The sequence below is a fragment of the Lynx rufus genome, unplaced genomic scaffold (assembly GCF_022079265.1).
Source record: "Lynx rufus isolate CCGP_SWC_20201006 ecotype Redwood Valley unplaced genomic scaffold, mLynRuf1.p SCAF_5, whole genome shotgun sequence".
In the NCBI taxonomy this organism is placed as follows: Eukaryota; Metazoa; Chordata; class Mammalia; order Carnivora; family Felidae; genus Lynx; species Lynx rufus.
The window spans coordinates 3,144,481-3,288,659 of NW_025814867.1; positions in this window are offsets into that span (position 1 = coordinate 3,144,481).

Genomic DNA, 144,179 nt, shown 5'->3' on the forward strand with positions numbered 1-144,179 from the left:
GGCAGAGAGAGAGGGAGAGAGAGAGAATCCCCATCAGGCTCTGCGCTGTCAGCATAATGCTTGATGTGGGGCTCGAACCCACGAACTGTGAGCTCATGACCTTAGCCGAAATCGAGAGTTGGACGCTTGACCGACAGAGCCACCCAGGTGCCCCTCTCGTATTTTTTAAATGGGAAACATAAGAACTCTTGGGTTTCTAACTCATGAGTTGACTACATGGGGAATGCCCTTAATGATTCCCTCGCTAAGTTTGGTAGGGGGGAGCTTCAGCCTGGCCCCTCAGCAGCATCTCCTGGCATCACCCTGTACCTCACCCAAGCCAAGTTCCTTATTTCCTGTACCTTGGAATGGCTGTGCTTTATTCACATGCCTAGTCTTCTGTTGTGTTGGTCTCTTCCCTGAATACCCTTCCCACTCGTCCTCCTGGTGAATTTCACTCATCATGAAGAAACTTCCTGTGCTTCGTCCTCACTGAAGAACCACTGAGGCCCCACATGGTTGCTTCCTTCCTCAGTTTCCCTTGTCCCAGAGCTTGGTAACATACTGTCTTGGAATTACCAGATTACGATCTTTTTTCTAACACTGGCTTATGAGCTCTGGAGGTGGGCACCATCTTTTGTTTCCCTTTGTATTTCCATCTACCGTTGTAGCCTCAGATGGTATTGTCATCCATGAGGAACTATGTTTCTCTCGAGAGAGGGCAAGGTGAAGTGATCCAGTAGCAAAGAGCAGGCGAGAGCTCTAAATCTATTTTGAATGACCTTCCAGAGAAGAACGCTGTGGCCATATGCCGCTACTGACTCAACCACTGCGTGACGCATGTGTTGGCTGACTTAACTAGAAACCCCCATACGCCGAGCATCAGACCAAGCCAGTTCCACCATTGACTTCATTCAGCAGGTTTGAGTCTGCCCTTGGGGCTCTGTTGGTAACTTCAGTTGTGCATAGTTGCTGGGGAACACAGAAGCGCAGAGAGAAAATGAGATCTGGACGTACGATGTTTCAGGAGACATTTTATTTTTTTACTGTTTCCTTTTTCTTTCTTTCTTTCTTTTTTTTATTAGCGATGCTCTGAAAATTCCTAGGAGTCTAGCTGAGCGCAAATGGCAGGTCTCACTTATGGTCATGCTTCTGTGTGCACAAGGTCCGTAAATACCCACCCGAAGTCCCCTCGACTCATTCTGCCAGCTCTTTCCTGCCCTGGGTTCAGGACTAATTCCGCCAGCGAGGACAGAAAACTGCGGCTAATAGCTGTAGCCCTGGGCCAGTGACCTTTACCGGGAATCATCTGTCACTGTGACGTGAGCCAGCGTGTGCTGTGCGGAAAAGGCTGCAGATAAACGTGCTGGGGAGGAAGGGGAGAGCAGGGCGAAGACAACGCGCCCAACTGGGGCGAGGTTGAAGCAGGATGTTTGCCCCGTGGATCTGGTGGGTTTCAGGTCCTGATTTCCTGGACCAGGTGGACGAGGGAAAAAGAATCAAAAGGGCAACGTACCCTCCTCCCCACCGCCTGCCACACTACTGGCCCATCCCAGTGTTCCCAGCACACTCCTTGGCTTTTTTTTTTCTATAAACAATCTCTGAATCATCTGCTACTCAAGGAAGGAGGAGGAAAAGCAAAATCAAATTAAACACAAATCCAAAGGCTGAACTGTTGATAAAAAGCCTCGGCCCTGTGAGCTCAGAGGTGGCTTTAGGCTTTAGGTATGTGTGTGCACATGTGTGTTAGGCTTCTTAGACATTTAAAATGCAAAATTAAGTATAAAAATGAACATTTACTTAAAATTTTTTTTAACATTTATTTTAAATGTTAAAGAGAGAGAGAGAGAGACAGAACACGAGCAGAGGGGAGGCAGAGAGAGAGGCAGACACAGAATCGGAAGCAGGCTCCAGGCTCTGAGCTGTCAGCAGAGAGCCCCACATGGGGCTCGAACCCACGAACCGTGAGATCGTGACCTGAGTCGAAGTCAGACACTTAACTGATGGAGCAACCCCGGTGCCCTGAATATTCACTTTTAATGCAAAAATAACTCATACAAATTATAACTTTAAAGTGCTGGAAAACGCCACAGACAGATAAAGCCCAGAATGTATACATTTTGTCAATTACCTACCGATTGTTATTATTAACTTTCACACCCATTATATATTTATGTATGTACATCTAGACAGATACATACTGAAATACTCATGTGGATCATTCTATGCAAGTATACACAATTATTCTCAAATTAAGACATGACTAATTACAAGTAGATACATTAAAACTGTTGCTAGGGGCGCCTGGGTGGCTCAGTCGGTTAAGCATCCGGCTTCGGCTCAGGTCATGATCTCACGGTTCGTGGGTTCGAGCCCCGCGTCAGGCTCTGTGCTGACAGCTCAGAGCCCGGAGCCTGTTTCAGATTCTGTGTCTCCCTCTCTCTATGCCCCTCCCCACTCACACTCTGTCTCCCTCTGTCTCAAAAATAAATAAACATTAAAAAAAATTAAAAAAAAAAACTGTTGCCACATCGTATTGAGGTCCCTAATTATGTAATCAAGTCTCATACGACATCCACTGACATACAGATGAAAAAGTGTAGGCAGTTTGTTGTTGGAACATTTTTTTCTTCAGGTGGCTTTGCTGCCTCAGAGGCCATCTTGTGGGTCTTTTTGTCTGGGATCCCCAGAGTTTGTCCCAAGTCTCGGAAATGCTCAGATCAAGTTTGATGCACTGGGACGCAGAGAGTCTGAAACTTGACATTGTGCTGTGTCTGTCATCGGTTGTACAGGACTGTACTTTACAAACCCAGAGATGTGGTTTGATACATTCTACTTTGCATGATTGCCACCAATTAAAAAATGCCGTTATAAGTGTGTAAGATACTTTATCAAGTCTTTCCTGACAGGAGAATTTTTTTTTTCATTTTGCCTTGGGATTAATTAAAATGAAGTCCTTTGCTTACAAATTTACATGTCTGTTGACTGGAAGAAGTTTCCACAGACTAGCCCCTGCTTCCACACATTTTAAACTTTGTTTTTCTCCATTGCCTACGTGCTTCTGACACCAAGAGTTTTGGGTCATGTTTGTACTAAGCTTTCACCTCAAGTTCTGCCATGACGCCGGGTGAGTCAGCACAATTGTAGGAGTATTCCTGGAAGTTATTCCCACCTTCCTACAGCAAAGACTTAACTGCTCACGAGAAGGACTGTGAGCCACATAAGTATGTTCCACTCGACCCAAACAAAATGTATGCCCTTCCTTAGCCGAACTAGAAATACAGATGGCCGCTCTAATGTCAGTCCACATGACAGAGCAGAGGCAGAAGTTTCAAGCAGTTGTGTTTTAAACTTCTAAACTTTCACAAATTTTGCAAAACCTTAAGGTCTTGTGAGCACATTGCTATAGCTCCTGCTAGCGTCTTGGAGGTATCCCGTGCCAGTGATGGTCTCTCAAGTTTAAGTTTCATTATTGTCATTACAGACCCGCCCTGGTGTGAGCTAGAAGTCCATGGGTCATCTGACTTGCTGGTTATAGCTTTGAGAGAGTTTCCATCCATCCATCCATCCATCCATCCATCCAGGCATTATGTCTTTCCACTTATTTTTCATTCATCTGATTATCTAGCATTATGTTTATATACTGTAATAGTATATACTGGTGTCCAGTATGTGATGGGACAGGCAGACAAAGAGACAAAAGCCCACACCTAAGTCCAGAGATTCCTCTTCACCAGTTCCTATTATTGTGGTTACTTTGAAAGAAGCAAAGAAAATTATTTGTTGCCTCCTCTCTGGTTTGACAGGTGTTTTCAAAGTGGCCACAAGGTGCAGGATGCCTTCCTGCTCTCCTTCCTGATTTTTTCTGTGAGGTTAAGCAGGCTTGCACTTAACCTTGTCCTCCCTGCTGGTGACTCCTATTTGACCAGCCATCTCACTCCTCAGAAACTGATACACTGGACAGACCCAGATGCTTTGACAGAAAGAGAAGAAGAAACTTGTTGTCTTTTAAGGATCTCCAAGTAAGACCTCTTGACCACAAGTGGTGCCTCTATCTCACCACTCCATGTCATGGGTGCCTGGGACTTCCCATGAGGGACTCATTCTATTCTCAGAGGTCTATCACCTCACATATGAAAGATTTTCCTTTTCTCCTTTGACCTTGGGCCAGTCACTTACCTCAATGAACTTCAGGCTCTGCATCTATAAAATCTGGGTACAAAGAGGGAAAAATGATAGACTATCGGTAGTGTGCTTGGCAAATAAGCTGTGAATACAAGTAATTTCCTTTCTGTTAGGACCTAAGTGTTCAGGACAGGAGCATTCTGAAAGAAGGTGCAGAAAAGGTTTCCTCTTCACAGTGAGGACATAGAGGCTGTATGTGGAAACCCCCATCTGGCTGGCTATTTAGTTTGTGACAAATCTTTTAATGAATCTGCTTATTTAAAATATATTGCTGGATGGGGTACCTGGGTAGCTCAGTCAGTTAAGTGTCCGACTTCAGCTCAAGTCATGATTTGATGGTTCATCAGTTCAAGCCCCGCTTCAGGCCCTGTGCTGACAGCTCACAGCCTGGAGCCCGCTTCCGATTCTGTGTCTCCCTCTCTCTCTGCCCCTCCCCTCACTAACGCTCTGTCTCTCTCTCTCAAAAATAAATGTTTATATATATATATATATATATATATATATATATATATGTATGGCTGGAAATTAAAGTTTATCTGAAGAAAAGGAAAATGGACAAGTTGGTAAAGTTCTTTCATCCATGTCCTTGCTTCTGGCACCAATCCAGGCACATGGAATTGTCCATATATCAGAAATACAGAAAGAAAATACACTTATTCCCCATTTTGCATTTTTTGTTGTATACCAAGTCACCTATAATGTTGCTGTTAGGGCAGATTGTATGATATTTGTGGTCCATATTGCACCAAAGGGAGGGATATTAATTTTCATTTGGGCTGGATCTGAAAACTGCTATGCACACACTGAGTGACATCTCATTTTTCCTGATAATGATGTTGATATGTCCCTGAAATACCCATATGCTCAGCATTTGCTGTTTTGAACTTGTTCTTCATTAATTATGGCTATGCAGAAGCTGCCAGAAATTAAGTTCTATGGAGGGTTTAAATTTGAGCTCAGAAACGGGTGAAGTTTATACATAGATGAAGAAACAGACTCGAAGAGGTAAAGTTTGTACAACGAGAAAGTAGCAGAGCTGGCAAATTAACCCTGTTGGTCTGAGCCTAAAGTTTGGTTGGTGTCCCCATGACACCACATGGCTTCCTGTCCCTGAGGAACTGATGAGTAGAGACAGTTCCCTGGTCTTTGCATGGAGAGAAACACGGATGGGAATTTTGCAAGTTGCTGCTTCACAAGCAAAAATGTCATTTCCTCTATTCCAAAGTTTCATCTGAGAGTACAGAAGGGATGGGATTTTTAAAAAATTGTGCATAACCCTTCATCTAAATTTCTGGTATCCAAGATTATTAGCTTCTACTTTAGTTTGCCTAACATTTGGGGAAGTGGAGAAAGGGAAGGATTTCAATGAAAGCTGTGGAACAAAGGTCACACTACCTTTCTTTTGGAGGATCCTGCACTTTCTTGTGTCATTTTTGTATACATGACTTCAGTTTGTTGGCTAACATTTTTCATAAAGGGCCACGTAGTAAGTCCTTGGAGCAGTGTCATTGGAGCGCTCTGATGTAGATGAAAGTAGATGTAGATGTAGATGTAGATGAAAATCTGTTGAATATATTAATATATACATTTGAATATATGTATTTTGAAAATATATTTGAAAATCTGTTAAAAAATATATATTTGAATATATATTTTGAAATATATTAAATACATTAATATAAACATGCTAAGCACTTAAAAAATGTCTTCCCCCATCTCTTCCTCTTCTTTTTTCTTTTTAAGTTTATTTATTTATTTTGAGAGAGACAGTGCGAGTGGGAGAGGGGCAGAGAGAGAGGGAGACAGAGAATCCCAAGCAGGTTCTGCACTGTCACCATGGAGCCCGATGTGGGGCTCAAACTCATGAAACTGTGAGATCGTGACCTGAGCTGAAACCAAGAGTTGGATGTTCAACCAACTGAGCCACCCAGGCACCCATCTTCCTCTTCTTTCTTCTTCTTTTCCTTTTCTTGTAGGGGTTAAGAGCATTGGCTTTAGAATTAAAAGCCTAATTTCAGCTGATTGACATTGGGTCAATTACCTAATCTCTCTAAGTCTCGGTGTTTGATCTGAAAAATGGAAATTGTGATTACAATCATTCACAGGGTTGTTAGGGAAGTGAAATAAGTTAATGCATGAAAACCATTCACACTCATGCTTGGTGCTCAGTAGGTGCTCAGGCTCAACAAACACCACCCCCCTTCAACTTCTCTTCATTTTCTTCATCACATAAATAGTTCTTCAGGTACTGTTTCTGGTTTTATATTTTCCCTAAGCCTGAGGCAGCCTTTGCATCCTTCGGTGTTAGTGTGTGTCTCAGTCATTCTTTCCCAAGATGTGAATTTTCTCGACAGTCTCTAACATAATTGTTTGTGGCCCGTATGTGCATAACGTCCCATGGCTAAGTGCTTGTTCAAAGGTAGAAGCCCTTAAGGGTATGTCTCTTAGGGCCTTGACACATATTCTGGACAGAGCCTCTCCTGGATGTTATAGCTTAAAAATCCTTTGATTCATGAACCAGACATTCTGATGATCCTTTGTTGAATCTGAATCGGTTTATTAGTTCAAAAAAATCTATAGCACATCTACTATCATTCTGATTCAGTAAGGTTACACAAACACACACATGACTACTCTGTCCCTACAAGAACGAGAAAAAAATTCCTTAAGAGTTTGTTTTTCTTTGAAACCACATTGATGGTCCTGGTATGAGTGGTACAGTGAACATGCATGAAATGACAGGTCCCGAAAAAATTTGATTGAGGGACCCTAATTCCTGATAGGATTGTTTATAAAAGCTTCATACAAGCTTCCCAGGGGGAAGACCTCAAGTTACTGGGCAACCATGCTCCTCTCAGGACCAGCCATGTCTCATTTCCATCAGTGACACATGAAAACAGAAGGGCAAGCAGACGGGAATGTTCACACACAAATAAGGGCACTGGGGAGGTTGGCAAGCTCATCCTTCCCCTCCTGCAGCTCCTGCTTCTGTCTTTAACATATCAATTGGATCAAGCTCCAGTCTTTCTTTGATCCTCAGGACATCCTGCTTACTATTGTTTATTTAGCTTATGATTCTTCTGCCCCCAAGGTAAATCTTCATACTGTATAGATCAATAGGCTATGGGGGCCTTAATTAAAGCTACAGGATAAAATTGATCCTGGAAACGAAATTCCTCCGGTATCTGGGAGAAAAGGAAATGCTATTTCTCACGGAGGTTTTGTCACTGTCTCACACTGTCACTTTTGGAATTGGTTGAAGCATTGGGTCTCCTGTGGTAGATTTCTGAGACATAGATTAGAAACATGGGTAGACATGTGAAGAAAAACGATGTCCAAGGCTTTTGGATAGTTAAGTGTCTCTCCAGGGAATCAATATCTGGTGTGTTTGGTGGGTGTTAATAAAAAGCCTGAATGCTTATTTGAACTGAAAAAAAAATTCTTGATTTTAGGTCCTATCTCACATACAGAGAGACAAAATTGCAGAGGCATTTGTGAACATAGTATATAAGGGTTTTGATTTCACTAATTTAACTACCTCTAGTAGATTTTAAAGAAGTCCCTTGAATGAGCTCTTTATCCTCTGCCCCCGTGATGGGAACTGTCCCCAATCATGGTACTGAAATAGCTACAAGGAGTAGCATTGAGCCACCAAGCTCCTCAGGCTCCTTGCTGATGATCAAAGATGTGAGGTCAACGAGGGGAGCCATGAGTTACTGACAGAAATTGCAGTTAGCTGTTGTCGTTATAGAGTCCAGTGGACTTAAGTTTTTGTTCTACCATTCACTAGCTTTGTACCTAACAACTTAGTTTTTGTGAACCATTACGTGCCCATGATTAAATTGGTTAACATGGGTATCAAATGAGATTTGTATGTGAGAATTCCTAGCACGGTATCTGCAGTATTTTTCATGTTTATCGGATGCTATTCCATCCACTGACCTTCGGCTATTTGAGCCCAATATTCCCAGCAGCCGTTGCTCTTCTTGATGCTGATGGGGAATCAACCTGATTGGTATGCCTTCTTGATCAAAAAAGAATATTCAGCTGTTTCTGCTATTTTCACACACCTGTGGCATTCAGCATGATTTAGGGAGAAAGTACTATTGATGCACACCCTTTCAATGTGATCCACAGAGTAGGAAGAGAATAACAGTCTTATTCCCCTGAACTTGATGGAATTAGCATTCTAGAATCCACAAATGGGGAGATGGGGGTATCATAAGGGAAATAATAAAAACAATGGCCACACAAACAAAAGAGTAGACATTTGTGTAATTGAAAGTTCAGGTTTTATGCACCTTGAAGTCTTTTATTTTTTCCTTAGGTTTAGTTAAATATTTAAGTTTTCCAATCAGATGATTGGAGAAAAGTTAATGTGAACACATATCGTAGGGTACATTTTAAACCCCTATGTTCTCCTGAGTCCTTGGGGTTACATAGAATCACACTGAAACTCTTTAAACTGTATTCTCTGCTGCATAGGATAGTAGACATGTCATTCCAGAAAGGCCAAAATTAAAATATTCTTGGAAGAATACACTTCTTGGTGCAAGTTTCAAATTTGGAAAGAGAGAAGTGAAGTTAGTTAGGGTATAAACATTGCTTACAGAATTTAAAAGGACGTAAGCACACATACAAATGTAAACCCCATTTCCTGCACCTTACACAACTCTGCTGTATTGTTTAGCCCTACGAAGTAATGAGAAATCCTTCATAAAGTAAGTCCACATCTGTGGCTGAAATAATATTGCAGTTTGAGCTGACACCCACCTTTTTATTTGCACTTAATCTTTGGCAAAAATAGTACTTATTTCTGGTGACATTCAGATAATGAATGTTCAAGGGATTTACAATAATTTGATGTATATGTTGTAGTTATGGAAATATGCTGAATGTTTCTTTGGTGTGTGTGTGTGTGTGTGTGTGTATGAGAGACAGAGAGAGAGAGAGAGAGGGAGTGCACATGTGCGTGTGTATGAGGGTGCTTGAGTATGAGAATATAGATCATGAAATGAACACCTAACTAAAAAGCAGAATCCTGCTTTTAGTCCTAGCTTTTACCTATTAGCTATATGACTTTGGGCAAGGCCCTTAAGTTTCTTTCAGATTCTTTATGTATATATTTGTGATATTATGACTCTGTTTATCCTTCAGGGTTAATGGAAAGACACAAAGTGGCTATGTAAGAAAGTTCCTTATAGATTATAAAGTACCACCCCAAATTAAAATATTTTAGGTAATGGATACATTTGTGCACATCAAGAATGGAAAACCACATTAATATTTGAATACAATACCCGACATGTTCCATAAACTCCGTTGCTCAGGTATAGCACTTCACTGACAACTTCCAATCTCGTAGTCTGGCCCGATAACAAGATCAAGGGATACCTCTAGTTATCGCAACTGAGCATAAATTTGAGAAGAACCAAGTAGTGTCATTCAGAACACACACTGATAGCTAAGGTGCTTTCATCCTTGTGCATCTACAGAAGTTTCCCCACACCTACTTGGAATCATTCCATTTTGTACGTGGGGCATCTAGGGATGTGTAGAGCCCCAGGTACATTCAGAGTCAAGGCCACCAACCAGCTTGAAGAAGAGCAGTTGGGTGGTCACACAGACAATGCACTGTATCCTGTGCCCTCTGAATTTGTTCATTGGTTTGGTCCATCTGGTCTTGGCTCACAAGGGTTCCTGGTTAATGAAGCTTTAAATAAACATAACCCAGGGGGAAATACATGAATCACACACCAGAAGAAAGCATTGAGGTATAATCTTACTTGCTGACTTTCAAATTAAAATGAGAAAATAGTGCTTCTTTCTGGTGAGGAAAAATATGATTACCAGTTAATTAGAAGAGAATATAATACATTCAGACAGAAGAACTTGTCTCCACCTCTGACTGTTTGGGGCCATAAAAAGTCATTTATGCATTCTGGAACGTCAGTTTCCTCACCTATAAATAGGGATAAAAATTGCTGCCACAGAGTAGAAGCTTAACACTTTTTTGATGCTTAGATGGTAGACTTCATGGCTGGGTGACTAATCAGAGATATCTTTCTTTTCTCTCTGTTTCACATCTCTAAAAAGGGGGTACTGAGTATGGTAATGCCTAAGTTTCATCAGGCTTTAGCTTTAGTATAGGATTGTGCCAGGTCTTGAGGTTACCTCATTTGACAAATGAGAGACGCCCTGTAATTCCATAAAATGCATCCTCTGACTACTTACCAAATCTTTGTCTCTTTAATATGGTTCCTACAAAAGGGAGGGTTGTGCGGTCAATGAAAAGTAGACTTTACTGCAATCCAGGAATATGGCCTAGCTTTTTGGGGAAACAGCTAAGGGTAGCTCCTGTTGGCCCATGTGAATTGTTTGAATACTCAGTGTGTTCATTCTCTGCCATGCTGCAGGAGGTGGCTTCCGGGGCTGGGGGCCCCCTGACTGAGAGGGCACATAGCTGGATTGGGAATTGATTTGAAAGTAATGAAACTTCCGTCTCATCAGGCACTTTCAAAAGAGTTTGCAGAGTCAATAGGTGACAGGGCTTTAATTAAAAATGAAAGGAGAAATTGAAGCCTGGCTACAGCATCTGAAAGGAAAGATGACCTTTGGGATCAGGAGAAATATTGTCAGCATCCCAAGACAGAAAGAGGCTGTTGAATTCTATTGAACTCAAGTAATTTAAACATATAAACGACAACAACAACTGGGAGAGAAACTCATGGGCTGACATACCACCATCCAATTATTCTCTTCCCTCCATCTGGAAGAGATCACATTTTCACCGTACAGCCGAGTGTGGAGAGACAACACGTGGGGACGAAGGTGAGGTCCACAGGCTCTAATCACTGGTGGCATGATCATGGTATGGCATGTGCATGGCACAGCAGGCCTTGAGACCACTGCCACTAGAGGTGGCTTAACGTAAGTCTGGGGTGAGCTCTCCTTATGAACCACGGTAACTTGGCATGAGGTCCTTGGATTGGATCAGAAGAATAGAGAACACAGACCTCTCCTCTGTTTACATTCTGTCATTCACTGGTTCATTTTACAAACACTTGGTGCCAGTACTGGGAAATTTGGTACTCTGGAAATGCTGGAGAGCCATCAAGATGAATAAACCAGGTCTCTTTCCTCTAGGAGGCTACATTATAGTAGGGGAGAATGACAATAAATGTCCAATTATGATGCAAAGTGGAAGGAAATAAGCAGAGGCACACACATCATACCTAGAAGAAGAGAGAAGAGTTATAGAGAAATAAATGATATCCTTGGAGCTTTTACTCTGTGTCTTGAACCATGTCAGACATTTTTTTTATGTCTTTTACAGTCATGAACAATTCTGAAAGGGAGATAAAATGTTCCTTATTTTACTGTTGAGTTAATCAAGGCTCGGGAGTTTAAGGAAGTTGCTCAAGGTCATACAGTAAACCTTAAAGCCAGGTAGAAAGCTTTAAAGCTTGTATATCCATGAGTTCCCCATAGCAGCCATTCTCCAGTGACCAGATGGGAGGAATAATTGCTTTGTTGGTCAATTTCAGTGAGGAGCGTTAAGCAAAGGGCTTATTGATTTCAGTTACAGTAGGCTAGTAGCCTTGAGTGCCTTGATTTGAACCCCAAACTCTTTGAGACCCTGCCTATATGCATCTCCCGTGCCTTTGCTATCCTCAAGATGGTCCTGGAGGTTCTATGCCATAGAAAGGAGGTGTGACTGGTGACAGATGATTGATTTTCTGGCTTCATATCCCTTGTCCTCCCAAAGTAGCCTGTCATTTCCACCTGTCAGGCAGACTGACTGGAAAATGTGGGATGACAGGTACTGGGAACCAGGTACCACTTATTTTCTAGGGTGATCTGGTTTCAGTGTTTGCTTTACATAGCGGCCCTCTTCTCAATTAGTCTTCAGGATCTACAATGACAGTCTTCCCTTATTCTCTGCTTGGTGCAAACATTGAATATGCATCAGGGAGAATCTTTACCTTCAGTTTCCATAGCACTTTAGAAATATATCTCTCTGGCTACTTCTTTATTCCTATCATGTCCTCCTCAATACCTCTGTGTGGTTAAACACATAGATTTCTTTTCCAATTTTTCCATAGATTTTCAGTTTCCATTTTTTTTGGTTCTTTGGACAATAAGAATTGTCATAAATACCATTTTCAAACTTTGGATGATCAGTTTACAATATTCAGGAAACAATGTTTATTTTCCAGAATGTGTTTTCGAACTCATGACAAGGGGTGGAGAGGGAGGGCTAGAAAAGGGGGTGGTAGTGACAACTTTACTCATTTTGCTGTAGTGGGATCTGAGTTTTCATCCTGCCTAAGACTGCTTGACATGAACATTCAAGTCTTATGTTTTCCCTATACTCAGAAAAGGTATTTATTAACAATCTGTTATTGAGTGCTTACCAAGTGGGTTATGTAGTCGTAACCTTTCCACATCTTGAACTGTAGACTTGTATATCTATATGTTGGCTCAGCATCTCCACTGGGTGTCTGTGGACACCCTGAAGTTAACATACAGAACAGAGCTTTGGATTCCCCTCTTCACGGTTCCCTTCCCCCCACCTACAGTATGATTCTCCCCGGTACTCCTCACTTCATCAAAAGACATCTCCAGTTTCCTACTTGCTCAGGTAGAAAATCTAGAGGTCATCCACTGCATCTTTTTTATCTCACTCCCCACATCCAATCTATCAGAAAACGATGTCGACATTACCTTCAAAATATATCCCTGGTCCTACCCTTCTCACCTTGTCCAGCACATTCCATCTTAATTCAAAACACCATCATCTCTTACCAGCATTATTGCTACAGCCTGCTAAAATTGCACTGCTTTCTTCCTTGTCACACTAAAATTCATTGCTAAAGAGATCTCTTATACTCCCTATCGTTATTGAGGAAAGATTAAGTATCTTTCACAAAGCCCTACTGATTTGGCTCCTGGCTTCTTCTGACCTTCATGCCCTTCTGCCTTTTCTTTTCTGTGCTTTTAGCCACCCTGTCTTTCTTTTTGAACTTCTAACACACTGAACTTATTCTTGACCCGGGGTTTTTGCATACCCTGTACCTTTTGCATGGAAAGCTCTGCCACCGTTCACAATGGTTACCACTTAGTCTCTATTCTAAAGCGCTTTGTCTGAAAGGTCTTCCTCAACCATCCAAATTGGAGTGTCATCTTCCTGCCCTCATCATGCTCCTGTTTCCCTACAGCCTGAAATTATCTTGTTTATCTGGCCTGTTCATTTCTTATTTCCTCTGTTAGAATGTAATGTAAATGTCTCGAGGGAAGAGACAATCTTATGTTTGGTTGATGCTGAATCCGCACACCTAGGGGCAGATAGTATAGAGTTGGCAGTCAACAAGTATTCATGAGCTTTCATGACCTGGTGTAATCAAGCAGTTTACTACATGTGTGATTTTAAGTAGAGGGGAGAGTTGGATGGGGCAGAAAAAGATTTGATAACATATTGGCCAAAATTTGTCGAAATTTGATGAACCCTGAAAAGCAAACCATAGTCCAGGATGCTCAGGAAACCCCAACAGAGGTAGTATCACACACGATCACACTTAGGCACATGCTATTCAAAATGCTGAAAATCAAAAATAAAGGGGAAAACCACAAAAAGAAATCATAAAGAATTTTAAAAGAAAAATCAGAAGGGAAGCCATGAGTTACAGATGATACACTCATTTTCTTTTACTTCGTGACATCTCACCCCAAACCTAGAGTCTTAGAACAACACTCATTTACTAGCTCCCAATTCTGTATTGCAGACTACAAGACTCGACTTGGAAGAATTCTTTCCTCAGGATGAAATGGAGGTGCTGGCTGGTTGCACTCTCATCTGGAGTTTGGCGGTCCTCTCCCAAGCTCGTTCTTGATATCGGCAGAATTTAACTTTTTGTGGTTGTAGGAACCTCATTTGCTGCCTCTCGGCTGGGGGATGCTCTGGGCTCCTAGAAGCGGCTTGCACTCCTCATCATTAAGCTCCCTCCATTTTTAAGTAAGCGATGGTGTGCTGAATCTTTCTGAGGCTTCAAATGTCTCTGACTCCCCCTTCTGCTACTGCCTTCAAAAACCTCTGTGCTTTCAAGAGGCTCACCTGGTTGGGTTGAGACCACCTGATAATTTTAAGATAAACTGATTTTTTACTTTAATTACATATTCAAAATCCCTTCATAGCCACACCTAGATGAATATTTGGTAGAATAATCAAGGAATGGAAATCTTAGGTGGGAGCAGATCTTTAGATGTCTGCTGACCATAGAGTACTTCTCATCAGAAATAATGTCATTCAGAAGACAATGAAACAACATAAGGAAGCTTGGTTTCTAAGAGCCCAAAATCAGAAACAACTCATCCAGAGAGAGGACAAACAAATATGGTAGTTCTATTCACTATGGCTTGATTCAACAATAAAAATAATCTAATATTGAAAAAAATCGAGGGTAGGACCAGAGGAGAAAGTTCAGATGTAGGATGAATAAGTTCATTGGGTGACAGGAGGTCAAGGAACTGAATTTATCTCTAAGAAACTGATGGTTCAGCAAGAATTGTGACACGAGCAAGCGGTGAAGCTAATGCCTAAAATTATCAAGGAACAGAGTATTTGTCAAGGGAGTTTGTAGGTGATATAACAAAGGAGAGTAGTTGGTTATAGTATGAGGATGTGAGAATCTCCTTCCATTGCTGAATGTAGATGTAAACCCTAGGTCTCATAGGGTCTCATAGACAACCTCTATTTGGAATGCCTTATGGGATGTGAACCTACAACTGAAGTTTTTTGTCAACCCAATATATCTTCCTGGAGAGAAAAAAAAAAGTAATTGCAACAAAATCTCCCATTTTGAAGGTGGAGAACAGGATCAGTGAGAAGCGATGTGTAGCACACAGGTCACCCTGGCTGGAATGTTAAGGACTCATTGCCTTGGTTATGGAATGAGATTCTTGGTGTTCCCTTTCTTGCTCCTACTTCTGTTCTCTGGGAATGTCTTCCTTATCCTTCGCTTTCTATCACCACACCTGGGAGGGGAATTAAAAAAAAAAGAGAGAGAGAGAGAGTTGTTTCCCAGCATCCGATCTGGTCTGGTGCCATCTTTCTCTGTGTGCTAGGTATCCATACGTTAGGTCCAATTTCATTGCCGTGAAATTTCATTTCATGGGATGGTTTCCTCTTTTCCTCTGTAACCATGAAAGTTTCCGTGTTTTTGTGTTTTCTTATGTTGCTTCATCTCATGTCCCCATTCTCTTCCTGCCCAAATTTCACTTATCCGGAAGCTTAAAAAAGATTTTTTATTCTTCAGGGTCTAGTAGAAGCCTTTCTCCGCTAGGGTTATTCTCCTTTAACCTCAAATTACTTCCTCTTATCACATCTGATTTTGACAGTAAAGAATATCATTTCAAGAGGAATTGGATTTAAAGTCTATATTTTAAAAAGCCTACATGACCCCAAGACTTACCATTCTATTTGTGCCTCTCTCTCCTTGCCGGATGAAAAGGAGCTTAATCTTTATTCTGTTCCTATAAATAATATTCAGAACCAGTGAAATCTGATCCCCATTTTTTTCTGCATATCATCAAATATGCCTTAATCTCATACCCAGATATCTATGTGTCTTCTTTCTCTAGGTATCTCCCAGTTAAAAAAAAATTCCAATCGAACACTTTGTTGAAAAAATGAAGTTGCAGAATAAGTTTGGCCTGGGAACTTTGGCTGCATCATTACTTAACATATCTCATAAGGCCCAGCTTACTCACAGATAGAAACAGAGCCCTTTCTTTGCTTCAAACACAGGGAATACACACTGACAGTCCTTCAATTACTTCTCCCTTATTTCTGTTTTATACATCTCAGCAGAATTCCCAAAGTCACACTTGAGAAGAAATCCCCAGAGTGGCATTTTCTTTTAGCAAACCCTCAGGAAGAACTCACTGGTTCCAAATCAATACAGTAGGAAAATACCAGCAGGAAGTGTATTAGCGGTATATTTAGAAGCCTTATTGGAAGCTGGATAATGAGATCCTGAACTCGCACCTGCCCCCTTGGTTTCAGGAGGAAAGGAACACCTCAGCCTTGCTTGTAATTAGGCGTAATTGTTTCCTTGCAACAAAATAATCAGAGTAATTTAACCAGTGATCTGTTTTTGTTTTTGATAATTCAGTCTGCTTGCCACTGTGATGGGGTGAGGTCTGGCAAAGGGAGGACCAATAAGTTGAGGCGTCTCATGTTCTGAAACTCCTAACTCTGAATTTTTAGGGAGCTGGTGCTTTTTGGTTTTTGTTTGTTTATTTTGTTTTGTTTTGTGCCTGTTTTTGCTCTTTTAGCTCCCCAGCCTCGCTGCAGTTATTGGCAATGTAGACACCAAGAGGTTGCGAGAGGTTCTTCTTCTTCAGGAAAAAAAAAATCTGTCTGGCTTCTGGCTTAGTGGTTCAGCAGAGATGAGCGAGCCTAGCCGCGTCCAACCAATCGTCCCTTGGCTGGGTGAACTCAACCCAGCACGCTAGTAAAAGATGAGAGTAATGAAGAAGTGGCAGAGCATTCTAGGGATCTACTGCTTGCAGAACAAAGCCAAGTAACACCTTTGAAATTGTCATATATTTATGTAGGAACCAATGCCTGAAAGCTGCGGGTTACGGGAGCAGGTTCCAGAACCGGGAGCCAGGAGAGCTTGATTCCTGAGCCCTGACCCTTCCTAGGCGTGTGATCCTAAGTAAATTTCTTAATCTCTCTGAGCCTCAGATTTCTCACTTTTAATAAAGGGATGTATAATTGCTAATGGAATTAAATAGTTTGGTGACCGTGCAGTGAGACCGGCAAATGCATGTTAGCATTATTCATCAGCGAACTCCTCAACCCAGGGCCCTACCTTAGCAGATATCCACCAGGGCAGGTAGAATAAAAAGGCTTTGTCTCGTGGTGACCCAGTTCATGCTATGTGGACTTAGGAATATTTGTCAAATCCTGCCCCTGGAAACACAGCTCCAAAGGGACATTCTAAAGCCTTATAAACTAGGTCCCATAACAGTGCTGTCATTAATCAAATGAGACATGCTGAGGGGAATGCAAATTAAAAAGGGAAAAATAAGCTCATATTTGTTGATAAGAATTCTAGGCACTGAAATAGGTGTTTTACATATATTATCTCATAGAATCCTCTAACTGCCCAGAGAGTTTTGTTCAAAATTCCTTTTAATCTGTTGGTGGATCAGAGAGATAAATCACTTTGCCCAAAGCCACACAGCTAAAACGTGACACAGGTATAAATTTACCCAGTTCTGTCTGACTTAAAAAACTTGGTTTCTTTTCACTAACCTACATTGTCGTTATTTTCAAGAAATTTAGCATCTTGAAAACAGTCAAATAGAAATCATAAATACATAGTTAGTGATACTGGGCAAGAATCATTCTATCTTAAATGATAAATTGTGTCTAGTATATGCTATGGGTATCAGAGATAAGGGGAAAAGGGACAAAATCAAACCTTGAATCAACAAAATGAAGGGAAATTGGATTCAAGAAAATGGGTAGTAAATGGTATTGCAGCTTTGATTTTTCTGGAAGCCTGTAGGTATAGGAAGCAGGTTTTGAGCATGAAATTGCCAGACAGAGCCAAGAAAGCAAAGCTATTTGGTCCACATTTTGAATGCTTTCAATATGAAATTTTGATCTCACATAACAGATGACTCAGCCATTACACAGACCAAATTGTGTGCTTTGAAGCAAAATCTTTTTTTTTTTTAATTTTTTTTAACGTTTATTTATTTTTGAGACAGAGAGAGACAGAGTATGAACGGGGGAGGGTCAGAGAGAGAGGGAGACACAGAATCTGAAACAGGCTCCAGGCTCTGAGCCATCAGCACAGATGCCCGACGCGGGGCTTGAATTCATGAACTGCAAGATCATGACCTGAGCCAAAGTCGGACGCTCAACCGACTGAGCCACCCAGGCGCCCCGCAAAATCTTAATTTAAGAACAAATTATATATTGCTTCTTCCCAAACAAGCATGGTAGCCCTCTACCCAAGACCAGAAATGTTTGTATACTGCCAATGTATCCTAGCATTTGTTTTGATTAAAATATACAATAAAAGAAATGATTGGGCTGTGAGCTGACATATAATGCAAAATGACCTGTTGCTCACATTTCTATCACCGTAGGACAAAGTCACAAGAAATGGAAACATATTCCCAACATCATACAGCTCTGGATGAGAAATTAGGGCGAGAGTGAGTATACACAGTCCTCCTTGCTATCTGCGGTTTCATTTTCCATGGTTTCCCTTACCTGTGGTCAATCTGTGGTCAACGTCATTCTGAAGCAGATGACCTCCTCCAAAGATCAATAACAGCCTCATACTACATCACAGTGCCTACGTCATTCACCTCTCTTCCTCTCATCCCATAGGCATCTTGTCATCTCACATCCCAAGAAAAGGGTAAGTACAGTATAAAAAGTTATTTCGAGAGAGACCACATTCACATAACATTTATTACAGTATATGTTATCATTGTTATTTCTTCTTATTGGCTAAAAATTAAACTTTATCATATTTATGTATGCATAGGAAAAAACACAGTCTGTACAGGGTTCAGTATGATCCACAGTTTCAGGCATCCACTGGGGGTCTTGAAATATATCCGCCTCGGGTAAGGAGAGACCGCTGTTTAAATGATTTTCTCCCTCTTTTATGGCAAAAATCGTTCAAATTGGTCAAGCACAGAGTTAAGTCTAACAATAACGGTTTCAAGCAGAGTATTAAATCTGTATGCCAATGTCAAAAATAATAATGCACGGAAGAGATCATGTTTAATGTAAATATAATTGTAAAATAATAATCTATATTCCTGAATTAAACAATAAAACTCAGGAACCTAGGAAAAACAGTTAGGAAAGAAATTGTGTGTTAAATCCTCCTTTTTGCATGGGTGAATTCAATAGATACTAGTTGATTATACAGTTATTAGAGGATTGTAGGTTCAATTACGTTTTATAAACCTTAAAGGTAGCAAGGCGTTGATGCTTTTGCTTGCGCTGGCTTTTGAGGGGCCAATTGTGTGTATCTGCTCACACTCTAGATTCAGTGCCATTATGTTGGTAGCTTGAAATTGGCCACAGTGTTAATATTTGTTCCATCAAGTTGGCAAATTCTACAAATCAGAGAGGCCGTTTTAATTTCAGGGAGCCCGTCGTTAACACACTGCTGTTGAAGGCTACCATTAGTGGAAGTGTACCTTCTTAATCACTAGCAAAAAATACGGAAGACAACACAAGCCTTTGGCAAAAGGCACAAACAAACAAAAAAAAGAAGTAAGGGCACGTGAAAACAGAGACACGGATGATCGTAGCAAAACAAGTCATATTAATATAATGTGATTAGAAAAGAAGGGGGCAGGCAAGTGTTAGAGGCAGAGGAGATGGCATCCAGAAATATCTGGAGGCAGAGACTGAGGCGTATTTGAGATACTGGAAGCATCCTGGTATGGGAAGGGACAGAATTTAGGGAAACTGATTGGACAAGTGGCCAGATTAAGATGGTCTTTTATGTCAGATTGAGGAGTTCGGATCTCTTTTTAAGGGTGCATAGAAGTCCCTGAATGCTTTAGGCAGAAGAGAAAAAAATGATATTTAAGTCAAAGAAAGCTTTTCTTGCCTAGAGGATGGCAAGGAGAGTGAGGGCAGAGATGTGAACAGGAGGAGGTGAGGAGATCCCCAGGTAGGAGGTTGACATGTACTCCTCAAAGAGTCAGGTGAATAGGAGAATACATTTTGCACCCAATTTGGTGATTGTGTGTGGGGAATCATAGCCCAGGGGTATTTGGGAATGATGCCAACGTTTATGTTTTGGCAACTGAGTGATGGTGGTAGTGTTAAAAAAAGAAAAAAAAAAAGGAAGATGTCCTTGGATATGTTGAATGTGACCTGTCTGTGATAGCCCAGTGGATGGATGTGTCCAGAAAGAGTAGAATATATGAATGTCAAATTCAGTTGGGAAAATTTGGATGGTTTATAGAAGTTTGAGTGTCATTAGCAGAGAAACAGTATATAGGTTTGGACTGGAGATAAATATTTGGAAGTCATCAGTATAGAGAGATCAGATGGACAGTTTTGGAAGTGAATGAGATTTCCTAAAAACCCAAGAGTTAGAATAGATACAGGTGTAGGACAGAATCCTGAAGAACAATAACATTTAAAGGTTGGGCAGAGGAAGGGACTTTAGCAAAAAGGTCTGAATATGTTCAACGCCTAGCACAGTGCTTTGCTCAAAGTAGACACTCAATTGAATATCTGGGAAATGAGGGAAGAAGGAAGGAAGAGCGGGGGAAAGAAATTCAAGGTCAAAAATGATTGGGTCAAGATATCCGTCATACAGTGAAGCCGATAAATGTAAAGACTTAGGGTCCTTCACTTCACAGGCTACTAACCAGGTTCTATAACTCCACTTGCATTCATCATTGAGTTCTTAATCACTTTTCCTAAAAAGGGTTCAACAAATAGCAAAACCCTCTGGTCCATCTAAACCTGGTTCCAACTCTGTGAAAATTCAAGGAAAAAACATGTCACATGAGATAAAAGTAGGCATTTCGGGATATAACCTCAGGAATTTTCATGCACTGAATTATCAACCTTCAAAACCCTGAAGTGTAAAAACTATAGGAAATTGAGAAATTTCTAGAAACACCATGGTAGTGGGAGAGTTCTCCTCTTAGATCAGGACTGATAAAATACATGGCAACAAAAATAGGAAAGCTACTGGGTTGGGGGCAGGGCGGGGGAAAGGGGCAGCTGCGTGGCTCGATCAGTTAAGCATCTGACTCTTAATTTTGGCTCAGGTCATGATCTCATGGTTTTGTGAGTTCAAGTCTCGTGTAGTGTGCTGAGCCTGCTTGGGATTCTCCCTCTCTCCCTGTCTTTGTGCCCCTCCCCTGTTCACACACACACTCTCTCTCTCACAATAAATAAATAAATAAACCTTAAAAAATGGGAACGCTACAGAGGATGTGAAGAATATAATTATTAAGTTTGATCCAATAGAGACATAGTTAACCCGTACCCAATAAATGCCATAAGTGGAAGTAATCACAAAATTTCCCTTTGACCACAAGGCAATACAATGAAAAAAATGTCTAAATCCCTCAAAGAATTTTCACTTCAAAGGTAATAAAAATAGATATTTTAGTATACTTAACCATAATAATAAAAAACAACATAATTGTAATAGTCAATACTATGTATTAAAAGCCATGTGAGGCAGCGAAGCGTTTACATAAGGAAACAGGAATAAATGAAAATAAATACACAAGCATCTATATCAAGAAGTTCACAAAATAAGATCAAGTAACTTTGAGAAAACCAGGAGTAAGGAAATAATTAAATTAACACAGAAATGGGTTTCTTTGCAAACCGGGAAACAATGGAATTAGTAAGTAAACCCAAGAGCTTATTTGGAAAACTAAGTGGAACAAAGTAGGTACGCCCAAGCTTGCCTGATCACGTAAGCACACAAGAGGGAGTGAATGAAGAGACAAGCGCACGTACACGGGCTGGGAACTAGAAATCACCATTAGTACAGTAGGGATCACAAGAACTCGATGAGAATATTTTACAGAACTCTCTTCGAATAAATCTGAATAGTTGGATGAAATGGATAATTTTCTAGGAAAATACAAATTCCTAAAATTAAACCCGGAAGATACAGAAGACTTCTGTGTGGGTGAAAATGCAAGATATTGAGAAAGTTTTAAAGACCTCGTCCTCAAAACGGTGCCAGGCACAGATGGTTTCCTGGGTGAGTTCTTTCAACCTTCAAGGAACAGAAACTTCAATACTATTTAAATTGTTCTCAAGCAGAGAGAAAAAAGGAAAGCTTCCAAATTATTTTTCAAAAGCCAGCATAGCATTGATTCCAAAACCTTAGATGAGGGCAGAGAAAACACAACTTGTGACAAATTTCCGTTTGGAATGCCGGAGTTGAAGTTTCCAAGATGGGAAGGTGGCAGGGGAGGGTGCCCTGAGCCATTTGAGTTTAATTTCTTAAAATGGCCAAAGGAATTGGGCACATACAGTCACCCTTCACATTAAAGGTTACAATTATAGTTTTCTTATATTCAAGTATAGATATAAATGTTTATTTTAATTATTTATTTTATGACTAAATAGAATTTACTAAATTTTTTTTTTAAAAACTCCATTACAACAGAGGCAACAGTGATAACATAATAAAGTTCATTTAATGTTTGTTTGTTGCTTGGCCCTATGTGAAGCTCTTTTTCGAGAATCATCTCATTTCATCACTACTGAAACTCGAGGCGCGAGCTATTATCCTCATTCCCCCCTGAAAAATAAGGAATCTGAGCCTCAGCAGGTGTATTTCACGGCTGGAAAGGGGTAGAGCTGGATTTCAGACCAAGGCAGGGCCCTCTGGAAACTCTTCTCGTCTCTTAAATGAAGTTTAGTCTGTAAAAGGGCCATCATCTGGCACCCTGAACGAAGTCATGTGCTGGGCGGATCCTAAGGGCTGGGAAAAACACCTTCCAGAAGAGGTAGGGGTGACATTTATGCTTCCATGTGATAAGTGTAATTTGTCGTACTTGGGTAGAGGAATATCCAGGCTCCTTAAGAGCAGAGCTATCAGCCAAAGCCAAGATGGTAGAGAACTGAACAGGACGAGTTGAGATCAGTAGGCATTGAGGGAATGGGGCAATGACATTCATGCCCATAGTAGAAAGATGATCGTGTGTCAGTCTTAGGTCAGAGGATGCTTTTTTGGGCCAATGATTCATGGAACGACTGAAGTAGCAGACAGACTTTTAGATGCATGTTCATCTAGATGTGTCTGCAGATAACATCTATGACTTTCAGAAGATTCTCAAAAAGGGTTATATATTCACAAAAGTTGATACATGCCTGTTGCAGATGGGAGTAAGATGCTAGAAGAGTACAGTGGGTCCAGGTAGCAAAGAAAGTGACCTGGACAGCTGTCTGTTCTCAGGCTGTACCAGCCAGTGTGATGGGTACATCAAGCTCTATTCTCTTTTCCTCTGTCCTCCCCAGCAAGGCCCCTCATTTGGGTCTGTGCCTTCCTGTTTCCCCTGCCCATTCAATGGAGATGGTGGGGAAGGGGGGCGGAGAGTACTCTTTCAGGTGAGTATCTCAGTCTTTGTGCCTGTGCTGGTGTGTGTGTGTGTGTGTGTGTGTGTGTGTGTGTGTTTGCCAAGGACCTTCTGGTAGCTTTCATCCTGCTCCCGAGAGCCAAAGCAAATCACAGGCTAATAACAAGTCATAGAATAAACTTGTCAAATCACTGTGTTGTACACTTGAAAGGAACATAACAGTGTGCAGGGACTACACTCAAATGAAAAACAACAACAACAAAACAGATGCGGGGATGGAGTGGGGGTAAAGGGTCCGTGTGTAACTCTTCTCTCCACAGAGCTTCTCATGAACTGGCCTGCGTCTTGCTGGGACTTGTGCTTCCGAGCTCCGACTTGGTGCTTTTATACGGATCCCCCATTATTTGGGATTAGAAGAAAGAAACCGGAACACTCATCTTTCCAATCCTGGGTCATTAAAAAAAAAAAAACCCAATAACGACAACAAAAACGAAGAGTGCGGCCGGATGCTCACAAGAGTCACCATGTAGGGTATGTTATCAGGTAGAAAATTGCGTCCTACTGAGATTTTCTTTTCAAACATCCTCAGTTTGAGCCTTAATAGGCACAGCCGGAAACGGAGTGCCACATCGCTAATATAGCTGAAATTAACCATCGGAAGTGGGGCGTGCAGTGCCTTCATTTTAAGCGACACCATATTCTGCTTGGAATAACGGGGCCGAGAGCCGGAGAGAAGGTGGTGCAAAAAGCAACAGGGGGAACGAATCCAAGAAAAAACCGAAATTGCCTACTGCAAGAGAATAAATAAAAAACCGCAGGAATTACTTATCGGTGGAGTCTCCGAGGCCTCATAAAAAGTAACTCTTTGATTTACCTTCCCTGTTTCCTGTAGTGGCTGCCAGACAAAATTAAAAATGGGCCCATGAAACTAGTGCGAGCGAGACAGACATAAAGTATGCTTCAGAGGCTCCAACTTTTAAGTGCCTTTCCACTTAATTGTCTTTGGTTGCCAGCTAGGGAGGGACGGAGAGAGGGAGGATGCGGCCTGGCCCGGAGCGTCTGCAGAATATCAAGGCTCAGCGTTCTGCTCCGTGCCTGCTGATGGTTACCCTCCTACCCCAACACCGCGTCCCCCCTTCTAACTGGGTGGATGCCAAGACTCAGGTGTTACAGATTGCCAGAGCACAGAACATTTTGGTGAAGCCTACCCGTGTAATTGCCTTCAGAAATACCACTCGATGTTTCCCAGCTTTTTTGACGAGGCCTTGGTTGGACCTGGTCCCGGGAGTGGGAAGGGGGAATACGATTTCTCCTGTCCGCTGCAGTCCAGCATTTCCATGATGGTGTAGCAGTCTGCCCCTTTGCTGACATAACATACTGATTTATATGCAGTAAACGTTTACGGCATGCCTATTATAGCAGTTATCTCTCGATACAGTGATGCTATTAAACAGCCACAAATCACAGTAGCATACAAGAATAAGTGATTATTGTGCCTGGAATCAACGAGAGGACAGTTTAAGTGGTGGCTGATTTTGCCCGGGCTCACTCATGAGTCTGCAGATTAGTTGGCTGGCTGTCGGCTAATCTAGGATGGCCTCGGTCGGGACATCTGGGATGACCTGACTCTCTGCCATGTGTCTTTCATCCTCTACCGGGCTCGTCTGGGCATGTTTGTTCATGGTGGTGGCAGAGGTTCAAGAGAGCAGGCAGAGACACACAAAGCTTCTTGAGATGTAGGTCTAGCATGGGGACACTGACATTCCTGCCATATTTGCTTGGCTGACGCGAGACACAGACTAGTCCAAATTCAAAGAATAGGAGAGGAAAGTAGATGTCCGGTCTTTAGCGAGAAAAGCCGCAAAGTCACGCAGAATATGACCAGGACGTCGGAAAGGAGTAGAAATTAGGATGCAACCTACCACACACACTATGTGCTGTATGTACCTGGGCTATAAGCATGATGACACCGACACTCACAGAGTGGATGTTGTCAGTGCTTGACTGGGATCCCTAGCTACTGTGAGTGTTGGCTCCTGATGGCTCATAGCTGTGTCCTCTTCTCTAGAAAATGGCCTTCAGCCAAGCAAAGGCTGCCTTGCTTCAGGAACTATGCCCCTGTCCTCACCTCTCACCCCAGCAGCCTGGAGTCAAGGACACAAAACGGGAATATAAAAGACTGCCCCCAAATATAAAAGACTGGGTGGCTCAGTCAGTTAAGTGTCCGACTTCCCTTCAGGTCATGGTCTCATGGTTCATGAGTGTGAGCCCCACATCGGGCTGTGCCTACTTCAGCTTCTCTGTCTCCCTCTCTCTCTGCCCCCGCCCCACTCATGGTGTCTGTCTCTCTGTCTGCCTCTCTCTCTCTCTCTCAAAAATAAATAAAATTTTTTTAAAAGACTGCCCCCTTGCCTGAAGGGAAGGCCACCTCTGTGTGAGCTCTAGAATCCCCCCATGGGATCAGCCTACAGTCAGACCTTAGCTGAAACTATATCCTTAGTTTGCATCTTCTGCTGCAAGCTTCTGCTGCTTTCCATCCTGCTTACCTTACTGTTACCCTGAGTACCATCAATAAATCATGTGCAACTAAATCCCCACGTCAGGCTCTGCTTCTAGGAACCCAAACTAAGACAGCCATGAACATAAATACAATCAAGGAGGAGAAGGCATTCTCCTCTCTTCATCAAAGACCAACTTGCAATTCTGGTGCTGGGGTGTCTCCAACGTAACAGGTGTGGTTTCTAGCCAAAGAGCAGCAGTGCCCAGCTGCTATCGAGCAGGGGTGACGCCTAAAACGTTTAGAACCACCGAGCCTCCCTGGGAGGCCCCCTGGAGGCCCTCAGACGCAACTAGCTGAGGCTTGGAGACAGAAGAGGGGAAGGAAATCCTGCGTAAGTAAGAGAGAACGGAAATCAGCAACATCGGTAATATTAATGTTAATATGAGCCCACCTATATTAACAACCCAATCCAGTGAGACCCACGAAAGCTTGGGTGCTCACATTTGCATCCTAAGTAAGCTTAGGGTTTTTGTTGTACAACTGCTGGACCGAAGTATGTTTCTCTGTATGAAATCTATGAATGGAGGCACGTTGCACTACCTAATATTCCAAAAGAGCTGCTACCTGTCTCCATGTCTCCAGCAGCTTGGGGGGGGTGCTCAACAACCCTGGTGAAATTAAGAGTATTAGGTCTGCTTTTGTTAAGTTTATTTATTTATTTTTTGAGAGGGAGCCTGTGCGCAAGTGGGGGAGGGGCACAGAGAGAGGGAGAGAGAGAACGCCAAGCAGGCTTCGCACTATTCATGCAAAGCCTGATGTGGAGCTCCAACTCATGAACCGGGTAGATCATGACCTGAGCCAGAATCAAGAGTCGGATGCTTAATGGACGGAGCCACCCGGGCCCCCCTAGGTCTGCTTTTAAGGAGCACTTAAGTCTTCATATCTGCCATCAGCCTTCTAAGTAGCATCCTGCCCAAGTCTTTCCTTTGAAATGCGTTCTCTCTCCCCTGTGATTATAAGTTAAAATTCAGACTTTCTTGCATGGTATTAAAGGCATCTTATTACATGGTCCCCAATGCCTTTCCAGCCCTGCTCCTTCTTCACTTTTTGCTGGGTCCAGACAGAGCCACAGACTATTTGCTGAGTGAGCCAGGCGTCTTGCTCTGGGGGGACTGTATACATGACTTCCCTTGAGTTGGTGCGTCCTACTTTATGTTCTATGATTAGTAAACTCCCAGTCGTCTTTCACGATACACCTTAGTCCTCACTGCTTTAAGGAGTGTGTCCTGACCATACTTTAATTTTTTAAGAATATTTATTTATTTTGGGGAGACAGAGAGATGGAGTGCAAGCAGGGGAGGGGCAGTGAGAGAGAGAGAGAGAGAGAGAGAGAGAGAGATACAGAATTTGAAGCAGGCTCCAGGCTCTGAGCCGTCAGCACAGAGCCCGATGCGGGCTCGAACCCACAAAGCGCAGGATCGTGACCTGGGCTGAAGTTGGATGCTTAACCGACTGAGCCACCCAGGCACCCCAGAGGGTGTCCTGATCATGTTAATGTCTTTTCTTCCTCAGGATACATTATAAGCTCATTATATTCATTCAGGGCACCCAGGGCACTCTGAACCTACATCTATCATAGGAATTCTTAGATTGATGAATGAGTTAGAATATATTACCTTTGTAGAAAACCTGCCTAAACCCTGAAAACAAATATGGCAAACAAAAAATACATAAAACAGTTCAAGTGTAGTGAGCAAAACAGACTTTCTATAAACTTTAAGCCACACGCACTCTTTTATTTCAAGCCCACCTAGGATGATTCCTTGATGTTACTTAAAATATAAAGTCTGAATTGAAGAATTTGGGCACATTTTCTTGTCTTTTGATGGTATGAACACCATATGGGTAGACAATGTGTCATATCAAATCCAGCTCAAAGGAATAAACCAGGCCCCTTTTCTTTGTTAATATATATATTTTGTTCTCTTCCAAATTTAGGTCAAACATGTCTCTATAATAACTACATTAACTAAAAAGAAAAGTTAAAAAATTTTAGCAGGAGATAAGACGTGGGAAGCTTTGGTGGTTTTTCCTTCAGGTTCTAGAATGCCTTGTGGTGGGGGAGAGTAAGCTCTTATGAGATAGAGCCCATGTCCACCAATGCCATATTATGGTCCTCAAATCGATCTGGAAATTGAATTTCTTTTTTTAAATTTTTTTTTTTTTTTCAACGTTTATTTATTTTTGGGACAGAGAGAGACAGAGCATGAACGGGGGAGGGGCAGAGAGAGAGGGAGACACAGAATCGGAAACAGGCTCCAGGCTCCGAGCCATCAGCCCAGAGCCTGACGCGGGGCTCGAACTCACAGACTGCGAGATCGTGACCTGGCTGAAGTCGGACGCTTAACCGACTGCGCCACCCAGGTGCCCCAGGAAATTGAATTTCTTAAGGCAAAGGATACTGCCCGTGTATGTCCACCTCGATACCCAGCATCAAATCGCCAAAGTTGGATGACCACCAAAGAAACACCGACCTCATTAATAATTAAGGAAGGTGAATGACCACACTTGTATCTATTTCTGTGACTCTACTGTTTTAGAGAATCATGTAAGAATCACCTGGGAAGGGGCACCTGGGTGGCTCAGTCGGTTAAGCGTCCAACTTCAGCTCAGGTCATGATCTCACGGCTTGTGGTTCGAGCCCTGCATCGGGCTCTGTGCTGACAGCTCAGAGCCTGGAGCCTGCTTCGGATTCTGTGTCTCCCTCTCTCTCTCTCTGCCCCTCCCCTACTCATGCTCTGTCTCTCCATTTCTCAAAAATAAATAAACATTAAAAAAAGAATCACCTGGAGAGCTTAATACAACTGTTTTGCCTAAGCTTAACCACTCAAAAAATTCTGATCAAGTGAGACTGAATGTGGTCAAGGAGTCTGCTTTTCACATACGTGCCCCAGATGATTCTCATACAGGAGGGCCTTGAACCGTGCTCTATTTCCTAATCACAAAAGCCACAACAACTTTGAGGAAAAAAGGGACACAAAATATTATTCTCTCATGTGAGTGGGCCAATTCCATGGTCAGTGGTTTCATTTTTTTCTCTTGCATGGCTCTTCATCTGACTTGCTCCTGTCTGACTTGGTTAGCCTCCACTCACTTGGTGAAACCACAACGTTGTTCAGATTCAACTGTCTACTCCACAACTGCATTCATGCCACAGCACACGACAGGGAAAAACTCCAACTCACAGCCGTGCTGACTGACCTCCCATCGGGCTCTGACTGTGGTTTCATCAAGGTAAGACTCCCATTGAAAACAATTCTGAAAGATAGACAAAACGAACAAATGAAAGGTATATTTATATTTATATTTATATATGGCTTTGAAGGTATTTGATCCTAACCAACACAGGCAGGAGTTGAGAGGCTACAATCACTGAGAGGAAGACAGCAAAGGCGACGAGGTCTTTACTCACTTCAGCTTTCTTTACTGGACATTTTCCAACTTGTCCTGTGGAGAAACAGAGTCCAGGAAGAAAGAGCCAGCCGTGCTGGGATGGTGAAGTGTATGCTGGAGCTCAGAGCTTTCGAGACGGTGAGAGCCTGACGGGTGAAATTCTAGACAGGGTTTTGTTACTTTTTCTTCTCCCAAATCCCCTTGACTCTACTTACCTCAGGTGGCAGCCATGAAGGAATGCATTCTGGGTCTTCAAGAAAGGACTCACCAAGGGGTGCATTTAGCTGATAACCTTCGGGTGTAGCACCTTCCGGTTCTTCCTCGGCTTTTGGGCCCAAGTTGTGCTCTTCCCATGGAGACCCCGGGTAGCGACTGAGCCGCTGAGGCCTCGCCGCTTGTGCACAACATGGGACTCTTGAATAGAGTCACTTCACCAGAGCTCCCTGCCAGGCTGGGTGTGGCCTTCCAAGAGCTGCACCACAGCCACAGGCTCTCATACCGGATACTCCTCCTTCCCCCTCTCCTTCCATAGGCCTCAGACCTGCACCGTGGCCCGAGAGGCGGAGAGCTCTTTCAACCTCATTTCTGCCTCCGTGTTCCACAGGGGTCACCCCCCACAAGCCCCTTTTGTCTACCAGCCACCACGTCAATTATTTGCTCCCTTTTAGCAAAACTTCTTGAAATGGTTGTTCAACTCGCCATCTGCAATTCCTTTCTTCCCGTTGGCTTCTGGCTCAGCGCGGTCACACCTTAACAACCCCACCACCACTTAGAACGCATGCACGGGTGCACAGAGTCCTTGGGAACTGTTCTCATTAATGTCGCTGAGGACCATGTTTCACATCACTCCCAGCTGACTTGCCAAAGTGAATTACTCCCTCGACCCTGATGGTACGGTTTTTCACTTGATTTCCAGGACCCTGCCCTCTCTGTCTCTGACTCTCTCTCTCTCTCTCTCTGTCTCTTCCACTCTTTTCATTCACATAGCTCAGTGGCGACTCTAAGTCTTTACTGTGATTCTTCCTCTTCAGTGTAGAGTGCCCCAGAGCTCAGCCCTTGGACATCTTTTCTTCTGTATCTACTGGCATTCCCTAGGGGATCTCACCTAGTCCAATAAATTTAAATAACATTTAAATGCTGACAGCCCCCAAGCAACATGTGAACCAACCGACCATCTCTCTCCTCGCACTCCACACTGCACCTGTCCCCCTCTCCCTGCTTAGAGGTTGGGAGGAAATTTCCATGCGACAAGTTGGACCTTCCTCCTACCCCTCAGCTTTTCTTCTCTCGGGTTATGACAGTCCTATCCTTCCATCTGCCCAGTCCCCCAGTCTTTGAAGTTGCTTTTTCTCACACTCTGTATCCAGTTCTGCTGTCCCCAGCTTCAACCTATCCGGACCATTCTTTACCTTCTCCGCTAACACTGTCCTCATCTGGGATACTGTCATTTCTCCCCAGGATAATAATCACAGAAATAGAGTTCCTGAGCCAGAGCTCCCCTCTGGCCCCTCCCTGACTGTAATGTATTCAACACGGTAGCCGTGGAGAACCCTTTAAGTGTAAATCAAATCATGTCACGTCTCTACTCAAAACTCTCCAATGGCTGCTAGTTTCACACAGACTTGAAACCAGTTCCCCTTGCCCTCTTCCACCTTCTGATACCTTCCTTTCCTGTTATTCTCTCAGCCACACAGGCTTCCTTGCCACCCGCCCCACTGCACCAGGCATGCTCCTGCCATGGGGCTTCTCTGAACAGTTCCCTCTGACATGCTTGCCTTTCCAGGAGAACAACCCTGCACACAGGTGTCCCTCCTCATCCATTGGTTTGCTTTCTGTGGTTTCAGTTACCCACAATCAAGCCTATTCTGGAAGCAGACATTCCTCCTCCTGAAGGACCATCAGAAGGTCAATAGTAGCCTAACGCTACCTCACGGTGTCTCTGTGCCTCATCCTACTTCGTCTCGTGTAGGCATTTTGTCATCTCACACCGTCACGAGAAGAGTGGTAGACCAGTACAGTAAGATATTTTCAGAAAGAAAGAGACCATAGTCGCGTAACTTTTGTTACGATATATCGCTATAATTGTTCCATTTTATTATCAGTGAATGTATAAATTAAACTTTATCTTAGGTGAGAACGTGTAGGAAGAAAACATGGTATATATAGGATTCAGTACTACCCGTGGTTTCAGGCGGCCACTGGGGGTCTCCGAATACACGCCCCACAGATAAGGGGGGTTACGACTGTACCCTAATGTAACAATGCCACCGGGCACCACGCCCTAATTCCCCTCCTTCCTATCCTACTTTGCAACTTCCTTTCGTTGTAACACCTATCGCTATTTATCTACTACAAAATTATTTACCCCTTATGCTTACTATTTATTATCTATTTATTGTTTATTGGTCGATTAAGGAATCAGATCTGAATGATTGTTTTTCTAGATATTCTGCCTAACCTCTGAAAGCAAGCACAGGTATCCTCCTCTTGTCAGAAGTTCACATTATGCCACTCTGCTTTTATGGAAGACCAAATTAGTGCCTGTTGTCTCTAACTGAAAGAAATTGGAGAGAATTTTCACTTTCAAGGCTAACGCGGAAAGAGCGTTTGTTGTGCAGAGAGCCATTACAGAGGCAGCTTGCACCTGAGCCGCAGAGAGGCCCCGCCCAGCTCCTTCCCTGGCCCCGCCCAGCTCCTTCTCTGGAATCCACACTCAGCATCTCGGCATCCAGCAGCCAGAGCTTTGAGCTGTGTCTGTGAGCATCTGTGCTTTATCTTGATTTATTTTGTGCATCCGTTAGCGAGGTGGGTCCTGAAGTATCAGAAAAGCCTAACAGAGGTTAGTTGTTGGCTCTGGGAATGCTCAAAAAAATTTTTTTTTCTTTTTTCATATAACTTAATGAAAATTGCTTTTTTGCTTCACACCATTTCAGGTTATGAAAGGTTTCATAGGAATGCTGTACTTTCAGATATGGGGAGAAACCCGTATCTCAGATGAAATCAGCACAAAGTACTTCAGGTGCAGAGAGGAGTAAGCTGCATACGGGCAGGGGCATTTGTCCCTTTTGTTCCCTTGTGGATTCCGTGTCGGGTATACAGCAGGTGCTCCATGAATATCAAGGTGGCCAAGGAGCAAATGAATGTTGTCAGAGAAGTCTGACCAAAGACTCTGCTGGTATGTGAAGATCCTGATCTTGTTCCGTGTAACCTCCCTGCACCCTGTTAAACCTCCTCACCAGGTGGCCTCTATTTTTCCTATAGCTTCTAAAAATATGGTCTCTGGGAATATTATCCATCGGGCACTAAACGTACCTGAAGCTTCTAAGTGAAGTAATATGGATTTTAGCTATAAGTATTCAAGAAATGATAACATTTCCCCATTACGACCAGGTACCTGAAGTTTTCCAGGGTAGAGATATCATAAATGACAGTCCAGTGGATGTCTTTGTTCCATGTAGATGTGACATACTTTTCAAAATTCAGGGGACTTTGTTAGAGTTCTGAAATGATGATGATAATGATGAGGATGATGATGATGATGGAGCTACTTTACTTTTTTTTTTTTAAAGCTGAAGCGAGGATTGGTTGAGTTAACATGTGAAAACCTTGGCCCATTTCTCGCAGCGTGGCAGGACTTTCGTACATGCTAATGTCACCTTTTTTCCCACTGGTATAAAGAATTGCTTTTACTACTTCCCATGCCTCCTCCCTCCCTCATCGTATGCTCTTCTTTTCAGTAAAACTACCTTGGGATGATAATTGATTTCCTTGGACATGTCTTTCCCTTTGACAGAATTTGTGAATACAAGTGAATGCATCCTCACTCATCACTGGTAATTTGGTTTCATCCATATTTTATTCTTGAAGTGCACTGCAGCCTTCCATGGTTGTTTTTGCTGGCCTTTCTTTCTTTCTTTCTTTCTGAACTTGGTGTTACGGTGGTACTCCATTCACTTGCTTGCTCATTCATTCATTCAGCCAGTCCTATTACTACCTACTGGTTTCTGTGGTTATTGTTGTTGTTGTTCTTCTTCTGTTAGCCTCCTCTGAGTATGGCTAGATTTGGGGGACAAAAGATGTAAAGGCATAGTCCATGTCTCAAAAGACTTTCTAGTCTAGGAGAGGGAGGAAAAAACAACTGCAGACAGACATACGAAGCATTAAAAACATCATGGAAAAATTTAATATGCGATGAGATCTCAGAGGGTTTAAAAACAAAACTAAGGACGTTAATAAAAACCCCAATTGCCCAAATCTGTTCAGGACAATCATAGAGTACTCTTACAGAAAGCTTGATATGAGTCACAGAAAGAAGGGTAAGTGGTTAAAGATGGGAGTGTGGGCGTGGAGAGAGAAAAATGAGAGCGAAGGTATGTTGGTATTAACAACCTGGTAAATTAGAAAATCTACTAGAAATCAATGTGCCTATAATTTAGAGAATATGCAGCATGGCCAGGACAGGTCATGAAGGCCGTGGAATACCACTGGGAATTTTGTGTTTACCTTTTGGGCATTAATTTTTGATTATATCTATGTGAAGGTCTATATATTTTTTAAAACATGCTATAAATCCGTAAGCAGCCCCTGTGCTAGATAGTAAGGACAATGACAGAAGGCTCATAAAGACAGGGAGAGAAAGGTAAAGTAATAATAAGCTTATAGAAGGCCACAGTGGGCACAAGCCTTCACTTTAGATTTCCTGGTGGCACCGAGAAAGAAGACGAGTCACATTTTGATGGGTGACTTCTTTCTAACAAAGAACAATGGTCTCTACTTTCTGGCGATATGCATGCTTTCCTAGGTTTATACCTGGGCAGATCACTCTCTGGTGGGCGTTTGCATAAAGAGTCATTGAATAATGGTGAGAGGCATTGTCTTTGAACATGTTTTACACATAATGCAGAGGTTTGTACTTAGAGCTGCTCATTTTATGCTCAGCCTCTCAGTGAAAGACGGAGCATATGAGGCTGACATTTTATAATGGCAAAACCCAGGAGGCCAGAGCTGTGAGATGCGTTCAGAAGACCCTGGTGTCTTCTCTTTGTATTGTATTTCTCACAGTGGCCCAGGAAAGAGGCCTCCTCTAGTTGTGCAGCTACGGTGATATATTGTTAAGGCAGGCTACTCACATGATTTTACCGTGACAAAACCATGACTTTGAATTTGGTTTGAATCTTAGGTTTCCAGAGTTATTTTCATAGTAAAAAGTTTCATTCGTTCTTCCTTTAGAGAATGCTCTGAATGGAGAATTAGAAACTGAAGGCGAAAATGATCACAACCGAGTAGCTGTCCAAGGTCTCACTGAGACTTCTTAGATGGATTCGGTAAGCTGGTGAGCTGTCTCTCGTTGGCAGATGCGGATTCCAAAGCCAAACATATAATAGAGTGAGACGCTTTCCCTTCACGTGGGGGACAGCCACAAGGTCAGAGTAGGACCATGGCCAGAAAGTTTCTTATCCTTAAATCATGACAATAGCTATTTTTGAATGATTGAAAGAACCAATTCTTTGATTTCTGTGGATTTATATTACGGCGATAAAGCATAATGGGAGAAAATGGAAGCCCCCATCTTTGGAGGCCAAAGCTAGCATTGGCAAAATATAGTTCACAAAGGGTAAATAGCCTCCTTTAACATTTCGGGCTCTTCTAAGTGCATAGGGATTATTATTTTTCCTTCACCAATGAGGAAACTGAGGTACGGAAGGGTGAAGTGAGTTTCCTTTAACACGCCTCTCTGGGCATGAAGATATGGGTACCTTAAATACAGAGATCTTGGCTTTCTGAAACTTGATTAGGTGTGTGCCATAAGCCAGGAGATAGACTGTGTGATTTCTTAATGGGTTTTCCTTTCCTTAAGTCTCCTGGATCTTCAGTATAAGTTAGCAGTGTCCCTGGCATTGGGTTAACTTTGGTGATGGTATGGGAGCTGGTGGGTGGGTTGATGGGTGGTGCTTACAACTTTGCTGCTGGTGATGGCCGCCTTTGGTGGCTGCCTGGCTGCCTGCCTTATTTGTGTGTTTCCCAGGAGCAGGTGGATGCTTTGTATTAGAAAAACTGGACTCTCACCCAAAGTGACCCTGAAGTCTGAGCTGCATGTTAATCTCCATCAATGAGAGAAAAGCACTTTGTTCTTAAAAATCCACTTGCTCCTTCTTCTTGCCCTTGAAGACTTCCTATTTGAAGCAGCAGGGAACAGAGGAAAAGCTAACACATTTTGTTCTTTGGATTTCTACCAGTTCAATTTTCTAACTGTTAGTTCCTTAAAATAAGTGTTGCCATAAAGGACCACAAAGGGCCTCTGATTTTGTCCCTCCATCAAAAGCCTTGATACGCAGGAGGAATGCCCTGTCTGTAAGGGCTGAACCGGTAAGGTGTACTGGCCAGAAGTCCGTCAGTTTGCTGTCGTTTGAATGTCACAGAGAGCAGCAACCACAAATCCTTAATAAATGGCCCTGCCAACAAAAATTTTTATTCACAGTTTAGGGGTGTGAATCCCCTTTTTCCCTTTCTAGCTTCCCTCTTACGGTCTGCTTCTTTCTTTGTGTTTGATCTTTCCCTTCCTGTTACATACAGCATGCATCTTTTTCCCATCTTTGTGTCTTAATCTTGCATAAACATATTTGCTTAAATGAAAGGACAAACAGATGTTGACTTCATATTGTGATGCGCGTGCGCGCGCGCGCACACACACACACGCACACGCACAGAACAAATAATTCATTTTTGTATGTGTGGCAGATCTGCTTTGCTCCAACACTGACGGCCTTTGAAAATATATATTCCATTTGAGACCCAAGCCATATTTTGTTTTCATCTAGATGCTCAACAGAATTTAACTTCACGTTAGTTTCCAACTCCTGCACACACACCTCTTCCCCCCACACACGGTGAGAGTCTTCAATTGTTCCCAGAAATAAAACCAGTGAATATTTCCATTTTAAATATTTGAAAGGCCTTCTTTTTCCGAATGTGTTCATATTTTTGCTCACAGTTTAAAAATCAGTTTAACCCTTGTCTATCATCGTCTGCTTCATCAGAGGCAAAGTGAAGTTACAAATGGTTTCTGGTTATAGTTGTAGAGAATTATTTGTAACCTGAGGGTAGATATATACAGGAGGTCAACATGTTTTAGGGTGTTCCTTCTGGATTAAGTTCCTGCCTAATGAAAAACAGATTTCATGGCTTGTTTGCCCTAGGAAATGTCTGAGGATGGACACACACACACACACACACACACATGCTTCACACTTGTCTGTCTCTCCTTTACCACTTTCCAGCTCGGCATGACCATGTCTTGAGTTTATCCTGGCCCTGACACAGGAATCATAGCAGTCTTCTAGTAGTTAAGCCTGAACTAGTTGTGCAGGTATGGATTTGGTGCCTGGTAGGTGGAAGGTTCATATTCCAGCCCAGCAACAACATGGCTCCACCTTTTCGGTCAGTAAAGAAAGGCTTGGTTTCAGCCTTATCTTATCCATGGCACTCTGATTTCCCCACTAGGTCTGGAGCCCTGCTCAGAGCAGTAATTCATTTGTTTTTTGCTGATATTCGACTAGCCCATTCTAGAATATTCTTTTTTGGAACCAGAATCTGTCCTATGTTCTTGATCATGGTTCAGACCTTCCAGTCAAAGATCTGCCTCACCCTGGCTTCCCACAGCTGATGTTGATCAGATCAGTCCTCACCTCCTTATCCCTCCCCCCATTTCTTATGTTCACCCCATACCCATTTTCATCTCCATCTTCAACGCTATCTACGTTACCATTCTCAACTCCATGTACCGATACCCCGTGTAGATTTCTGTACCCTACTGCCCTCAGTCATGGGACCACTTGTTGTGCTAACCTATTCCGAAATTCCAAACCGACTTGCTTCGTGTTCACCGTTGTACATCATCGGTGGAATCAGCCAACTGACTAGTTGGGCTAGTTAAGCTAGTTGAGCCATAGATAATCAGAAAGCTGATTAGCTGCTGCTCCAGCTTCCTTGGTGGCACTTCTTTCTTTGTTCCTTGGGCTCTTTTCAATTGCCTCTAGTTCCTCTCACGTGTGACAGTTTCTTAACTCTCTCTTTGCTTATCTATTTTAAACACAATTCTATATTTTTCCTTCACCTAAGACCCAAACCTCTTTCCCTGACTTGTGTTTCCATTATTCTTTGCCCAAGCATGGGGTTGCATTAAGAAACATACCTCTTATCAATGTCCTCGGTGTCCTCGGTGCTAGGAATTTGGGTCTTTGGGCCTAGAAAGGAAAGTTTGGAGGTAATACTGAAATCTCTAACACCACGGATTTGGGGAGACTTGGAGAGTCAAAACACTTTACAGATATTCGTTCACAAGTGGGTACTTTACACATCTCTGCTACTTGTGTTGTAGTGAGCCAGTTAGGGTTTACTATTAACAATAAAGTATCTGAGACCTGTGTAGAAGATCTAAAAAAAGGTAATAATAAATTTTTGTATAATAGAATCTGCTCAAGATAGAGCATTGAGATGAGCTGGCAGACACAGAGAGATAAAGAGATCTGCTAAGAAAGTCATTTAGTAGATAATAAATCTAACCTAAATGAGGCCTCTGGGTCTCACTCCAATGCATCAGATACCCTAATTTCAGAAATGCAAATGTTATAGGATTAAAGCAAAATGAAATATTGGGAGAAGATTAAACATAACCTGATGCACTATTAATCTCAGCCTTCCTCGGAGACTCATGTTTCAGGAAGAGGTGGAAAAGAACTCCCCAAAGGAAGCATTTATGTCTGGGAGCCTATGCAACAGGAACAAACTAAGCCTTGCTTAATGTGTAGATGTTATGGAGGGGAGACTTCTATCCTCACTCTCTCTGGCTTTCTAAAAGTAGCAGTGACCTGTGCCATAGTCAGAATATAGTGATGTTGTTTGTAATCACAGCTCCTACCTCACTACTGACACTGCAGGACCTGCAAATTGAACTTAGGAACACAAGACAAATTATGCAATTTGTGAGGTGCCCAGAAAACATCTATTGTGGAAGTTAACATTAATAACGGCCTCATTACAAATTTAGCTTATTCTAAGCTACACAGAACCTTGACTTTCTTGCCAATTTATTATATCTTCTATTCTGAGGATTATTCAGAATATTTAAAATTATTAGAAAAATGGGCTTTCTGAAAAGCAGAAAACATCAAATAAAAGGCGAAAAGAATGGTACTTTATAGAATCCCATGATTTGTACGAATGCTTCATGTCAATAAAGAATCATCAATACTTGTCAAATCTGCACTGAAATTTCCAACAACTGAAAATACAAATTCCAGCTGTCCAATTTCAAGTCAACACAGTTTGTCTAAATTCAACCCTTTGACATAGAAACAACTTGAAATTTATTGAATGCCTTTAAGCTGGCAGTTTAGACTTGTCAGATACCCATAGAGCACAATTGGGCTAAGAAAATCCAACTTCTGTCATATAAAAGGATTAAATCAACCGGATTTTCTTTTTTAGTCTTTCCAATCAGGTTCCTATTCAATGCACTGGTTGGCTCCTGACATTTTCTTGCCACAGTGGGATCATTTGTTTGTTTGTTTGTTTTGTTTCTGTTTTCAGCACAACCTGGAATAGATTTATTTGTAGAACTTGATAAGACCCCCTTGGAGTTAGGACATCTGATTGTCTCAATTATTGTTTGCTCCTTGAGTATGAAAATATTTTAGACAGGTTAACATTTTTCAGACAATGAGTTGTTTTTAAAAAAATATGAATTTTCATTTATGGATCTAAAGTCCAAGACTTGCTGGGTGTGACAGTTTCATCCTCACTAACTGTTCTGATATTGCTGGGTCCTGGATTCCTTTAGACCCCTACGTCACCCTTTGGAATAGGATTCTTTGGAAATAGTGACTTTATGTTTTGTTCAGTTTGACAAACGTATTTTTAGCAACTACTCTGGATCGGACCTTGAGTCAGGCTTTGACCTTACAGAAATAGAGCAATCCTAGCTATCATGAACCTCAAAGTTTGGCAAAATAGCTGAAATAATAGGGTCTAGGGACATGAAGTTCCTAGGGGAGAAAAGGAAAGCTGCTAGAGAGGGGATCTATCACCTCCTCCGTGATTTTGCCCCAACCCCTTGAATTATGTGGAGCATGAAAACACCAGTCTTCCCTGGTGAAAGGAGGGTGGGCTCCAGCTTCTACAGATGATTAAATATCCCCAAACCTCATCCTGTTTTGTCAAGGCGTCTTTTCTTTCCCTCTGCCTGGGTCAAGCCCCTGACATATACAAATATGGCACACACTGCCTGCTAGACATCTTTGGTGGTCTCCAAAGGCCATACATATTCACTGGATCTGAACCATGTGCTACAGTCTGTGTACCATGTACCAAGTACAGACATAGTGTTTGCTCTTCTAATACCACCTATATAGTGATGAAAATGAACAATTGGAAGAACAAAATTAATAATTCTGGGTTTTTTGATTGGTGCCATGGAAGAAAGGAACAAGGTATAGCAACAGAAAATAAATGTATGGGTGCTGTTACTTAGGGTTGGTAACGCATAGCCCCTCTGAGATGGTGATAGTTAATATGAGACTTGACAGATGAGGCACAAGCCACATGAAGCTATGGAGGGGAGCGTGTTTCTGACAGTGGGAAAGAAACCAGAGTGGGTAGAGGAGAGCAAATTTGGAAGAGAGTGAGTGGTAAGAAATGGGGTTCGGTTGTTCAGGTAGGGTACTGACAAGGCTTTGTAGAACAAGGCAAGCAGTTAGTATCTTGAATTCAAGTTGAATATGAAGACGTTAAATGTTTAAAACTTTTATTTACTACTATATGATTTACATTTTTGAAATTATTTTTCCAATTTTATGAAGAAATAATTGACATACACCACTGTGCAAGGTTAAGGGGTACAGCATAATGGTTGGATTTACATATATTGTGAAATGATTACAATTGGTTTAGTTAATATCCATCATGTCATATAGTTTCAATACTCCCCCCCCCCCCACCAAAAAGAAAAAAATAATTTCCTTGTGATGAGAACTCTTAGAATCTACTCTTTTTAGCAACTTTCCATATAGGAATCATACAGCCGAGTTGACTACAGTCATGATGTTGTGCCTTATACCCCCAGTCCTTACTTAACTTTTGACTGCCTTTCTCTAATTTCCCCTGTTCTGGCGTCAGCTCTGGTAACTCAAATCTGATCTCTTTTGCTAGAATTTTGGTGCCGTTTAATTACTAGATTCCCGGGGTGCCTGGGTGGCTCAGCTGGTTAAGCGTCAGACTCTTGATTTCAGCTCAGGTCATGATCTCACGGTTTTGTGAGTTTGAGCCCCACACGGGCTCTGTGCTGATAGTGCAGAGCCTGCTTGAGATTCTCCCTCTTTCTGTGCCCCTCCCCCACTTGCACTCTCTCTTTCTCAAAAAAAAAAAAAAAACAATTATTAGATTCCACATATAGGTGAGTTCAGACAGTATTTGTCTTTCTCTGTCTTATATCACTTAGCATAATGCCTTCATGGTCCATCCATATTGTCGTAAACGGTAGGATTTCCTATTTTTTTAAAAACGGTCAAATAATACTCCATTGTGTGTGTGTGTCTGTGTGTGTACACACAATTCTGTTTTCTGTCCATTGATTGATGGACACTTTAGGTTGTTTTCATGTCTTGGCTATTGTAAAGCCAGGACATGAAAAGCAATTCGGCTATAAAAATGGGGATGCAGATACCTTTTCAGGTTACTGTTTTCATTTCCTTTGGATATCTTCCCAGAAATAGAGTTGCTAGATCATATGGCAATTCTATTTTTAATTTTTTTGGGGAATCTCCAAATTGGTTTCTATGGTGTGCAATCCCACCGACAGTGCACAAGAGTGCCTTTTTCTCTAAATCTTTCCACCACTTGTTATCTTTCGTCCTTTTGGTGATGGCCATTCCTGTAGGTGTGAGGTGATATCTCGTTGTGGTTTTCATTTGCATTTGCCTAGTGATTAGTGATGTTGAGCATCTTTTCATGTGTCTGTTGGCCATTTGTAGATCTTCTTTGGAAGAATGTTTATTCAGAGCCTTGACCCACTTTTTAATTAGATTATTTCTTTGCTATTGAGTTGTAGGAGTTCTTTGCGTATTTTGATATTGACCCCTTATCAGATGTGTGATTTGCAAATATCTTTTCCCCCATTCTGTAGTTTGTCTTTTCACTTTGTTAGTGGTTTCTTTTCCTGTGCAGGTTTTCAGTTTCATGTAGTTTCATTTTGTTGCTTGTGATTTAGGTGGGATTTCCAAAAATCGTTACCAAGACCCGTGTCAAGGAGCTTTCTCCTTATGTTTTTTTTTCTAAGAGTTTAATGGTTTCATGTCCTATATTTAAATCTTCAACCAATTTCATGTTAATTTTTGCGAGTGGTGTTAAGTAGGGGTGAAGTTTTATTTTTTTACATGTGAATATCCAGTTTTTCCAGGACCAGTTATTGAAGAGACTCTCTTTTCTGCAGTGAGTATTCTAGGCTCCTTTGTCAGATATTAATTGACTGTATGTGCTTGGGTTTATTTCTGTGCTCTTAATTCTCTTCCATTGGTCCATTTGTCTGTTTGTATGGCAGTACATACTATTTTATTTACTGTGGCTTTACAGTATAGCTTGAAGGCAAGAAGTGTGATGACTTCTGCTTTGTTCTTTTTCCTCAGGATTTTTTTTTTTGTTTCATTTCATTTTTGGCTATCTGGGGTCTATATACATTTTTTGGTGTGGTTTTGTCTATTTATATAAAAATGCCATTGGAATCTTGATAGGATTGCATCGAATCCATAGATGGCTTTTAGTATATGGGCATCTTAACAATAGTAATTCCTCCAATTCAAGAACATAGGATACCTTTCCATGTATTGGTGTCTTCCAATTTCTTTCATCGATGTCTTGCCATTTTCAGAGTAGAGATGTTTCATCTCCTTGGTTGAATTTATTCCTCGGTACTTTATTCTTTTGATGTTATTGTAAATAGGATCAATTTCTTTCTTTTTCAGAAAATTCACTCATTGCTAGTGTATAGAAATGTTAGTAACTTTTGTCTATCAGTTTTGTGTCCTGCAACTTTACTAAATTTGTTGCTTAGTTCTGACAGGTTTTGGTTTGAGTCTTCAGAATTTTCTCTCTCTAAAATTATGTCATCTGCGAATAGAGACAGTTTTTCTTCTTCCTTTCTAACTTTGATGACTTTTATTTGTTTTTCTTTCCTGATGCTCTAGATAGGACTTCCAGTACTTTGTTAGGTGTGGTGACAGTGGTCCTCCTTGTCTTGCCCCTGACCTTAGAGGAAAAACTCTCAAACTTTCACCATTGAATATGATGCTAGCTGTGGGCTGGTCATATATGACCTTTATTATGTTAAGATATGTTCCTTCTGTTCCTAATTTAAGTCTTTTCATCACGAACAGATATGGAATTTTGTCAAATACTTGCTCTGCATCTATTGAGATGATCATATGATTACTTTCTTTCCAAGCCTTGTATCACACTAATTGGTTTGCATATGTCGAACCAGCCTTGCATCCCAGGGATAAATCACACTTGATCACGGTGAGTGATCCCTTCCTTGTGCTGCTGAATTTGGCTTGCTGGTATTTTTTGTTGTTGTTGAGAACTTTGCATGTATATTTATCGGAGATACTGGGCTGTGGTTTTCTTTTCTAGTGTCCTTATCTGGCTTTGGTATCAGGGTAATGCTAATAAATACCATAAAATGAGCTGGGTAATATCCTCTCCTCTTCAATTTTTTGTCAGAGTTTAAGAAGGCTTGGTATTAATTTTTCTGTAAATGTTTCGTTAAATTCGCCACTGAAGCCATCTAGTCCTGGGCTTTCTTCACTGGCAGATTGTGACCATTGATTCGAACTCCTTACTGGTAATTGGTCTATTCGTATTTTCTATCTCTGTCTGATTCAGTCTTGGGAGGATGCATGTTTCTATGAAGTTTTCCATTTCTTCTAGGTTGTCCAGTTTGTGGGTGTATAGCTGTTCATGGTAGAACAAAATCCTTTGTATTTCTGTGGTTTCAGTTGTAATGTCTCCTTTTTCATGTCTAATTCCGCTGATTTGGTTCCTCCCTCTTGGTTAGTCACGCTATGATTTTGTCAATTTTGTTTACCTTTTCAAAGAACCAACTCTGGTTAATCTTTTCCTCTGTTCTCTGTCTCATTTTATTTATGTCCTAATCTTTATTATTTCCTTCCTTCTGCTAACTTTGGGCTTGGTTTGTTCTTCTTTTTCTAGCTCCTTAAGGCATAAAATTAGGTTGCTTTTTTAGGATTTCTTGCTTCTTAGTGTAGGTGTCTATTGCTATGAATTTCCCTGTTAGAACTACTTTTGCTGCATCCATAAGTCTGTTTGGTTTATTGCTGGGGACTAAAAGCAGGCAAGAGTGTGCACTGAATGCCCTGGTCAGGGAAAGCAAGATGTGGAAAGCCATAGTCTCTTCTCTCTGTTCAAGTGCTACTATGAGCAAGGCTGTTGAATGGGCTACGTAGCTTCCCATATGCTCCAGTTAGGTTCCGTGGTTGAGCAGGCTGAAGGCTGTATTTAGCACTGAGAAGGGCAGTGAATCCGTTTCCTTGCCTAGGTGCAGTGGGAGAAGCAGCTCTAAAGCCACTAAAGCTCTTTGTTACCTTACCTCAAGCTGACCCGTGTCCCAATTCTCTGGCAGAAATAGGCCATGGCTTCACTCTGTGAACTATCAACTCTGCCTGATGGTCTCTTGGCTCAAGTGTTGCTGGCTTACACAGCTTCCGGGTGTTCTCATTAGCCTTTTTGGTCAGATGGGGTCAGGAGACACTCTCCACGGTGGGTTAGACTATGTTTCCTTGCCTGGGTGGGATGTGAAGGGGCCCACTTCAGGTCTCTCTCAATTTTTCTCAAACAGGCTTTTCAGCTGGGAGGGGCCCAGAGCTACACTCAGCTTCAGCTGTGAGTTAAACCCCCTGCCTGTGTACAGCAGGGGGACCCCGAATGCCCGGCAATGGCTTTGGTATGGGAGCAATCAGCTCCACCCGCCTTCTCTCAGCTCAAGCATTGCTACACAGCTATACAGTTGCATAGCACCTTGGGTCAGGAGACACTCGCTCCGATGGGTGGGGCTATGACTCAGCTCCTTACCTGGGTCTGGGCAAACCAGGCTATAGGGCGAGCAAATGAATTCCTTGGCCAGAGTGTACCACTGACTTGGTTCTGCAGATGAGCAGAGCTGCTGGTTGAGATGACTACTTGGGCACCGCAGGTATGCACTTCTTCGCAAGATCCATCAGCTTGTTGTTGTGTACCCCTCTCTCCTTCTCCGTCACAGTCAGATTCCCAGTGGTTGAGCCCTGCAGATTCTCCTACAACACCCGTAGGGTAAGGTCAGAGAGATTCTCATGAAGAAACCCATAATTCTGGGGAGTAGCTGGCTGTCCCTGCCACTCTGGGCTCTCTTTTCCCACTGGAGGAACCAGAGACTCAGGGGAGACCTCTCCACTTGGTGCTGTGCTGGCCAGGGGGGATGAGCAATGCAGTCAACATGTAGCCACTTCTCTTAACCTTCTAATGCAGCTTGTCTTGGTCTCCCTAGGGCAAGGGATGCTCCAGGCTCATCCCGTGTTCTAGAATTCTCTCAGTGGTGTCTCGCTTATAAATAATTGCTAGTTGTTCTTGTGGGGAGGGGGCAAAGTCAGGAACAACCTATGTCACCATTGTGGTGATGTCATTTCTGTAAAGACGCTCGTGGCTACTTGCAGAGGATGGATGTGTATCAGTAGAGGCAGTTGTACTGTTCTAGGCTGTTGCAGGAATCCAGATAAAAGATGTTGGTGGCTTGGTCTAGGACAGGGATCATAGAAATGTCAACCCTGGGCATCTGGGATTTGGCAACTTGCTCTGGATGGTCTGTTTGTTTTCCACATGTCATAATGTCTCCTGACTTTTCCAACAAAACTTGCATGAACCCATTTATTCATTCAGCTAAATGGGAATGTGCTTGACGCTTTTCTAGCTAGGGTGGTGTAGAAACCAAAATGTCCCTGTCCTATTTAAACTCACACTCCAGTGGGGGAAGCTACCAGCCTGCAAGTTAGGGTGCACTAACATTTGCAGCAATGGAAGCTCATGCAAAATCAAGCAGTTGTATGAAGAATGGTGTGGTTTGCCACCAAGAAATTATATTCTACACAGTGTGTATCATCTTAGTGTTTATCACATGCTTAGGACAAGCCTATGCCTACTGGAAGCTGTTTACTAGTGGAAATCCAAGGATCACTTAAAGGTGGGCATTTCCATTGATGAGAGCACCTCAGAAACTTGAAAATGTGTATATTCTAAGAATGTTGGGAGAAGTTGGTACATGAATGGTCTCAGCCATCATCTCTTTTACTCTCTGTGCCTGGAATACAAGTTGGCAGAACTGCTGAGTAGCTTATAAGATTGAGACTGACTACAGTTACAGAAAATGAGCGATACATAAAATATCTCATGGTGGAGGTTCCATGAGAATGTTGAGAAGTTAGGAGATTCTTAGCCGAATTATCACATGAAACGGTTTACCTCCTGAACAAATGAAAAGACAGAATTCAGTAATATATATCAGGAGATAGCTAGGTTTTCAGAGAAAGAGAAAAAAGGTATCAAGAGAACAACGAGCTGTAAGTAAAATGGAAATTGTGGCTGGCATAGAGGCAATGATGTGACTGATTTCTAGGATGATGAGGAAGATGATTCTGTCAGCCCATTTAGACCTTCCAGATACCATAGACAGTCTTAATCCACGCGGCGCCCTGGTGCTTGATAAAGGATACTAGACCTCCAACATGATTTGACTAGAATCTAAAACTTTGCTGAAGCCCACGTAGCCAGAATCAATTCTCTCCCCAACTCCTGACCTCTCTCTCATTATCTCTGTCTCTATCTCTTATAGAATTAAGACTTCTTCTCTTTCAGTATTGAATTTAACAGAGAAGAATTACTGTTGCTGCTAAAATAACAAGAGGCTATTAGCCTCGGATTTGGAAATGGACAGATTGTGGTTTGCATCCTCGTTCTGCTCCTTCATAGCTGTGTAAGTTTGACCAAGGTTCTACGAGCCTCAGTTTTTACATCAGCGATGTAGGGGTAATGATTCAGGTTTGGGGGACATTGTGAAGATTGCATTGAATTATGTATATGCAGTGCCTAGGTTGGTGCTTGATGTGTGGTACCCGCCAAATGAGTATTCAGTCTGATGATGCCATTGGATTTGGCTTTTTTGTGGGCATGGGTTATGGCATTTAATACTCTCTGCCTTCCGTCTCTCTAGATTTTTGGTCTTTTTTGAACGAAATGGAGGTAAGGACTTTGTCTTTGTCAGAACTTAGTTTTTCTAAAATTCACTCATATTCTTCCACTGCCCAAACTTTTACATTGAATATTTTCAAATACGGAGAAAAGTTGCAAAACGAAACAATGGCTATCTCTGTACCATGTAGATTCAACAATTAACTAACATTTTGCCGTATTTGTTGTACTTTTCTATATTTTTCCTTTTTTCCCTAAACATTTAAAAGTTGCAGACGCTATGAGACCTCTCCCTAAATATTTCATTCAGCATGCATTTTCTAATATAGATGTTTTCCTTCATCACTCTAATGACATTATCACTTCTGAGAATATTAACATTAATGCCATACATCATTTGATATCCAGTTCACAATCAACATTTCTCAATTTTTCCAAAATCCCTTTTATAGCTGTGTTTCTTTAATCTTTGAAGCAGCATCTGATCAAGGTATAAATATTACATTCAGTTATGTCTCTTTTGTTCCTTTATCTGAAACAGTTGTCCCAATTTTCCCATGACGTTGATTTTTTAATAAAGAGTCCAGACCTGTTTTCTTGTGGAACGTTCCAACTTTGGGATTCGTCTGATGAAAACCCATTCCTATGACCCAGTTACATGTCTTTTACTCACCGGCCCAAGGGTTAAAGTGGCCGCTTTGCCGATAGATTACATGCCAAGACCTGAATCCTTCTTCTAGTCTGCAGGATTATTATTAATGAATCTTTAAATGTTGGCATTTTGATGTCAGTTTGATTGGGGGAAGAATGTCCAGAGAAGGAAAGTCAGCTTTTGAACTGATGCTGAGGAGAGCTCTGTGCTCTTTCCACCCAGAGTTGTGGGTGGAAAGAAGGACCCACAAGAGGAATGAAGCCCAGGAGAGAGTTCCACCTGCCAAGCATAATGGAAATGTATCCAGGAAAATGGCAAATGGGCAGAGCGATCTCAGAAGAGCCCTTGCTGGTTAGAGTCCACTGAAAGTTATTCCCTTTGCAAACGACTCTTGAATCATTTGTCTGACAGTCCAGAGTCCTCCTTTGTGGTGTCTTTACTAAGGGATGCAGATTTTGCCACAAGTCAAGAGAAGGAGGTTGCCAGAAGTTCTAACTGAATCCCTTGTGAGCTTCTCATAGTTTCCAGACCACATAAGAACCCAGATCGTTGCAGAAGAAGCCAGGAAACGTTGTCTGGCTAGATACTGTCAGTAGATTTTCTCTTGTCTCTTCCCTACCATCAGCAGTGTCCAGTGGAACTTTCTGCAATGATGGAAATGTTCATTTTCTTTTGCCGTGCTGTCTATCGTAACAGCCGTGAACACCATGTGGCTATTGAATATTGGAAACGGGCTAGTATGATTGAGGAACTGAGTTTTTAAACTTAATGTAGCATTACTTTAAATTTAAATATGAGTAGCCATGTGTGTCTCGTGGCTTCTAAACCGAACAGCACAATAGGAAACAGCGATAACGAGGGATAACGCTGGGTCGCATTTCCAGATTTCGAGATCGGGGGACACTTTCACAAATTTTCATTCTCTTCCTCCATCCTTGCTCTTCGGTACTGTGGAGGAACACACACAGTATTTTCAACGGTCTAGGTCCTAATTTTGCCTTTCCTTGAGCGGCCCAGATGTCTGGCCGCCAGCAGAGGGGTCAGCCCCCCCGCAGCTGATGCTGAATGAGGAAGCCTGCTTCCACCAGTCATGCCGGCCTCTGCCCTGGCTCTTCTACCTGAGCCTTTTATCTTGCCATCCTACCGCTTGGCCTGAATCTTCACTCCTTTGGAAGGTGAGCCGAGTCCTGGAAGGCACAGCCCGTGGGCGCTCTGCCTCAGAGTCGACAGACGTTTGATTTTCAGGACGGGTCCAGTGTCTTTGAGAGGACTTGACCAGCATCCTGGCTTTCTTAGCAAGCTGTGCTTTGTGAGGTGGTTGCCGGTTAGGACAAGAAGAGAATGACGGTAAGAATTACGGTAGTCCCTCCCCCCCCCCCATCCAGAATTTTGCTTTCCACGGTTGCAGTTACCTGTGGTCAACTGTGGCCTGGAAGCAGATGATCCTCCTTCTGACGTGCCATCAGAAGGTCAGTAGTAGCTCTCGTGCTGCATCACCATGCCGAGGCTGTGTCACCATGCTTATGTCACGTCACCATGCCTGCACGATTCTCACGTCGTCTCATCACGTGGGCATTTTATCATCTCACGTCACCACAGGAAGAAAAGCGAGTACAGCGCGATAAGTTACTTTGAGAGACCACATTCACGTTCAGTTGTTACAATTGTTCTATTTTATTATTGTCATCAATCTCTTATTGTGCCTAAATTATAAATTAAACCTTATCACAGGTATGTATGCATAGGGAAAAAACATAGTATATGCAGGGTTTAGTACAATCCATGGTTTCAGACATCCACTGGGGGTCTTGGGTGTATCTCATGTGGGTAAATTGGGGACCGCTGTACCACAAAATGGCAATGACTGCAGAAATCACATTTCACTGTGTGGGAAGCGCCTTGCACTTGTATTATTTTACAGATATTTAATCTTTTTCATAACCCATATAATATGTATTATGAGGTTTTACTTTAAAGATGAGGAAACATAATGGTCAGGTATATGGTTTACCCAAGAACATGTAATAAGGCAGTGAGAGGGGAAGGAATAAAAATAAAATCTGCCTAATTCCACTTCTCTTTTTTGGGCTCTGATTATGGTAATAATTTTCTGCCTTGGATCTATCCCGTTTGTCTTTAACTCTCTCTCTCTCTCCCTGTCTCTGTACACACACACACACACACACACACTCCTGTGAATTTTATAGGCATATCAAGTATACACCTTCAATTTCCAAACTCTTAACTGGAAAATAATTTAACCTGAGAAAATAGCTGAATACATATATTATGCTTGTCCTGCCCTAGTAGACAATTAACCCTTTCTTGATATACATAAATTACAGAACTATAGTGGGGTATCTGTAAGTTCTAGAGAGACTAGTGGAATAGTTTGCCTTACATGAACCAGCTTCAAGTCAGCAAGCTTTGTTGTTATTGTGATAAACTATACATAACATAAAATTTACCATTTTAACCATTTGTAAGTTTAGTGGCATTAAGGACAGTCACATTGTGTGTGTGTGTGTGTGTGTGTGTGTGTGTGTATACTTAGGATAAGTATGTCTTTTTTTAGCTTTATTGAGATATGATTAACAAATAAAAGAGTAAGATATTTAAAATACATGCACACTGTTCTACAACCATCATCACTAATCATCTTCAGTACTTTTTCATCACTCCAAACTGAAATTCTGTACCCATGAAATGATGAATAAAATATCACCCCAGTCCCCAATCCCCCCTCCTACCCCCCCCCCGACCTCTAAAAGGTACATTTATTCCTAAATTCTGGGAGCATGAAGGAGTAGCAGCATAGAGGATTCAGGAGTCAACTGATTTTTATAAATGGAGGAAATTGAGATTTGATTATCACATTCATCAAATTCCCTTCTATTTTAGAACCAGTGGGGGACTGGGTTTTGGAGACATCTGGGCACACTCAAGTACCAACCAGTAGAACAGACTGGGTTCTGCTTCAGCTCAGAGACTCATCAATTCATTTCAACGATCTCTGAATTCTGCATCCTCCCTTCCTCCCCATGGGGTGTAGAAGGTTAGAAATGAGGTCTTCTCCCTGAAGTAAGAAGCTGAATTCATATTTTTTTATTTGATACATTATTGAATATTTCAGGATTTGATGTGCTTTCAGTGAAAACAAGGCTTTCTTAAAGTAATTTAGAGATATATGAAATTCTCATTATCACAAGAGAAATGTTGATCCCTTTGAGTTATGCAGGGAAGAATAAATATCTAATTATTTCAGCCTAATCACTGTCATTGCTTTTCATCTCCCAATACGCAGTCATTTCTTATTGTTTTTTTCTTCCCAGCCCCATCAGCTCTTTTAAAAAGTGATCCTTTTGAGTTCAGAAGAGATAAAAGAGGCTTAAAGATAAGAAATAACAGAAGTCCCTGCACTTCATGGGGATTACAAGTGGAATTAACATGGCTATATAAAATGAAGCCACAGCTTGGGGTTTGGAAATGACAAGGTTATTTATTCTCCAAGATCCTGGGCACTTGGTTAGGTTGTTATTAATCCTGGCGACTACATGGCCGAGTCTGAGAAACTTGGTCTGCAGATGGAAAACTATTGGGTTTTTGAGTCTCTATGAAAGCATTGTTTTTAAAAGCAATGTCTGAACACGGAAAAAAATCTAGTTTTCTAAAACTGTCTAAAATGAAGTATAAACGTAGCATTCCCTCTCCCTTCTTCCCCCACTCCCTGCGCTACACTCTAGAGGGAAGTATCTTTTAACCAGTTTCTTTTTTCATTCATTCAACAGTTCCCATTACATTTTCAGATTTTTTACTTCTGCTTCCATTATTTAAGTTATCAACTTTAGACAGCACTGATCTACTCTGGCAATGAAAGATCAGGAGTTTAGGAGCATTTCTTACTATACTGTACCATATCTACTTGCTTCCCTACTTCGAGTTTGTCAATTTCATTTTTTATTTTAGTTCTTCTAGTAATGACCTTCATAACTGTAAAGATCAATCCTGACATTCACATTTCTTGATTTGTCAACTTTAGAGAATACTTTGGAAGGGAGAATAAATTGGCATATATATATATTTTTTAATATGAAATTTATTGTCAAATTGGTTTCCATACAGCACCCAGTGCTCATCCCAACAGGTGCCCTCCTCAATAAATTGGGGTATATATAATTGCTTCTCTTTCTTCTTGTCCCTTACCTACTTTTTTAAAAAAACTTTTATGTTTTCAAGTTTTATAGCTCTTATATTGTTCTCTGATACCTGTAATATTACTTGCTGCATTTTGTATACACGTTGACTTTCAGAATGAAAAATCCCCTAAACAGTATTTACAGAGTCATGGTTATATGATTATTACTCATTTTGATGCAAGTAAAGTCACATAAAGGAGAATTTTTAGTTCTATATCATTAAGTCTTTCTGCCTCTACCCTCAAAATATCCAAGTGTCAAGACCCAATAGATTTTGATTTTTTATTTATTTTATTTTATTTTATTCAGTTTTCTTAATGTTTTCTAGCTACTACTCAGAGCTGCTATTTCTTAAATCCACATTACATATTTCCTTTGACATTCTTCCCCCTGGAGTACCCCTGGGGTTTCTTTTTTAATTTGGATTATCTGAATCTTATGTTTTAGGAGATCTGGCATGTCTAAAAATCATTTTGTCCAATATTTGTTTAAGGGCTTGGTTGAATATATATATTTCAGGGTTTAAAAGTCAGAAATTTGAAAAAAAAGTCATTGCATTGTCTTTCAGCATCCATCCCTGCTGATGAGAGATTTAATGTTACTTTGATTCTTTGGCCAACTATGGAAGCTTTTATAATTTTTTCTTTGTTCTAGGACTTCTGAAAATCCCTGAGTTGTCTCAAGGTGCAGCCTCACCCCACTTGCCACCACTGATTTTGGTAGTCATTTGAAACAATTTGAAACAATTATTTTTTTTCAGTTCAAGGGTACTTTCTCTTGGATTGGTCTTGGGATTTAGCTCTATCTATTCTATCATCCAGTCCAGTTACTTTTTTCTTCTATAACATGTTTACCTTTCTGAAGTTTTCTTTTTTCTGTTTGTTTCCATTCTCCAGAGCCATTTGTTTGTTTGTTTGTTTGTTTGTTTGGAAGAAGCAGCGTTGGTTCTGTCTGAAGATACTAGAAACATTTCAAAGTTTGGTCAATTCTAACTTCTCTGTGGTCAAATATTATTTTTCCCATTTTGGGGTTTCTTATTTTGTGATAAATTTTCCTTAAATATCTTGGGATCCTTAGCTATTGGTTCAGTTTTATGAATAAATCTAACAGATACATTTTGTGTGCCATACCATGTCCCTTTGTCCCCTTTGGATTTCAGTCCCTGCTCTGCTGGACAGTCCCTCACACTGTCCTACCCTGTCAGTGACCTACCCTGATTTCCTTCTTCTCTCTACAGTTCTGCCTTGGTGGTTTCAAAAACTTCTGGGGCTCACTTAGTCCCTGCCAAGACCACATGGAAGCATGGGTTGGATAATGCTTCTGGGGCAACCACCACCTTCTGTAGGTGTGGGCGGTCAATGGACAAATGCTTCAGTCTTCTGTTCTTCAAAGGCACCATTCTATGTCACATTCCACATGGTTCCTAAGGTGTTCCCAGCAGTATGGGAACCCTCAGGGTATACATTTTTTATTGAGTTTCTTCATGCCTGATTCATTCTTGCTATCTTCACACCTGTTTCCTGGAATCACCTCCCAAGTAAACTACCCGTGCTCTTGGTTCTTGTCGTAAGTTGGACTTGGTGGGCATCCAAACAAAGATTAGGTGATTAGTATACCTGGGAGACTGAGCTTTTCTTTGGAGCTGTGTAAATAACCCTCTTCCTTAGATGAGAGGACTGACTGAGTTGTGTGTATTCCACTGGGGTGTTTTAACAAGTAGCTTCCGAATAGAGTGCCTAGATAGAAAATGCATTCTGGCTGGTCTACCACGAGCCCAAGTAAAGAACGTTTACCCTAAAGGTGGGGTACATTGGTGCTTTTGAATCTGGAAGGGGGGCGCCTGGGTGGCGCAGTCGGTTAAACGTCCGACTTCAGCCAGGTCACGATCTCGCGGTCCGTGAGTTCGAGCCCCGCATCAGGCTCTGGGCTGATGGCTCAGAGCCTGGAGCCTGTTTCCGATTCTGTGTCTCCCTCTCTCTCTGCCCCTCCCCCGTTCATGCTCTGTCTCCCTCTGTCCCAAAAATAAATAAAAAAAAAAAAAAACGTTGAAAAAAAAGAAAAAAAAATTTGAATCTGGAAGGAGCTACCTTCTCTTTTTCTTTCTCCTGATTGTATTGTCTGAAGTGTAAGTCCAGAGTTGTCTCTGTCTTGGTCTGCTCCTCTCACAGGTTCTAGGAACCATGCAGATTACCTTCCTTCTTTAGAGACACGTTTGCCTTGGCATTATAAACTACTCTTTAAATGTAGACTCTTTAAACATGGATCGGGAGGGGTCAGGGAGACTGTATATAGTTTTCCTGGCAAGCAGCTAATTTATTACCCTGATGATTAGCCCAGGGTAATTGGCCCACTTTGGCGTAATTGATTGTGTCTGAAACTTCTCTGAGGCTCCATTTTGAAAATTATCTCTTATTTGTCATGCTTCAAGTTGCGACTCTTGCTCTCTCCATTTGTCCTGTTTTCCATCCTCTTGAACTTCCTCCAATTTTTCTGTTCCATTGATGGCACCCTTTCCTGTTTTCCAACATTATTATATGTACATTTTTCCACTCAAATAGACCATGTCATGGGTACACATGCATGTGCTAGGTCCGTCATCTTGAACAATTCATTGTATTTTAGATGACGAAATTGAAACTGACTTGCATGACTCTCCTGTTCAAACAGACATAAAGCATCAGAATCTAGACTTAAACTCACCTTTTTTAAGGTTATTTATTTATTTATTCATTCATTTATTTTTGAGAGAGAGAGAAAACATGAGCTGGGGAGGGGCAGAAAGGGAAGGAGAGAGGGAATCTCAAGCAGGCTCCACGCTGACAGCACAGAGCCAGACGCGCACCTTGATCTCACAACCGTGAGATCATGACCTGTGCCCAAATCGAGAGTTGGATGCTTAACTGACGGAGCCACCCCGGCGCCCCTAAACTCACTTATTCTTATTCTAAGTCTTGTGTTCTGTTGTATCATTGTTACACTCAGAACTGTGAGAGCAGTTGAGGAAAACGTCACATGGAAAGGTAGCTGTATTTTGAGAGACACCATACGGAACTCATAGAAGAGAAATCATAGGTATAACAAAACAAGATATTTAATATCAGTATTCTCAAAGTAAGATTTAGATTGCTCCCTATTCTTCATTTATAGGATACAGGCTGCCTGTATCTGACCTTGTTGGCGGTTGAAATTCAGGAAGCTTGGGTTGTGTTAGTTGACCAAGATAATGTTGTGGTAGTGGCAGAGAGTTATGAAGTCAGGAATACTTCACCTTCTTCTGACTAAAATTGACTATGAAGATTTGGGAAAATCCTTCTGTCTCCAAGTCAGCTTTAATTTCCTTTTCTATAACATGAGCATGGAATCAAGGAATTTTAACTTTTGCTAGTTCAAAATCTAAGCAGAGGGAGGCAAATGGAAACTTAATTAATTGACAAGATCATTGATAAAGAGCTTTAAGGGTACGGTCCTTAAAAGTTTTGATATTGGGATATGCATCTTTGCCCAGTGGAACAGCTGCCGTAATTGTTATGGGTTATGCTGAGTCCCAGGATGGATTCCAATTAAGGTTTGGTTTTCATCAGTGATAATAGGGGGATCAGTGGGATGGGCAGATGCACACACAGACAGTCCTCAGATGGGCAGTTTGCATCATTCCTAAGCAGGTACTTCCAGTTTAAGGGCATCTGGCATTTTTATTGATTAGAGAGCTGTCTATTTTATCAGTAGCTGATTCACTTCTTTTATGTCCACTATCTACACTTCTCCATGGTCATGCCTTCCAAAGGGAAGCTGTTGCTATAATATCTCTAACTAGAACAACTTGATCCCCAGGGGTATGGCCATTATTACTTGCTGAAGACCCCAATCTGAGAGTCTCAGGATAGAGCCTGGTGTTCTCGGGGAAGAGTTATTAAATCCCATCCTGTTGGTTGGCCTAGAGATTTAGCTTCTGTCTCAATTTTCCTACATAGAACTTCTGCCTTCATTCAACTGGTGACATCTCAAAAATTGTATTCTGAAGGACCTAGTGCTGTCTGTATGTTTAAAAGGGAGAGTTGTGGATCTTGTTTTGAATGTGCATAGGCATACCAAGTATCCTGTTTCATTTTGTTGAAGCAATTCAACTACTTTGTCTTGCCTTTCTTGGCTTCATCCTCAGGATGCTGGACAGGAACCACCTCTGTTTTGGGTTCTTCTGAGATGGAGGGGTTTCCAGGACCATTATGGAATAGCATCATGTACGCACTGACCTGCAGCCTCACACATCTTTTTGAAACACCTTCAACTCCACTTGTGTCTGTGGCTATCTTAGTCACGAGCCACATAGCTGGCATGCCCAGTTTTTATTTCCCTTATTTCTGGCTTCTGCCCAGTCCCATTGGCTCCCACACAGGGCCTCATACCTGCCCATGCCCACCAGAGGAGCCCTCACTTTCGCAGACTATTTTGAAAGGAAGGGTATGCCTCCATGCACCCAGTTAATAGGCGTCTCCTGTGTGCCAGAAATTGGCGGGACCGTGGCTCTCTCAAAGTGATACTCAAAAGAGCCCTATCTGCATCTCTGTTCAGTCTCATTGGGTTCTCAGGCAGGGACTTCCATAAGAGAAAGAAGTTGTCACTGTCTTTCATGAATCATTAAGAAAGGAAAGCGGAAGAGTGGAAAGGTTGGCAGTCACAATGACGGTAGGCTCTTACAAGCAGGTCAAGAGGCTTCTTTTTTTTTTTTTTTTTTTAAGTTTCATACCCCCAGCTGCTGTTCAAATAATCAAAAAGGGATCCTCCCTGGAACTGATTTAATTCTCAGGAGGAATGAAAAGACATTTAAAGGGCAAGCCAATTTCATAAAATGACATCAAAAGGTTTTAAAATAGTGTTTTGCTCCTAAAGGGTGTTTGTAAATGTCAGAGGTAACATATTGATTACCGTCCTGGCAGTTCTTGCTTAGGGATGCCCAGCTGCCTTTGGCTTAACTCATGCTACTGAATCATGCTCATGGTATGAATTAGCTCACCCACCTCACTTGTTTGCCTAAACTTTCCCGATCCACTGGGCTTTATCCACAAATGAACAAAAGGTATGGTCAGATCTGTGCTGTTTGTAATCCTTGTGCTGTTTAACTTCTCATGCAAATTGCACAGAGGCAAAATCTTGAGAATTGCTGTAGAAGTTCATTGCCTACAAACCCCTGAGATATTTTAGGCTCCCTTAAAATGTTGCAAGTTGGTTGTTTCATCCGAGGCTACGATTGTGAATGCCTAAACCAAGAGGAAAGCCACCTTGAAAGGCATGATCACATTTAAATCAAGATGGAGACAGACCTCTCCCGTATTTCCTGGGCTCAAGCCTCCCTGATGAAAATGTATCTGATACTTTTATTTGCTGATACTTACCAGCTGCTAGTGGTAGCCAAGAACATTGTGGACAAAGTTGGTATCCTCATCACCAACACAACCTTGGACAAGTCCCTAAATCTTTCTGAAGTCACGTCCCCAGTTTGAAAACAATAGACGTAGATTCCATTAGTTGTTCTGACTGCAAGATCATAACGAAGGCTCCAGGAAATGAGAATAGTGCACGTGAGTTCTCTGATTTACAGTTTACAAAGGCCTTTCAATACTTGATGAGGCCAAAACGGATCAATTCCCTTCTGATTTTTAGGACCATCCAAAATCTAGACACGTGTTCATGGTATTTAGCCCAGCTAGGCTGAAGGGATGGGCTCTAAATCATGTGTGTCCACTTGGACCAGCAGATGACAACTATAGCTGTAGCTGTGGCCTTGACCCCACACCAAGACTGCCTTTGGCTAAATGTCAAAGACTGCCTAATTCATCAACAGAGCAAAACTATTAGGTAATATTTATGGTTTTGGTTTTTTTGTGTTAAGAGTTCCATAGTGTACTAAGATCTTGCTTTTTTGGGCGGGTGAGGATAGACACTTATTTTTTATTATAAAAGTGATAACATGCTCGTGGTACACAAATTATAATAGTAATGAGGTGACTAATGTGAAAACTAAAATCCTTTCCATGACCCCCATTTCCTTCTCTGTGGGAAATCACCATTAATGCATTCTGCGTCCCTCCAGAAATTGTCTATTGCAATGAGAATGAGCAAAATTCACACTCTGCTCCACCTTTTCATTTTTCCCCTTAAAATACATACAGGTGATCCCTGACTTATAATGGTTCAACTCAATGATTCTTTGACTTTAGGATGGTGTTAAAGTGATTATGCATTTAGTAGAAACAATACTGTGAATTTTGAATTTTTATCTTTTCCTGGGATAGCTACATGTACTATGATTCCCTCTGCTGATACAGGACAGTGGAAGTCATGTGATCACATTATCACAAGGGTAAACAACCCATACATGGAAAACCACTGTGTAGTTAAACAACCATTCTGTTTCTTACTTTTATATAGTATTCAATATATTGCGTGAGACATTCAACACTTTTTTATGAAATAGATTTTGTGTTAGGTAATTTTACCCAACTGTAGGCCAATGTAAGTGTTCTATGCACATTTAAGGTAGGCTAGGCTAAGCTATGATGTTTGGGATATTAGGTGTAGTAAATGCATTTTCGACTTAACAATATTTTTAAGTTATAATGGGTTCATCAGAAAGTAACCCCGTTGAAAGTCAAGGAAGATCTGTATACTGTGTGTATGTGTGTGTGTGTGTGTGTGTGTGTCTATGATTTCATGTATATCTACATATAGATCCGCTTTATATTTTAATGGCTACATATCACATGGATATGACATAATTTAACTACTTCCCTATTCAGGTACATGAGGGTTTTTTTTTAAGTATTATTTTTGTTTGTTACTAAAAATACCCTTTACAAGATTTTGTACGTTTGGTAAAATCCTACTTTCTTCTGCTGCTAATTTTTTATTTAGAAATGTTTGAATGTACAGTAAGGTTTAAATTTTTTTAAGTTTATTTATTTATTTTGAGAGAGAAAGAGCAGAGAGTGCGAGCTGGGGAGGGGCAGAGAGAAGGAGAGCTAGAGAATCCCAAGCAGGCTCCACATTGCCAGCGCAAAGCCTGATGCAGGGCTCGAACTCGCAAATCATGAGAAAATGACCTGACCTGAAACCCAGGAGTCCAATGCTTAGCCCACTGAGCCACCGAGGCACCCCAGATATATAGTGAATTTTAAAGAAAAGTGTAATGAATCCCCGGATTTCCTTTATCTAGAGTCACTAATGGAAAATACCTCACCATTTCTGCTTTCTCTTTCTCAATATATATTGATATTTATACATATTGCAAACCATATGAATGTAAGTTGAACACATCATGGCAAATCACTCCTAAATATTTCACCATGTATCTTTAAAGAACTAGGCCATTCCCCTATATAGTCATATTATTGATACACCCAAGAGATTTAAAATAAAGTTACCAATATTATAATATTGCCTAGTATATGGCCCATATTCAAATTTTCCCAATTTTTTCAAAGATGACTTTCCTAGATATTATTATGACTGTCCATATCAGATCCAGGCAAATGTCACCCATTGCGTTTGATTGGTATGTTTCTTCAGCCAGCCTCTTTTAAGATTTCATGTTGCTGCTATGGTGACATTAACTTGTTTGAAATGTTTGGATCAGTTATCTTATAGAATCTTCTAATCTGGACTTGTCTCTTCGTTCCCTCAGGTTAAATGTTTGTTGTCAGACTATTGCATAGATGATATTGTATTCTTCTCATCGCATCCCATTGGGAGGCAATGGAATTTCAATTTGTTGGATTACTGGTGATACTCAGATGATCACTTGTTTAAGAATGTTTTCCACAGCTCCACGCACAGGTGACCCTTGAAGACGTACGTTTGAACTGCATGTGTCCACTTACATGTGAAAAATTTTTAATCGTGCCATCCTGTAAATGCATTTTCTCTTAATGGTTTTCTTCATAGCATTTTATTTTCTCTAGCTTATTTCAGTATAAGGATACAAAACATATGTTAATTTTACTGGTAAGGCTTCTGGTCAACAGCAGGCTACTAGTAGCTAAGTTTTGGAGGAATCAAAAGTTGTCTGCAAATTTTTGACTGGGTGGGGGTCTAAACCCCTAAGCCCTGTGTTGTGCAAGGGTCAGCTGTAGTTTTTATCCTTGGTAATTGATATTTCACTTGTGGGATTACTTTGAGACTGTGTGCCTATCCTATTCTTCAAAAACTTTTATCTACTTGTTTTGTTTTCTATTGGTGATCACTGCCTAAATGAATAATCACATTCCAGCAGCAAAATGGTGATTTCATAATTCTATTATTCCTTTTTTAGTATCACTCATCGATCCTTTTAATTTTATCAGACAAATGTGTTGTAATTCATCACTATGCTCACATTGTTCTAAAGTTGCAGGGGAAGGAGTGCCTTTGTCTTGTATTTTTTTTTCTTGCTTTCTAGTGGAAGATGTCCCAGGATTACCCTGTACTTTCCCAGTCCTGGACCTGAAGTCATTTACTTCTCCAAGGAAGCCTGGATCCCTTTACAATGGAATTGTGTGTAGGAACCAAGGTTCAGGTCTTGGGTATAGGCTCATTGCTACTACCGTATCTCTGTTTCTAGGCCCAGAAGTCAGCAAACTATGGCCCATGGGCCATGTCTCACCTATGGCCTATTTTTGTATAGCCTGTGAGGTAAGAATGATTTTAAAGTGTTCAAAGGGTTGCAAAATAAACCAAAGCAAACCAAACACACAAAGGAAGGATTTTTTAAAAAAGATTACGTGAAACAGACCAAAGCCTGAGGTATTTACTATATGTCTCTTTATGGAAAAAAAAAAGTTTGCCAATTTCTGTTCTCAACTTCATCAGCATACAGAACTAGGAAAAATATTTCATGGATAATAATGAGTTTATATGAATAGCTCCAATTCAACTCCAGCCTTACAAGTTTTTCCTGACTTTCCCCCATTTGTAACTCCCTTCTTCCAATGAGAACCAGGTTTCCCAATAAAAATAATATATTTACTTATTTGCTCATTCCCATTATATGTCCCAATTGGTTTTAGAAATACCACTATTAACAAATCTACTGATTCAAGTTCAAGATTTCTTTTTGTCGTTCTTAGAATATATCCAACTAGGACTGTACAGGCAAGGTACTGTGTTCAAAAGTTACTCAATTAATTCTTTGTCTCCTGAGTACTTATTTGATCAATGCAATATATACTAAGTTTATTTGTTTCTGTTCGTATTTGATTTTAGGCTGTTCCTTTTTCATCTTTCATAAATTTTATTTATAAAAATTAAATTATACATCCCACGAAATTTAGAGTAGTCACATACCCAGACCCATTTTTCCTACCCTACTCTCATGCACCCCATAGGCACCTGTTTTCATTACATTTTGGTTTATCCTTCTTGTATTTGCTTTTTTAAAAATGAGAGTACATATACACACACACGTATACATATATACAAGTATATATGATCATATATTTTTCAAATTCATATATATAAAATCATCTATATGCTTAGAATATATATATGTGTGTGTGTGTGTATGTGTGTGTGTGAGTATATTTCTTATGTCATTTTTTACACAAAATGTAGCAAAGCATATATACTTGGTTATACCTCAATTTTTTCACTTCAAAATAGACTGTCAATACAAGTCCTTATCAACTTACAAAGATCTTTCTCATTCTTTCACATGACTGCAATGTTCTCTACTATGTGGAACACCACTATTTATTCAAACATTCAACCACTTGAGGTTGTTTTTGTTTTTTGCATTTCCAATATTTTACTGTTACCATAAATAATCTTGCATGTATTGTTTCTTATTGTGGAGATTAAACATCAAGGTAAAATTTCCAAAAGTGAGACAAAGGTCAAAGAGTAAATAATAAATATGTCGTTTGGGCAAACATTTCCAATTTCCCCTCCATGGGTTTTCATTTTGTTTTGTTTTAACTGTATGAAATATCTGTGATAGAGAGGAAGACTTTTCTCTTCCCTTTAAGGTCTTTCTAGCCGAACTAAGAGTCAAACTGACATGTAACAGGTTAACAGGAGAAAATCAAATTTAATTTCTTAGGGAATCCACACAGACGGGGAAATTCCAAAGACAGTCAGGCAAAATGAAGCAATAGGTCATTCTAAACTAATGAGAAGGCAGTAAGGGGTCTGGGACTTCAAAGAGAAGAAATGCAATTTGCAGGAAGACAGGAAAAGGTCAATGTTTGCTGAACAAATGTTTGACGGGCCACTCAGAAACCATGGAATATGGAGGCATTTGATCCAACAGGCCTTTCTGGGTTCCTCCTGGTCTACTGTACCTAGTTCATAGGATGATGTAGTTATTGCGGTGTCTAAATGGAGAATATCTCGATCGTTCAGGGGCCTGCAAATATGGGGTGATGATCTATGATCCTGTGGAAGCTGGTGGCTCAGTAGGTGAAAGAAGTCCCCTAAGGCAAGACAAAGGAGATAGAAGTTTATTGAATACTCCACGAGGGGGCTGTGGGGGGGGACAGCAGAGGAGAGGCTGTCTGCCATGACGCAGTGGGGGCTGTTCTTAAAGGGGGGAGATGAAGAGGTATGGAACCTTCCCTTTTTTAGTAACCGCCTCGTTGTAAGCAGCCCACTGGTCGGTGAGGGCCTGTGGACATTTTAAGATGTGTCGCCCAGTGGGCCTATTTATATTCAGCCAGGGGGTGGCTGTGGGCCCTTTCTACAGTCTGTAGCTCAAGCCTCTTTGCCTAAAAGGGGCCTCTACAGTTATCTATGGTAATAGCTCTCTTCCTGGAGCAGGTCCTCTATCTAAATTTTTTTCCAGCAGTTGGGGAGGCAGAGATCCGAAAATAGGAGAATGGGTAAATAAATGAGGTCATATTCCTATAACACAGTAATATAAATAAGTGAATTACACAGACATAGCATTGAATAAAATAAAGCAAAACCAAGAGTATGACTGCACTTGTGTGAGGTTCATAAGCAGGACTCGTCTGTGGAGAGAGGTCGGGATAGTGAGGAGGAGAGGTCGTGAAGGCTTCGGGCCTGAGGAGGGCACTGAGGAGTGCCTCTCATAGTCCGCTTACAGTCTGTGGAACATTCGCCTCTACCATTTGTGCATGTTTCTGTGTGTATGTGATACCATTGATACGAAGCTAGTGAAGTCTAAGAGAGCTCCAAAAAGTCAGTAGAAGTCGCTGAGTCCTAAAGAATTCTCATTCCTGCACTGGGGAAAAAATGCACATGGGTACATGTAGGGAGGCCTGTTGTTAACTGGGGACATTCCGGACCCGAATTTATGGGACAACAGCCAAAGGCTGTCAGCTCATTTTTATCACAGGCAGGCAGGCCATTTGTGTATAAGAAAAGTACCCACTTGAATAATCATCACATTTCCTTGTTTTACAAATGTGCAGCCTTCACTCCAACAGGGAAGGTGATGACAGCAGTCGCTTTTGTTGTTACTGTAGTGGTTTTATTGTAGGCATTCTAAAATTAGAGGTAAATAAGTCGCTGGAGCTTGGGGTTTATTGAGTTTTCCCACTTTGTTTATTTTAAGCAATAGCATTGCTGTGGGTATTGAGCGCTTCCGAATTTTCCTTGCAAATGCCCCCAGCAAAACAGCGCGGGGAGCATTTTTTACTGCCTGCAAAGAAAGAACATCAGCTTGGAGTCAGACAATTATGGGTTCAAATTCCACAGCTTTAATTTTGTCACATGACATTTAGAAAAAATAACATTTTGGCTAACGGTCTCTTTACTGATATCTGGACACAACTATCCCTTTTCAAGACTGATGTGAGTTGAAAAATGATATTATATTTTAGCATTCCTGGTCATGACCCCCTCTCTACCTTGATGGTGTGATTTGGGAAAGTAAGACAATGAGAGGGTTTTCTAAAAAAAAATCCTTTAAAGGCAAGCTGCCAATTCCTACATGTCTTTTGTGTGTGTGCCTTTCATCACCCTCATTATATTTATAATCTAAATGAAGATGCATTCTCAAGGCCTGAGATGGCATCACTTTACATTTGAGGAACATTTAGGAGGTTAACCGACACACTTATTTATGGTACTTTCTCCTCCAAGTTCAATCTGCTAAGAACGTGCGTGCACAAATTTGCCAGTATCCCAATTATTATCCAATCATTTATTCATTTCACTCAACCCACAGGCCAGGCACTGTGTTGGGAACTTTATTTATTTTTTTAAGTAAACTCTATGTCCAAGGTGGGCCTCAAACTCAAAACCCCAAGATGAAGACTTGCATGCTCTACTGACCGAGCCAGCCAGGCGCCCCCGTGCCGGGCACTTGGGCATGTGTTGTTTCGCTTAGATTTCTACCACCAACTCGAGAACCTCATCAGCAGTTTTAAAGTGAAAAAAGAAAATAGCATTAAACCAAAGATTAGTGATCATCTTCAGAGTGATCAAGGCAAGTCTTCAAGTTCCCCTCAGCTTGGCTAAGCTCACATCAGTTTCTTCCTGGCTGTGTGTGATGGAACTTAAGGGGTTCAAGCAAAGTTACAAGTAAGGAGACAGATGTCTCCAGATGGGATTAGTACAGGAAGCCTTTATTCAGTGTACTAGGGGGTGGGGGCCAGGAGCTTGCGTAAGCGCTTTGGTTCAGTTGCACATGCCCAGCACATCAGCATGCCAGGGCATACAGCAGATGTTCAAAAAATGGCAGAAAACTCTGCCCATAAGAGGAGATCTTAGTATCATAATGAGCTAACGGTAGCTTCTGGACAACTCAGGGGGCTTCCATACAGGATCTCAGCTCCAGTCAGGCTCCTACTACCTCTCATAAGGGGCCAGATACACCTAACAAGGGGCTGTCGGGAAACACCTAGCTGAGCATCTCTTTTATTATGCAAAATACAACATGAGAACAGAATATGAGAACATATGGAATTTTCCCTTTTTGGATAACTGTGCCTGGTGTAGGTAGCCCGTTGGCTGGTCAGGGCCTATGGCTATTTCGAGGTGGGCCACTTAATGAGTCTGTTGGCATTCAGCTGGGTCTTCTCTGTTCAAGTTCCCAGTGCATAAGCCTGTTGGCTAACAGTCGCCCCTACGGCTTTCACCTCTTGTTTTATGATCTGTGGGTGTTCCTGTTCTTACCTGGGTTTGCGTCCTTTGATATTTGTATTTCCCTCATGACCCTGCAGAGTCATCGTTTGCATAAATCAGGTGATTGTGTCTATGGTCTGGTTCCGCCCTCCATTTTGTTCTTTGCAGCTTGTTGCTTCGCAATATGCTAAAGCCTTTAGATCTCAATTATTGGAACTTTATAATAAATAAGACCTGATGTGTGGTGTAGTGTAAGTGTTCTAAATGTGTCTCTCCACTGCAAGATTGTCTTGGCCATTCTTGGTCCTTTGCATTTCCATACAAATTTTAGGATTAGTATGCAAATTTATGCAAGCCCACATGTATGCTGGGATTGCATGGAATCTATAGGTCAGTTTAGTGTTTTTATATCTTTAATTTTTTGTAACGTTTATTTATTTTTGAGACAGAGAGAGACAGAGCACAAGCAGGGGAGGGACAGAGAAAGAGAGAGAGAGACACAGAATCCGAAACAGGCTCCAGGCTCTGAGCTGTCAGAACAGAGCCAGACGTGGGGCTTGAACTCACAGACTGTGAGATCACGACCTGAGCCAAAGTTGGACACTCAACCAACTGAGCCACCCAGGCGCCCCGAGTGTTTTTGTATCTTTAAATATTTTACCTTCTTATCCATGAACATGGCGTAGCGCTCCATCAAAAAAAAAAGATGTTTAATTTATTGTAAAAGTGCTTTTAATTTTTTATGTAGACACGTTGAATATATTTTGCAGATTGAGTCATAGGGATTTGATGTTTTTGATGTCATTGGAAAGAGTATTTTGTCTATTGTTAGTTATATAAACACATTTTATGTTGATTTTGAAAAACAATGGCCTTGCTAAATGTACTTCCAGATTTTCATATTTATCTCTATATATTTAGACATGTGCTATGTATATAACCATGTTCTACAATAATGACAGTTTTATTTTTCTTTTAATTTATTCACACACACATATACATGTATATAATATGTGAATGTATAAATATACATGTTTTGTTTTATATACTGACTACAGGATCTCTAGTAGAATATCGAAAAGGACTAGTGAGAGACAGCATTTTTGTCTCATTCTGGGTCAGAAGGAAATCTTTAGAGATTTTACCATTAAGATATATATATATTTTTGAGGTATCTTTTAGCATATTAAGGAAGTCCCTTCTCTTGCATTGCTAGTCTGCTAAGAGGTTTTAATAAGAACTACTTTTGAGTCAGGTTTTATTCTTAGTAAAGGCTAGTCTCTTTCAGTTTGCTTTTACTCTTGTACCATAGGATAGTAAATGCTGAGACTGAAGTCTGGGTAATGTAGAAAGGCTGCTCCTTCCTACCAGAACTTGAACTCCATTTGTTACGTCCTCCATATTTTAAGACTGCTGAAAACTGTACTTCGTGTACATCATGTCTCATTCATTTAGCTGGGCTTCCTAGATTCTTGTTCCATCACCAAGTAGAAATCACTAAGGGGGCATATCTAGGGAAAACGCTAAAAATAATTTTTGATTAGCATCAGTGTGGTTCCCTCCTCTGGCATCTTGACTCTCTCAAATCTTAGATGTTTGGTTACTGTACAGTCTCTTTGATAGACTTTTTAAAATCGAATTCCTCTAATTTTCTTTTAGAGCTAGAGGATGATTCCATCATTTTATGTAATGGGTTATCGTATATGCTTCTACTATAAATACATCATTGGGTTATATACTGTAAATACTCAAAGAATAAGGAATTCTCCCATTCTTCAGAAAGTTATTGCCCAGTGGGCTGTCAGAGATTTAATAAAATACATTATGTGCAAATACTGTTACAAGCAGAGATTAGTGGGCCTGGTCACTCTGCTGGGAACCCTTATTGGGACGTATTATTGTCACATTTAGACTTCTTTGCATGCTGGAAAGTAGTGGCATGCCTAGCTTGATGGATGTCATGGGTTAGCAACAGAGATACCCTAAGTCTAATCCTGAATTTCATAAAAAAAGAATTTTACATTCATGAAGAAATTGGCTTACCAGAATCACCTACTATTAAGAGTTGGAAGAGGCCCGTCAGGGAGCAAGGATACCCATCCCCTCAAAGGTCCTTCTAGCTGGACTAAGAATCGAACTGACCTACAGATTAACAGGAGAAAATCAAACTTAATAGTGTACATACAGGGAATCCACACAGACATGGAAATTTCAAAGACAGTCAGGCAAAATAGGGTATGTACGTCATCCTAAACTAAGGAGAAGGGGATAGGGGCCTCAAACTTCAGAGGAAAGGAATGCACTTCCTCAGGTAACAGAAAGACGAACAGATGTTTGCCCTGCCACACTGATGGGTCACTCAGACAACATTTATCTTTACTAATAACTTTTATACTGGAAAAAGAGGCCCAGCTGAGATTTTTCTTTGTAGTAAGAAAGGGGCGAAAGTTTCTGGTGCACCCATAGGGTCTCAGTTGCCTTCAGCTCAGAGTAATCTTCATGCCAAAGTGGCCCATCTTGGGGCTACCTGTCCGTGGCCTCCAAGGTTGTCTCTTCTTCCTGATTTTTGTCTTGAAGCGCCTCATGCAGGTCGCTCGCTGGACTTGTGGCCTTTAAAGCTGGTTCCACTCCTGGGTGTCCTACTGGTATTTGCTGCTAAAGCCTTTGTTCCTCTCTGTCGCTGGGGATTGGCCTTCCTTATCTCAGTCAGGGATTGGTAATTTCCTCTGACAGCCCTCTCAGGTGTTGGAACAGCTTCTGATTGCTTCAGTACCTGCAACCTTGCTCCGTCCCCTCTGTCCTCTGGCAATGTCACCCTGATCCTAACCATGGTGACACCCATTGGCGGTTGGTCTATCAAGGGTATCACAGGAACTTCTCTGGCCTCAACACCACATGGAAGCCAAAGGAAGTTGGCCTGTTTTTGCATGCCTATTTCATCAATTTCTCACTTTATTTTCTATTTAGTGCTATTTGAATTCGTTCTCAGAAACCTTTGCCTGCCTCAGGATTAAGAAGATATGTGATTAAGAGGATGTGGTGGAGTATAAAAATAGATCAGTGAGGGGCGCGTGGGTGGCTCGGTTGAACTTCTGATCCTTGATTTCGGCTCCAGTGACCATCTCACAGTTTGTGGGATGGACCCCCGCTTTGAGCTGCACATTGACAGCACAGAACCTTCTTGGGATTCTCTCTTTCCCCCCTCTCTCTGTCTCTTCTCTGCTTGTGTGTGCGCGCATGTTCTCTCTCTCTCTCTCTCTCTCTCAAAATAAATAAATAAATATTTAAAAATAGCTCAGTGAATAGAAACCTCCTGGTGGAAGTGGAGGCCGCAACTGGGAGACCTATAGCTGTGCTGGAAGGAAGGCGGAAAGAAAGTCAGTGCTGGGAAAGGGCAGAAAAGGTGCAATCCTAGTGTGATACTGGCATGGGGGCTTAGAAGATAGGAAAACCCAGGTACATGTTAGAAGAGACCAGAAACCTCGCTTCTTTTCTATAATCAATCTAAATGAAGTGTTTATATTTTCTTCTGATGTATCAAAGGGGGATGACATTACATTTATATTTGTTTATACCTCCAGAAGACACTATGGTGCTGTAATATAATATTGTGCTATTTATATATAATATTGTTCTCTTTATATATGCTATTTATATATAATATAATATTGTGCTCTTTATATATGCTATTTATATAGAGAGAGGCGGGGCGTCTCAGTGGCTCAGTTGGTTAAGCGTCTGACTCTTCATTTCGGCTCAGGTCATGATCTCACGGTTGTGAAATCCAGCCCCACGTGGGGCTCCGCACTGACAGCGTGGGGCCTGCTCGGGATTTTCTCTCTCCTGCTCTCTCTGCCCCTCCCCCACTTTCATGCACTCTCACTCTCCCTCTCTCTCAAGATAAATAAACATTAATATTTATATTAATGTTTAATATATATATAAACAGTATAACATTTAATATAATATATATAAACATTATATATATATATATAATTTTATCTGTTCATGCCAGAAATATTGTCCATTTATTGACCACTTTGTATGTGCTAGATCCGTGGGATGCAAACATGAGTAAGATATCGTTTCCTCAAGAAGTTTACGGTTTCGTGAACAGTCCTGCACCATAGCTGGACAACAGTAAAATACTATGCTAAGAGCTCTCATAGACACCTTCACAGCCCATTATAGCAGATTTCTGAAAGGAGGTGTGAGTTCAGGAGGTCGCATGAGTCACATGACAACAAATGCGAATTCTTGGCGATTCTAAATTGTAGACCTAAAATGAGTCAAGACCTATTGAGGAGGGCACCTTTTGGGATGAGCACTGGGTGTTGCATGGAAACCAGTTTGACAATAAATTTCACATTAACAAAAATAAAAAATAAACAAATAAAATGAGTCAAGACAGATGCTGGGAAGTGTATCATATAATAACTCTTTGGGGCAGGAAACGTTATGTGCTGTGCATATATGTGTATATATACATAGACAGAAACCCATGTATATGAATATATATAAGCCATGTATAGCGTATACCTATATATAACACACACACACATATAATATATGGTATATATCATTGTATAACACATAACCACGGATAACAAATATCCCAAGCCTTCGGAAGATGTTGAGGCAGTGAGGGAGTGATGTATACAGTGCAGGGTGTTTTGTTTCTTTGTGTACATTAAAATCAGATTGAGAATGAAATTTGTTTCTTCCTCTCTAGAATCGTGACAACAGAATTTCCCTGTAGTGCAGAAATATTTAAAAAGAACAATAAGGCAGAATTTAATTCCCAGGTGCTTGCTTAGCAAGCACCATGCCAGTTAAGCACTGTTCTTGTGTCATTGTGCAGATCCCCAGTGGGTCGGAAGAGAAACTTCTTAATTAGATTTCAATGGTCCTTGTTTGCCAAGGTGCGTTGTTCGGGGAGAGCTGGGAACAGATCGGCTAAGCGTTCTGCTCCAGTTTTTTGCCTCTTCTCTGTAGTATTCTGCGGAGATGTGACTCTCACATGTAACTTTGCAGGTTCCTCTGACAACAGGTTAAGTTAGTCTGCCCCTGTCATATGCAGAACCTGATGGATGTCAAGGGATGAGGCCAAATTAATTCAACAGGTGGCAGAGAACCCTAGGGGAGGAGAAGCCTGCTCTGCGTGGATATGCTAATACAGATTTCAGCACATGATTATCATTCTGCAGCTCAGGAATAATTGAATTTGCATATCCCCAATGTTTAAGAATTGATTTCCTAAATGAGGAAATCTGGGGCATAATGACCATGTGTCTATGCATCACTGCACATTATTTCAGGATCCAAAAGAATCTGCAGAGAGTAAATTACTCAGTCCCCTTGGTCAGATGGAGTTTTCATGTTATCTTAGGAAAGCTGTGGGCATTTTTTTCTCCTAATCGAATGGAATCATTCTCTCTTCTAAACATAGGATCAGAAGTGCCTGGGAGGCAGCTGGGAGGGTAAATAATTAGCTATCCTACTGCCTAGAGAAATAGCTTAGAGGTTTTTAGAGACTCTGCACAAATGGACTGGGATATTATGCAAAATTAGTTTTGGTTAGACTCTAATTTATCTAACTTAATATAATTATTGAGAAAAGCAAACTGTGGACAGTTAGGAGTAAGGAATCAAGAGCCTGCACACAGGAGATTGGGCATGAATGTTCTACTAAAGAGATAATGATAATTAGATACGACTAGATTTACTGCTGCCTCTTAACACTGCACATACAGGGTTTGCCCCATATCTATCCCACTGGGACTTCAGTCATGTCTTCATCATTCAGAAAACCTCATCTTTATCAGGATCAGAGCCCTGTAAGTAAAGGTAAAGAATTGTGTAATGTCATCATACATAACCAGCTTTTCCAAATATGGCTGAATTGGATAGGGAACCTATATTATTTGAACCCCCCGCCTCGAGCAGAAGATAACAGAACCGGAACTCTGAAGCAAGATTTTATGCTGTAGAAGACATAGTTGGAGATGCAGAAGTTCTTAGAGGGATATTCATAACCAGGCCAGGTCCCCCCAAGCCTGGGTCAGCGGACTCCAACAGCGTTTTCAGGAAACATGATAAGGCATCGTATGGGCTGTGTAGGACAGTTAGAGCCATTTGGTGTCTTTCATGACTTTTAAACTGATTGGGGAAGTTGAGTCACAGGCCTCTATGTTGTAGGAGCCACGAGAAGTAGGTTTGGAATGGACTGGAGAGGAGAAAGGGAATGGAGCATTTGATTAAGTCATAAGTTAACAGAAAGTGGCCCTTGAGACCGGCTTGCTGTGAAAGTAGCTCAGGTGGGGTGGACGGCTAATAGGGTTCCATAATTAATGTCTCCATGGGGCTTCTGTCACATTAGCACCAGCATCTGTCTTCTCTCTTATGAAGCACAGAAAATTTGTGTCATTTGGCCGAGAGGCTGTATTCAGTAGGCCTGTGTGGCATATTCCTTATCAAGGGGTTCAAACGCCTGGTTGTGAGCTGATCAGGTTGCCAGGCACAGGCCCTACTGAAGACCTAAGGGGCGTTCGCATTAGGAGAGGTGGGAGGGGGTAGAGGGCCTGAAAAAACACTCGGGTCCCCAAACTCATTCTGCAAAGGAGGAAATTAAAGAGCTGGTATTTTCAACGGCTCGCAGAAGTCATATAAAACTGTGTAAGATCTACAAGGGGCTGGGGAGGTAAAAGTCCAAAAAACGATGTAAGATTTAGAGTCTGAATCCAACTCCATCAGATTCCAAAGCCTGGCCTCTCCCATTTTAATTCACTGCTTTCACTAAAATGGCGACGGTCCACCCAGACTGAGCTCCATTTTGATCGCCGAGAGCTTTCAGCACTGGTGAGGCAAACAGCCATCCTAGAGTAGGCTACGTTCCTGCAAAGTCTTCCTTAGACCTAGATTATTCTAAAGGAGCACATTTTCATCATTCGAGGTCTGAACTCCCATGTGTTCGTTACTTCTCACTTGATTTCTGGGAGTGGCCAAGTTGGAACATTTACCCTTCAGTTGAACACGAGAGGAAACAAAGCCTAAGCGACTTGCCTGAGTCTGCGTCATGCGCCTAGTTTACAACGAAGGTCTGTCAAGTATTATGTCAGGTCTTAGCATATTTTTGTTTTCAAATTCTAGCAGAGAATCGCCTCACTGACAATTTTAATCTTCATGGTAAAAAGAACATCTATCGCTCGCAGGTGAGGAAAGTAACTTGTCCAAAGCCAAACTGTCTTGTCACATGGGAGTCCTCTTACTCTAAACTCCAGATTCTGTCCCTTAATTCATTACGATGAGACTCTTTATATTATTAGTCACTGACTGACAGCCACACTGTAAATCCGTCAGCTTGCTCTCTGAACGCTGGGGCGGTAAATTGCAAGAATGTGTGACCACAGTCCCTCATCTGCAGCCTGTCCTTGGCAATGCGACTTTGCAGTTCCTCCCCTCGAAGTATGAAGTCCGTGTTTCTTCCTCTTTTATCTGAACTGACAACGTGACTTGCTTTGACCAATATAATGCCGCAGAATGATGCTATGGTAGTTGCTAACCTAGGCCTCAAGAGGCTTTGTGTGCTTGTGATAGCTTTCTTGTTGCCATGTGAACGAGTCTGGAAGAGTCTGCTGAAGGCATCCTGTGGAGGGCATCCTAGGGCAGCTAGTAACCAGTCAGTCTGGCAGCCGATTGCAGATGCATGATAGCCCAACTAAGACCAGAAGAACCATCCAGATAAACGCAGCCCAAATTGCTGACCTACAGAAGTGTGAGCTAAAGACAGGGATATATTTTTAAGCCATTAAATTTTGGGATGGTTTACTATGCCTCAGAAGTTAAGTGATTCAGCATATTGCCTCTTGGCTTTGTTGCTACCTCTATAGCTGATTCCTTTTCCATCTTTCACTGCATTTGCTGAAGGATTTCTATTCTTTTAGAGATATCTATCCATTAAAACTCAATCTTCCTTCAAACGTGTTCAAACTGTATCACTGAAAACAAGTTGGAGCAGGGGAATGCCCAAGATTTGAGTCTCTTATTATTCATCAATCCATCCATCCATCCATGCATTCATTCGAAAGCCTGCTCAGCCAAAGTTTAGGTAGAGAGTACTTCCTCTATTTTGATTTGCCAAACACATCAAGTTGCAATGGTAAGGGATTCTTTGAAAGCAGAGAGATCGCTAAAGAAAGCATGCCTCAAGTGTCACAGAATTATGTGTTTGGAAGTGATATTATATGCTGTGCTGGTTGCCCCTTTAGACAGACAGACAGACAGTAGATGGAAGAAAAAAAAGATGAGAGGTAGGTAGGTAGGTAGATAGAGGAGATGAAAGAAAGAAAGAAAGAAAGAAAGAAAGAAAGAAAAGAAAAGAAAAGAAAGAAAGAAATGGGGTGTCTGGGTGGCTCAGTCGGTTGAGTGTCTGAGTTCTGCTCAGGTCATGATCTCACAGTCTGTGGGTTTGAGCCCCGGGTCAGGCCCTGTGCTGACAGCTCAGAGCCTGGAGCTGCTTCTGATTCTTTGTCTCCCTGTCTCTCTGCCCCTCCCCTGCTTGTGCTCTGTCTCTCTCCCACTCTCAAAAATAAACATGAAAGAAAGAAAGAAAAAGAAAGAAAGAAAGAAAGAAAGAAAGAAAGAAAGAAAAGGTAGATAAACAGATGATAAGATAGTTGGATCGAGATAAAGCAGTATAGCTCCAGGTGTGGTAGGTTACATTTTAGAACCATGTAGTTGTACAACCGTTGGCATTCTGATTATACTGAAATAATTTAGATTTTTATCCAATAGCAAGTTGCAGTGAACAGGTGACATGATAAAAGCCTGAGCGGTGTACTTCTATTTTTCATTTGTTTCTCTAAAAGTGGACACTGAAATCAATGAAAGCAAGTGACTCTATCCTTTACTTAGTAATGCTTCTAGCATTAAGTATGCCTGGCTTGGGTCAGAACATTCACAGATGAAGGCAAATTTCCTATGAGGTCATTCGAAAAAACAGAATATCCGATTTGGCTTTATTTATTATTTATTGACTTAGCTGTTTATTTATTCATGCACTTATTAAATACATATTTACTGAGCACCTCCATTGTCTACTAAGTACTGAGAAAACAAAGAGAAGTAAGATATGGTGCCTAATAGAAAGGCATTTTCTATTTTCTAGGATATAGAGCTATATGTGGTAAGTACAATAAGAAAGAACAAAATATTGTATGAGCAAGAGGTTAATTTGGCTTGTGGAAAACCAAGATACAAATATAATATAATATTAGATGTAATGTTTTAAGTGTCATTTCTTCCTGAATTCCCTGGCTAAAAAACAACGACAACAAAACACCATACGTTTATCTTTAGTTTAGAATACAAGCCTTCTCCTCTAGATCAGTGCTCTGAACTTGCAAGGTATTATTTACCAGCTGGTGTTGTGACTGACCTTCCAGTAGGTCACACGGTATGAGGCAACCTGTTTCCGGAAGATGGGGTACATTAAATAAAATTAAATCCCACGGACATCAAGTTTTTGTTTTTGTCTTACTCTTTTCATTATATTTTTTGATTGGAAGCATCCAGCTTCATGACACCATATTAATGTTATAAGACTTTGGAATGGTACTGGCACAGCTTGTTTATCAAGCAAAGAAAACTTGAGTCCAATATACGTGTTGTTTAGAATGAGAACAGACGACTGGCTCTTCTGTGATTGAAAGGATCCAATGTAATCACTGTGCCACGAGGAGACCAGCTGAGCTTCTCAGAGTGAGGCTCCTCGATGGTTACTACTGTTAGGGAAATAGAGGAAATCAGACACCGAACAAAGGTGGTATCCAGTTGAGCTGGGGATAAAAGACGATCTTTTTTCCCCCCTTTACACAGTCACCATCTCTGCAACTGTGGCCACATTTTTTGACCCTCACTGGGGAACTTGGGCCAATTGATAGAACCTGGTTAGCTGAAAGACTCAAACAGGCCTCTTACTAATTACGATCCTCTTGTGCCATGGGATCCGGAGGCCCATTTACAAGGTCGACTTACAAGTGGCACATTAACATTCGCTCTCCTCAAATCTCTCTGTCAACAATTTCCAGCCTTGTTCTTTCCAAGGGCATGACCCTGCATTCATAGATCTGGGTAGATGGTTGCTTCAGCATCTCTCTCCTTCTAGTCCAGGTGAAGAATTTGTTGGAACCCTTAAACTTCTGCCTGCTAGGGCTATTTCCCTTTCCTTGACCCTTTCCCACCCAGTCCACCTCTGAGCGTGATTATAATGCTAGAGCTCTCCACTCTCTTCTGGTGCTAGCCTGTCATGCAGAATTTTTCCATCAATTACTGTTTTTCCCCTCTTAAGTCTAAGCCCCAAGATATCTTAGGCTGGATGACCCTTTGTTGTGGAAGAGCTGTTTCTTTGCATCTTAGGATGTTTAGCAGCGTCCCAGGCCTGTACCCCCAGATACCCATCACATACCTTCCCCCAACGGGTGACAACCCCAGACGTCTCCAGATATTGCCAATGTTCTTGGGAGAGGGAGTCAAAGTTACCCCCCATTGAAGATCACTGCAGTGGGGTGATAATGCATAAGCGTTTGGCTAGGGCAGTCTTGTTTTAGGCCTGTTGTCCCGGCCTCCTTTTTAGCTCAAAAGTGTCCTGGTTTGATGATAAACTGTAGTTGCTCTAATCGTAAGAGACTCCCCATGAGATGGAAAGTGTGGGTTGATGGAGGGGCAGTTGCATGCCAAGAAGAGGCACGCTGCGTGCGTGAGCTCTCTGCTCCTGCACCTTTTTTTATGCTTCAGGAACTGTCTGAGTCCAGTCCCACATACACCTTTTCCATCTGGCAGAGGAGGGCTGCTGTGTGCGTCTGACTCCATGGCTTGGAGTTTCTAGATAACACACAGTCCGCGATGTGGCTCTCAGTTTGAAGGGGCACGTGGATCACCCCTAGTATCAGAAGAGTGTTTTCCGGAGTATTGGTGACTTTGTAAAGAATGTACAGGATTTTTATCCATAACATCCTAAGAAACGCACTCTTCCCATCAGGGCCGTCGCAGGCTCCGGACAGCATCCCCATCCCCCACCGATTTCGAGCATCGTGGAATCAGCTGAGTTGTGAATGCCAAGTGGCAGAGCTGCTTGCCTTACAACCTGGCCAGCTGGGTGGCTTCCTCTTGCCCTTCCTCTTCCTCACTCAACGCTGAAATGTGTATGATAACCTGGTAAACAGATTGGAGAAGCAATTGGAGAACCAAATATGGTATATGTTGCCTGTAAAATCCCCCCCAAAGATTTCATTGCCTCGCTCTCAGTAACCCAGGATGCAAGATTCGGGACTCTTTCACCTAAGGCAATATATGCCAGCATGCTCCAGATCACTGGATCCCCAGAAATTAAAAGCGTTCTGTGATCCTCGATTTGTAAGGGACTCGTCTCCTCACCGCTGTCACGCAAGGGTTTCCAAGACATTTGCTGTAATTGCTACTTTTAGCTTTCTACTCTCAGTAACATGATGAACCAGCATGATATATTCTGGGATGGTGAGGAGATCAAGGTCCTGGCAAATTAAATTGTGAAACAGATATAGAACACTGAAATAAGGCTAAGTCTGAAGGCTAAAGTTGATTAGCTCTTTCTGCTGGGAAAAAAGCCATGGATTCTGGTGTCTCTTATTTTGGGGAGAAGGAGAAATAATTGATTAGATTAATAGCAGCGCGCTGGCCCCTGTAGATTACGATTTCCTTTAGTAAGCAGACCATATCTAGCAAATCAGCTGTAAATGGAGTCATTACCTAATTAAACATGTGACCACTAATCGTCATCCTCAAGGACGACTCCGTCTTCTGTGCTAGCCAATTTGGCAAGTTAAATGGCAAGGTGAGAAGAATCGACACTCTAAATCTCTCAAGTCTCGGATGGTGGCACATGTTTCTGTGATTTCCTCAGGGATGGCATTATATTTTGGGCTTAGCATTTTGGTATAGAAAGGGAGTTTTAGAAACTTTCATTCACCTTCCTGCCAAAATAAACGCGTTCCGTGAGTCATATCACAATTGGGATCATGCTGGTTGCTGAGGATATCTAGTCTAAAATACACTCGGGAACCAAGGAAATCCACATGGGATAGATGAAGAACCAGCTGGGACTACCATGAGGTAGACTCAAGTCCCAATCTATTCCATACTTGACCTCTATAAAGCCCTCATTATTTCCTATGACATTCTAGGTCCCTAGGGATTAGCTTTGATTTAAACTGAACTTCCAACAACCTCTCAATGTCTGGGTAAATCTCTTTACTCAATGCCCACTTAGCCTGGCTAATGGCCCCAAGGCCCTTTGGGGAAGGCTATGAGGAAGATTCATGGTAAGTACCTGTTTCTTATTGCAGAATCCTCCCTCAAGGATACCCTGATTTTTCTCGGTTCAAAGACACCCGCATCTGGGAAGCAACTCAAGTGTAAAGGGGTCCTATCATGACGGCTCCGGTGTTGCCTCTGTTAGGCATAGGATTTGAAGGTTATAAATTTCAAGCAGAACCTTAGTGGGCTCTCCATTCTTTCCTGTCATATAGGACACCATTATCAATTAGCAATAACCATATATCTCTGTGGGTCAGACCATCATCACTTCACCCTACTGCTGTCTCTTTTAGCCAGGCTCAACTTTTGTCCTCAGGCACTTACACCTTGCTAAATGGTTACGTCATTCTGGCATCCTCCAGCCCTACTGAAGGTCGAGTGGTCAATTTCAAAGTCATGGTCTCTTACCAACAGCTCTAAGAATATTCAGTAGCAATGCAGGTTTCCTTCTCTCCAGTTTCTCGAGTACTTGACAAAGGGAGTTCCTTCTGGTCTCTTCTGCAGGATTTTGTAGGATGCATTTAGGAGTGAGGGGACAGTCGGTAGAAAATAAACTTAGCTCTAAACCTCCTATCTCCTAAGTCTTCCTGAGAATTAAATGTTAATTTTATCACAGCTGTGTGCATAAAAATTTTAAATCCAATTAGTATGAAAAAGCTTCTGACAAAGATGAGATGTTCTGTGTCTCACTTTTCTTACTCTTTATTCCTTCTCCTTTTCAGGAACGAAATCATCTTTTCAGGCTGGTGAAGTAGGCCTGGAGTAGCAGAGGCAGGGCAGCACTCCCAGCCTCATACAGGAATCGTCTGTTCAGGGAGCCATGCACCCCCATTGCTGGGAGCACACAGAAGGGATGGCCACATACTGACCCCGTGCAGTGCTGAACTCTGCTGGAAAGAGAAGAGGCTGCCTTGCCTTTTGACTTCAACCAAATACAGCTGTGACTAATCTTTAACTGTCCCTGTGCTTTTTTTGAAATTGCTAAAAGTATTTTATTTTATTGACTTTATTTTATTTTATTTTTCTAATATGAAATTTACTGTCAGATTGGTTTCCATACAATCCCCAGTGCTCATCCCAACAGGTGCCCTCCTCAATGCCCATCAACCCTCAGTTTATTCGCAGTTTTTAAGAGTCTCTTACGGTGCGGCTCCCTCCCTCTCTAACTTTTGTTTTCCTTCCCCTCCCCCCATGGTCTTCTGTTAAGTTTCTCAGGATCCGCATAGGAGTGAAAACATATGGAATCTGTCCTTCTCTGTATGACTTATTTCACTTAGCATCACACTCTCCAGTTCCACCCACGTTGCTACAAAAGCCCATATTTCACTCTTTCTCATTGCCAAGTAGTATTCCATTGTGTATATAAACCACATCTTCTTTATCCATTCGTCAGTTGATGGACATTTAGGCTCTTTCCATAATTTGGCGTTTGTTGAAAGTGCTGCTATAAACATCGGGGTACAAGTGCCCCTATGCCTCAGCAATCCTGTATCCCTTGGGTCAATTCCTAGCAGTGCTATTGCTGGGTCATAGGACAGATCTAGTTTTAATTTTTTGAGGAACCTCCACACTGTTTTCCAGAGCGGCTGCACCAGTTTGCATTCCCACCAACAGTGCGAGAGGGTTCCCGTTTCTCCACATGCTCTCCAGCCTCTAGAGTCTCCTGATTTGTTCATTTTCGCCACTCTGGCATCAGGTGGTATCTCAGTGTGGTTTTGATTTGTATTTCCCTGTGCTTTTGTATCTACCCTAGAGATTCAGATTCACAGGTGAGAGCACCAGACAGGCCGGGTTTAGGATATGTGTCTACATCGTGTGTGCCGGAGAGCGGTGATCTGGAACTTACAACAGGGATGGGCAGACCCTGTTTTCCACTTGTTTTGACATTCTAGCTGGGAGTCAGTACCAATGTATATTGCCAGTAAAAAGAAAAAAAAATAAGTGCCTTTCCTTTTTTCCCGGTTTACCCTCTGGCTAGGTAGAAACATGAAGACAAATTAATTAGGTGTGTAGGCTGTGAGTCCCTCTTTCTCGCGCTAATGCCTTAGTGGGAGCCCTGAGAAGACAGGGAGTCTTTACCCCTAGTCACGCTGCAATCTGAGTTTTCGGGGGATGGGTTTCCGCTGGTATGTGGCAACAGTTAACGTATTTCCAGCCTGGAAGAGCTTGACACTGTCTTAGACCTCCAGAGGAAATGGTTTTCCTTTTAGGCATCCTGACCTGCCAGAGAAAGGTGACTGATCAAGCCGGGTCAGGTCCACGGCCATGACCTGTCCGGATGGGACTTGAAGACATTATTGACCATAAATCACCTTCCTCTCACCGAAGAACGTAGACATTTTTCTTGCAGCTAAATCCAGGAAGCAAATGGCCTATTGGCTTTGTCTCCTGGCTCTTATTACACTCACCACTGAGGCATAGAAAGAAACAGAAGCAGACTTAGAGAGTCTAAGGGCTATTTGGCTTTAAACATTTTTTATTTTCTAATTGAATTAGAGTAAAAACAGTAGTTAAAGAAACACCCTTGGCTGTTGTCATGAAAATCACAATAACAAATTAGCCAAAAATAGCCAATTTTCTGGGGTTTCCAAGGATACAGCTACAATTCGAGCTGTCATCCGCCAGTCAATCCCCGCCCCCCTCCCCTAGGGGACATTAAAAGGAAACTGTGGAAAGCGAAGGGCCAGAGGAAAAGTTTTTCTTGCTAAATAAAGGTTAGAAGAAAAGGGGCAGAGTTCTGAAGCTGATTGTGTGGATTCTTTTCAGATCAGGAAGGAAAATGGCTGAAACTCTCCTGGCCCCTCAGAAGTGGTTTAACTGAAAACCAGACCTCATGGACTCTGTTTCTGTTTTAAAGAGCCAAGCGGCCCTCTAACTCATGGGACCATATAACCCTCATCCTCCTCTGCCTTATTTTAGCTTTTATCTATCAAGTGCTTTGCCAATAGTCTCTTCACTCATCTTTATAAAGGCCTCATGAGGATGTGTTAGACACTTGTTATTCCGACCCGCTGAACATCCATTCTACTGTTTTGTTTGTTTGGTTTGGTTTGGGTTTTGGCTCTAGTGGCCTGACTTCCTTTTAAGAAATTACTTTTTCCCCATTTTGTACTATCCAGTTAGGCAGTAAATGAAGATGCCCTAGCCAGGGTGGAAATGTGAACCAAATCAGACAATTCACAGTTAATCTCGGGGAGATAAATCTTCAACCGAGCTCTAAAATTACCGAAAGCTGTAAGAACTTACTTCCTTTGTGGAAATTCTGGATGAGGCCACAGTCTTCCTTCTCAATTGCCCACAGTGGTGTCTTGTTTCCTGCGTTAATCCTGTAAATTATTCATTTCCTTCTAACAAGTGTCCACTTTAGCTTACATTAGCCAGAACCCAAAATAATACCGAGGGTTAGTATTCTCATTTTTAATTTAAGAAAACTAAGACTCAGTTAAATTAAATTCTTTGCTCAAGGCTAATAAGTTAATATGGAGTCTGGATTCAAACTGACATCTGCTTCCCTCCCTTATCCCCCAACCTCCAACACCCACCCAGTTTCCTTTTATGTGAATAAATAAATCACCTCCCTGGTTCCACCCCAAGTCAAGGACTCCCTTTCAACAGTGGAATCAAGGGGTGACTCCTGGGGAGGAAATTCTCATTCTTCACACTTTCCCTTTTTTGATGTGTTGAGTCTTTTCACATATTTGGTGATTTTTCTCTTTCTATTGTTTCCATCTGGGTGAGAGAGACTGACAATGGCTGTCTTCTGTACTAGGATCAGATACAATATCTTTCAGGATGTGCGAACGTCTCTCTTCTTCTTCCTTTCCCTTCCCTCCCCTCTCCTGTTCTTTTCTTCCTTTGGTTTTCTTTCCCTTTCTTTCCTTTTTTTTTTTTTTTGGACATTTTTTTAAAGTCTGTTTATTTATTTTGAGAGAGAGAGAGTGCACGAGTTGGGGAGGGGCAGAGAGAGAGAAAGGGAGAGAGAGAATCCCAAGCAGGCTCTGTGCTCTCAGCACCAGATGCTGGGCTCGATCCCATGAACTAGTGAGATCATGACCTGGGTGGAAACCAAGAGTTGCTTGGTTAACCAGGCATGCTTGGTTAGGTTGTAGGTTAACCAAGATGCTTAAACTACAGAGCCACCCACGTGCCTCTCCTTTTCTTTTCTTCCTTTCTCCTAGAGCCCTGGGGCATAAGAATAGAAGAAGAAATAGGGATGCTTAAAATGAAGAATGTTGGGGCCTTTTAGGAGATACAGCTCTGTGAAACGGATGGCCTGGTCCTCTGCTGTGGTGGCTGTTTTCCTCATCCAAAGCCTCTTTTCAGAGCCATAACTAAAACAAAAGAAAAATGAAGAATGTTGGAAAGAACACGGGCTTTGGAGGCAGGAAGAGCTAGGCTTTAATTCTAGCTGCCCTAATTTCTAGCTTGTTATTGGGGAAAATCATATCCAGTTATGGGAAGGTTCAATTTGTTGTCTTTTTTTGTGGCCAACTTAGAGGGTAACTTAGGAGGGTAACTGTATTTGGAGGGAGGCAGCTCACCTGCCTAACTGTACATCTGGTCTGTTGACATCACAGAGCTTCCTGGAGCCATTACTTCCTCTCCAAATGCTCCCAGTTACTTGCAAGAGCCTGTATTCGAAGCATAGCCACTTCCCTGCCCATGTAGAACTGTCTCAGATGGGCTGTGACTGTAGACAGTCAATACTCTTGAGTTTTTGTGCCAGACGAACCTTGGCATCCAGAATAGAGGCTCCAAAGAGCTCTGAGATTTCTCCCTCAAGCCGTGGCCTGTGTTCCAAATATGCTGAGCCAGGAGCGTTAGTGTGATCTCCTTGGGGTCCCCTCATGCCCTCTCTCCGTACTATCTGTATTATCCTCCTTTGCAGCGGGTGAATGGCAGCCTGGTGGGGATACTCCCCTCGCTTTTCCTGCTGAAATTCATTTCCGCTTCAGATGAATGGATAACACCCTTCACTAGTCCTGGAGCGATATATAATATATTGGATTTATTTCAGTGAGGTTTGCAAGCCGTGAGTTAAATATTTGGGGTTAGGCCACTTAGCATTAGTGATAGGCTTCCTAATCCAGAGCTCTTTGGTGGTTGTTGCTGTCGCTTTCCCCGCTTAGACAAACGGATGCCATCCTGTGCATGTGAAAGAAACTAAAACATGACTTGCTGCTCAATGAATCCTTGTTTTCCTTTTTTTCTTCCCCCCAGTGTTCTCACCCACAATGCGAGCATCAGGCCAGAAGAAACAGGAATTCTTAAAATATACTATAATGGAAAGAACATGCGTTCCGCAGCCAGACGGAGCAAGGGTTAAAATCTAGCTCTGTGCATTTCTAGCTTGTTGCAAAATTACTTTCCCTTTGTGAGGAGCAGTATCCCAGTTGGTCCTACTCTAGGTTATTTAGGCAGGTGTGGGTGGAATCTAAGTGATCCCCAGGACGCGGTGAGCTCAGTGTCCTCCTACACAGCCGTCTAGTTTGTCCTACTCTAAATGACGATAAGCTGTACCTTTTAGTATTATTGTTAGTGATGAGCGGTATGTATTATTGCGTATTGACCACAGAGTAAGCCAACTACATAGGGTACATCATAAGTCAAGTCAAAATTGACCAGAAACCTATCCCTCTTTCACGGCTGGTAAATTTTAAACATTTAAGTATATTTTGAACAAATGACATGTTCGTGATCGCTAATAGCCCTTTTTGTAGGTTATTATGTGATGGCACCATATTTATTTCCTATTCCTGCTGTAATGAATTACCACAAACCTAGTGGCTTAAAAAAGCTCGGATTCATTCATTTTCAGGTCTGGAGGTCAGAAGTCTAAAATAAACGTAAGGGGACTCAAAGCAAATTGCAAAGCAGGGTTAGTTCCTTCTGGAGCCTCCAGGGGAGAATCCTTGTCCTTGCCTTTTCCAGCTTCTCGAAGCCATCTACCTTCTTTGGCTTGTGTCCCGTTCTTTCCTCTTCAAAGTATCTTCTGTCTGACTTCTCAATTTTTACATCTTCTTTCTCTGAATATATATCAACTGACTCCCTCTTAGAAGGAGGCCCACCTTGGGCCCACCCAGAAGATCCAGGATAATCTCCCCATTCCAAGATCCTTGACTTGATCACTTCTGCAAAGTCTATGAAATAGAAGGTAATATATTCACAGGTTCCCAGGACTAGGACACGGACATCTTTGGGAGGGGGGGGTACTATTATTCAGACCACCACAATATTTTATCCTGTAGCAATATAATCCCCCTCTTTGATGAATTTAATATTTTTGCCCCAAATTACCTTCTTTGATATTAAGATATTACCCCTTGTTTTTTTTTTTCAGTTTGCAATTGATTATTATACCTTGCCTATATTTTTATTTTTATCTTGTCTGATTGCTTAATTTAGATATGACTCTTATATATGGCCCTTACATTGTTGGGTTTGTGTGTGTGTGTGTGTGTGTGTGTGTATTTGATCTGAAAATTTATTTTCTTTAATAGCTTATTGACATTTTTTGGTGATATATATATATATAATACTATACATATATAGTATTATATGTATATATATATATGTAAAGTCATTCATAATATCATCTATTTTTTTCTTTTTTCCGATCTTTAGAAAATTTGCATTTTATTTTGTAGTCCTTCGGGTTATTCTTAATTCTATAGATGAATACATTCATTGTTCACCCATCATTTTGCTGAAGATTTTCTCATCATCTAGCAGATTCCTCAAAAAGGCACATAGGTACAATATTTCCTGAGACATTACAAAACCAGAATTGTCTGTAGCTATTACTACTTGGCAGAATATAAAATTCTTGGCTTACACTTCCTTTCTGTTAGCTTGAGGTGTTGCTCTGGTATCTTTTCAGTGTCTCATGATTAACCCACTTTTACCTTCCTAAGAATGACCTGATCTTTATGCTTGGATGGCCAAAGGATCCTTTCTCGGTCTTTCAAGTTTAATACATTGACTTACATTATTTTAGTGCTGACTTTTGGGGCATCAGTTTTGTTTTGTTTTGTTTTGTTTTGTTTTGTTTTGTTTAGAATACAGTGTGTTCTTACAATATGTAGATTAGAATTTCCCTTTATTTAAGGAAAGTTTCTTAATTTAAAATTTAAATTTTCCCTGTACCCTTGTTTTGATATTTTTCCTCAAAAATCCCAAGTGTGTGTTTTGACTACTTTACATATCAATACTCTGTCTCTAAACCATTTTCCTCTTTCTTCCTCTTTATTTCCTGCTCTGTTCTTGTCTTCATTCTTGCCTTTTAATATGCTTTTTTTTTGGTGACTTTGTTTTTGTCCCATGTTTTCCCTCTTAATGTAGTTTTCATTTTAAAATTTTATTTCTTTTGGGGCTCCTGGGTGGCGCAGTCGGTTAAGCGTCCGACTTCAGCCAGGTCACGATCTCGCGGTCCGGGAGTTCACGCCCCGCGTCGGGCTCTGGGCTGATGGCTCAGAGCCTGGAGCCTGTTTCCGATTCTGTGTCTCCCTCTCTCTCTGCCCCTCCCCCGTTCATGCTCTGTCTCTCTCTGTCCCAAAAATAAATTAAAAAAAAAAGTTGAAAAAAAAAATTTAAAATTTTATTTCTTTTGAGGGCCCCTGGCTGGCTCAGTTGGTTGAACATCAGACTTCCGTTCACGGCCATGATCTCATGGGTCTTGAATTTCAGCCCCGCATCAGGATCTCTGCTGGCAGAGCAGAGCCTGCTGTCCCCACCCGCCCCCTCTGCCCTTCCCCTGCTTGCACGTGCATGCACCTGCACTCTCTCTCAAAAATAAGTTAACATTTAAAATTTTATTGGGGGGGGGGCGGTGCGGCGGTGTCCTCAGTCGGTTAAGCGTCTGGCTTTAGCTCAAGTCATGATCACACAGTTTGTGGGTTCGAGTCCCGCCTCGGTCTCTGTGCTGACGGCTCAGAGCCTGGAGCCTGCCTTGGATTCTGTGTGTCCCTCTCTCTCTGCCTCTCCCCTGCTCATGCTCTGTCTCTGTCTCAAAAATAAATAAACATTAAAAGATTTTTTTTTATAAATAAAATTTTATTTCTTGTTTCCATTTCTTTCCTAACTTATTATCAGCTTCCATTTCACCTCCTACCTTTACTGGGCACCACCTCTTGTTAGCTGGACATCGCTTTCCTAAATGTTTATATTTTTGCTTTGTGGCTATTGTTTTTCATGTTGCAACGTTGGCTTATAATTTTTTTCTGCTTTTTGATGAGCATGTGCTGTAGGGAAGTTCTGCTGCTATTTGCCAGATGGCTTCTCTCACAGTATCTCTAGGTAAATGTTTTGCTTATACCTTAAAAAAACTTATGTTGAATTATTGAATGTAAAGTACTTTCCCAGCTTAGTTATGATATGAGGGTATCTTCCTTAAGTGGGAAAGACTAAAGCATCTTCCTTAATTTCTTAACCAAAGGACTGTCTCCTTTTTTTTTCTTTAAGTGACCATTTTTAACATGTATGTCATCGTCTTCTTTTTTTAATTTTTTAAGGTTTATTTATTTATTTTGAGAGAGAGAGCGAGAGAGCGAATGGGATAGGGGCAGAGAGAGAATTCCAAGCAGTCTCCACACTGTCAGCACAGAGTCCAATGCAGGGCTTCAACTCATGACGTCTCTTGAGATCCGGACCGAGCCATCTAGGCGCCCCTGTGTGTCCTCCTCTGATTTAGATCCTAACCTGTTTCTAAAATTTTTTTTAACCTTTATTTTTGAGACAGAGAGAGACAGAGCATGAAAGGGGGAGGGTCAGAGAGAGGGAGACACAGAATCTGAAACAGGCTCCAGGCTCTCAGTTGTCAGCACAGAGCCTGACGCGGGGCTCGAACTCACGGACCACGAGATCACGACCTGAGCTGAAGTCGGACGCTCAGCCGACTGAGCCACCCAGGCGCCCCAATCCTAACCTGTTTCAAGAGGGCTTCTATCACTAGTCCTGATTTTCTAAATTCCTTTTTCCAGCTGCTACCACCAAGGGATACTCCTACTACCTTCCAAAATTTCGTTTTTTTCTTTTAGAAGGTGGCCATTGCTGAGAACTCTCACGTGGGAGCCTCCTGGAAACTTTCCACATCTTCTGTCTCCATTGCCCCAAATGCTCATGCCCTGCTCGTTCACAGTCCACTTTACAGCAGGTCTCATGCAGGGTTTGGCCCCCTTCTTCAGGGGATGACTATTCTTTGGTGATATGTGGAAACTTCCATCTAGGAGACCACTGCCTTACCTGTGGTTCCTTCCCACACCTTTATGCCTTCCTGTGCTGGTTCACCTGCATCCAGGAGCTTTTGAAAACCCTGACACAAGAGTGTGGGGTTTGCAGACGTTCTGACTTTCACCTTCTCCATCAATGTAGTTTGCAGAAAAACTAGGACGTTAAAAGTAAAGCTCTTACTAATTTTTAAAATATCTATCCTCCAAGTGACACCTTGAACTTCTATGACAGCCAGTTGAGTGGTCAATATTAAAATTGTTTGATGTAAGTTTATAACATTTAATGTCTCTTGGAGACAAACCCGAAAATCCTCATGGCCTAACACAGTAAAATTTATTTCTTGCCCATGTGAAGTTCAATTTGCATGGGGGCGTGCCAGGGCAGGGGAACCTAGCCTCACAGGTATTCAAGGGACTGGGCTCATAAAGCCTTTTCTTCCTTTAATACCTGGATTCCAAGATCGCCCCAGGCCTTGACATCCAGTTGGCAGATGGAATTGGGAGAGAAGCTAGAAGTTCTTGCAGGAGATTTTCATGGGCTTGGTCTACACTTGCATGCCTGCCTCTATCTACGTCCACTGACCACACCCAGACACATCTAACTACAATTGAGATTGAAAAAAGGACTCCTGTTCTATCCCTAGGAAGAAAAAAAAGGATAAATTTGGTGAAGAACTAACTTATCTTGCCCACAGTGTAGCTGTCTCTTTTGCCAGGTCACTCGTTCTGTCAAGTTCGGGCTAGAATTTTACTCATGTTTATCCTCCATTTAGCCTAGCATGGAGCCTGGAAAACAACAGAGGCTCAAGGAATGTGTAAGCAATTTAATGGAATCAAACTTTCATTCTGCAACGTCATCTGAATTATTGAAGCATCCCTAATTTTGATCACAGGCAATGCATTTCTGTCTGGCACTTGCAATAGAAAGGGTTAAATTAACTCAAAGAAGAAATGACACATCGATAAACTGGACTGGGTATGGAACCGATCCCTCCTAAATCTCTGTAAATTGTGACAAAGTCCTGCTTTATTTTAACTTGTCGTGGAAAAGGACACATATGTTGAGCAAGGTTAGATCAGATCTGCCATGATCCCAGGCAGCGTGATGGAGATGATCCAAGGTGACACTAGTATTGTTGTTAGATTTATGCTTGGAAGAAGTACTTGGAACAGATAAAGTGATGTGTGTGTGTGTGTGTGTGTGTGACTGCACGTGCACGCACTCACGTTAACATTAAAGGAACTTCCTATTAACATCTCTAATCATAACATTTTTTGTTACGGTAGTATCATCTAAAATGGTGTGGCATACCATATCACATGTCATTAATTTCAATGATGTACATAATCTCACCATTTACAATAGGCCCAATTTAGGGCAACATCGGCATGAATATCTCTTCCTGGGATAAAAACTATCAGGTGACAGAATTCTTGAATTTTTAAGGAACGAAGAGATCCTCTAGTTCAGCTTTTTTTTTAATTTTTCTTACATTTATTTATTTTTGAAAGACAGAGAGAGACAGAGCACAAGTGGGGGAGGGGCAGAGAGAGAGGGGGACACAGAATACGAAGCAGGCTCCAGGCTCCGAGCCGTCAGCACAGAGCCTGATGTGGGCCTCAAACCCACCAACCGTGAGATCATGACCTGAGCTGAAGTCGGACGCTCAACTGACTGAGCCACCCAGGCGCCCCTCAACTATTTTAATTAAGAAATCCGTAAGCATGTTCGTAAGTTTCATGACTTTTAAAAGAATACCTAACACAGGGGGACTAGAAACAAGTTCTCTTCTTACAGAGCCAATATTTCTGTTTCTCTCTGAGAAGTGAAGAACCACCAGGCTGCTGATAGGAGAGTCTCCCTAGGTCCTCGCCACCATGGTTCTCTCAATGGCCTGTCCTTGGTTACACTAGAGCATGGGGGACTGTCTCTGGGATCTAATCAGAGGAGGATGGTCAAAAGACTCTGGAATCAATGAATCTGGCTCCAAGAAAATCTCTCCCTAAATCACTTCCCTCTCAAAAACTGGTGTTCGGATTCAAAGTCAAAATGTAACAAACAGGAGAAAGAAAAACAATGGAGGATAGAGGGGCTGAGAGGGAGGAGAGGGAGAATGAGAGGAAGAAAATTAAAAAAAGAGAGAAGGATTTAAATTCAACAACTATTTTTATACCATCTCATATATCACTGAAGTTTACTCAAGTGTTTACAAGAAGAGAAGATATAAACACACGAGGACTATTCCTTTACATTTTAGCCTTCGCATCACCTTCATATGTCAAAATAAACAGATCCATGTCAAATACAATATGAATTCATCTGAACAAGTTAAATTGTAGCCTATTGCCAGCGAGAATGGAAATATTCTTATTATTTTTACTGCTTTGAAAATTACCTTCAATTATTTAGAGATGATCCCAGGTCAAAAGCTAATCAAAACCACAGTGAGATACCATTGTACAATTACCAGGATGGTCACTATTACAAAAACAGAAAATAATGAGTGTTGGTGAGGATGTGGAAAAGTTGGAGGCTTGTTCACTGTTGGTGGGACTGCAAAATGGTGCGACCACTATGTAAAACAGTAGGACAGTTCCTCAAAAATTGCAAATAAAATTCCTGTATTATCTGGCAGTTCTACTTCTGGGTATAATCCCAAAGAATTGAAAACAGGGGCTCAAAGGGATATTTGTACAGTCACGTTCATGGCAGCATTATTCATAGCACAAAAGGTGGAAACAACCCAAGTGTCCATTGTTGGATGAATAGATAAGCAACACGTGATAGATATGTGTATATCATATTTACTACGGAACATTGTTCAACCTTATAAAGAAGGAAAATTCAGACACATGCTGCAACATGGATGAACCTTGAAGGTAGTATGCTAAATGAAAAAGACAACTGCATAAAGACAAATACTGTATGAGTCTGCTCATATGAGTTACCTACAGTCGTCAAGTTCGGAGACAGAATGCAGACGTGGTGGTTTCCAGCGGCTAGAGGGAGGGCAGAATGGAAGCTCGTTTCCCCATCGTATGTAAAATTTCAAGTAGAGATTTGGAGTTTCAGTTTTGCGAGATGAAGAGTTCTGGTTGTTGGTTGCACAACAGGGTGAATGTACTTCACACTTCTGAACGGTACATTTAAAAATGGTTAGGATGGCAAATTTCATATTAATGTGTATTTTACCACAATGTTTAGGAAAGGCTAGCCCAAGTATGAAGAATTTCATCTCCTTTTGAGATAATTCTGAGATTTGTCTCAGAATGAGATCGTGTGAAGTTTTTATCGTCAATCTAAATATCAGAGGAAACATCTAGTAGTGCAAAGTTCCTGGTTTTATTCTGTCTAATGTGATGAATTTTTACTGTGTGTGTGTATGTATATGTGTGTGTATTCGTATGTTGTATGCATTTCTGTACATAATACACGTACATATGTAACAGGTGGTTTGTGTATAGTGTCAGTCTCTTCACCTGCATCCTGTCACTTAACTATTAACCTAGTGGTTTGGGTATTATTATTACGCCCAGTGAACAAATGACTTTAACTCATATTTACAAAATTTCTTAAGTCACCTAGCAAATGGTGGAGCTGGATTTGAAATCTGTGTCTGTCTGACTCTGGAGCTCAAAATTTTAACCACTGACCCTGCCTTCAGGTCCCCCTTTCAAAATTCCTGATAGAGGGAGGGAGCCACATACCAGATAAACTCCCCAAATCCTCAGCTAACTCCTGATGACCTCAACACTATTGATTAAAACAATTATGGTACTTTAAAATTTTGTTTTTAACATTTATTCATTTTTGAGAGACAGAGAGAGACAGAGCATGAGCGGGGAAGGGGCAGAGAGAGAGGGAGACACAGAATCCGAAGCAGCTCCAGGCTCCGAGCTGTCAGCACAGAGCCCAACACAGGGCTCGAACCCACGAACCGCGAGATCATGACCTGAGCCGAAGTTGGACGCTCAACCAACTGAGCCACCCAAGCGCCCCAGGATACTTTTAAAAATAGCCTCAGTGAGATATAGTTAACAGATAATAAATTGCCTGTATTTAAATTGGATGATTTAACAGGATTTAACATATGTGTACCTCCGTGACACCATCACCACAATGAAGATAGCAAATACATATATCACTCCGAAAACTTTCCTCATGTAGCTTGATAATCCCTTTCTAATTGAATTAAGTTGTCAATTCTCTCCCAAATTGATGTATGGATTTAACACAATCCCAATAAACATCCTGGCAGGATTTTTTTTTTTCAGGTATCGACAAAATGCGATTCAAACATATTTTCTGGATTGCAAAAAAAACTAGAATAGTCATAATCAGTTTATTAAAGTTGAATGCTTATATTACCTGATATTAAGACCTAACTTTAATACTACCATCAAAAAGTCAGTATGATATTGGCAAAAATTAGCCACATAGATCAATGGAACTATTGATATTAAGGATATTAAGGATATTAAGTCCAGATACCAACTTACACAAATATGGTACATTGTTTTTTTGACCAAGGTGAAAGTACAATTTAATGGAGAAAGAATTTTTTCAACAAATGATGCTGGAGAAATTAAATGCCCCTATGCAAAATAATTAATCTTCACCTATACATAGCATTTTTATTTTGAGAGAGAGAGAGAGGGGGTGGGAGTGTCAGAGGGAGAGAGAGAGAGAGAAAGAATCTCAACAGGCTCCACACCCAGCCCAGAGTCTGATGTGGGGCTTGATTCCACAACCGTGAGATCATGACCTGAGCCAAAATCAAGAGTTGGACGTTTAACTAACTGAGCTACCTAGGTGCCCCTATACTAAGCATCTTATATAAACATTAACTCAAAATGGATCATAGACTAATACAAATCCTAAATGTGTATGATCTTTGGTTGGGCAAAAAGTTCTTAGATCTCACACCCAAAACACAATCTATTAAAAAAGATAAGTTGGATTTCATCAAAATTTAAAATGTTTGCTCTTTGAAAGACACTGCCAAGGGAATGAGAGGATAAATTATAGACAGAGAGACAATACGTATCACTTAGTTGTCTGAAATAAGACTCACTATATTCTCAAAATTCCAGTATAAGAAAACATGGAACCAACGAAAATAACAAAAACATTTCATCAGACACCTCAACACCAGTAACAAAAAAAGGAAGATGGCAAATAAATACATGAAAAGATACTCTACATCACTAGTAATTAAAAATTACAAGTGAAAACCACAATGAGATACCACTGCACATCTTTTTAAAAGACGCAAAGGAAACAAACAAAAATATCCTGAAAAACCAAGCATTGTTGAGGTTACTGAGCAACTGGAATTCTACATTTCTGGTGGGAATGAAAATGAGAAAGCCACAATGTAAAACTGAGAGTTTTTTTTTTTTTTAATCAAGCAAAACATATGTTTCCCTTATGATCCAGTAATATCACTTTTAGGTATTTAGGGAAATAAAAATTTGTGTTTGTGCAAAAATCTACACATGAATTCATGTTATATACATGAATGTTTATTTTTTTTAAATATAATCTATTGTCAGATTGGTTTCCATACAACACCCAGTGTTGATCCCAACAGGTGCCCTCCTCAATGCCCATCACCCACTTTCCCCTCTCCCCCAGCCCCCATCCACCCTCAGTTTGTTCTCAGTATTTAAGTCTCTTATGGCTTGCCCCCCTCCCTCTCTGTAACTCAGTACGTTTTGTAACGGCCCAAACTAGAGATAACACAAACTTCCTTCAAAGAGTGAATAGCTAAATCAACTGTGGTACATCCATACAATGAAATAGTATTCAGCAATACAAAGAAGGAAAGAATTGATAAACATCACAAAACAAGTGAACATCAAATGCGTTCTAATAACTGAAAGAAGCCACACAGAAGAGTTTACCTGCTGTATAATTCCCTTTAGATGACATCTGAAAAAGGCAAAGCTATAGGTTTGGAGGGGAAAAAAATCGGTGGTTTCCAGAGATTGAGATGAAAGGAATTGCTGTTGAAATGGGCATCACGAGGGAATTGTTTGCTATGAGGGAACTATTCTGTACCCTGATCGTGGTGGTAGTTATATGGCTCTACATACTTATTAAAACTCACAGTAGTGCACAACAGCAACACAGTGAGCTTTATGGTAGATATATTTTTTTGAAGAATTGAAAAATTTTAAAGAGGGATGTCTCTTCTTTTTTTTTTTTTTTTTTTTTTTAAAGAGCAAGCTCCTAATCCCTGCAGTGTTAGAACAGTTACCGTAAGGTGACCTGTGCCTTGCTTCCAGAGTCACGGGGTGCCCCAGGCATCTAGTTCCACTCAGATGTAGACAAGACCCACAAATGTGATTATCGCAAAAAAGGAAGCATCTTGGTCAGAGAAGGACCTCTCCGCTCCCCCACCGCACACATCGGAGCCTTCCCTTCTGGGCCATAAGCACAAGTTAGCGGGAAGGATGCTATTTGGTATTGAGCGATCAATGAAATAATTGCTTATGTAATCGAGACCTGCCCTCAGCCCACAACCATGTCATCACCAGGGAACATCCACAGAACAGTGGGAGTAGCTGGCTGTTTGCCAGGTGCTGACAAGAGAGTGTTGGGGCTGTTAAATATAGCTTTCCAGTCCTAACGAAGCCCATTAGCTGTACTATAGGCGACTGGTGTGGCTGTTTTTTCTGAAGCTATCAACATGTTCAGTCCAAAAGCTAATATGTGCATTATTGCTTTGCTGGATATCAAGCCCTTTCTCATTAGAGGCATGGATATTGATTAAAAGTTACTCACCAGCTCTCAGATGCTGTTGCCATGGAATAATTCTCAGCTCCCCCAATGGTAAGCAGAGTCCAAAAGGATCGTTCAAATTAATTAGGGTAGTTTGGAATGGAAAACGTGATGGGGAAGCCAGTTGCTTGAGGCATCCAAGTAAGCTGTTACTGCCACCCCACCTCTCTTCCTCTCCCCTCTCCCCAAAAAAGGCAGTGACTACGGTGGTGATAAGCCCTCCCTTGGGCAAGCCAGTGCAGGACTTACTTTCACGGAGTCACGACCTGTGTTCTCTCCTCCGTCCCAGCAGACTGGAAGGCCAGATGATTTCAGGCCAGTGCTGCGGACCTCGTCTTCAGTGTTAGCCAGTTGTCCTTCTCTTTCACAGGCTTCTTGTCTTCCATCCCTCGTGATTTGGGTTCTGCCCCACCAGGCACCCTTCTGTCTCCTTTTGCCACCAACCTATGGCGAGTTCTAGTCAACCTGATCTCGTAATCCGTCTCTGCTCTTTTCTAGTAAGACTTTTCCTACCGTGTCTCGATGCTATTTGCCTTTTTCCAAGACTAATGCCTATCTGGGCTCCAGTATGAGTAGCTCATGCAGAACTGAGTGGAGGGTTCTGCTGTAGACAGCATACCATTTGGGGCAACTTGAGGAATCTCTGGAAATTCCTTCTGAGAGTGGATAGAGGCATCGGGGAAGAACTCTGAGTCTCAAGTACTGAGCTCAACATGGTCCCATGTGTCATTTCATTTACCTAAAGGTGGCAACGAGGAGGGAACCAATAACCAGGAACTTCCAAGGCCTCAGTGGATAAAATTCCAACTTCTCATGTGGAACTACATCTGGGAAAGTGCCTGATCCACAAAGCCAGCTGGTGTGTCCATCCTCCAGCTGTGTGAATGTTGACTGCTAATAACTTACAGCCTTCCTTCTATGGTGAATTGCTCTTGGCTGATGGGGAGCTGGCTTACTGTTAGAGGTTATATGTTTCCCCCAAACATAGGGGCAATCAGTGGGCAATGACTGAGCAATATGAGGGAACACAGTGGAAGCACACTTGCCTCAGGTGGGGGTGATTCTGTCTTCTGACTTATGTCCCAGAGTCCCTTATGGATAAGACTTAAAAAAAAATTTTTAATGTTTATTTTTGAAAGAAAGAGCACAAGTTGGGGAGGGGCAGAGAGAGGGGAATAGAGGATTCCAAGGGGGCTCCATGCAGACAGCAACAAACCCCATGTAGGGCTCAAACTCACAAACCGTGAGACCATGACCTGAGCCGAAGTTGGATGCTCAATCGACTGAGCCATCCAGGTGCACCGCCCCCCTCGCGCCCCACCTTTGGATAAGACTCTGAGATCACAAGCTTGTTTGGTCCTTTTCCTATGTAATTCTTTTCTTCCTCACTTTCTTAAAGGGGGCCTGAGGGACATTCCGTCAGTAAATGTTGTGAATCTGAATTTTTATATCAGGCTCTGCTTTCTAAGGAGCCCATTCTAACCATTAACTCCTTGGAGATATTGGCAACATTTATCTTCTCTAGCTTTGATAGTCACCGCTTTTCTCCTGCCATAGTTTCGAACACCACCCTTCACTCCTGGAGGTGGTCTTCCAGTTGTGGTCTGTTTGGCTGTCTTTCATCTGGATCAGAACTACTCTCTAAGTGGCATCTCCTCAAACTAACCCAAACTCATGTACAGGGTAATGGCCAGAGACCACATGGAAAAGTCTGGGAAAGAAGTAAAGAAGACATTCTTCATCATCAGGAACAAGTGAAAAAGAGAGAGCGAGAGACTGATGAAACAAGTCTGTGTTGATAAACCTAGGTAACAACAAGTACAAACAGGAGCTGTTCTGGAATGTGCCAATTCTGAGGGAACCCAAAGAGACACCTTGTATGCTTGGAAAAGACATACCATTTATAGATAGAAAAATATCCTTTCATTTTATGTGAGGAGAGCAGGGTGATATTGTCTGGGGTTATTATTTATTGTGGATTGCTTCAAATCTCCACAAATCACTTCTGATCCTTTGAGCTACAAAGCCCTTTCCTCTTAGGTCTTTCCTATCTTTTGCATCTTGGTTGTTGCATTTTAAGCCTTCCCTAAAATATCATTTGAGTTCCATAATCCTAACTTATGAATTTGTCTGGACTTTCCTGAATATATCGTACTGACAGGTTTTCAAAAGCCTTTGTGTTAACTGTAACTTGGTAGCTCATCAGTGGAAACTAATGAATGAGTCACACATACGTGCAAGAGACATGAGTCGGGTCAGAATTCGCACACAAATCTTCATGCTGCTATCCCCATTGGAACACATTGGACAGTGAGAGAAAACCCAAGGTAAAAACCAAACAAACAAAGCAAAGCGAAGCAAAGCAAAACAAACAAACAAACAAAAACAGGGGAAAATGCCGAGAAGATTTATGTGGTAGGAGGCAAGTCCTCCCTGGAGGAAAGAACTTACGTGGGGATGGGAAAAGGAAGCCGAAGTTCAGCGCCTGGCATATTAGCCAAGCGAGAAGCAGAAAACCTCAGCCAGTCATGACCCCAGTGACCCAACACGCAGGAATTAAAACAAATGCCTTGTTTCAGATTCCATTTTTCTAACTGCTAACATGCTGTCTAGGCCATGTTAGCATCCATCCTTCAAAGGCGAGAAGACTGTGTGCTTACAAGTATGTTTTTATGGTTGTCAGTTCTTCGCAGTAAAATGGAAAGAAATATTTTCTTTTCTAGTCACAGGAGGAATTAGTCCGATCCCATCAGTTTGCAGAAGATCAACAGAAATCGGAAGATATTCCAGGAAAACAATTACAGGATAGTATCATCAATCATGTGTCTCCATTATGGAAGCATAAAGGTGCTCTATGAAATAATAATCCTAGGGTGGAGGTGGGTCAAGATGATGGAGAGAATAGAATCCATGGCATAATCATTTGGATTGATGGGTGAGTGAAGGAAGGAGAGTATATATAAGGGGCATGTCAGATACCTCTGGAGCCTTGACTTAAATCTTCATGTCCGATTTCGGCTATCCTCTAGCAGGCAGTGCCTGGTGATCTTTGATGCGCCACATGTAGACAGAACTTCACTCTTGGCATATGCCGTGCATAGTCTGCCTTCCGTGCTGGGTTTCTCTAATACTTTGGACACCAGCAGGAGCCTGCTGGTCAAGCATACGTGCAAGGTCTGGAAATGCAAAGAGTTAATGGCCCCAGGGGCAGGCTTCAACAAACAGATTTGGGATGGGAGTTGATGGTTAAACACTTCTGGTTGATGCTCAGGTGGGCGATTCTGAGAAGTGGTCTCTGTGTTTCTTAGAGGGCGCCGGAGAGAAGCTAGCCCCAGTTACCTTCAGCGATGACCTCAGTAGTGCGCCTTTATGCAGTGGTTTTCTCTTGCCCTCCGTCTCCCTCCTGGGGCCTTCAACCCTACATCTTAGAGTTACTCCAGAATAAAATACCTGCCCACAAATCCTTGTCTCTGATTCTGCTTTTGGGAAGAACCCAGGTTAAGACAGTGTCAGGTGAAGTCCTAGAAATCAAGTGCTCACAGGGGAGTTGAGCCCAGCTGCCCACAGTAGTGACTAACATAATATGCCCTTTATCGCCTCTTCCTCCTTCCTTCACCTCCCCTGTCCTCACTGACTGTCCCTGGATTCCTCCTGAGTGAACCCTGGGCTTGAGTTCTTACTCAGGCTCTGCCGTTGAGAGGAACAGGGATTGAGCAGAAGTGATCGAGAATTGAAAGGGGAAACAGGAGAAGGTGGTTTCACAGCAGCCAAAGGATGGATGGATTTCAAGGAAGAGACAGTGATCAATAGCACCAAAAACTACAGAGAGGTCAAGTAAGATGAGAAATGAAAAGAATCAAATTTAGCAATGGGAAAGTTACAGGCAACCTTGGGATGGAACTGTCCGCGCAGTAAAGAAGGCAGATATTTCTTCCCTTGTTGAAAGTTGTTCTATTGTCGTATTTGCCTGTTTCTCTGGTTTTGGGCTACACCTTCTCATTTTTCTAAATTTCCAGACTATAAACTTTCACATTTCCAACGTATTCAGAGAAATAATCTGCTCGATATTGCAACGATAGTGAAAGCCATTTTAATTCTCTCCCTTTTATCTCCCAAAATTTATTTCGCATTTACTTTTTATGACAAAAAATATACCACTTCTTCTGGAATTGCTGCAGCCCACTTTTCCGGCCTTTTCCTATTCTCCCTTCCTCCTCTTTTCATTTATCTGCAAACCCCAGTTGTTTGGTTCCTTTAACTTTACACAACAGACAATGATTCACTTCCCTCCTCATCAAAATTAGTTTTCTTGCCTTTCTTTGAGCATGTGAATCTTTCTTCTCTTACAAGTATCATCAGTAAGCCTCTCTCTATTCTCAAGTTTGCTGTGCATGTTAGCGAGATATTAAAAAATACATTGTTATTGGTTTAGGCTCATTTTTGGCACCAATGAGGATAAGGGGACTCTTGGTATTCATTAAAGGAGAGGGTCCAGAAACGACATACTCAATGATAATAAACATTATCCTGTAGGGATGGGAAAGGCAGTTCTCTTCAGGATTTTATTTTGATCTTTAAGTTTATATAGTTTCTTTCTTCACACTGTCCCAGGCATTTTATATCAATGTCTGATTCATCCATAAATGCCTACTCTACACTCTCCTTTGTGTGTACAAAGTCAATTCTATTGACATTATGGGTAATTGTTCTGATTATTGTAAGTGGTTCTGTTCAATAAACAATTATTCAGCACTGAATGATTTTTGAGCCACTCTGAGAACGTATAGTAGAAGGAGTCCTATTAATAACTGTTGAGTGTTGTCTCAGAAGCCAAGACTGTGTTTGACTTTGGCCTTGGGGAGTGGGTGCTTGTGACCCAGGAGGTCTTTGGGGGCTGCTTCTCGTGTCTTGTTAACATCCTATTTCTTGATCTGCGTGCTGATTGCACAGGCGTATTCTGTTTGCACAAATTCAGTCAGCTTTATACTAAATGGTTTACATATATATATATATATATATATATATATATATATGTATATTTTATTCTTCAATAAAAAGCCCCAAAATGTAAACCCACCCAAAAAAATCCATAAAGTTATTTGATGTGAACATGGACAACTTCTTTTATAATTTCAGAATAAAGTCCTTTTTAACTATGACTCATACATCAGAAATCGATACAGAAATGAATGATGAATTGACTGCAAGAAGAAAACATGCTAAATAAGGTCAGAAGATAAATGTCAAATTAGAAAGCATTTGCACATCCCAACAAAGGCTGATCTCCCAGGGTATAGAGAGCTAATAGAAATCAGTAAGAGAACAACTACCCAATGGAAAATGAGACTAGCATTTGAACAGACACACTGTGTTACAAAAGCAAGATAGAAATGGCTCTCACGTGTACAGGAAGTTGATAAGTTTCTGTCCTAGGATGACAAATGCAAGTGAAAACTATAAGAATGCATCCTTTTTACCAATTAGGTTCAGAAAGATTTTTTGGGGGGCGGGGGAGTGCGCCTGGGTGGCTCAGTTGGTTAAGCATCCGACTTCGGCTCAGGTCACGATCTCACGGCTGGTGAGTTCAAGCCCCGCATCGGGCTCTGTGCTGAGAGCTCAGAGCCTGGAGCCTGCTTCGGATTCTGTGTCTCCCTCTCTCTCCGCCCCTCCCCCACTCACGTTCTGTCTCTCTCTTTCTCTCTCTCTCTCAAAAATAAATAAACATTTAAAAAAAAAGAAAGTTTTTTTTTAAAGGTGTGATAACACATTGTGCCAATAGGATCTAGGGAAGCAGGGATTCCCATACACTGTTTGTGGGAATATGAATTAGCGTAATGTCTATGGGAATTTTATTGGCATTATTCATTGAAATTAAAAATGAACATATCATGTAATCCAGCAATTCAATTCTGAGAAATTAGGTTCCTTGTATGTGTATAAAATGATTTAGGTACAAGGATATTAAGTGAAACAATGATTATAATAGAGAAAATATGGTAAATAGAGATAAAGCTCTTTTTGCTAATATGTAGATAAAAATATCTTGAAATATATACACAGGCTCTGGAGTGTCAAGGTGAGAAGTATAGGATTGAAAGTTAGGGTGAGAAAGCTTTCATTGTCTACATGAGTATTTTCTTGAAATTTACCCATTGGGAAAATTAATGAAATAGAAAAATAAAACCAAAACATAGCAAAAAAAAAATGCATGATGTTTCAACTTAAATTATACTAAATGGTAGATAACAGTCTGGTAAATATAGTCATATAATAAATCTTACTAATTCTAAAAAAATGGTCATTGCTGTGCTATTAGAAAAAAACCACACATGAATGTACATTATCTATCCTTGACCAGAGTTTAGGAAAATGCTTATTCTCTTGTAACCATGCTTGTTGGTCTGTGAGTCGACAAAAGGTCGTGACCGACAATTTGGCTAAACATACCCACATCCGAGCAATCCCACCTCCAGCAATTTGTCACTAGAATGTGAGCCTCATAATATTACGAACAACACCATTATCCATACTGCTATTTCTATGATTTGAATGGCAACATTGAGCAATGAGTAACCAATAAAAACTAAAACTAAATTAGCATGCATTCATATGATGAAATACTACAAAGTCACTGAAGAAAACTCTAGTCTTTGAGGCTGCTTAATGGAGTGTGAATATGCGGTGTATATTAGTAAGTAATTAAGCAAGGTATGACAGTCTCAATCACATGATCACAATTTGGTAAAATTTTATAAAATTTCTGAAAGAAAATATCTCTAACTTGTAGGAAGATCACCAACTTTTTTTGCTTATGGTCAGTATTTTATTTTCAGAAGCTATACTATATATTACTTCATAGTCAAAATGGCCATGCAGTGGGTCAGTGTCTGTTAGAACTAGAATATTCTGATATTGTTTTCTGCAGCGCTGGTTTCCTGCAGGTAATATATGGACAGCTTTATTCTGCTCTGGAGGGTCCCTGGTGGTGGTGAGTCTCACAAAAAGAAAAGCGGAAAGATTTATTTCAGAAAAGCCTTTGGTCATGTGTCCAGTAGAACACTTAGATTGATTCTCGACTCGGTTTCCAAGAGGGCACGAGTAGATCACCTCCTTGGAGGTTTCTTCAAGTTCATCCTCCAACGCGGTTGGAGGATATAATGTGCGGGCCCCTCCCCTGCACTCAATGCCCCTCCTCCACACCGGGCGTTAGAGGGGCGGGCAATGATTTCTCCCACGTGTCCAAATAGCCACCATCCCTCTGAATATTCACCATCATGTCCCAGAAAATGCCCAGAAAGTTGTTGCACAGAATTAAGACAAAATATGTATCACACTGTTGGACTAAAACAGGGATAGAAGTTCTTTAAAAAAAAAAGAAAGAAAGAAAAAGAAAAAAGGAGCTAAGCCACTGGGGTTAGAAAGGCCTGTGTTTGGATTCCTACTCTGGCCTTGCTCTCTGTTGAAGCCCGCTCATCTTTCTGAGCCTCCGATTCTTCCTCTGTAAAAACAGGTCATCAATATCTACCATGCCAAGTTGGAAGAGCTGGAGGGTTATATAAAGAAATGTACAGGAAAAACCCTCATGGTCTCTGGCCCGTGGAAACACTATTCTGTGCCAGGCACTGATCTAAAGGGGGTTATGTATTCTCTCATTCATGCTCAGTGTCTGAGTATCTTCATAATCTTCCATTATCTTGACCTATTCTTAGAAGCTAGTTTTCCTGAAAGAACCAATTGGATTGCAAATTTGTCTACAAAGAGAAAAAAGGGGAGAAAAACACGATTTGTGTCGCCAAGCCAAGACCTAAGTCCAGTAGCACTATATTAAAATACGGAGGATAATAATTAATGTGAAATCGTTTTGCAATGACACGTACTATATAAACGTGTACATATACATTTAAATATTATTTTTAAATGAACTTACAATAAAATTGACTTTTGGTATACAGTCCTATTAATTTTGACACACTCATACGTTACTTATGTAAACACTCCTACGCTCAGGATACAGGGCATCATTATCCAACATTTCCTTCCCTTCGACTCTTCATCTGGGATAAAACTTTCTCCCCACCCTCAACCACTGGCAACACTGATCTATTCTTATTGCTATGTATGAGCTGTCAGCACAGAGCCTGTCACAGGGCTCGAACTCAAAAACCGTGAGATCCTGACCTGAGCCGAAGTGGGAAGCTCAACCGACTGAGCCACCCAGGCGTCCCCAATATATAACTTTTCGGGACTGAGTTCTTTGACATTCATCCAAACCTATTTATCAATAGCTTCTTCTTTATGGCTGGTAGTATTCCACTGCATGGATACACAATGGTTTGTTTAACAATTTATATGCAAAGGAACATCTGGGTTGTTTCCAGTTTGGGACACTGATGAGCAGAGCTGCAATAAACATTTCCGATCAGGTATTGGTATGAAAATAAGTTACTTCTTTAAAGCAAATACCCAGGAGTAAAATTGCTGGATCATATGGTAAATGCGTGTGTATGTATATATGTATGTATGTATATATATATATGTGTGTGCGTGTGCGTGTGTGTATACATATATGTATATACACACATACGTATACATATGTATATATGTATATACACACACGTATACATATGTATATATGTATATACACACACACGTATACATATGTATATATGTATATACACACATGTATACATATGTATATACATATATACATATACATATATATGCATTTATAAATATGTATGTAAATGCATATATAGGCATTACTTGATTTTATTTTAGGCTAGGTGGTGGCGTATATTTAATTTTATAAGAAATTTCCAAACTATTTTCTACAATTGCTGAGCTATTTTTCCTTGCTATCAGCAATATGTGAAACTCAGTTACATCACCTCCTTGCCAGCACTTGGCACGTCCAGTCTTTTTGTGTCTATGCATTTTTGTTTGCTTTTGTGAACATGCAAAAGCAATTCGATGTAGAAAAGAGAGTCTGTTGTTAGGTACCTACGCACCTAACATTGGTACTGTTTTTTGGTGAACTGACTCTTATTATTGTGTAATATCTTTCTTTATCCCTGGTAAATGTTTATGCTCTCGTGTTTTCCTATTTGATATTAATATATCCACGCCATCTTTCTTTGGGTTAATGATTGCATGGTCTAGCCTTATTCCATGCTTTTTGCTCTTAACCTCCTTATTTATCTGGAGTGGCTTTTTTGGTAGCCTATGCTTCAGGCATATCTATTTGTACATTTATTCTGACAATCTCTCTCTCAATTGTACCTAGAACATTTATATTATACATACTTATTGCTATGTTTGTATTTAGATCTGCCATTTTATTCTTTGTTTCCTGTTTGTTACGCCTCTTTTTTTCATGTCTCCATTTTCCTTTCTGTTTTCTTTTGGAACACTGTTTTCTTATTTGAACACATTTATTAGGGGCGCCTGGGTGGCTCTGTTGGTTAAGCGTCCGACTTCGGTTCAGGTCATGATCTCATGGTTTGAGCCCCACGTCGGGCTCTATACTGACAGCTCAGAGCCTGGAGCCTGTTTCAGATTCTGTGTTTCCTTCTCTCTCCACCCCTCCCCCACTTGTGCTCTGTCTCTGAAAACTAAATAAAATGTAAAAAAAACAACACATTTATTATTAAAAGTTAATGTAGCTGCTATCTTTTTATGTGGATTTCCTTGCATAAGAATTATTTTGCTCTCTCTTGTTTTTTAGTGGTTGTTCTGCACATAATCTTAGCGGCTTTGCAAAATCTGCTTAAAATCACTGCTTCTCCCTTCCAGGGGAAGGCAGAAACCTTACCACCATATAGTTCCCCCACCTTTCACTATTTAGTTTGTAGTTTCTTTCATTGAAAATTCCACCAGACAATCTTATAGTTTTGCTTTCAGCTGCCGTAGTATGGTAAAGAACTTCAGGAAAGTTCTTTTAGGTTTACCTAGATACTTCCCTTGCGATTTCTCTTTTTTCATGACTGAAGCTCCTATTTTCCTTCTTTCTGATGTCGTTGACCTTCCCACTGAAGAAATCCCTTAAGTCTTCCTTCTTAGAGTAGGTCTATGGCAATGCATTCTTTTGGCCTTCCTTCATCTGAGAATGCATTAATTTCGGTTTTATTCCTCAAGAATATTTCTCCTGGATACAAAATTGTAGGCCAACTATTCTTTACTTCCAGCATCTTAAAAATGTTATTTGACTTTGTTTCAGACCTCGTTTTCCATGAGAATTCTGCAGTCGTTGGAGTCATGATTTCCCTGTAACTCAAACATCCTTCTTTTTCTGGCTTATTTCTAGAATTTTTCTTTGTCTCTGACCTTCAACCATTTTTTTTTAAGTACATAGCTGGGTATCGATTTCTTTGCATTGTTTCTGCTTGAAGCTTGCTGATCCTCTTGAATCTGTAGGTTTATATCTTTCAAATATTTATGAGAATCTCGGCCATTATTTCTTCAAAGAGTTTTTCTCTAAACTGTCCATTTCCTTCTCCCTTTCTGGGCCACCAGTGACATCGATATTTGACCAATGAATGAAAGGTCCTGAGAGTCTGTTCAGTTTTTTTTAATCTTTACCTAATTTGTTCCTTTATCTAATTTGTTTGGATAATTCTTTTTCATCTACTTTCAAGTTCACTGTCTCATTCCCCTGTCATTTCCATCATGCCATTGGGCCTATTCTGTGAAGTTTTTACTTTAGACTATTGTTATTTTTCAGTTCTAAAATGTTTATTTGGTTGTGCTTTATTTATTTTTTTTTTGTTTTGAGAATTTCTATCTTTCTTTTTGTTTAAAGAGTATTTACTGGTACTTATTTGGACATTTTTTATAGTAGATGCTTTGGTGTCTTTGTTAAATAATTTCAACATTTTCCTCATTTTCTTCTTGTCATTTGCTAATGGACTTTTTCCATGCAAGTTGAGATTTTTTTTTCTGGTTCTTCCTGTAATAAGTAATTTTGACTTGTATTCTGAACATTTTGAATATTATATCATGAGACTGTAAGTCTCATTTAAGTCCTATGAAGAACACTGACTTTTTCTAAAGTAGGAAATGTGCCTGGTAGAGTTCGAGCCACAAGTTTGGACTAGCCTCCTATGAGCGTGTTTTCGACATTGCTTCCCTTTTGTAGAGCTCTTTGGATCTATCCTCTGACTGTGTCCCCACATGCCAGTCTGGAACCTGGCTTGTGGCTTTTATCTTGGTCAGTTCTCAAAGGCATTGGTGTGCCATTCGGAACTAGATCCACACAAGTTGCAGCCTGGTGATGAGCTCAGGAGTTTTTAAACGACGTCACCATTTGCTTTCCTAAGCTCCTGCCTCTCCGTGACCTCCTTGACGTTGTCTCTGGGGCTCATTTCTTCAGTTGTAGCCAGAAATCTGGGGCTATGGTTATCCTGCTATATTCTGGAGGCCCCAGGACTGCAGTCTTTTCTATGACCACCTGGTGGGAGGCCAGAGAGAGGAAAAAAAGCAAATGTAGCTGAAACCACTGTTGGAAGCCCGGACCCTCTTGGAACCATCGACTCTCATATTGCCGAGGTGGTTTCCTGGGCCTCAAAATTTTAGGTGTTTGCAGTCTCCCGCTGCTGCTGCACCTTACCACCACAGCGGCCATGGCAGGATTATCGCTGGGCCATGAGAATATTCATTTTTCAAAAAGGAATAATGGGTATTTCATCCACTCAGAGCATTAGAATTCCCCTTCCTGATCCTTTAGCAAGAACCAGTGGGCTTCTCTCCGAGCCCTTTCTGTTCATGTTGAAGACCAGGTCTGCATTTGGGGCTGCTTGGAATCCAAGCCAAGGAATACCAGAGTGGGGGCAGGGACGGTAAGCTCATTGCAGGTTCAGTGGTACTTTGGGAGATGGTCTTCTTCTTCAATTTGGCTCTTATTGTTTACTTTTTGTAACTGTCAGATAGCTGCCCCATGCCTTCTATCCAGGTGGAGTGATATGGCTGTCTTCCATGGAATTGAAACTGATCAAACACACCCATTAGACTCTAAACCTGGTGTACTATTTTCTCCCCATTTTGCCATGATGATGTTTTCAAAAATTACCGGGAATGAAGATCTCCTTCCTTACTTGTTAAGTGAAACCCACCGCATAATCCTTTAGCTATTCTAAATATCCACGTTAAATTTGTTAGAAGTCGGTCAAAGTTATTCCGTGACATCGGCTTTCAGCTGTTCTTATGCATTCTTTGGGAGTCCCTGGTACCAAAGGCCTTTGGCCCTCACCACTTCTTTATCGAATACTGGCTTTGTAGAGGCAGAGAACCAATCCTCTCTGTGCGGCTGCTCATTCACATGCCTTACGTCACATAACTGTCCTTACCTGCTTTCTCGAGCTGTTCCTGTGCCTGATGGAATACAAAAAAATTTTGCTTATTAAGTTCCGTAAGACGGAGGATCTCTTTATTCACACTTCCTACAGTTATCTGTCACAATTTGGTACACTGAAGAATTTATCAAAGAGCTTACCAAACTAGAAAAGAACGAGTTGGAGAAGGGGATGGAAAATCAACCTGCCCTGTTTCATAGGCCAACAGAACCCCAACCGACCCTCTTATAAAAATAACTAAAGAACACATCATTCGTTTTAGCTTGAGATTTGGGTCATAATTAAGCTATTACTCCCTTATGACTTGTGATAGATTGCAAAATTGGTGCCAATTCTTCATCTCTTAAAAAATATCTGTGCCCCTTTCCCGTGACTTTGTAACTCCTCAGGGGATGAAGTCTATTCTACTGCTTAAATCTGGGCTGACTCCGGACCTTGCGTCGGCCAATAGAATGCGGTAGATGGAATGCCTTGCCCCTTCCAAGCCTGGGCCAAGAAGATCTGCGTGCTTCTGTTCACCCCCTGGAAACCCTGCTGAGTCACCATGCTAATGAGCTCAGACTCACCTGCAGGAGGAGGAAATACCATATGGACAGGAGAGGAGCCATTCAAGCTGAGCCCCGTCTCCACCAAATCCAGTAGTTGACATGGACTCATGAATGGGCCCAGCTTGGGCCAGCTGAGCCAGGCTCAGATCAGCAGAAGTCTCCAGTCACTTCATAGTCATAAGAGCATTAATCCAGTGCTGTGTGAAGCCAACAGTTTGGGGTGATTTGTTCTGCTGCAAAATCTAACTGACATGGGATAAGAACTACTTTTATCAATTGACAAGAACCTCTATTCCTTCCCAAACACACACACACACACACACACACACACACACACACACCAGGGATGAAGAGGGCGAGAGGGAGAGAGAGAGAGAGAGAGAGAGAGAGAGAGAGAGACAGAGCACACAGAGAGAAAGCAGAATGTTTGCAATTGAGTCACGCTTGGAAACACCGTTCTGCGGTCCCTAATCAGACGGATAACGGTCCGGACACCTTTACAAGTCTGTCAGTAACTATCAACACAGCTCTAGGAAACTGACAAGTTTTTTCATATATTTTATGGCCCACATTCTGCCATGGTAGCCGTAATTTGCCATTAGAATGCCACAGTGTATATATCCCTATCTTCAGCACACATCTTCCTTCTGAGAGAAAAAGGAGATTGACTTGCACAGAATGACTTTGTTGGTGTTCAGGAGGAAAAGAAGCCTGTCAGTGAGACGACGCAAAACGGGGCTGCCCAGCCTCTCATTCTGTATTCTCAGCCCTAATTAGCTCTTTTGGAGCAGATTGTTTGCAATGAGCTCCAGAAAATTGAGTACGATTTACTCAAGGCAAACAGGGTTCAGTTGTTAACCTTTCCGTCTCTAACGAGGCAACATCTTAAGGATGAACAACAGTAAACAAGGAAGCTTGTCAATAAGAATCAAGACTGTGCCAGGATCCAATTTTACACCAAAAACAAGTCTCTGGAGAAAACTTCTCCGACATGAAGTGACAGTGAGGGAAGTGCTGTAAAAAAAAAAGTATCTTTCTCAACTCGAGACTGACAATTCAATTTGGGGGCGTCTAATATTGGGAGGCAATTTTAAAGCAAACAGTGTTCCCATTCTGCTGCAGAAGGTACTGAACACAGGATTAGAACAATGTGACAATAAGATAACCAGCTTCGTAGAAACGTGACGGTGTTCTGGTAGAATTGAGAGTTTTAAATATAGTTTTAAGTGTAGTCTTGGACACGAACTATGCCATTAGTAACACAGGTGATCAGACTGAGTTGTGGGAGTCTACACTGATGCTTTTCCTGCAGATGAGAATCTACAGCCAAGACCTACCGCTCTTCTAGCTGAGCCTAGAAATCACCTAGATTTTGCTAGGTATACTCAACCTCCTTATCTTTTGCCACGGTGTCCTCTCTATCTGGACTATCTTTCCCGACTTTCATAGTCTGGCAAAGGCCTGCTAGTCCTTAAAGTCCTAAATCAAATCATCCCCTTCCTAAAGGAGAATGAATCCCTGCTTCATGTCTGTTTTCCAGGCACATTTTACATCTGGGGCTCTCAGTAGACTCTTAGACACTAAAAGGCAACAGCTGGACCGTCATTTCTGAAGCCTGAGCTCCAAAGTCATAGCTGTTTGGGATAAATTAAGAAGAAACCTCCATACCTTCTGTAAATCTCAGAACACAATTTCCCCCCCATAGTTATATAGAGAAAAAATTTGCAGAGAGAACATTCAGATTCTCACCAAAAAGAAGAAAGGAATGAACAAAAACCACATTGTTTTTATCATAGATCCTGGGGCAATCTTATATCCAGATTCGAAATTGAGTTTATGCTCTTGATTGAGGACATGAGGTGTTCTACCGATTGCAAACGTGGCTACACGTATTCCCGTCCTGCACCAACATCCCTTCGTAATGTGATTTTGCAGCTTCTTTCAACGGGAGGTGAAGTCTGTTTCCCCGCCCTTTCAGTCTTGATTGAACTTGGAATTTTCCTGATCAATAAAACCCTGCGGGAAGTCATTCTGTCCTAAGTCATTCTGTCCTGAGCCCAGACCTCGGAAGACTTGACTTCTTCTGCTTTTCCTCTTGGGAAGTTGCCCCACTGTACCGTGAACTGTCATGAGCTAGCACACTGGGAGATCAGAGACCACATACACCAGAAACCAGTCAGCTCAGCTGGGCCATCCGAGTCCCTTCAACACCCCAAAGGACCTAGCTACTGAACAAAGGTGCATAATTAATGCAGATGAGACCAGAGAAACAATCCAGCTAACTGGCCAAACCAGTAATCCAGTGAGATGTAAACTACACAGTCCGCTGTTGTTTTAGGTCACTATATTTGCGATGGTTTATACTCAGGAAAAAAATTAACTGACACAAATAGTGAAATGTGACATGTTGGTCTGGTCCTATGGTAGATGGGCCCTGAGGCTTTTTTTTTTCCACTCTTGGGTTGTTCAAACATCCTCCCCGGGTTTCTAGATTGCTGCCTCCTTTGTTTCTTTCCCAGAGGGTATTCAACCTCTCGAATCCCTCTGCTTCTTTCCTCTTCAACCTTGACCGTCTCTCTAGATTTCCGCGTGGGTTCTCTGTTGTGTTTCAAATTGTTTTTTTTCCTCCCTGTACATTGTCATTGGGAGTTTCCAATTTATTAGGATATGGGAGAAAACGGCTTATACAAGACCAAATAAGCACAAGACTACCTTTCCACTGTTCTTATGCTAAAAAACAAAGCAGTCAACCAAAGTTAAGTTCCCACTTCATGGTTTTTAGTCACATTGCAAGTGTTAGTGGGCTCCATTTGTGTCCTTTGCCCCAGGATGCCTTTGGAGAATATGGTTTTGTTTTGTTTTGTTTTTGAAAGAGAGAGAGAGAGAGAGAGAGAGAGAGAGAGAGTCTTAAGCAGGCTCCATGCCGAGCCTGGAGCCCAATGAAGGGCTCGATCTCACGACTGTGAGATCATGATCTGAGCTGAAATCAAGAGTCAGACATTTAACTGACTGAACCACCCAGGCGCTCGTGGAGAATATGTCATATTCCTGAGGTGCGATGAGGTAAGAAAGACACAGAATTCCTACACGCCATACTTTACCTTTAGTATAAACTTTTGAGTCATTAGAAGGGAGTGGTTTTCATTTACTACTATCCCCCTACCTTGCCACTCAGTCCCACCAACAATGAGGAAGAGGTTGTGATAGGCCATTGAACTTCCCACGCAAGACTGTGCTTTTGCAGTGGGAAGTGATTTGGGTTTCAGAGCCAACAAATCAATTTAAAAAATATATTTTGTCCATCCACAAACATTTAAAATATCGATACTGTCCAATTGTCCTCCAGAAAGTATCGATGTACATTTGTACGTATGAGTATTGATTTCCTCCCCTTCTCATATTGGTTTTTTCTCGGTTTTTTATTGTGTATTAGTATATATACCACATATGTATAAACCATAGTATTTGCCATTTTAACCATTTTAAATGTACAGTTTAATGACAATTAACTAAAGTTATAATGTTGGATGACTATTGCTAATATGTTTCCTAAACTTTTCATTACCCCAAATAGAAGTTCTGTGACTATGAAGCAGTGAAGTGTGTTTTTATGCTTTCCACTGTTTTTATGCTAAAAAACCTCTAATCTGATAACCTCTAATCTACTTCTCTCTATATGAATTCATTCCTTCTAGATGTTTTATATAAGCGAATTGTATATTTATTCTTCTGTGTCCGGCTTATCACAAGAGCCCTTGTTTTGTGGCATTTATCAGAACTTCATTTCTTGTTATGACTGAATAATATTCCATGGTGTGTGTATACCACATTCTGTTTATTTATTCATCTGTAGATGGACTGGGTTGTCTCACTTTTTGGCTATCGTGAATAGCACTGCAGCGAATATTTGCATGCTTCTTGAATTCCTGATTTTTTTTGAAATGTTTATTTATTTTTGAGAGAGAGAGAGAGAGAGAGAGAGAGAGAGTGCGAGCAGGTGAGGGGCAGAGAGAGAGAGGGAGACACAGAACCCGAAGCAGGCTCCAGGTTCTGAGCTGTCAGCACAGAGCCCAACGTGGGGCCTGAACCCACGAACCATGAGATCATGACCTAAGCTGATGTCAGATGCTTAACCGACTGAGCCACCCAGGTGCCCCTTGAATCCCTGACTTCAATTCTGTGGGTGTATACTTAGAAGCATAATTCCTGGGTCATATGGCAATTCAATGTTTAACTTTGTAAGGAACTGCCAAACTGTTTTCCATAGTGGCTGCAACATTTTACATTCCCACGAGCAAAAGAGAGGGTTACAATTTCTTCACATCTTCACCAACATTTAATTTCCATTTTTTAATTGTAACCATCTCACTAGGTGTGAAGGGGTATCTCATTATGGTGTGTTCGCATTTGTCAGATTGCTGAGTTTTTTCGAAGACTCCACATTTGGTTTTGTTAAGTGATCTCTGTTGCTTTTCTGTTTTACTTATCTCCATTCTAATCCTTACTATGTCTGTCCATCTGCTAGCTTTGAGTTTAGTTTGCTCTTCTTCTGGTTCCTCAAGATGTAAAATCTGAGATCTGTTTTTTAAATATTTATTTATTTGGAGGTGGGAGCAGAGAAAGAGAGGGAAAGAGAGAATCTCAAGCAGGCTTTATGTTCAGCACAGAGCCCAACATGGCACTCAATCTCAAGACCGTGAGATCATGACCCGTGCCAAAATCAAGAGTCAGCCATTTAACTGACTGAGCACCCAGGAGCCCCTGAGATCTTTTTTAATGTAGACATTTACAGCTAGGACTTTCCTTCTGAAATTTGCCTTTGCTGCATATCATAAGTATTGCTATGTTTCATTTCCATTTATCGCAAAGTATTTTCTAATTTCCCTTGAAGTTCTTCTTTGAACTACTGGTTGTTTAAGAGTGTGTTATTTTAGAAATGCTTATTTCTAAATTCTATTTTAAGTGTATCGATGTTTTCTTCATGTATTTTAGGGCTCAGGTGTTTGGTGATATTTATATATATATATGTATGTATATATAATTGCTATATCTTCTTGAAGAATGGATTGTTGAAGGAAGGCTATAGTCAATGATTCAAGTGACTTTCGGAAACTATTTTTTGCAGAGACTGTATTCCTTGTCACTCGAGGTCACTGACTTTAGGTTGTGTTTGCATAGTGTTTTGACAGAGATGTCCTTGAATATCAGGAGCTAAACAAACAAACCGAATTTCTGCTTATCCTTATTGCCAGTCTAAGGGGTGAAACATATTATATCATCGTTTTCATTTTTATTTCCCTGATAATTCGTGAGGTTGTGTCTTTTTTCTTAAGTTTATTAGGCACTTCACCAGTGGTTTAGGTTTTTTTTATTTCTTATTCATTTATAGAATTTCTTGATGGTCTTCCTTTGAATTCTTTGTCACATGTGTTGCAATTATGTTTTTTCCACCCGTCAATTTTTTTTTTAATTTTTTTTTTCAACGTTTATTTAGTTTTGGGACAGAGAGAGACAGAGCATGAACGGGGGAGGGGCAGAGAGAGAGGGAGACACAGAATCGGAAACAGGCTCCAGGCTCTGAGCAGTCAGCACAGAGCCCGACGCGGGGCTCGAACTCACGGACCGCGAGATCGTGACCTGGCTGAAGTCGGACGCTTAACCGACTGCGCCACCCAGGCGCCCCTCCACCCGTCAATTTTATTTAAATGTTTTACTGGTGTTTGTATGGGAAAGAATTTTATTACTTTTATGTAATTAAACTTAATATTTCCCCCTATGGCTTCAAGTTTTGTGTTTGGCTTAATAAGGCCTTTCCTGTCAATATTTTCTATAGCAAATCTAATTTCTTGTGTATTAGCTTCTTAAATAAATAATCACTTTTAAATAAATATTATTTATTTACATTTTATATTCCCTTATGCCATTCTATTGATTTTCTTCAAATGCCTGGGGCTTTTTGATTTTTTAAAATCTTTCTTTCTGGGACTCCACACACATTTATATACTCCAGCCTGTTTTGCAGTGATCACAGGGAAGGTGTGGGTGAGGTTTATTTGTGTGATTCCCCAGTGGCTGGTCTTTGGAGGCACCATGTTCTCTGTGATTTCTGGATGGGACCACCCATCTGGGTACTCCTCTGCCTCTCCAACACAAGCACCCACATCACTGCCCAACAGTTTCCGTCACCAAAGCGGGAAAGATCAACCTGTATGAATTTGGTTTGACCTAAAGTCACCTTGGAAGGTGGTCTCAGCGCCCCTTTCTCCTTATTTTATCTTTTACTTCTGACATGAAGAAGCCTTAGAAATGTTTTTGCTTTGTACGCCTGTCCTTCCCTTTGTGTTATTTGGTCTGTGGTCTCCTCTGTCAAGATGACTCTTTCTGTATTTTACTTCCATAGATCCTTCAACAAGTTTGATTCACCAAGGAAACTACTGTTTATTGCTAATGTTATAGCGTGACTTGCTCTAATACAGTTTCTTTACATCTTCTCTAGGGAAGTAAAAGATACAGACATGAGTTCTCAGACTAATATCTTGATCTAATTCCTATGTATATTCTTATTCTTACCAGATATTTTTGTAATAGGACTTGATGCTCTTGAAAAGATTGCATTTAGAAAAGATGATAAAAAATACACAAAGGAATGGGGTGCGGGGGTGAATAAAAATTGAAAGAAAAAAACAAGAAATTAGTTTTGTTCCTGTAGGAATTCGGGCCATTGGTAGGCTTGGGGCTTGGTCCGGAAAACAGATGGAAAAGTCAAGGTCTGTCAGGAAACTGACCTTTGACTCACCCAGAAGTAAGTTTTCTGAGGATAGTTTCCACATTCACTAGAACCTAGTGAGTCCAAAGATGCTTAGCCAGAGTTCCCAGAAGATTATGCATCTTCTGGATGCACCTGAATGGGAAAGTGGTGGTTCTACAGGAGTCAGAACTTCTTTCTCCAAGGATGGAATCATTGATGGCAGCTGGGCATCTGAGAGAGGACTTTGAGATTCCCGGACACCTTTGCTTTCAACTGAGAATGTACAGCAAGGTCTCCACATTGGTATGTTTCCATATCCTTTTCTGGTCAATGAAATCCATAGCCTAAACTGTGTCTTTGGGTATCTTTTGCTATTTCCATAACTGTCCCACAATGAGAGTCTTTAAATGATTCGACATGTAACACTCTCCTTTGGAATAGAGGAGATGCATATGTGTAATCTTGTTTCCCCATTTTTCTGAAAACTCAAACTTGTGATCGAAATGTAAGAGATAAATACACTGGTCATTCAGAGTTTGACCCTTTCTGGACAAAAATAAAATAAATAAAAATACATGATGTCATAGAGGCAGGCCCCAACATTGAAGATATGCTTTGAAACTACAATGGTAGACACCTTGATATCTTCTCCTAGCTTAGCCCCAAATTATGCTCTTTATAACATGTTTATACTCCTATTATTCTATGTTGATAGTTCTCTAACTGTATTATCTGTACAACATTTGTCTCCACATCAGATTACATGTTCTATGAGAGAAGGACATGTGTCAGATTTCCCTTTCAGGGAACAGGCTGCGGCTAGACCAGGACTGATGAAGTGATTCATAAATAACCACTGAATCTCCTTGCCAATAAATAAACAGTTGATTATGTCACCTTTTGTGGGTGTTGTAGGTGAGGTTCCCCAGCTGCTTACCTTTGATGTAGGGCTTTTGACTTGACCCTTTGTGAAAGTAGCTAGTCTTAGATGAGCAGAAGATCCGGATGCTGGATGATAGAGAAAAGAGGAAAATGTCCATGATGAATTTCAGATTCCTAGGATCCTCATAATAAGGCATGATAAAATGCCACCCTCAACCAAGGAATTAAAGGACACTTTGATCAGGAATTACCCATTCTAATTATAGACCCTCAGTTATCCCGAATGGCTCCCAGAAATCCAATTATTCTTTATTTATTCATCTGTAAAAGAGTGAAAGAAGATGCTAGTGTTTCCTTTAATAGGGTTAAAGAGAGTTAAGAGAAAAATCAGACGCTAAATAAAACTGCTGAGACAGGAAGTAATTCAGATATAATTCTTGACATATCCGTGTGCATTTAACAACAGCTCACATGTTCCGATCTCAGTCTACTTTCGAGGATGGCTCAGTATCTTCACGAGCCAGTAGCTTTATGATTTATTATTTTTTCCAAGTTCTAATCCACATTGTATCCCTGAGTTACTTCTGAGCAAATGTCTTTTCTCTTCTGTGCTTCAATAAATCCCACCATAGAATTGGGTTTACAATAGAAACTGCTTGAAAGAAGAAATGAGTTCAAAACTTGAATTAAGTTTCCTCAGGTAAAAACAAGGTTTTTTTGTTTTTTCGTTTTTTTTCCCCCTCCAGAAAGCACCTTGTTGAGCATGTGCACACTCTTAAGGCAAGTAAGCTTGGACTTGAAAATAATTGACCAAGCTATAACATGAGGAACGGCTTGGGCCCCAGAGGGAAATCAATCAAGGGCTACCGTGAGGCTGTGATGTGCTTACTTTTCCTGTGGGGTGGGGAGGGTGTTTCCTGGATCATGGAGGCAAATCAATTTTGCGTTCATCCCTTTGAGTGCTGATTCTTAGGAGCAGAAGCATCGCTTTTGGACCCTCCTCAGGCAGAGTTGATCTCTCTTTCTTCCATATTCATCCAGAGCTTTGTACATCCTTGGCTTCAGCCTTCGTGAGCCACAAGGAAATGCAGCAGTGAGAACGAGGACCTTGGAGACAGAGAGATGTGGCTTCAGGTCCTGTCTCTGCTACTAATGAGCTGTAGAACTTAAGACAAGTTGTCCTCAAGGCTTTATCAGTAGACGAGGGCTACTAATGACGCTCTCTAAGGTTTGTCGTGAGAACTAAATGTGCCAGGGAATGTAAATCCCCCAGTGAAGCATCTGGCACCTGATAGGCACGCAGTCAATAACGGGATAGCATTTCTGCTATAAGATGAGAGAGTGAAGTTGAGTCAGAGCCTCACTGTATGTAGGTTGGAAAATAGGAACAAAAATAGATACCTTACTGTTGCATCAGCCACAATCAACACATGGAATGACAGACACAGCTTCACACACAGTCTTTTACAAGTGTAAACAGAGAAGAAGTGCAGAAGTACCGGACGATGTCCCCAATATTTCCGCCCCAGAAGCAGTGCAAAGGGAAAGTAGGTGGGTGGGGGCACATCTCGAAAAATCGGGCCCATATGGTGAAGTCAAGAGGATGTCAATTGTCATTACTACTGTGGCTCTGAAAGTGTTGGCTAATGCAGTTTCTGTGGGAGAGAAACAGCTGTAAAAGTGGGAATGGAGGGCATTAAATTACTTTTATTTGCAGATGGTATGATTGCATACTCTTAGAACTCATGGGAATTGTCTGAGACACTACTGAAATAAAAAAGGAAATCCAGAAAATTCCCTGGTTGCAAAATTCATATTAAAATCATTACTTTTCTTATATACCAACTACAAACAGAAAATTTAATGAAAGATATATTCCATTTACAATACCAAGAAAAAGATTTTTTTTTAAGGGAATAAGAAATATTCAGGGTTTATGTGAAGGAAACTTTAAAACTCTTCCGAGGATTATAAAAGAAGATTTAGAAAAATAGTCAGAATTGATTCTTAGATGGAAAGTCTCAATGTTATAAAGACGTTATAATATTAGTCTACGAAGCCTGTACCATCCAAATTAGAATCCCAATGAGATGTTTTGGGGAAAACTTTATAGAATGATATTTTTTTTTTGAGGAACACGTGTACAAAATTGCTGTGATGATTCTTCAAAATGAGGGGAAAAAAAAGATAGGTTTGGTAGAACAATATCCAAAATGTAGACAGTATTTGTCCAGAGAGATATGAATATGTCACATGGGATAAAGATGTTATTTTAGTCAGTGGGGAAACATGGATTAGTTAAACTGACTTTGCGAAAATGGAATTGACTTTTCGTCGTGGGGAGGGGGGGCGTGGATCCTGGAGAGTTACTTGAGTCTCAACATAAATTTGAGATCTATTAATTGTATAAATGTAAAAACTAAAACCTTAGAGATACTGTAACAAGGATTGCAAAAGAAAAATAACTGAATTTATAAAGAAAATATTGGTAAAACTACTTAAAAATTAAAAACTAATCTATGGAAAAACATGATAAAATGAAAAATCAAAGTAAACTGCACAAAATGTTTATAATATGTACAATAGTCTTCTAAAAATGACTAAAATCAAATATTTCAGTCATAAATTGAGTAATTATTTTACAGAAAATAAGACAAACTGGAGGCTTTATGTAAATATAAAGGTGCTCAGCCTCACATGTATTAAATGAATAAAAATAAAATCAGAAAGCATTTATACTTATCAAAATGGAAAAGCAAATATATTGATAATAATAATTGCAACAAGGGTCTTGAAATATGGGCACTCGCATATGCTTGAAGTCCAAATTTTGAAGTCACACTTTGGAGTGTAATTTGGCCACATCTATCAGTTTTATTTTATTATTTTTTATGTTTATTTATTCTTGAAGGAGAGAGAGAGAGAGAGAGAGAGAGAGACAGAGAGAGAGAGCGGGTGAGAGGCAGAGAGCGAGGGAGACACAGAATCCGAAGCAGGCTCCAGGCTCCGAGCTGTCAGCACAGAGCCCGATGGGGGGCTCAAACCCATGAACTGTGAGATCATGACCTGAGCCGATGCGGGCCGCTTAGCGGATTGAGGCACCCAGGCGCTCCTAATGGTTTTAAATATACACACCCTTTCACCCAACAATTCCATTACCAGAAGTTAGCCCTGGGGGCATTGCAAAACTGTACCATGGTGTGGAATATATTTTTAAATATATTTTTAGTTAAGAAAATCAACATAAATATAGCCTATGGAATATTGGTCAAATAAAACAAGATCTATCCAAACAAAATAATAAGTGTGCTACACTACACTGGTATCTACTATTATTAATAGGTTTTCAAAATATATTCGTAAGTGATAAAAGTGACACACAGATCAGCTGCAGTGACCGATCCCTTTTATACAAATATACTACTGTGTGTGTGTGTCTTTTGTCACTTGCACATTTCACTGGAAGAAGAATTCTAAACAAATTTCCGTTACTGTTTATATTTCTCAAGTTACTGGGGATTGGAAGAATAAGAAACTAGCATTTAAAAAATATGCAGACTTAGTTTCTACAGCTGTTTTAGGTTCATTGGAAAATCAAAAGAAAGTATAGAGATGACCCACATACCCGCTCACCCCAAACACACACAGCCTCCCCTGCCATCATCATCCCACGTCAGAGTGATACATTTGTTACAATTGATAAACCAGCACTGACACATCATTATCAACCAAAGTCCATTGTTTACATTAGGATTCACTCTTGGTGTTGGGTGTTCTATGGGTTTTCTGCAAATGTATAATGACATGTATCCACAGTTACAGTGTCTAACAGAATGGTTTCACCACCATAAAAATCTCGTACTCTGCTATTCAGCCTTTACTCCCCCGAAACCTGGCAATCACAGACTTTTTTTATTATCTCCCTAGTTTGACCTTTTCCAGGATGTCATATACTCGGAATCATGCAGTAGGTACTCTTTTGAAATTGGTCTCTTTCTGTTCAAATCTGCTCATTTTTATTTTTAAAAATTTTTTTTAAATTTCATTTTTCAAAATTTACATCCAAATTAGTTAGCATATCGTGAAACAATGATTTCAGGAGTAGATTCCTCAGTGCCCCTGACCCATTTTGCTCATCTCCCCTCCCACAACCCCTCTAGTAACCCTCAGTTTGTTCTCCATATTTATGAGTCTCTTCTGTTTTGTCCCCCTCCCTGTTTTTATATTATTTTTGTTTCCCTTCCCTTATGTTCATCTGTTTTGTCTCTTAAAATACTCATATGAGTGAAGTCATATGATTTTTGTCTTTCTCTGACTGACTAATTTCACTTAGCATAATACCCTCCAGTTCCATCCACGTAGTTGCAAATGGCAAGATTTCATTCTTTTTGATTGCCGAGTAATACTCCACTGTATATATATATACCACATTTTCTTTATCCATTCATCCATTGACGGACATTTGGGCTCTTTCCATACTTTGGCTACTGTTGATCGTGCTGCTATAAACATGGGTTGCATGTGTCCCTTCAAAATAGCACACCTGTATCCCATGGATAAATGCCTAGTAGTCTCTTCAGCAAGTGGGGCTGGGAAAACAAGACAACAACATGTGGAAAAATGAACCTGGACCACTTTCTTACACCATACACAAAAATAAACTCAAAATGGATGAAGACCTAAACGTGAGACAGGAAGCCATCAAAATCCTCAAGGAGAAAGCAGGCAAAAACCTCTTTTATCTTGCCTGCAGCAACTTCGTACTCAACACATCTCTGGAGGTGAGGGAAACAAAAGCAAAAATGAACTACTGGGATCTCATCAAAATAAAAACTTCTGCACAGCGAAGGAAACAATCAGCAAAACTAAAAGGCAACCGACAGAACGGGAGAAGATATTTGCTAATGACGTATCAGATAAAGGGTTAGTATCCAAAATCTATAAAGAACTTATCAAACTCAACACCCAAAAAACAAATAATCCAGTGAAGAAAAGGGCAAAAGACATGAATAGACACTTCTCCAAGGAAGACATCCAGATGGCCAACCGACACATGAAAAGATGCTCCACATCACTCATCATCAGGGAAATACAAATCAAAACCACAATGAGATACCACCTTACACCTGTCAGAATGGCCAAAATGAACAACTCAGGAAACAACGGATGCTGGTGTGGATGTGGAGAAATAGGAACCCTCTTGCACTGTTGGTGGGAATGCAAGCTGGTGCAGCCACTCTGGAAAACAGTGTGGAGGTTCCTCAAAAAACCAAAAATAGAACTACCCTGCTCATTTTTAAATCAGGTAGTTCATTTTTTCTTATTTTCTCATGTTTTCTTATTACGAGTCCTTGAGTATTTTGGATAATGGTCCCATCTCAGGATATCTTTTGCAAATATTATCTCCTAGTCTGTGGCTTGTCTCCTCCTTCTTTTGACAGGATCTTTCACAGAGCGTGTTCTAATTTTAATGAAGTTCAATTTACCAATGCTTCATTCAAGGCTCAAGCCTTTGATGTTGTAGCTAAAAGGTCATTATCCAACCCAAGGTCATCTAGATACTTTGATATGTTATTTTCTAGGAGTTTCATAGCTTTGCACATTATATTTAAATCTACGATCCACTTTGGATTAGTGTTTGTGAAGAGCGTGTGAAGAGCGTGAGGTCTGTGAATGTGTGTGTGTGTGTGTGTGTGTGAACAACCACTGGAATGGTTCAACCATTTGTTGAAGAGACTATTCTTTTCTCCATTTAACTGCCTTTTCTCTTTCATCAAAGATCCATTTACCATATTGTGTGTCTATTTTCAGGCTCTCCATTATATTCCATCGGTCTATTTGTCAATTCTTCTACCAAAATACCTATCTTTATTGTGGTAGCTTTAGAGTATGTTGGGGAGTGTCAGTTCCCTAAGTTTCTTTTCCTCCTTCAATTGTCTCTTAGCTATTGTATTACTTTACTAGGGCCACCATAACAAAATACTACCAATCGGGTGGCTTAGACAGCAGAGTTTATTATCTCATAGTTCTGGATGCTGAGGTCTAAGATCAAGGTGCCAGCAGGGTTAGCTTCCTCTCAGATCTCCCTCCTTGACTTACAAGTGGCCAGTGTCTTGTCCCCTCTCCACATGGTCTCTTATCTGTGCATCTATATCTCTTGTGCCTCTAAGTATGTCCTCTTACAGTAAGTGACACTAATCAGACAGGATTAGGGCCAACTCCAGAGACATTATTCTAACCAAATTATCTCTTTAAAGGCCCTTAGATGAAGAGGAGATTTGGATACACTGAGATATACAAAGGATGTGTGTGCACAGAGGAAATACCATGTGAGGAGGCAGTGAGAAGGTGGCCATCTACAAGTCAAGGAATGAGGCCTTGGAAGAAACCAGTCCTGCCAATGCCTTGATCTTGGGTTTCCAGGCTCCAGAACTGTAGAGAATACATTTCTGTTGTTTAACCACCAAGTCTCTGGTGTTTTGTGGTGGCGGTCCTAGCAAATTAATACACTTGGCCTCCTGCGGCCTTGTTATAATTGCTTATTATTTCCAGGACGTTTTTGTTCTGTTTTGTTTTGCTTTGTCAATTCTTTTGGACTTTCTACTTTTGTTTTGAACGTTTTCTGATTTTAAAAAAAAGTAGAAAAAATACGAATGTTTATATTTTAAAATAAATAATAACAGGCATCATTCTCTTCCCGAACTCTGATACAAGTGTCCTCCATATGAGATGTACCTGTTGAGGGTAGCATGCACTTATGTCCTAGTACAGTTCATGGAGGGACACTCGCTATGCCCCCAGTAGTGTTCCATGAATGAAGTAGAGTTCAAATGGACTGCGTGCCCAGTTTTCTGAAAAGTTTTTGGGAAAAAATGATCCTTCTGGAGCTAAGGAAGAATTGCTAAGATATGCCGGAGTCAAATGAAGGAAGGATAGAAGCTAGTGCAGGAGGGCTCGTCTTTTTCCAGCTGATGCTGGAGAGGAAGTCCTCCCACGAGCTCTGTTGTATGCCTGAAAGGCCTAGGTTGTATAGGACGCAGAGAACGAAGGTTTCACTTTACGAGCTTGCAAGTTTACTGTTCGACTCCTCTGTTTCTCCAGTCTTCCAGTGTGTTCTTGGCCAAAGAGACATAAGCTGAGTAGTGCATGTGCCTTTAAGGCTTTGTCTGTGGTTAAAGATAAAAAGGAAAGGTGTCTGGCTCATAGAAGCAGAAGGTGATGGTGGAGGTTTAACTCACTGGATGCATTTTCTTTTTCTGTATTTGGGCGAACTGTTTCTACTACACCTAGATTGTTTGTATCCTTATGCTCGAAGGTTAATGGTTAATTGGAAAGGAGCACAGGGTTTGACACGCGGTTGGTGCTCAAAATTAGGAACCGAGGTGCGAATGAATCACTTACGCCATAATCAAGGCATGCTAGGTTTGGACTTTTCATTTTTTAAGCTTTGTTCTTTTAAAGACATCTATGTGGCTCTGCTGCCTCTAGGACTGAACAAAGAAGTCTGTTTTTACAGACTGAGGAAGCAGACATCTAGTTTGTCACAGATGACTAAAATAGATGTCTGCCTTAATAAAAAGAGAAATTATTTATATGACTAAAAATAATCTAGAAGCGACAAAATTATTTCCTGGTGAGAAAAGACCTTATGAATTATTGTCAGCTCGAGTGTCTTTACTGTATCACCCCTTCCCTGCTTTTTGAGAGAGCTAGAGAGTAAAACGAATACGAGAGACAAATGATGTCCTCCGAAATACAATTCCCTGGAGTTTGAAGTTAAAGCAAATTAAAAAGGAACTGTGGTGGGAACTCTTTTGGATAAAGCAAATTGTAGCCCTAGAAAGACAACGCATACCTGCAGAGTTCTAAAAATAAAACCATTCACTCACCCGTCACCAGATATCTAACTGTATATGTCTTCTGGTTAAGTGACAAGCCCAATAGAACTCTTAAGATATTAAGGCCTTTCCTCTGCAATCCCTTCTCTCATCCATCAGTGCAAAGTTGGTGTACACTTGGAATCTATTCTCAACAAAACTGAATGCCTACGAGGTACGTCCATCGGTGCTACGTATTTCGAGAGGTGCAGAGAACATCATGACAAGATGAGGCCTCATCATCCCCCAAACTTACCATGAAGTTGGTGAGTCAAATGACCTACGTTCTTTCTAATAAATGGCAGGTGCCAGGAGCAGAGCCTGTTCCCCAGGGTTTTGTGAGATCCTCTGGTGGGATGCGGTGAGAAAATACTACATTTCTATGGGTATTTGTTTGCATCTAATGTTTTGACATTTCTATTTTGTGTTTATTTTATAAATATGAATGTGATATCAATGCACTAACTAAGGTTGGCGATTTATAATAAACATGAATTGGGGGTATGGGAGTATTTTGTGTATGGGGCGGGGGTTGACTTGCTGTAGAGCTGCATGTTAAAATCATTCGGGACACCACTGGTCACAACCATCACTGCTTATTAGTGCTCTATCTTAACAAAAATCATCAGTGTGTAGCAATGGGCCCAGGACAGCGTGGTCTTATAGTAGGTGTGTACATAGAGGGTGAGCCTTCTAGAAAGAGGTAGTTGAGGCTTGTTTCCAGATATCAGATAAACAATCACAAAATCTGGTACCTACAATCAAAATTCCATCTGGTAACATCGAGATTACATGCAAAGCAAAACAGAGACATCATCTTTCTTGCCGTTTAAGCTGGCAACTGAATGTCCCCTGCCTTCTCTCGTTTACTCACTCGGCACTTTTTCACCCCAAATTGCAGGAAGCTGCTGGTGGGTAGATGATGTGTTGCTTGGGGCTTTTGTGACTTTGATGCCAACTACATGATTCCAAATGCCCGTGTTAATAAGACATACGTTTTGCAAAAGAGATTGGGAATTTTAGATATCAACAGAAATGCTCTCCGACTCATCCACGAAATTCCGTCAAAAAAATGCCATCAAGCAGCAGCTTTGTGTGTGTGTGTTGGGGGAGGATACATTCGGCATTTGCCAAACTGTTATCGGCAATGTAAACGGAATACAGTCACCTGATCTAGTTTAAAATCGTTTATAAAAGATGCACTTTTTTCATTAAAAATTATTTATTTATTTATTTTTGAGAGAGAGAGAGAGAGAGAGAGAGAGCGCGCACAAGGAAGGGAGGGGCAGAGAGAGAGGGAGACACAGAATCTGAAGCAGGCTCCAGTCTCTGAGCTGTCAGCACAGAGCCGGACGCGGGGCTCGAACTCACGGACGGTGAGATCGTGACCTGAGCCAAAGTTGGCGCTTAACCAACTGAGCCACCCAGGCGCCACAAGCCTGCTCTTTCCAAGCATATAATTAAATCATGTCATGAATTGTGTTATTTTATATAGCAGCATGTGTGTCTATGGCATCATGTACAGGCATTCACACAGGCATACCTACAGCTAATAGATGGCAATAATATACGATACACTATAATATCTGAGGTTTTGTTTAATTGTATAAATGGAAATGAGTTTACGTGCATAAAAATAATTTTTAATATTCCTTTAAGAAATCGGTAAAGTTCATATGGCAAGACACTCATACATATGAAGTAGAATTGATTCTGCTTTTATTTCTTTATTGTCTTAAGTTTTCGTTATGGTAAAATACGTATAACAAATATTTTACCATCTTAATTGTGTTTATGTGTTCAGTTTAGAATCCATCTTCTAAGATTATTTTTATTTTAGTAGGCTTAGTGTTGACATAAAGAAGTGACAAAAATGTATATCAGAATCTAGTCTGAAGGAGATTTTTCTCATCAATAATAATATGTTTGCAGAATTAGGGAAGCTTTACAGGGGACCTAAAGGTAACAAAGATATAAAGAACAACAGGAAAGACTCTCCTATAGATAGAGCCATTTCGTTGCTGTCGTCCTTTGGAGGGGTTTGCAGACTTGCAAAAGAGAAGTGATCAGACAAGAAACAGAAGGACTCAGTCAATAAAATAAAAAAAAAACCACAATTACAAAAAACATTGACCTGCTGCCCTCTCCTTCCAGCAAGCTTGACATCCCAAACATTGTAAACTTTTGCAAAACAAAACGACCCCTTCAGGAATAAATACAATCAATCCATGTGCGGTGTATAAGGAATGCTCTTTTATATGTGTAAATGTTCGCTGACCATTTCTTTAAATTTAACGACTTTTTTGTCTCATTCTTTCTTGTTCTTAAACCTAGTCTTTAGATTCACTGATGAAGAGCTGGAAAAAACACGGGGAAGTAGGCAGTTCAATCAAACTACCAGTTTTCTTTGAAAGTTGGCTCCCAGGTAGTTGTTTATCTCAGAGATTAACATGTTAACTTTGAATGTGTGACAGTAGCTTTTATCTGCATGGTGATCAAACTAAAGGAATATACACAGAAAAAAGCAGTTGTACTCCAAGCACAGACTTCAAAGTGTCCTCTGCTCGTGTCTTTTACTGCATCGAGTGCTCATTTCCTTTTTCAACCACAGACCAACTGAGCAGAGCACCATTTGGTCAGGTACCTTAAGGCCCAATGTGAAAACACAGAAAAGAAAAACTCATAATATTCTAAGCACTGGGTATGCAGTTTGGGAATTATTCACACTAATTGCTTCCTTGTCTCTTTCATCCTGAAGACGCACTCCGACCCAGAGATGTAACTCAAAACAGCCTCCCCTGCCACCCATTAGTCTCTACCCCAATTATTTCTTGCTAGACAACCAAGCATCCAGAACACGGAGACTTAAAATTCCATCTGCTTATTTAGTTCGTGATTCTATAGTTTGGCAGTTAGGGCTGGGCTCAGCTGAGTGGTTCTTGTATGCCTTGACTGGGCACATCCCATCTTTGCTGGGCTTGCTTATGCATGCATTATCAGTGAGTGGGTCCAGCGATACAGTATGGCCTCAGCTGAGAAGATCGGGATGTTTGGTACCTTCTTCCATGGGGTCTCTAATCCTTCAGCAGGCTCGTCTAGGCTTGTTCACATGATGGTTGCAGAGTTCCAATGGCAGCCAAGAAGGAAAACTACAAAAAACAAGGTCTCCTCAATTATCCCCCTCTTGTTGCATTGGCCAAAGCAAGCCACCCACCATACCCGGAGTAAGATGGCAGGGAGAGGGAAGCCTGCTTGTAAAGTGCCAGGAAACAGGAAGCAAGAACAAATTAATCATTATGGTAATGGATGGATGAAGAAACTTCGTTGCATGAACTTAAGAGAGAAGACAGAAAACAAACACTGTAACTTGGTGTCTGAACATTTCAGTGGAAACCAAAGATGTAGCCCCCTCAAAGAGAAAAGTCCGGTTTAAAGAAGAATCACAGAAGCATTATAGGGAAATTAGAGGTAAATAGCTCCTATTTCCCACATGAAAAAATGATAAGCCAGATTTTATGCATTAGAATCTCAAGTAGCAATTTTTAAATTCTGAATCTGGATTTTAGTAACGAGAAGCAAATGATAAGACAACATTGATAGGGGATCCTCAGTTTTTAATAAAATCTGAAATTGCAACTGTGTTTATAATGTTTATTATAATTCACTAGACTGTTACAAGAAAACATCTTTACATTTAATTTTAACATTAGCAATTCTGAGTCATGACACAGTATTATTATTATTACTGTTATTCTTGCTTTCACAAGAGGAAACGGAGGTTCAAAGAATCTATTAGTCTGCAAATCATATAGGGAAGTAAACAGAGCTCAGCAGCTGTTGTTTTGAGTTTTTTTTTAGTATTTCAAACTGAAACAATGTTTTCAGCCTGTAGATAAATACCAAGTGATCTGTTCTGAATTTACCCCAAATCACAGTTTAGAATTAATTCTCTCCTATAAGTTCAGTATCAATAATCAGCCGAGGACCTTTTGGTTTTCAATTTTCAACAAAGAGTAAGTCACTTATTTTCAATTCTCTTCAACTTTAGGGACTTTGATTTCTTCTTTTCTCATCCCCCCCTTTTTTAAATTTGAGAGTTGCTTTTTGGGTTTGTTTGTTTGCTTGCTTCCTTTTAAGCAGGCTTCATGCCCAGCACAGAGCCCAACACAGGGCTTGAACTCATGAACCCAAGAGCTGAGGTCGAGTCAGATGCTTAACTGACTGAGACACGCAGGCACACCATTGAAAGTGGTTTTGACGGATGATGAAACTTACGAGACAATTTTCTTATCACGTGACAATAGAAGCTTCTATTTCTTCCAACATTAATAAGTCAAAATACATACTTGCCTTCCATGTTCATTTAATTATATGTTATAATTATGCCGAGGCAGCCAATGTCCTTTGACTCTTAATTCAGTGCTCTTTTTATTATGGCATGTTTAGCTTGTATTTAAAGTTCATTCAACCAACAATAACCAATCTTTTAATAAATATTGACAACCAACATGGACGCTGCAACATATACACAGAGTAAGGCTGAATGTTCCCCTTCTTCAGGCTCTGTTAACATTATCTTCATGGAGCTAATATAGCAAATACTCATCACTTCCTTTCATTTTAGTATTAATTGTGTGTGTGCTCTTCCCTTTGCAAGGAAAGAAGTTTGCTCTGTTTATTTTGGGGGCAGGCCTAGCATTGTGCTGTAGCAGGTATTAGATGGAATCCGCTTGAAATGAATCTTCATCTTCCATAACTGCCCACCAATGCTGATTAAACTCAGATTGACTGATACTGTTATTAATCAGCAGAGCCCCATGCAGTCCTTTTCAGGATACAAGACCCACCGAGGCAGAGAAATAGAGTCACTTTAGAATTACTTTCAATGGTAAATATTAGGCAGGTGCTTTAATCCCCCCCACATTATTGCTGTTTCTCAAGGGTAAAATTTAAATGAATAAAGACTTCATCGTGAATAATCCATCTTTGATGATTAGAGTTCAATAAACTTTATTTGGAAAGGTTCAACCACATGAGGATGGGTCACCGGCCATTTCTCACGGACTAAGTCGGGCTGCTGCAGACACTTGCAAGTTGTCCCTTAAATTTAGAGAAACAGAAACGGAGGTGGAGAAATACCAAATATACGTTCATGGGTGAACACCAACCCTGAGGATCTCCAGCTTGAAGTTTACGTGAAGGAGAAAAGTTGAGAAGGCAAAGAAAAGTGATGACAAGGAAGGAAAAGTGGTGCGAAGAAGCCAGAAGGGCGAAAAGCCATAAAGCCATAAACAAGACCAGCACCCGGAGAGCCTCTGGTGCATCCCCGCCATAGAGATGGGACGTTTCCCCACAAGCTCGCCCCCCACAATCGGAGACGGCAGTTTTCTTTCAGCTCTCCTGTCCATAACAGCCAGGAGAATTGGTCAAAGGCAGTGCTGAGATGCAGAATGGCCGAGGCTCCCTCTCAGAAGGTGGCCCAGATGGCCAGCCCAACGGATCGGCAACTGGGCCAAGGCCGGCTGTAGCTGGGTGGGTGCTGGCTGGATCCTGTCTTCTGGAACTGGAAGGGAGCACGGGGCCCACCAGCAGACATGGTTTCCTGGTCTGGCTCTATCGAACCTAGAGACAGGCTGGCCATGGGTTCAGGCATTATGCCTTTGCAGATGCAAAATCAAGCCTGGCTTCCTTCTTCCAACCCCTCCCCCCGTGAAGGTCCTATCACCTCTGCTTTTAAGTCCTTGGCCATATGATGGACAATAGTATTTTCTTTCTCAGGAAAGAAAAAAAAATCCACTTTGAAAGGAATCAATATTCATGAGACAGAAACCTGGAGGAGGAAGATTGGTTGGAAGTCCACTTGGCAACTTATTTTCTCAGCTGTAGCACAAAGGGCAAGTGCGTCCTCATTCCCTCACATGCCGCTCAATTGCTTCAAAGGGCTTTTTGCCTCCTAAAACACCAAAGGCACTTTAAAAAATTATTTGAGATGCAGCACACATAGAGGAAAAAAATGTATAAAGTGTAAAAGCCAGATTAATGAATTGCTATATTTCAAACACCCATGGATCATGACCCAGGTCAAGACACGGAACACTTCCTGTGCCCCAGAAACCATCTCAGCGTCCTTTGTAATCGCTCTTTTGTCCTCTAAATTGCCTCTTTGAGAATTGGCCCATGTCCCCCAAAGAAAGTCAGCCCCCACAGTCTAAACTGTTAATTCCTCACTATCGTACATGAGGGTTCCGACGTGTCCCAGCTGATGTGCTTTGGTCCGGGTTTGAAGTCGTCTGCCATGCGAAAGTCGTTCCAAACGATCTAGTTGGCGCTCGGTTACTTCGGTGAAACCCACTCAAGTCTCTTCCAGATTTGAATTCATTTCGCATCTCGTGCTGATTCTCCCTCTCAAGATGATCCGGTGTCTCTCTGAGACCTGTTCTGCTCAGCCAACATCAGTAACACACATTTTAATCTCCGGCAGGGCTTTCCGTTACCCGGAGAAGAGAAAATTGATGTCCAAAGAGATGGGGAAAGTGTCTGTTTTCGAAGGAACTCATCTTTCCTGATTAGTATGGCCCTCCCGACACTGTGAAAATCAATCAGAATTTGAAGAGTGAGATCACAGTGCTGGAATAATTTCGATGGCATTTTCCTTCCAGCCCCATCCGTGGCTCTGTGGAAACATCCAAAGGTACAGTCAGGCATATCCAGAATCTTTTTGTATTCCGGTTCCTACCCAGAGGAGGACTGTGTAGAATGAACAACGGAGGGATTTGGGTCACAGGGGGTTCTCCTGGGTAAGGCTCGGAGTGACCTTCTGTTTATTTTGTGAAAGACATAAAAGGGAGTGCTTCTTAGTGTAACTACCACCATAAATACACTTAACGGGGTTTATAAAACTGTACATTTCTTCTGAGTAGGCTGCTGAAACTCTGTGGAGTTACCACAGGCCGAGCTTCCCTACAATCTTTCTTCAGCTTCCCCAAAAACTTAATACTGAACCTCAGATAATACACAGATAATAGGCTCCAGCTTCTTCCTGAAACCTTCCTGAAAGGAGAGAACATGAGTTCCAATCCTAAGGAACTTTCCACTGCATTTTTTCTTTTTTCATGTGCCAGATCCTTTCTTAGGTAGCGGGGAAATAGTAGCGAGCAAGAGAGTCCCAGGACTCTGGCCCACACAAGCAGAAAATCACCGCAGAGCAAGACACGGAGTCCCTCTGATACCACAGTTTGGGCACAGGTTCCAGAGCCTGGGCAATACTGCTTTTCCTGCCCAACAATCCCTCTGGACACCGTGACTCCAGCATTAGGTCAATCAGCCCCAACCTGGCGAAAACCACTCCATTCATTGTTGGCTTTTCTCAGAGAGATGTCGGGGAAGGGCTAAGAAACTGCTTCCTCCACTGCAATTTTGAGAGGAAAAGATAAGGAACCAAAGAGGGATAAAAGGGCCTTTACAATTCCGATATACATGGTGTCTCTCTTTGTTCATTTTGCATCAGGTATCTTATTTTTATTGGCTTCGTGTGGGGCGGGGGAGAGGGGACATCAGTTCCACCTGACCTAGAGATGGGCTGGGGATGAATTCAGGCATCATTAAAACAATTTTTTTAGGGGCGCCTGGGTGGCGCAGTCGGTTAAGCGTCCGACTTCAGCCAGGTCACGATCTCGCGGTCCGTGAGTTCGAGCCCCGCGTCGGGCTCTGGGCTGACGGCTCGGAGCCTGGAGCCTGTTTCCGATTCTGTGTCTCCCTCTCTCTCTGCCCCTTCCCCGTTCATGCTCTGTCTCTCTCTGTCCCAAAAATAAATAAACGTTGAAAAAAAAATTAAAAAAAAACCAATTTTTTTAATTTTAATTTTTTGTATATGCACAAGCACTTTTTATAATATATTTTCACCGTTTAAAACATTAAAGTATACTTTACATGCAATGAAATCTACTCTTTTTAGTATGTAATGACGAGAGGGTTTTTTTGGACATATGACATATTTAACACGTAAATGTTAAACAACACAGTATTGCACAAGCAACAGGCCAAATAAGAAATCAAATGGCAAGTCGAAATATGTCTCAAAACAAAAGAAAAAGGAAATACAATATTCCCAAGCCTATGGGATTGCAGCAAAAACAGATGTGATATTTATGCTGTAAATGCTTGTATTACAAGAAAAATTTCAAGTCAACAACATTACACTGCAAGGAACTAGAAAAAGAAGCAGCTTAGCTCCAATTTAGTAGAAGAAGGAAATAATAAAGAAAAATTAAAAATAAATGAAATGGGAACCAGCATAAATAATAACATAACGTTGAAAGTAATGACCAGTTAAAAAAAATGGCAATGCTTTAACTACATTAACTAAGGGGGAAAAAAAGAAGACTCAAAAACCAAAATGAGAAATGGAAGAGAAAACAATACAACAGGTAACCCCAGAAATACATAGTGTGATAACAGATTACTATAAACAATTACATGCTAACAAATCAGATAACTTAGAAAAGAAAAACAGATGAAGCCTAAAAACACACAAATTGCCAAGGTTGAGTTATGAGTCTTGAATCCAAGAAACAGGAAATCTTAGACCAGTAAAAAGAATGCAAGTTGAATTAGGAATCAAAAATATCCCAGCACAGAAAACCCAAGACCACATGGCTTCCTTGGTGAATTCTACCAAACCTTTGTAAAAATCTTACAAATAATGCAGTGGAGGGAATACTTCCAGAATCACTCTGAGGCCAATATTACCCTGATACCAAAGCAGGATAAAAACAATAGGAGAACGACAGCAACGAAAAAAGTCTAATTTGTCTGATAGAAGTATTGCCACTCTGGCTTTCTTCAGACATCCAGGTACACGATAAATGTTTCTCCGTCCCCTCACTTTCAATCTGCAGGTGTCTTTAGGTCTAAAACGAGTCTCTTGTAGGCAGCATAGAGATGGGTCTTAGTTTTTTATCCATTCTGACACCCTATGCCTTTTCCTTAGAGCTTTTAGTCCATTTACATTCCAAGTAATTATTGATAGATACGTATTTATTGCCATTTTATTCTTTGTTTTGTCATTGTTTCTGGAGATTTACTCTGATCCTTTTTTGTCTTTGTCACTTTTGGTCTCTTCGCACTCAAAGAGTCCCCTTTAATATTTCTTGTAGGGCTGGCTTAGTGGTACAAACTCCTTTAGTTTTTGTTTGTCTTGGAAACTCTTTATTATTCCCTCTATTCTGAAAGGTGGCCCTGCTAGATAGAGTATTGTTGGCTGCAGATTTTTCCCATTCAACGCTTCGAATGTATCATACCACTCCCTTCTGACTGCGAAGTTTCTCTTGGTATTGGCCTGCTTTTGTTGATTCTGATGGGAGTTCCCTGTGCCTCTTGCATCTGATGTTTGTCTCCTTCCCTAGATTAGGGAATTTTCTTTGCTATTATTTCCTGAAGTAAATTTTCTGCCTCCTTTTTTCTCTCTTCTTTTCTGGGACTTCCATAATATCAATGTTTTTACATTTTATGGAGTCACCGAGTTCCCCAAGTCTATTCTCATGGTGCATAATTCTTTCTTTCTTTTGTTCAGCTTCATCATTCTCCATTATTTTCTCCTCTAAGTCATTAATTTGTTCCTCTACTCCTTCCAGCCTGCTGTTCATTGCATCAAGCCTATTTCCAATCTCATTTATTGCATTCTTCATTGCTGGCTGGTTCTTTTTTAACTCTTTTGTCTACGTGGTAAGGCTCCCACTGATGTCTTCTATTCTTTTTTCAAGCCCAGGGAGTACCCTTATGATTGTTGCTTTAAATTCTCCATCAGGCATGTTACTCACGTCTGTTTCACTTAGATCGCTGGCCATGACCTTATCTTACTCTTTCGTTTGGGATAAATTCCTCCGTCTTGGCATTCTGTCTAAGTCTGTGCCTTCTTCTTTGTTCTAGAAAAGCCAGTTATGTCATCTGCTCCTGAAAGTAATGGCCTTCCGAGGAAGAGGTCATATAGTGCCCAAGGCCTGACACTTCAGGGAGTATCTGCAGTGTGTGCTGAACAGCCGTGCTGTTGTGTTTGGGCTGCTCTATCCCTCAGGTCAGTCATTGGCAGAGGCTCTCCTTGCCTGGCCCGAATGTGATGAACTTTAACTAAGTGTGCTCTGGTCTGCTTGTAAAATGAGATCTGACACCACCTCCCCCAGAACTGAGGCCCTGCAGCACTCTCTGTTTGGGAGGGACAGTGTGGGCATGGGTTTGTGCTGGGCTTTTGGGTGAAGAGCCTGTTGCACTGAGACTGAGGCAAGCTTACTGAAAGGGCAGGCCTGCCAGAACTCAAGGGTGTGGGGCTTGGCATAAGAAATGTAGGCAGCCGGCGTTGGTGCCGAACTGCTTCCCACAGGTGGTTCTGGGTTTATGCTAGGAGATAGGGAGGGAAATATTGCTGGCCAGCTCTTTTGTTCCCAGAGAGACTTCTCCATGAATGCTGCCTCTCAGGGTCCTGCTCCAAGAAGAGCAAATAATCTCTCCACTTTGTGCCTGAGGCATTTTTCATATCACTGCTTCCACGCTGTCTGCCTCTGGGTTATTTGTCTGACTTCTCTCCAGAAACAGGGCAGTGCCCTCTGAGCTCTCTCCCAGACAAGTCCACTGACCTTTAAAACTGCAGGCTTTGAGACCTGCTGGTTGCAAGAACTCACAAAATTCAGCCTCTTTTGTTTTCCAGGCCAATGGTTTTCAGGAAAACATTCTCCTTATGCATTCCCCTATGTGCTCCTTTCTCTCTCGTCTTTCTCCGTGACTGTGGCTCCCTCTCCTCCATAGCACCCGTGATCCATTTTTTCCCTTAAACCATGTCTCCCCACTTCCTACCTTCTCTCCCTTTATTTGGGGGTTCTGTCAGTCTTCAGGTTGATTTCTGGAGTATTTAGGATTATTTAATAATTATCTAGTTGTGTTTGTGGAATGAAGCAAGCCTAGGGTCCTCCTAGTCTATTGCTATCTTCCCATTTCACATCATCTTTCCTTAGATTCAAAACCAAGCCTAGCTTCCTTCTAAAATTCTCCCTTAGAGTCCCACCACTCCTCATTCAAGCCCTTCACCCTAAAATGGATAATGTCACCTTCTTCCTCAGAAAAAATAACATGAGCAAAATTACATTTTAGTGGACTCAATATACACAACACAAAGTCTGGACAAAGAGGGTGGTTGAGGGGACTGCAGTATGGAGACTTGGCTATAGTTCACACCAATGGGCCAAGGCACCATAGTAATGGGGAGCAACCAAGACTGCCTTGAGGTAGGGCAGGAAGAAGGGATTGTGGAAACCATGTATCTTATAACTTGTATATCCATTTTGTTTTCTCCTCCTATGGATCTGATTTGGAAAACTTAAATGCCTCATTTTTTATGTATGCAAGTATATTATTTTGCACAATCTGTGATTCACCTCAAGAATTTTAAAATTAATTACCGTATACATGAATAATCACAAAACCAGGCTCCAGTGGATAGTAGGGATGGACTAGAAACAACAACAACAACAACAACAACTGGAAGACAACATAAAGTCTAAAAAGGGCAAGGAGGAGGGAAAATTAGGCAATCGTAACGTTTGTGGGTGTCCTTGGTACCTGAACTGCAGTCCTGTTGTAGCTGAGGAGAGGAACTCATGCTCACACAGGATATGAAGGAGAACACTAACCCACATAAAGAAATCTGTAACATGCAAGGCTTGCAGGGGAAATAACATGGTGGATTTGGGGCACTTCCCACCATAGAAGTAGAAATAGGCAGGAGAGCTTTTCTTGAGAGTTGGGTAAGGGAGGACCCGATGTCATATCTTGTACAGAACGAGGACTACGGAGCTATAAAAGGGAGTGAAACATGTTTGCGCTGAAGTAATGGTTCCCTTTTCACAACCGAGTGGGGAAAGGGCCCCAGGGACCCGATGCGGTGAAGGAGCCACATCTGTATGGGTAGTTCCAGGGCCGCCATTTGTCCGGAGACTGAGGTTTGAGTGACAACAGCAGCTGAAGACATTTAAGTTGTTGACAGCACCCAAGAGGAGTATAAAAGTGGTGATAAAGTGGACCCAAGATAAAAAACATGGCCGTAAAGTGGACCCAAGATAGAAAACATGGCCAAGAAATACCAGAGATACCAAGAAAAGGAACTTACAAAAAGAGGGTAACAGTATCCTAAGGTGTTTGGTTAAAATGAGTTGTTCAACATGGAAATTTTGTCAAATTTTTAATATGGTTGAAAAGTTCATGTCTTCTAGGCATATGCTCTAGAGATTGGAATTAAGCAGTATGTGGGATAATTAACATTTTGTATGTTTTTATTTTTTATTTTATTTTATTTTATTTAAAATTTTTTTTTTCAATGTTTATTTTTTTGGGGACAGAGAGAGACAGAGCATGAATGGGGGAGGGGCAGAGAGAGAGGGAGACACAGAATCAGAAACAGGCTCCAGGCTCTGAGCCATCAGCCCAGAGCCCGACGCGGGGCTCGAACTCACGGACCATGAGATCGTGACCTGGCTGAAGTCGGACGCTTAACCGACTGCGCCACCCAGGCGCCCCAACATTTTGTATGTTTTTAATCACTCGCTCCTATTTATAGAGGTTTTTCCTTTTCCTTTTTAACTTTGTGATCATTTGCAGTGAGCCATCGCTATGTAGTGTTTTACGGTATGAAGTAGAATAATCTAAATATCTATCGATAAAGAGTTGAGTATAATGATAAGTGAAATAAGTCAGAGAAAGACAAATACCGTATGATTTCATTCCTATGTGGTAGTTAAGACCCAAAACAAGTGAACAAAGAGAAAAGAGAGAGAGAGAGAGAGAGAGAGAGACAAACCAAGAAATAGATTCTTAATTACAGAGAACAAATTGATGGTTACCAGAGCGTTTGGAGATGGATGAAATACGTGATGGGGAGTAAGGAGTGCACTTGTGATGAGTACTGGATGATGTGTGGGATTGTTGAATCACTATATTGTACACCTGAAGCTAAAAAATGGTGTATGTTTAAAAAAAATTAGTTGGAAGAAACTAAACGTCTACACATTTGTAGATGTGTATATGAATGACCATAGTTCATAAAGTAGGAAGAATGGTGAGAACTTGTATTTATACACACACAAATATCATGTATTTGTGTCTGAGCCATACTCACGTTAGAAATAAACACACATGCCCCATAGATAAACATATACATTGACAGCTCAGTAAGTATGAATATGTAGATATAAATAAATATATACATATAGATACAAAGAATTTTGATGCTTACATTTTATTCAACATCTCAGGGTATGCCAATATTTAAAATATAGTTGTCTTTGGTAAGTAAAATGATATGTCCTTTTGTAGTCTCATATTACTTACTCTCAGTTGTATTTTCTCTTTATTAAGTTACTCAGCGCATCAGGCTTTTATTTAAATATAACAAAGTTACTTTAAAATACTTTTTTTATGAGCACTGGGTTTGTACGGAAACCAATTTGACAATAAACTATATTAAAAACTATACGAAAAAAAGAAAATAAAATACCTTTTTTAAAAGTTTGTTTTGAGGCGGGGGAAGGGTAGCGAGAGAGGGAGAGAGAGAATCTCAAGCAGCCTCCACGGTCAGGGCAGAGCCCGACTGGGGGCTCAATCCCACCAACTGAGAGACCATGACCAGAACAGAAATTGGGAGTCAGACACTTAACCGACTGAGCCACCCAGGTGCCCCTAAAATCCTTTTAAAGTAATAGATGCCCGTGACATATGTTAAAATAGTGATTGGTAATCGCTTTTTTCCCCCCTCCCCCCCTCAACACTTGAGTTCCAATTTGTAGAAGTCACAAGTGTGACAGGTTCCGTATGGTTCTGAGAATTTTCTAAACGCGTCGAAGAATGCGTGTGTATTTTTGTGTGCATAAACACACAATACAAATATATATAATAAGAATATGTTTCTTACATGGATCATTACACCAAGAGCATATGTCCTGTAGCCAGACTGACTGTGAATCCTGGCTCCCTCATTCTGTGTGATGGAGGGGAATTTTGTCAACTTCTCTGGACCCCGTTTTCCTCATCCGTAAAGTGGGACAGGGAACAGTAACTACCTCAGGAGCGTGTTGTGAAGATAAAAGGAATTAATATAATCTACTTTGGACCCTACTTATTGCGTGCTAGGCCTTTAGTAAATATTGGTTCTTAATATTATTAGAAACAACCCACGAGAGTCTGTACCCTGTGCTTTGCCAAGAGTGTCTACATCTAAACTTTTACCTTTCACCGAACTAACCCTAATGCGGGGCGTACAATTTGAAAACCACCTTCAGGCTGGGATGGGGTATGATCAGGGGCTGGTCAGGAAATCGTAGCCTGATTACAGAGCAAACTTGTCTCCCTGCCTATGTCATTTTATTCAGTACAGCCTAAAATTGGGGATAAAGGAGAGGGTGAGGGTCTTGATTCAAGATGGGGTATATTTGGGCATGTGTATGAAAAGAAACGGACTGAGTGGGAGCAAGAATGAACAGCAAGTGAGTGAACCAGAGGCGGAGCGAGAAAGTAATGGTGACAAGGACGGATGATAATACCCTAGTTAACGAGACATACTGAGGAAAGTTCGCTGGGTGGGAAACCAGAATGTTCAGGCCCCCGTTTCACTTACTGTCTACCAGAGGGAAGAGGATACAATTGCAGTATAATGCAGGATGTGATCAATTCGGTAGGAGGTACATAAATGGTGTCGTTGGAACACAGCTGAGGGAGAATTCATGTTTTGCTTATGGGGTAATAAGAGGGGCAGGGGATCATGGGTTGTATTTTGGGTGGCCTTTGAGTGCAGAGGGTGATTAGAACTGTCTCTCAAGCTAAAGTTCTGCCTCGAATATGTGCTCTTAATCATCCCTTGCACAAATATCTACTGACCATCGACTGTGACAGATACTTCTCTAGGCCTCAAGGGGGAAATACAACAGGCAAAAGGCCCGTTCCCATGGAGCTTCCATTATCTTTGGGAAAAACAGACAACAAACAAGATTTCAAAACCCTGAAAATATGGTATATTTGTATACTCTGATGTGAAATGCTCACGAGGAAAAGGGATAAAGTCAGGAAGAGGGAGAGGGTGTTGGTGGTAGGTGAGGCAGGAGCATTCTTCGGTGTCTCCTTTCGATCCTCTCATGTCGGGTGATCAGAACATGTTCCTCAGAAACGTAGGTTGCAGATGCCTCTTCTTGATCACGGCATCGACCTGAAACAGAGAGATGTGTAATTTCTTGTGGAGAATGTAGCCCTGTGCTGTGCGAGTTAACAGAACCGGTTTTGGAAGGTAGTCGTTCTCTCAGTGACCATCAGCCTACTAACATAGGGGTGACTCTCTCAACTCAGAGCTGCGGACTGTTAAAGACGGGAGGAATGCCCCCCATGACCTGACTCACCCTTCTCATTTCAGAGCAGTTTGTGGGGTTAAGTGGCTTGCTCAAGGGGACACGGAGACTTGGTGTAGACCTGATGTGCAAATCTGGACTGGCTGCCTGCTAGTCCCCTTCTGATTCCATTAAACCAAGTGTTCGCTTTGCCTTGGGCAGACCACAGGCCTCGGAAAGAGGGAGCGTGACCTTGAAGAATGAGGACTTGATGGGGAGTCAGGAGAGAGCGTTTAATAAGGGATCACCTTGCGTCAGGCACAATTTTTTTATTTTTATTTTTATTTTTTTTAACGTTTATTTATTTTTGGGACAGAGAGAGACAGAGCATGAACGGGGGAGGGGCAGAGAGAGAGGGAGACACAGAATCGGAAACAGGCTCCAGGCTCCGAGCCATCAGCCCAGAGCCCGACGCGGGGCTCGAACTCACGGACCGCGAGATCGTGACCTGGCTGAAGTCGGACGCTTAACCGACTGCGCCACCCAGGCGCCCCGCGTCAGGCACAATTTTAAGATTTCCACTCCTATTGTCTTATTTTGTCTTCATAAACAACACTTAAGCAAGGTTTTATGATGTTAAACTTTTTCAATTATTTACAAATGAAAACATGACATATACTAATGTAGGACTCACGATGCCCATAGTCAACTCCATATCCTGCCCATCCACCACCTCCCCCCAAAAAACCCTACTATCTTGAACCTGATATTTCTTTAGCCCTTGTATCATTTTATATTATGACATTTTATAAGTATCTTTTAAAACAGTGAATAATAAAAATTGTATAGCAATCTTACTCTAAAGGTAGGATTCTGCAATATATTTTTCACTCAGAAAACATTTTTCAGATTTATCCAAGTCCATACATGAATTCTATTTCCTTTCTTTATTTTTTAAGCAGAGCTCTATTTTTTAGAGCACTTCTCGGCTTACAGAAAAATTGAAGAGAAAGCACAGAGTTCCTATTTATATACCGTGCCCTCACATGTACCCAGACTCCCTCACACTCAACATAGTGTACCAGAGTGGTGCATTTGTTCCAATGGATGAACCAATATTAATACATTATTATTAACTGAAGTCCATCGTTTACATTAGATTAACTCTTTGTGTTGTCAGTTTTATGGGTTTTGATGAATGCCTGATAGCCTGTATCTGCCATCACGGTATCAGGCGGAATAGTTTCACTGCCATAACAACCCTGTGCTGGACCTATTCATCTTTCCCTCCCTCCTCCCAAACTCATGGCCACCACTGATCTTTTTATAGTTTTGCATAGTTTTCCCTTTTCGGGAGTGTCATAGAGTCAGAATTATGTATTACGTAGCCGTTTCATACTGGCTTCTTTCACTCAGGTTCCTTTATGTCTTTTCATGGCATGACAGCTCATTTCTTGTTAGCACTGAATAATATTCCATTATCTGGGTGTACTACAATTTATTTATCCATTCACTTACTGAAGGACATCTTGGTGGCTTCCAAGCTTTGTCAATTATGGATAAATCTGCTATAAACATCCATGTGCGGATTTTTGCGTAGACATAAGTTTTCAACATCTTTGGGTAAATACTAAAGAGTACGATTGCTGGATTATATATTAAGAGTATGTTGAGTTTTGAAAGAAACTGCCAAACTGTTTTGCAAAGTGGCTACACCATATTTCGCTTGTTTGAATCATGATTTGGAGTTCTATTATTTGAATATTTCAAGATTTATCTATTCTCATACAGATGGGCAATTAGGTGGTATCCAGTCTAATTTTGTCTTTTGCTATAATTTCCTTTAGCAAATTACAAGTTTTTCTAAGTTATGGGCCTAGGTCTGGAATTTCTGGGTTGTCAATAATGTACGTCTCCAATATTATCAGATACTTTCAAAGTGATCTCTGAAGACATGGTACCGATTGGCACTTCTGAAATATAGTGATTTATAAGAGATACATATTCATTCATTCAGATGACCAAGATATGTTTCTCAGATGTGTTTAGTCTTCATCCACAGTTCCTGAAAACACCTGAGCCGTAAAGGTGAAATGGATGTCTGATTATTAATGAAGGTGACTTTTGGATTCCACTCAAGAGCGGGGTCTGGTTGCCAAGAGAACCAACCATATTATTAGAGGGTTGACACGTTCAGTCTTCCTCTCCCACCGCCCACCCCCACTGACCTCTGGAGAGGGGAGAGAAGCTGGAGGTTGAATTAGCCAATGGCCAATGAATTAGTCAATCATGACCATGTAATGAAGCCTCCATAAGAACCTAAGAGGGCAGCTCTCAATCTGTGGCATCTGATGCTATCTCTGGGTAGAAAGTGTCGGAATTGAGTTGAATTCTTGGACACCTGCTAGTGCATGGTGGACATCCCTCTCACCAAGTGTTGGAGTTGGGTCTGGGAACCCTAAAAGAAAGTTATAACCTACCTGTGAAATTTGTGGTTTATAATAATGCACATCTCCAACTGTATTATATAGTTTCCAAGTGATCTCCAAAGACATTGTGTCAATTTACACTTCCTCTGTCAATATATGTTTCTGTCAATATATCCTGGGCCAGCACTTGGTATTGTCAGCCCTAATTTTTTTATTCAGTCACAGAGGTAGGAACCAGAGTCCATAGTCTTTCAGCTTATATTTATCTGGTTATGGAAGCGTGAGCATAGTCTCAAGTGTTCTGGTCACTTGATGTTTCTTCTGTGAATTATACATTCATATCCCTTGACCACACTAAGACTGAGGGCGTTTCTATTTTTCTTATGAATCTATAGAATTTCTTTATATGTTTTGGATAATAATAATAATAGCTAAACACAGCTGAGCTTTGTTTCTGGTATTTCTGAGTACTTTAAATAAATTAACACAGTAATTGTTTCAATAACATTTTGAGGTAGGTAGTTTCTCCATTTTATAGATGAGGAAATTCAGGTATTGAAGAAATGTTACTTGCTTAAGATTTCACAGCCCTCAGTTATAAATCCAGTAAAACTGGCTCCAGAAAGGTTTATACTAGAATAAACATTTGTCTTTTATGTGAATAGCCACAGTGGATGCGTTTCCATTTCACTTGTTTACTGGTGTTTTATATTATTCAAATATTTTAATTTAATTGAAATTAATTACCATACCTTTACAGCATTTATGATTACTTTATGTGTTTTGTTAAATGAGTTCTACAGGATATCAAGTTCATAAAGATATTGCCCGTTACTGCCATTTAAAAGTTTTAAACTTTCAAGTTATGGGATTTGACTCCCTATAATTTACTTCTATGTACCATGTGAACTAGCTATCTTATTTTACATTTTGTTTCCATGTGATTATGAAATTATGTTAGCAAAATGCACTAAAGAGTTTATTCTTTCTCTATAATTTAAGTCAACTCTCATATAACTAGTTACCACGGGTTTTATAGCAGACTTTCTTTATTATTTACTGATCAGTCTATTTATTCTTGTACATTTTTCCTTTTAGATTCTTATTATCAGATTGCAATTAAGTTTTTAATAGCTGGGGTAATAAGTTGTCTCGCTCCTCATCCTTAACAAATATCTTGGTTATTCTTGGTCCTTTTCTCCTCTATAAACTTTAGTTTGAGGTTATTAAGTTTCATGAAAACCCTTGTGTGATTTTGAGGGGTATTATATTGGGACTGTACATTAATGTTTGAGAATTTTATGGTTTTAGCATATTATTCCTGTCCATCTATGAACATAGTGTATTTGTTCTTTAATCAGATTCTCTCTTCTTATATTTTCTAATCATCTCTAAATGATTGTCAACACATAGGAATATATTCAGCCTCTGATTTAATTCATCTTCTCTATTTTTTTCAGAAAGCTTGCTTTTTATTATTATTTCCTTACTTCTATGCTATAGGAGTACCTCACTTCTTTTTATAGGTTTTCAAGTAAAAGATTAATGCATTTATTTTCACTGTCTTTTGTTTTTGAGTAAATGCCTTGCAAACTAAATGCCTATCTCTGTATGGGCTACTCTATTCCACTGCTTTTGCAAAGCACCTGCAGCATGTTACATTCACAGAAGCAGTGTGGAAGGGTTCCAATTTTTCCACGTCCTTGCCAACTTTTAATATTATCCATGTTTTTCAGGAGAAGTCGTGTTTTTTAGTGGTTTTGATTTGCATTTTTCTGATGGCTGTTGATGTGGAGCAGCTTTCATATGTATATTGCCCACTTTTGTATCTTCCTTGTAGAACATCTATTCAGATCCTGTCTCATTTTTAGTCTTTTTACTACTGAGTTCTAACATTTGTTTATATAGCCTAGATACGAGTCTCTTATCACATATATAATTTGGAAATATGTTCTTCCATTCTATGGTTTGTTTTTTTATTTTTTTGTTGTTGGAATCCTTAGAAACACAAATATTTTAACTTTGATGAGGTCCAGTTTATCTGTTTGCTTCTTTAGTGCTCGGGCTTTGGAGTTCATATATAATATGCCTTTGCCTAGCTCAAAGTCCCGTGTTTTCTTCCAGGGGCTTTAGAGTTTCAGCATTTATATTTAGGTCTGTGATCAATTTCAAGTTAATTTGTGTCTTGTGTGAAATTGGAGTCCAACTTAAATGTTTTGAGTGTGAATATCCAGTTTCCAAACACCATTTGTTGAAGACTATTCTTTTCCAATAGAATATTTTTGGCATCCTTGTTGAAAATCAGTTGACAGGAAAAGTGAGAGTTTATTCCTGGATTCTTAACTCAATTCCATTGATCTATATATTTATCCTTATGCCAGAGCCACATTGTCCTGATTACCATAGCTTTGTAGTAAGTTTTGGTATCAGGAAGTATGAATCTTCTGACTTTGTCCTTTTTTTTTTTTTTTTTTTTTTGAGAGAGAGAGAGAGAGAGAGAATCCTAAGCGGATTTCACACTCAGTGTGGAGCCCAATGCAGAGCTCAATTCCACAACCCCTGGGATCATGACCTGAGCCGAAATCAAGAATTGGACACCCAACCAACTTAACCACCCAGGCACCCCGGTCCTTCTTTTCAATATTGTTTGGCTATTCTGGTTCCCTGGAACTTTCATATGAACTTAGGACCAGTTAATCTGCTTCTGCAAAGAAGTTGGCTGGGATTTTGATAGATTTTGCATTAAATCTGTGTATTAATTTGGGCGACATTGCCATCTGCACAAGTCTTCTGAAGCATGATTGTGGGATATCTTTCCATTTATTTAGGTTGTTTCAAACCTTTTTTCAGCCATGTTTTATAATTTCTAGTAAACAAATCTATTTTAAATTCTTTACTGGATTCACTATGTACAACTTATTAGCATATACTTCAGATTTATAGTAAATTTTAGTAAAATATAGAAATATTACACATATGGGTTCCTCAAAAAGTTAAAAATAGAACTACTCTATGATCTAGTAATCACACTGCTGGTTATTTACCCCCCCCCAAATATTTGTTCATTGAACAACATTAGTTTAAAGGGATATATATATACTCCTATGTTTATTGCAGCATTATTCACAATAGCCAAATTATGAAAGTGTCCATAGATAGATGAATGGATAAGAAAGTGGGTGTGTATATATATATATATATATATATACACAATGGAATGTTATTCAGCCATAAAAAAAGAATAAAATCTTGCCATTTGCAACAACACAGATGAAACTAGAGCTAAGCAAAATAAACCAGAGAAAGACAAATACCATATGACTTCACCCATATGTGGAATTTAAGAAACAAAACAAATAAGCAAAGGAAAAAAGTATAGAGAGAGAGACAAACCAAGAAACAGACTCTTAACTATAGAGAACAAACCAATGGTTACCAGAGGGGAAGGTGTGGGGATGGCGGAAATAGGGGAATGAGATTAAAGAGTACACTTACCATGATGAGCACTGAGTAATGTATAGAATTGTGGAATCACCTGAAACTAATATAACACTGTATGTTAACTCTACTGGATTTAAAATGTAAACATTTAATAAATAAACATTACTCCTATGTAGTTCTCTCTCTTTTACCCTTTTTGTGTTGCTATTAGAAATTCTGCATCTAAATATGTTACAAACTCAATGGCATGATGCTACAATTCTCAGTTGATAGAATCTTATGTCTTTGATAAAGCTGATAGAAGGAGCAGTATACATTTATTTTGTAACTTTTATTTACAATTTCACGTTTTCTTCCTTTGTTTGAGTGGAATCAAGTTACTGTATACGGTGTCTTGTCCTTCCTCCAGTACAACTTTTTGGCCCACCTGCCTCCATTTTGCTGTTCTTGTCAAATCTATTGCGCTTCTATGTGTTATTAGAGCCAGCAATGTAACACCTATTGTAATATATGCTGTGTAATGTATAACATATATAACGTGATATATTTCGAAATAAGAGATGAAAAGGCAAGACGTGTGTTTATACAGCCTTTAAAAACTACAAATTTTCCCAAAGCCCTGCCCTCAGCAGATATTTCCGTTTTTCAATAACTAGCCACATGGCAACCTGTCTGGCTACAAGGGAGGCTAGAAACGCTGAGGGCAGGGTTAGCAATATAGCCTTATTGGGGCCAGCCATACACTCATGCCCCCAGATTGTCTTTCCATTAGATAGGAAGGCAAATAAGTAAGGTAGGTGGAAAGCAGTATCAGATGCATTGCTGTTTAGCTATCATTTTCTACCCACCCTTAGTACATAAATTTAACATACAAACTACTGCCTATATATAAACTTAGTTTCACCTAGAGAAAATGCATTTGCTAATTGCTTACTCTACTTCTCAGCGAGTGAAGTTTACTTCTCAGTAACAAAATAATCTTGCTCAATTTATAGCTGTAGTCAATCACTTAATTTACATTCTTTTAAAGCACACCACTGATTTTTCTCCATCAAAACACAGCGACTGTTTGGAGCCGCTATTGAAGTTATTGAGTAAGATTGTGAACAGCATGTGGAAGACCTACGGCCTGATTTTAACTTTGCAAAGAGAAGAGGAAACAGATTGCTGGTCCTGGCTGGGAGGTTTCACATTATAGGCATGCGGAAGGAATGAGGCCCTGGTAAACAGAATTCCTTGCTTGCTTGCTTTTGTTGGGTTTTTGTTCTTGTTTTTTGAGAAGAGGAAAAAAAACATGACATTTCCATTTCTATTCTCCATGGAAAAGTGAAGATACAAGGAATGACTTGTCATTAGGCTCTTGGATATTTTGACATTTTAGACCCAAAATGTTGATGTCCTTACCTACTGCCACACCAACTCTGCTGTTTGAAGATTATTAATTTTTGAACACTAGCAACTTGACCCTCTGGGGGGTTTTGATTCCATACTTCTGAACATGAGCAAGGTTTAGAGCTGAGCAATTCCAATAATAATCTCGATTGTTTACTTCTTGTACATGCGTTTTGCCATATGACTTGCTCCTCCTACCATCAAGAGGTGGTTTCTTCCCTCACCTCTTGAATCTGGCATTGCCCTGTGACTCTCATTGAACAAACCTGGTAACTTTCATTGAACAGAAGTCTCTAGGACAAGTGATGGCGTGCCAGTTCCAAACCTAGGCTTTACTCTCTTGGGACATTTGCAATCACCATCTGAGC